Source organism: Dermacentor albipictus, chromosome 4, assembly GCF_038994185.2.
Source record: "Dermacentor albipictus isolate Rhodes 1998 colony chromosome 4, USDA_Dalb.pri_finalv2, whole genome shotgun sequence".
NCBI lineage: Eukaryota > Metazoa > Arthropoda > Arachnida > Ixodida > Ixodidae > Dermacentor > Dermacentor albipictus.
Window position 1 is genome coordinate 23884058 of NC_091824.1, and position 144179 is coordinate 24028236.

General features: G+C 47.2%; 1 protein-coding gene and 1 pseudogene across 1 annotated transcript; both read left to right on the forward strand.

Annotated features, from left to right (window-relative positions):
• Positions 1-18653: 18653 nt before the first annotated feature.
• LOC135919215 (basic phospholipase A2 PA-12A) lies at positions 18654-110678 on the forward strand. Its single transcript, XM_065452917.2, has 4 exons — positions 18654-19535; positions 74300-74588; positions 106071-106180; positions 108985-110678. The coding sequence occupies exons 1-4, from the start codon at positions 19445-19447 to the stop codon at positions 109152-109154; spliced, it is 660 nt and encodes a 219-aa protein (XP_065308989.2). The 5' UTR covers positions 18654-19444; the 3' UTR covers positions 109155-110678.
• An 11785-nt stretch (positions 110679-122463) lies between these two features.
• On the forward strand, positions 122464-123312 carry LOC135919217 (putative deoxyribonuclease TATDN2 pseudogene; annotated as a pseudogene).
• Positions 123313-144179: the final 20867 nt, after the last annotated feature.

The following is a 144179-nucleotide window of genomic DNA, read 5'->3' on the forward strand; positions in this document are numbered from 1 at the left end:
TGGCTGCAATGTTCCGGGGAAGGCCATTCCAGTCCACTGCTGTGCGAAGAAAAAATGAGGCTGCAAAAGTAGTGGTGCGAGCATCTGTTAGAACATTCACTATATGAAGTCGTACTTTACGTGAAATTGTTCCAATGTTTACAAGCGTTTTGCGAACGTCATAGAAAAAAATTGTGGTACAGTTCAGATAGGCGTACCATACATCCCATTTCTAAGCTGTAAACTCATTATTAGGCTCAACTTAGAGTTACACGACCTCGTTGTTGATTTCTGAATTACACGGTTGTAGACTTGACACCTCACTATCAAAAATATTTATGAAAAATATTGGTGGAGTCAGTCAGAAGTTTAGTCTTTGCACTTTCTAGATACTAACTTTTTCTTTGAACTACAACACACCTCGTCGAAATCGGTGCTGTGGTTGCCGAAACAAACAATGGAATCTCCCGAGCCTTGGCCATATTGGCCATACATTTAGCACAGGTTCGAATGCTTCAGCGGAGTGTGCAATGCCTCACCATGTCCGACTGAAGGCTCCGCGAAGCTCTCCTCTTTCGAGGGAAGTGTGCATGGGGGGGGGGGGGGGGACACAGTGCAGACTGCGTCGTCGCGACCATGTGTTCCATAACGGCACAAACGTTATTTGCGTTAATTACAAGTTATTGCTGAACGAATTCACTCTACGTTTCCAGGAAGTTAACATATATTTACGAAACTTTCACAGAGCTTCCAATATAAAGCGCGCAAAATATACCGCGTTAATGCTTCTTCACGGCATATGCACTCGGAGGTACGATAAACAAATGAGAGAAGGCCTCCCACGGTTTCACCCCTCGAGTCCGTCTTCGCCAACCCCACGTGGGGTGACGTCGAAGTGCTGTTAGCCAATAAAAATAGACGCGTGACAGGCATTAGATTCTGTGTCTCCATACGATTAGTCTACTTATCCGAGAGCGTCACCAGAGCGCACTAACGTCACGAGCTTCGAATTACCTGGACCTTCCAGCATAGGGCGCCTGGTCCTTGGGGAAGGGGCGCTCGAAGTGCCGGTTTGCTCCTGCGTACAGGTAAGCCATGGCAGTAAAAGGTAGAGCCACCCATAACACACACTGCACCACAGTAGCACAAATAACCACCTCCCAAAGCATCGCAAACGCATTCTCGAGAAGCAACCGGGGTTGATACTTCATGATTTTTTTCCTAGACAAAATGGCCATTTCGCTGCTGCATTTCCTTTTTGCTCTTCTTTCCTCTACCACGCTTTCCATATCAACGCATTCAGACGCCGTGAGATAGTTAAAAAGAGTGCCTCGAAATTTCGAAATACCACGAAATCACCTTTACAATCGCTCAGTAAACTTATGTGGATCTGCTGAACTTCCATAATTAAAATAATTTTGTCGGTAAATGTTAGCTAGTGTAACATATGGGACTGAAACTTGGAGGTTTAGAAAGAAGCTCGAGAACAAGGACCACGCACAGAGCGATCGAACGAAGAACGTTAAGCGTAACGTTAAGAGACAGGAAGAGAGCCATGTGGATCAGAGAGCGAACGCGAATAGCCGAGAGTCTAATCGTCACTAAGAGGAAGAAATGGAGCTGTGGAAGCCATGTAATGCGTAGGTTAGATAACCTGTGGACCAATATAAATACACAGTGGGCACCAGGGGAAAAGAATTGCATTGGAGGACGGCAAAAAGCAAGGTGGGGTGATGAAATTAAGAAATTCACAGGCGCAATTTGGAATCGGTTGGCGCAGCACAGGGGCAATTGGAAAACGAAGGCAGAGGCGTTCGTTCTGCAGTGGACATAAAATAGCATGATGATGATGATGATGATGATGATGATGATGATGATGATGATGATGGGTAGTGTTTATAACACCGAAGCTTGTGACAAACATACAAGGCAAAAGGCACCCAAGCACTAACTTTCAACGGTGATTTATCAGAAAAGTTCAGAAGAATTCACTGCGTATAAAGTTATGGTTTATGTGCGTCTTCTGTGTCTGGTCTCGAGGCTTCTTGCGCCGAACGCTATAACTAACGCGTCGTACCAACAATACTGAAACTCTGCCCTTCGCTATGTTATCTTTCGAATGAAATTGTGCTTTCTATTGCTACAATTACTATTTTAATTCCCTGAGGTATAGTTACTCTTGCACGGACATTTTGCCCTTCTCCTTCCTCTCTCCCTTTTATGTACTGTTTTGATAGGCATAAAATGGACAGGAGTGAGGCTACTGCTTTCGCTCGACCATGATGCTACGCTTACGCTTACTACCCCACCAGTGCCTTCAGCCTAACCACCGAGACCATCTCAGGCTGCTTGTAGCGATCGCACTGATTGTGGAAATGTTTTAAACAGTACACGCTGTAGACGCCAGCACTCCTCCACGGACACGTATCATTGTAGAAGCCCGCGTATATTTGTAAGGACGGCTTGCGCACGCGAGTGGACTTTGCACGCAGTTCGCCTTTCCTGCAGCATCGGGTCAGCCGTCGGCTTCATCTAGCATGGCATAAATTCCAGCGTTTCTCGGTCAAGCCGTTCGTCCGAATTGCCGCGAATGATCACGGAAGCGTCGTTCAAGGGGAACGAACTTGTTGGCTCGCGTATCCCTTGCCTCGCGCGTGGGGCAGATCGCTTTCCTTTGTCGTTGCGCGTAACGCTGCAACGTTAATAACTCCATGCCTGACGTATACTGACCCCTTCTTAGAAGGTAAGAAGCCTACGACGGGCGGCTGGTGGGACGTGGTTGCGGAACTTGGCAAAGCGATTTTGAGAGCTCATGTAGCGTTGCGGGGATCGTAGGTGAGCCGGGGGGGGGGGGGGGTGGAGGGGAATCCCCGCAGCACTGCGAGTAATGCGTTCTGCCCCGTGCGCACCACTTCGCAGCAACGCTTTGTTGCTGACCTGTCTGCCTATCAGCGGAATCCTGCAACTTAAGTTACGCAATAAGCTGACTTCTCAGAATTACGAAAAACGCGAAGACTGGTGCTTCAAATTAAGGGACAGCTGGCAGGAGAACGACAGCAAACTCGGAACAGTTTTAGCACCGGTGTAACTGCTTTGCCGCCTCGATACCATCTGCCGCTGACGGCGCATGCCCGTGAAGCAGCCTGCGGGCTTAGTATTTACTGTAAGCACTAAAGCGGGTTTTCAGGACACGGTTGAGAGCGGGGACCACCCTCTGGATGTACCAGTGCCGGGGGCCACTATCTATATATCTACGTATGTTTACACGTTACTTTAAGCTGGGGAAGAAAAAAGATAAACACCTTATTAGCAAGACTTAAAGAAGGTAAAACACGCGACCGAATGTAAAAGTTAACTTTTCTTGCGGCTGTTTCCTTCCGCGTCTGGGCAAATGCGAAACCGTCGCACGTGTAAGCCGCGTCGATTCAGCGCCTGTTCCGAGCAACCAAAAACGCTGTCACAAGCTGGCGGACTGCTTGGCGCCGTAACATATGTGCAGCAGCCGTGCGCCCCTAGGTTTCCCTTCATTGCCACAGAAAGTTGTCCGCGAGCGTAGAGTGCGCGATGACGCGGCTATAATTTGTTCGCGGTGAGCAAAACTGCCGATTACGCCATCGATGCCGGCATTAGCATCTGACTCAAACATCTGCAATCTTTGAACGAGTATGTCAGTGACCCAGTAACTGGCGCGAGTTTTCACAATACCTTACGCATCTGCGGAAAGGCAATGAAGAGCTCCCGCGCATCTTTCCTGATCCGTTAAACCATTTTGCGCAGTCGCCGAACGAGGAGTCATCGTCAACTAGAGTGCGAGGAGCTTCGCTTAAATCTTGCATAGCTGTTTACTCACGAGCGTGAGGTAATGCGTGAGTGCGGGGAAAAAAATGAGAGATGTGCCCCTCAAGGCTCGTCGTCACGCAGACTCATTTGCACGGGCACTCACGCAACAGCATCGTAACGGGCCCCTGGCGTCAGCCACAGCGACCCGCTGCAGCAGCCGCCTCATTTAGGCGACGTTGTCGAGAGTCGAGGACATCGGCACCAGTTCCGCGTCGAAAAGCGGCCCGAGTCGAGGAAGCGTCCAGCGACGCGGGCGCCCCTCGCTTCCTGCAACAGCGGTCCGCCCCAGCTTCGGCCAACACGCGTCCGCGAGTCACGGTCGCCACGCCGGCCCACTCCGAGCACGCAAGGCCGCTACGCATCCTCGTCCGTCACGTGGTCGTCTCGCGGAAATCAACAAGGAAGGACGTGCGTGTGTGTGCAACGGGCTGTTCGTCGTCACCGCTGCCCCGTCGCGGTGAACACGTGCGACTGGACTTCAAAGGAGCGCACGCAGTTCGGCGTTCTTGCCGGGGGCCCTTCGCTTTCTCAAACCGGAGCAATTTGACCGCGTTTGAATTAACGCGAATATAGCAGCTACTTCGTCTTCCTTCTTGGTAATAGTGGATCTCGTTTTGTTGCCTTTGATTGAAGCGTCTGATAGGTCGGCAAAATTGATAGGTCGGCAAATTGATAGGTCGGCAAAATTGACGGAACACACTCAGACTTACTCATAAATTATATTTTTGCTTAACGCTCGTCCAGATTAAGGATCACCTAAGTTGCTCTCAGCGGAACTCACTCAGACTACAACACTCCAAATTTCTACCTAACCAGCCTCACTCCGACTTCTGGGTCTGTCTGAGCCTGAGCGAGCCTACTCACAATTGAGTTTGCTGACTTATGGTCCAGTATAACGTTCGAGATGGCAGTATAGCGTTCGTGGAAACCACTCACCGCGGTGACTAAGTGTTATTGTCGCGCTGCTGAGGAATATGAGTTCGCTCGTTCCATTCGAAGCAATGGCGCAACGTTCTTATTAAGGCGGGACGCAAGAATGCCCATGTGCCGAGATTTGGGTGCACGCTCAATAATCTCGGGAGATCGAAATTAATTCGGAGCGCCCAACTACGGTGCTCCAACTAGGGCGCCTGCAGTGTTCTTTGCGTCACTGTCGAGTATAAAACTGGCCAATCGAATAAAAATCCTTCGCGGAATTGTTCTCGCAGGCACTTTATGTTACGAAAGCTGACTTCGTAGAATGGTTATAACCACGTGATTTAAGCAGCAGCCACATAAAGGTGGTCGTCACCCTAGAGCCGCAATGCTGTTTGCAGCTAATGTCGAGCTTAGCAGTCCATAAAGTGACACTCCAGTTGGTCGCCTCGGACGGTGCCTGTGTTCATATTTAAAATATTTTGGGACACTCTCGTTCCCCTCCGTTCGCAACCCGACTTAAATGAACCCCACAAAAATATGCGACCTTCCTTCGTTATAATGCCACACTATAGTAGAAGTCGATTACTAACCTTGCACGCTATAGACGTGCATTCCACCATAGGATAAGCCTATGACAGTTTTACAGGCTGAAATCGCTAACTAAGCAGTTTAAACAAAATTTTCCTTCTTTTTTTTTCATTGCCTTCTTCCTTCACGTGAGTGGCTGTACTTATGGTTGGCTACAAATTTAGAAAAAAGGGGAGGCGCCGCCCAGATGACCGAAGCGCGACAGCCGATTGCCTCCGCGATTAAAATAGTCCCACTAAAAAAACCGTCCTTCTAAAACGCGCAATTCTCGGTATATATATATATATATAGATGCTTGTAATTTAATGGCTGGTTTGATAGAGCTCTCGTGATTGCAATGCTGCAGCAGATGCCGGATCGCAAGAGAAAAGTAACCCCGTTCAATCTACGATGCTGCGCGTCGTCTGCTTTTTAGCTTCATTTCAAGGGACTAAAGAAGAAGAAAGAGCAACTCTGCATGGCTTTTGCGCTGGTTTACAAGTACACGGCATACTTAATACTCGTTTGCCGCGATTAAAATTAATCAGTTGCTGTTTACCAAGTACTTCAAAAAAACTATGCATTTATTGAAACCATTACGAACCTGGGGCGAGAAGACGATCTAGGCAGGAAAGATACAAAAATACTTCATTCATCGTTTTAAAGAAATACTCTTCGTTTGAAACAGCATAAGACTTATATTTTTTGCCTTTGTGTTTTCAGAAACATATTTTCAAGAATGTGATAGGTTTCTTTATTTTCGTTCCTTTTTACGTTGTTTTTTTTTCAAGCCTGTAGTCTTGCCAGTTCACGTAGCGTAGTGTCAGCGATGCTCGCTGCCATCTCTCGTCGCCAGATGACGGCTCAGAATAAACACACGCGGCACAAACGGTTCTGCACATGCTGTCGTATAGAAACGGTACGACAGCGTTGGCTAAAGTGTAAGGCATCGCTGAACCTGCACGCTAGTACCAGAGCTTTCGCGTTCCAGTCAGTCCGTAAGTCACTCAGTTAATCTATCTATCTATCTATCTATCTATCTATCTATCTATCTATCTATCTATCTATCTATCTATCTATCTATCTATCTATCTATCTATCTATCTATCTATCTATCTATCTTCTCCTGTCTTGTCTTGTCTCCCATTAAACAAGAAGAAAGGGGGTTAACCGAGACGCCCGTTTCTATTAGTCATACCATATGAAGCCAACAAACACTAACACCAAGGACAACATAGGGGAAATTACTTGTGCTTAATAAATGAAATAAAGAAGCGATAAATTAATGGAAATCAAAGTGGACAAAAATCAACTTGCCGCAGGTGGGGAGCGATCCCACAACCTTCGCATTTCGCGTGCGATGCTGTACCAATTGAGCTACCGCGGCGCCGTTTCCCCATCCACTTTCTTGGGTATTTAAGTTTCCTAGGGAAACCGTGGGAGTGTTAGCCAGCGCCACCACTCACAGACCTTGGCAGCAGACCTGGAACATCCTTTCTGCAGCACACGTCAATAGAACGGGATCTTTTTGGGATAAGGCAACCGGTTAATCAACGCACATATGCTACCTGAAGGCATCAATGTAGCCGGATTCGAGATCCTCATCATGTAATAAATGAGAATTCGAGTTAACCGAGGGGCCCATCTTAATTAGTCATATCATAGGAAGCCAACGAACACTCACACCAAGGACAACAAAGAGGAAATTGTGCTTAATAAGTGATATAATGAAACGATAAATAAATGGAAATAAAAGTGGATGAAAAAACAACTTGTCGCGCCTTGTTTCTCAAACACCGGCGCGCACCCACTATGGGGGATTGGCCAAGGAACAGGCGGTTTCCGGTATCTTTAGAAATAAATCAAAACTACATTTGGTTAGTAGAGCGTGGGAATTAAGAAATGTAATTTAGAAGTTTAATGAAAATATTGTTAAGAACTATGACGAAATAAGTTAACATAAAGAAATGAAATACTAGAAATAATTGATGTTTTTATAGATTCACCAAGGTACTCTTTTTGTCTCTCTAATAAAAGTGTAAACTGTGAGAAAAACATTCCTGTGGCTGGATCCCAGTGAAGTCGCCCCAAAAGAAAGAATGGTTGGCGAGGTTAGCGATAGCCCAAATTTTCTAAATGAGTTTTCTAAGAGTTTCCTTTGTCTAGAAAATCGGCGGCACGAGAGAAAGTAATCCTCGATAGATTTAGGTGCATTGCAAAAAGAAGATAGAGGGGGCGCAGCGAGATCAGACCTGTGTGGGTAAAAATTTAGAGGCGGTATACAACATCTCAATTTTGTAAAAGAAACTTCCAATTGCCTTGAAGGACACCAATAATTATTCCATGGGAAGCCATGATGGTGGAATTCAGAAGGCAGTGTTAGCAGGGATATTGCAGAATTTCGCTATATAGAGAAATTTCTGTACTTAGCCACGGTGAGCTGTATAAGCTGTTCTCCACAAGACTGATGATGGGGCCATTGAGGGATGCTCGTGCGAGTGAATCAGTCATTTCATTCAAGTGCAACCCACGATGTCCCGATACCGAAAGCAAACATATTTTCCGTAAGTACGGAGGTACCATCGAACAAAACCTTCGTTCAATTGTGGAACTTGAAGGTGCAGTAAGTGCTGTGCATACAGACAGCGAGTCGGTCACAATAACAGCTAATAATAACAATAACAGCTAATGGGTCCACTTCACGAAAGCTTTCGTAATGCTAATATAATCGCTAATAATTCCGCCAGAAATATGGGTGTGAAGTCGGGAAGGCGAAGGGAGTATGACCATTGAAGAGATTGAGAGAACACCCCCATTCCTGCCTTCTCATTGCACACAGAAGCGTCAGTAGCTATTACATTGTCAGCGGCAAGATGGTGTGGGTGGTCGTGTAAGATATTGATTAAATGTCTGCTTGGTAATACTTTAGCATGATTTGGAAATATGTCCTGAAACTCAATTTCGAGGCCTGGAAAAGCATCATTTGAATGGAAAGCTTGGCGTAAGGACACATCCAATTTTTGTAACTGTGCTTGCACAAATATTATCTGAGGGCTTTGTAATCATAACCGTGATACTTCAAAAAACTCAGACGGTTCAGTGATAAATACATATTGCGTACGTCTTTTAAGAAAGTCATAAATATTTTAAAATACCTGAACAGTAAGCATGCGGCATCTGCCATATAAGGTCAGTATATGAGCTTCCTGATATAAAACAGCGTTGACAACAAATCAAGGTAGCCCGAGACATAATCGTAGAGCTACCCTTTCTAAAATTATGACAAGTTTAATTTTGTAGGCGGGACCACCGTAAAATAATACGCAGCCGAATTCTAATGTGGGTTGAACATACATATTATATATCATCACAAAGGTATCCCTGCGTTGTCCAGAGAGACAGTGGCTGAGCCGGCCAAGCACAACTACGGCACATTCTGCCTTTATTTTTTTTAATATGTTCAATCTGACTGCGCCAGGTTAGCTTGCCATCGTAAATAACACCAAGGTACTTGACTGCGTCAACTTGAGGAATCATTTCCTGGTGGTATTGTAAAGCTATATGCCCCTGTGCAGTTAACGGAAAGACTATATAATACCACACTTTTACCAATACTTTACGACATACCTATCACCTCCAGCATTTCTATGTAATTCTGCAACGACAGGTGTTGCAAATGTATATTATTCGCGGATGTAAAGAATGCGATGTGGTCCGCATAAACAAACACATGTACTTCAGGAGACAAAGGAATTGTACTTAGCAAAACGCTAAATAAAATAGGGGAAAGAAAGGCATCCTGTGCTACACCTCTTGGCTGCCTGTGTTTAGACGCCGAAATACCGTGTTGATAACAATAAAACTCTCTACCCCTCATAAATTCGTAGATCCAAGCGGTTATATACTTCGGGAAATTCTTGCACTGAAGCTTATCGAATAGAACATAATATTCTACAGGATCGTATCCTTGCGCTACATCTAGCGTCATAAAAGCTGCGTACTCTCGTTTGCATCGAGCACGTTTAATGCGGCTCTCTAAATCTACATGGGCGCCCCATATGGAGTAGCCTGGACGAAATCCAATCTGAAAAGGACTGAGAAGTGCATCAACCTGCATAAAATTTGTTATACGGCCGTGAACAACCCTTTATACTATTTGACGACTTTGGAAGAGAAATTGGCCTTTTGTTGTCTAAGTGAAGTCAAGCTGCTTTTTTCTTCAACAGTGGAACCATTTGAGCTACTCTTCACTCTCTTGGAACCCATGAATTCTCGAGAGAGAAATTTATTATATTTAGCAGGTCCTGAGGCGAATAATCAAACAAAACTTTTAACATTCCTAGTGTAATTCCACCTGGACCTGGGGCGGACGCCAGTAACGAACTGATAATGCCTTCAACCTCTGTCGCTGTTACTGCTACAAACTCGACTCCCGAGGGCGGTTTCGATATTCCTAACAGCAATTTATGCGTGAAACGTCGCGCAAGTCCTTGAGCAAGTTTCTCAATTCTGATAATTATTTTGTTGATAGAACGATACAGTCGATATTTACGGGCGCCGGTATACGTTTACGAGATCGAAGAAATTTAAACAGGGCTTTTTTATTGCTAGGCATCGAAAAATACGTGTAGTGCTTAGAATCATAATCCTCCTTAGCATTTGAGACTGTTCGTTTAATAGTAATAGCTACATATGTATATTCAGCCCAATTAATAGGGCATTGCTTATATAAAAGTTTTTTCCACACAGCTTTTCAATGTCTAAAATCTCGCTCGCAGTCAGAATTACACCAGGGACAATATGATCCACCCTTAGTAAATTGTACAACAAATTCATTTCATTTTTCATTTTCATTTATTAATACTGTCAGCCTCGTTGAGGGGCTATAACAGGAGTGGAAAAAAAACGGAACTGAACAGCAAAATAAGTAGTACAGTACATATTGAAAACCATAGTTATACATTAGTTAAGAGGGAAAAAAAAGATCATCTCGTGAAATGCACACATAAACAAAAAATGCATCACTCAGAAATCAGAACAGTAATCTTATACAGCAGCAATCTGATCTCATCGCCCTATGCTAGTGCCATAGATGAAATTTTCTAAGTGGCGTAGGAATTCATCTAATGATGTCGACCGAACAGCAGAATCTGGAAGAGAGTTCCAGTCTCTACAAGTTCGGGGAAAATAACTAAACTTGAAACAATTATTTTTTATAGTCGGTAATGGGATAAACTTACTATGACGATGCCTTGATGTTTCATTAGTTTTGATCTCAAAGTAATCCGATTTATTTATTTTGAGATAATTATTGATAATGAGGTAAAGAGTTTTTAGTCTTTCATATCTGGTTCTGGTTTCTAGCATAGGTAGTTGGGCTTGTTGGCAGAGTTCTGTTGGAGAGTGGTTCCGGCGGTATTTATTAAAGATAAACCTTACAGCGAGTCGCTGAATCCTATCAAGCTTGTGACAATTAGTTGCAGTGTGAGGATCCCATATTACTTTAGCATATTCGATTATCGGTCTGACTAGGGTTTTGTAAGCGAGGCACTTTACATCCGGAGTAGCTCTGTGCATAGTGCGTCGCAGGTACCATAGTGTTTTAACAGCTTTGGAAATGACAATTTCAATGTGGGTGTTCCATCGTAGACCTGATGTAAATGTTATGCCTAGGTATTTATACTGATCGACTCTTTCAAGCATATAACCGTTGATTTGATAACTGAAGTCAAGAACATTTTTCTTTCTAGTTACTGACATGAACACAGACTTTGTAAAGTTTAACTCCATCTGCCAGTCGTTACACCATTTCGCTATTCTTTGCAAGTTTAAATTTAGTTTAATCTGATCATCAACTGTATTTACGGTATTGTACATCACACAGTCGTCTGCAAAAAGTCTTAATGGAACATCAATGTTATTTTGTAAATCATTAATAAAGATCAAAAATAGGAGTGGGCCTAAGACGCTACCTTGCGGTACACCAGAAGCAACGGGAAGTATGCTGGACTGACAACCTTTAACAGTTACATACTGTTCACGGGAGGATATATACGCAGAAAACCATTGTGTGAGTGTTCGATTTTGAAAGACCGCATTAATCTTATATAACAATTTTTGGTGCGAAATTTTATCAAATGCTTTTGCAAAGTCAAGGTAGATAATGTCTGTTTGACCACGTAAATTTATTGTTTCTGCGAGGTCATGAACTATTTCTATCAGTTGGGTAATCGTGGACAGTCCCTTTCGAAAGCCATGCTGACGATAATACAGGATATCATGCTGGTCGAGATAGCCGAGTAGGTGTTTGGATATGATGTGTTCAAGTAACTTCGAAACTGTACTAGTGAGCGAGATCGGGCGATAATTACTAACAGAATTATTTCCGCTTTTATGAACCGGTATAACTTTTGCTCGCTTCCAATCAGTTGGAAAGCATCCGCTACTCAAAGAAGACTGAAAAATTTTGGACAAGTATTTAGATACCCATTCAGTGTATCTATATAAAAATTCATTAGGGATACGATCTGGACCTTGGCTTTTCTTAATGTCAATATGTAATAATTGAGTTTTTTATGATTGTTTTAGAATTAAACCCAGGGTAATTGTTTTGATATCCCTATCCATGCCCTGCTCAGCGTATAAAGCTGATTTTAACACATTTGTCGCATTCTAAATTTCGCATTTTTAATTTTGCGTAGTTAACAAAAGGGTGCACATGATTATCTAAACTAGTTAACGGGGTAAGCAGTTCAAAAATTATAAGGAGGTGACCACTGTTCCGGAATCAACAGTCTTCCAGTAGGTGACAGAAATGCTCGAGGTAGAAAACGTAAGATCTAGGGCAGGTCGCGACTGACCCCGAACAAAAGTATGTGCTCTCGAGTTTAAACAAGATAAATGATTTGATAAAAGTCAATCCACAAGCGTTTGCCACAAGCGACCGTTCGGAAACTCCACGATACATGATGAGAATTAAAATCGCCCGCTAGTATGATGTTCTTCTGACTGCAAGCAATAGAGGTATCGAGATAATGGGTATCTTGCACTGCAGTGGGGAAGTACGGGTTAATTACAGAAAAAGGCGTCCAACCAGGACGTATTATATCCAGTGCTAATACTTCGTAGTCTGGGGACATTCTTTGGTATGCTATAGTAGCTTTGTAGCCGATTTATGATGATACAGAAAAAAACTAAACCACCGCCTCGGGAAAGGCGATCCGATTGAAAACGTCGGAATTTTTTTTAGATTAGAAGTCTGGCGAGCAGCAAGCCAAGTTGACCGTAATATAATATCTGGAGAATATTTAGAAGCAAGATATAATAAATCTGTTGCAGCGGAAAGTATGCAACGGAAGTTCCACTAAATTACCATTAAACTTCCTATAGTGAATAAATCCGAGCAACAGAGACTGCTTGGTCTGAAACGCTCTCCTTCAGGAAGCCCTTCTTAGCGGAAATCTCTCTGACGCACTTTTTTTGCCTTGGAGTTGGTGAGAGAGCTGCACTTTTGCTCTATCGGTGACCGTGTTCGTTTAAGAGATCGGGGGTCCATTTCTACATCTTGGTTTTCTATCTCATCTCAGTCAAAGTGACAGACGTGGTCAACTTTCTCAGACGTTGATGGCGTTGATGAATCATTATTAGTCTGTGACTGCGCTGGAGACACATCACTAGGTGGATTCCCCGGTAGACTTGGCAGATGATCCTCAATGCTGGCTTTATTAGTTAGTTGAAGCCACGGAGCTATTTGGGAGGACATCACCCCAGCGAGGGAGTCGGGGAGATTTGTCATAATGCGCTGCATTACTACCTGCAACGCCTTTTCTACGGAAGTTGCCACAGCCTGAGAGATTCAGTTTTCGATACACAGTGTTTGAGGGGCCGTTATACCACTATACCCTTGATTCCTATCCTGAATTTCTCCAATGGCCTCACGACGAGAGCATCGACGTCTACCAATAACTTCAAGGATTTGCATTTCTCTTGACTTTGCAGGGCAGTTAGTCTCATCTGCAGGATGAGTACCGCTGCAAAGGCAGCCGTACTCATTTCTGGAAGAACACCCATTTGAATTATGGCCTTCTCCACAAATCCAGCGTCGCGTGTTGGGCCTGCAACCTTTTATGGAGTGCCCAAACCACCAGCATTTTAGACCCCTAAGGACGCGCAGTGATAGAGGCTCAACTTGGTATTTAAGTGGTCAAGCCTCGATTTCTGATGGACAGTTCATTGCTGTTTCTGTAGCAATGACTGCTTCTTTGGCATTTATTATCAACGACACGGCTGCAACGATACCCGAAAATCGCGCCTGCAGCTGAAAACATCTCCAAACTTTCTGCGGGACATAGACTTATGTCGACACTACGGACTAGACCTTTCGTATATGCAAGGTGATGAGGAATGAAACTGCTCACCGCAGGTGTCGCAAAAACATCGCCCTTCAGTAAATCTTGAACACAAGCCTGGTCTGACGAACAGCACAGAATGCCCCCCCCCCCCCCGGCCAAACTGTCGAACCTCGGTGATTTGTTGAAAATTGGCCGAGGCCATCGGAAGTTCCGTTTGAATTGCCATGGCATTCTTCATGCGAATCACTTTGCCATCACTCGGGACCAAAGCCACAGGTACGCTGCTCGTTCCACTGCGTAAGAAATCGTCCACCGGCAAATCAGAGGGGAGGAACAGAAGCCGACCAGGAGGAAGCCTCCTGGCCTGGCGATGAGAGAGACATTGCAGAGAAACAGGAAATTACTCTGGCAAGTTACCAGATATGTGAACCAAAATTCACAATCAATCAGGTACAAGACAAACAGCAAAAGAAAACTGTCAGCTACTTGACCAGAACCAGCGTTCCAATCAGCGTTCCGCGACACGTCTAGGGTTGTCCAAAAAAAGACTGTTTGCCATATATATATATGGCAAACAGTCTATATACATATATATATATATATGTATACAAACAGTATATATATATATATATATATATATATATATATATATATATAAATATCATTTATATTCGGACCAGAAGAATGTCGGACCTCAACAAGCTTGTTGGCTATTAATCGTCCTCACTGAAGAAGAAAAGAAGCGAGAAGCGGCGATGGTGTTGTGCATGATCATAAAGAAGTCACCATGGAAATTCACCGGCAGTTACATATTGAAGGGCAAAGTGTTGGTAGAACAGTGCTAGCTACACGTGCTCGCCAGGGAACTTTCAAAGGTCAGTCTTAATTTTCAGGTTGCTAGCTTCCGGTCGAAGAGCTATGCCGCATAATTATCAGAACGGTCTGCAAACGTTGCACCAGAATGCACGGCGCACGTGAGGTGCCATGGATTCCGCGGAACCGAGGACGAATGACTGGAGAGCGACTACGTATGTCTGCACTTGACTGCAACGACCAAAGCGTGCACACACACACAGCGTGGGTGCGGAGAACAACGCACTGCGCTAGTCCGCTGCCGTCATCGCGGGCATATTCACGGAAGGCCACGCGCACTTCCACACAAGCTGAGCAGATACCGGAAGCCATCCTGGCGCTGCGTGACGCGCGAAACCAATAGCCCCGTTTCTCCAGCATTCTCCCTACGCCGGGGGCGACCCCTGGGGACCCCTTCGCTTCGTTTGCGAGACGGTTTCCTCAGCGCACCTACCAGCCTAACTTCCTGGTCCTTATCGCAGTCGCGAATGATTCGGTAGAGCCCGGCTATGTGGGTTATGCAATCACTCTCTGCGAGCTCACGCAGCTCTTCGGCGGCCCCTCCCCCTCCCAAACCCACAACTTCACCGCGCGCAAGACAGGGTAGCGGAACGCAAACATATGAATAGGTCGTGGTAAATCAACTCTGCCAATAAAATGTCCCCAAATGCTGCGTCCGGAGGCAATGCAGAAGCAATGGAGGGGGCAAACAAAGAAAGAAATTGGAATAGCCAAGCGTGCGGCTTCTACCGGTGCCGTGTTGGCATTTCCTTCCGAAGCTGCAAAACCACAGAGCAAACAACTTTCGCTGTGCTCTCTCCTCCTTACTGCTATTGATTCTTTTTTTTCGAACAGTTTCGTGCCTTGGACGAGCAGGGACTGCTTCTCGAGAAAGCTCAACAACGAAAGCAACAACAAGGCCCACCACAAGCGGTTCACTCACTGAATTGCTTCCCGGCGTGGATCACCAAAGCGTGCGGTATTGTTCACCGAAACACTTTTGCAGCGACCGACCGCGCGGGCTTATTTTTAGGACGAAACGGCGCAGTGGCTTCGCAGTTCTCGTCCTACGGTTCGTCTCTGTTTTCCGGGAAGAAAAACAAACGTGAAAAGAAAAAGAAATACAGCCTTTCGGCAAACAAAGGCCACCTATAGACAGGTACAACAGCACTGCTCGCGCAGTCCTGAGCTTGCAGTGTAACGGGGCAACATCATCACCATCAGCCTTTTTACCTGTACGTCCACTTCAGGCTTGCAGTGAAAAACACACTCGGCTCTAAAAAGAAAACCCATTTAGATGCTTCAAACGACGAGGCTGATAAAGGGAACGGTGAACTGCGCTATTTGGTATTGACTCATATTTGGTACAGCGCAATAGCCAAAGCATAGACGAAACGACAAGACAGTGCACTGACTATGAAAGTGATACGCATGCTCCTATCGTTTCGTCTCTCCCATCCCGGTCTCTTTTGTGCTGTAGCAATTATGCTACAGCTATTGTCGATGCAATCGAAAGTTCTCACAATCTTCATTCTAACGCAATTGAAAGGGTCGTGCATTCACCCCACAGATGGCATTTCTACTTGCATCGTACGCACACCAGACGCGCCAACGGACACAGGCGGCCCGTTTATTAACACCTTCATATTTCAGTGATTGCAGTGAAAATTCCGACACAACACCACTGGCGCTATGGGGTAAAAGAGGTGAAACGATATGAATAAATGGCAGGACATTCAGGGTTACATTCGACTCTAGTGATGTAACGTACAACTAATTTTTGTCGGTATAACAGGTTCATAGACAGTAGGTTCATGGTTGCGAGGAACGTCCCTCGCAACCAAATTCTTCCCTGACGCTCCTTCCCTGACTGTCTTGTCATTTCTTCACGTCACTCACAACGAACATATTTCGTTGCGCTCTTTACTGTCCTGCCGTTTCTTCAAGTCGTTTCGCGTCTTTTACCCCAGATCAAGTATGAACCTACTATCCCGACAAAAATTAGGTGTACGTTACATCACTAGAGTCGAATGTAACAGCCAGAAGTATGAAGGAGCAAGATAACAACGAAACATTGAACATTTTAGGTGCCGTCTTGTGTACTCTTGCCAAGATGCAGACCGTGGTTAACCGCGTGCTTCACGCATTAGTAGACGAATAATATTGTAGCACTGTGCATGCGACATTGTAGCATACGCGTTGTACTCGATGAACAAAAGGGTTTCGATGAAGGCGACGTACTCCCGGAGTGCGACGATTGATGCCGCGGAGGATTTTCATCGTCAACCTTGCACTCGATTGACGGGCCTTCTCCCCCTCGATGCGACGTGGCTCTCGTTATGTCCTTGCATTGTTCGCAGAGTGCAGCCTTTCGGAAATCAAAGGACAAAGCACGTGCATCGGGATCGCACCTTCCGTTCTATTCTGCCTATGCTGGAGTCGCAATTATCTCGCTGTTCGACGCTTAGCCCCGGAGGCACACCAACCAGGATGGCTTTGGAGACTATACAATCAGCAGTACTGTCGCAGGGTGCAATCCGATAATCGACAGCTCTACCAAGTTCTACAACCATGGTAATCAAAGTACTCCAAACCACGCATCCTAGACAGTACAAAGCTTTTGAAGAGTACTTTGCATAACAAACAAAAGCTCTTGTCATTCTCCTCGACAATTCAATTACCGCTTTTTGAAATCGAGCTATTGGGAGTTAGGTGCACTTGTGAGCAGGCCAAGGAAGCTCACATAGTCAAAGTTGCCCCAGACTTCAGAACTACAGCGTTTCCCATTGCCTGGACGTTACTCTGTAATGTTAAACCACAACAACTAAACATTCAGGGGCGTATGTCGGCAAGTGAAGGGGACGACCCTGCTGCATGTTGACGAAAACATTTACCCAGAAAGTGTTGACAACTACACGTACTGAACGAAAGATGTGGCACTTAATGATAGCATAGAAGACAAGAAAACGGTTCCTTTACATATGCGCAGAGAAATCTAAGTTACCTATACAACGGCCTGTCATATTGGAGTTTATTCGCTAATCGAAAGCGAGTACACTAACAGTCAAAAAGAGGGACGAAAAATGATCCAACCAGGCACTAGTCATATGTGTGCAGTGTAGGCGTCACCCTGCTAAGTGACCATTTTCTCACAGCCTTCAAAAAAAGGCCCCGTTTTGCCCCGAGCCATTGGTCCTACTAAACTTACCTTACAACACCTTCTGCTTTCCAAGTCGACTTTAGCGTTCTACTTATTCCAAGAAACAGAATCTGTAAACATCGAAGAAGACTAACCGTAAATGGCAAGGTTTGCACGAACCGATACGTCGTACGCCAGTATTTTCTTTGCATAAAAAGAGCCAGAATTCCGGAGAAAGCACTACAAAACTAGCATGACAGCCTAATTGCTAAGGTTCTAACTTGGGTAAATAGTTATGACAAACAGGTTAAACTAAACTCACGCCACCGAAATGCAGAGCTCGCACAATTATGAAAATATTGGGGTGACTCATCACAATGTCCAAACAAAGATGCATTTCGGAGCCATTGCGGGTGCTTTGGTTGCTTATTGACCTAAGAACCTGTGAGGGTAGCTTGGTCTCCACGAAACCCGCATAGAGCCCGATATTACGTTTGTTTACCCTTGGCCTCAAATGTTAGCGTAGCAATTTCTTCGAAATGACATCCAACCAGACGGAATGTCGCGAACCCTTGAGCGCAGCTCCTGCGCAGTTTCACTGAAACACTACAACCAGAAAGACACGGGACAGCCACTAACACCTGTGGGCTGTTTCACAGAGAGCACACCTGGGAAGTCGCGTCCAGCGCGTACTCGACGTCATCAACCCTGCCATAATAGAATCATGGTATGCCGGTGGTAACGCGGTGTAGGAAAGGGGTGCGCGCACCGACCCCGGTGCGGCGAGCGTGAGCAGCGGAGCGAGGACCGCCGAGGAAGAGGAACCTGGCAGCGTCGGCGAGCGGTGCAAACACACGCCGGGCCCGCGGCCGAATCTGGGTCAGTCAGCTGCTGCTCCCCGCTCTTCCACCGGCGGCGTCTTCGGCCCGTTTCGCTTTCGGCCTCTCACTGGTCGCGCGCGCGGAAGGGAACGGCGCAGCGGCGAAAACGGGCTCGGTCCACCTGGATCGGCAGCGATGCGCTTCGCGGCCAGACACGGTCATTCAGCTGCGGGTGTACGCTGCAGCCACCGGTGACGAGCCCGCACGTCGTCGCCGCCGCTGACCAAGCAGCCGCTCTCTCGTGTGCGTTGCCGTCTGCTTATGTGCTGTCTGCTTTGAGCCGACCCTGACAATCAGCTGCGCGAGGCACGTTCACCTAGCGCGAGTCAGCCGGGACACCTCCGTTCCAGGACGCTGCGACGATATCCGCAGCGGGACAATCATCGTGATGGGGCTCGCGCTGTCTTGAAACCGGGTGTCGCGGAGGCTCCCCATCGCTTGTTGCTAACCGGTCCACACGCAGTACACGGGACGGAAGAGGCACTGCATGTTGCAAGCAGGGCAGTTCGGCTGAACGCTCTTTCAAATGGCCTGCACCAACCACCCTGCTGAGGAACTCGAGCGAGCTGGACCCTACAGGAACGACTGCGTCTACAGCCGGCACAAAACCTGCGGCGTCAAGCTTCCACATAGATATATGGGCTACTGAAAGTGGAGATATTCCCGCGCAAACGGTATCTATAGAACCACACGACGACGTCCGCAACACCGGCAAGTTTGTTGGTTTCGTGCAACTGGGCTTCCTTCTGCTACTCGTTGCTGTGGTGTCTATCTTGCTCTTCGCTGACGAGCAGTGTCGCCTCCGTGCGTAGCTCGAGAGACCGACGGTGTTGCCCGCTTCCCGTCATCGTCATAGGTGAGACTCACCGCGTGTAGGCCATGTGACAAAGCGTCGTTGGCTACGTGTGGCTTCTCGAATGTACCAGCTCACGTGGACCAAGAGGGCGCGTGGGCCCCTCAGGCTGGCCCTCGTCCTGGGACTTGCGCTCCTGACCCTCATACTTGCAGGTAAGTGTCGTTCTTATCTACCGCACTTCAAACGTGCGGCGCCCTATAAGAATGCCTCGTGTTTGGCATCTCCAGGCAAGTAGACATCGCTGAAAATCGGAAATATGTTGTTCCAACCATACCCTGTCAATCTATTATCGTCTCCAGAGACTGCAGCCTTTCACTTCCCGTCTGTATGTATGTATGTATGTATGTATGTATGTATGTATGTATGTATGTATGTATGTATGTATGTATGTATGTATGTATGTATGTATGTATGTATGTATGTATGTATGTATGTATGTATGTATGTATGTATGTATGTATGTATGTATGTATGTATGTATGTACGTATTATATATCAGCTCCGATGACACATGAGGACACCATTGTGGAAAGCTTACACGGTAATGTAGACCATCTGACGTTCTTTTGAATCACAAGCACTTAAACATAAAATGTCATTGTTAAGTAACGCTCCTAAATAAATGCTATCGACGAAATAAATATACTACTAAAAACCAAGCAAATTTCCAGAAATTTCCTATGCCGTAGCGTTCTAAATAAAGCAGTGCAGCTTGAAGCTTTGTCTCTTACTCATGAACCGGAAATTTTTGCGCTCACAAAGACTTGGCTATGCAAGGATATATTAGACAGAAAATTTGTTCCGAAATCTTACATGTGCTTCCGTAAACATCGACAAAGAAGAAGTGGCGGGGTTGCTTTTTTATTTAAGGCATCTTTACTGCTCATCGGAATGCCCGGCGCTTCAGACGTTGAAAGCATTCCGTTATACATCAACAAACTGCGGCACATCCTCGGAGCAATGCATAAGCCCCCAAGCTCCTTTGTCTGGGTCCTCGAAAATCTTGATAATTACATGATCTCTCATAAAAACTAGACGATAGATTAATTTTATCCGGTGTTATTAATTTACCCATTGAAAAATTGTAACACTTTCTCCGCGCAGTCTCCACATTTGAATGACATTTACATGCTAGACATCGTTTTTAATTTCGATTTGTTACAGTTTGTATCTCAACCCACCTGAATGCTGAACGCCATTTTATTCTTCGATCTATTTCTCGTGAGTGGTACTGTGAAAAATCACGTCTGGTGTTACATCACCCCTGATATATCTGATCACGAAGCTCTGGCGTTAACCTTGACTGATGTTTTTTTCAATGATCAGTGCATTAAAAATCGCCAGTTCCCAAACTTTAATCGCGCTGATGATGAATCAATCAATGATTAGCTGGATTCTTACTATAATGATTTTATAGAAAGCACCTGTAGTATAAATGATCTCAGGCTAACTTTAAAAAAAAACATTATTCAGGAATGTAGAGTACGCTTTGGGCCCCCCCCCGCCAATAATAACTAAAAAAATCTACATGTGCCAATGCCTGAATTACTCGACAAACACTACAGCTACAACGCAAACTTAGAAGGTTCAAAAAGAAAAAATCTGAACATCCGGGTTGCCCTTTGCTACAAGAAGCCGTTTGTGGAATAGCAACCCAATTGAAACAACGAGCTGAGAATGATTTGGCAAAATACGACAGTGTATCTTCTTTCTTTCATTACGACGTCGCCCGAAAGAATTTCGGAGGTCTATTAGCCCCGAGAACGAACACGAGCGGCGCTGCGAGCGCCGCTCGCGTGACGTCAGGGCACGGACTCGCGCCTGTCGTCTGCTATAGTTCGGGCGTTTTCCGGGCGCTTTCTGCGGTGTTTTCGTTTGTTCGCCCTCGTTCTCTCTCCTTGTATACTTATGGTGGTCGTCTCAAATATATTTTTGCGACGTCTTCCTTTGCGAACATTTATTCAAAGAGCTAATTTCTTAGACAACAATGCAGCTCTCGAAGGCAACGCTACAGTGCCAGCCGAAGCGACGCAGACCAGCCCATTGCGGGTTTTTCATACGCGGATCGACAATCGCAAAAGCATAACCTATAGGAATCCAGTTATGATACCATACCTGCCGCGGTGCAACAAGTATGTCACAAAGCTGGCTATATATGACTTCTACAGCAGTTACGTTGATTTTATTCCGCTAAAACAGGTTTGCTCACGACGAGTAGTTCATGGTATAATATCGAATTTTTGCATTTCCTCACAGAAACGCTCGGCAGTAGCACGGTGACTTAACTAATACTGGCTTAGATTCTACACGCCTCACTTGCTTCTTTAACTGCTTGTCAACATTAGGCGGTTCTTCACGTGTTTATTTTTTTTTAAGTGGCGGAAATTTGAAGTAAAGTTAATGAAGGCGTACAGCTATTTACAGAGTACAAATAGGAACGTACCAATATATATTCCCTTTTCCGTGCTACACGTTCAACTCACCTCTTTAGAGCGCGTTTGTTAATGATTAATAATGCATGTTATGTTCCTCTTTTTTTGTCTATGTTACCAAGTGTATATCATTTATTTATTTCAATGCCGCAGTGTGTTTTGCATTGTTATCGTGGAAATATTTCACTGTGCTTTCATATATTGTATAACTGCAATGTTTTATGGCCACTATATAAATGTAATTTATATGGCGCTTGATGTGTTACCCCATGCAGCCATATTGTACCTAAGAGGGTGAGGTTACCTCAAGCCGCGTCTGTGCGGCTTTTTTCCCTCATCCACCTCCATTTACCACTCCTCTGTACATGTGTGTGTGTAAATGGAAATTAATAAATCAAATCAAATCAAACTCACTTGAGAAATTTACTGGTGCTTGTTGCTTGAGGAATATACATGACGAATCTGTTTGGCAAACTGACACAGGCTGCTCGGCCCAATTTGTTTAGTGAAGTATGCCTGCTGGACCGCATAGATGCAGCCAGAAAGCAGTCGAAGCGTCAATGACTAGTAGTATGGGACATATTGAAGATATCGAAATTCCCCCTGTGGAGGGTCAGAAATCAAGTGAAAGTATATGCAAGGCTTGTGGTGTTTTCTTTATGAATGTTTGCGATTGGATTGGAGCAAACTTAAATTAGCCTGCAAGGTTCTCTTTTTTGTACCGACGAAGGGAATAGTTATCCGTTTGTATAATTAAATAACGCTGGATCGAGACATGGTGAGACAAAAGGTGCTTGCATTTTCCTTTTGTAGGCAATCTAAGCTGCGTAGTAGTAGCTCGAGAATACTTTAGCCATTCCAGTTGGCGCTGTAAAAAAATGCTTTATGGTTTTAATTCGAAGTTGAAGTGAACTGATGGGTTTCGCGAACATAGCGTGCCTCGCCATACGGACAGTCGATTGCTACCGTTACGTGATCAGGGGTGTGCCATATTGTCGATAAAGGCTACTGAGGGCCACTATGATACATTTCATCACTTTCAATTGAGTGGCTCTCGATCTAAACAACGAAACTTTTCTCTCAGGTGATTGCTACTATGGTGTTTGTGAATTAACTATGTAAATACTCTACATGACGCGCCGTCGTGTTAGCAGCCATGAGCAATTCGTTTTTTGGAGGCCTGTTTCAGAGGGGCATGAAAGTAGCAGCAAACATTTTCATAAGAAATGCGCGCCTAACTATTTTTTTACGCATTAATGAATGACCATATTTGAATAGAACACACCAGAGTAATAGGAATCATGATGACAGCTTCGCTGGGCAGTGTCTTTCTAACATCGGATAACATGTTGACGCCATTTACCAAATTTTTCTTCCACGTAAAATGCAATACCTCTCATAGCTAAATACTAAAGGAATGTTAAGTGTTTAGCGAACTATCATACACAACTTCGCGCGTTGAATTTGCAGATATTCTTCTTTTAGTCAAAATTTACCGATAGACACGACGCATATATGGATTGCAAAACCTAGCAGACCCCTTCAACGCTACTTAGCTTGCGATATCCAAGCCGCAAAGTTTCTCGACTCACACGCTTTTGAAGAAGAAACTGTGGTTAAGGTATGGCGGCTGAAAGAAGCCGACTTATTCTTCAATACGTACGGCTCGAGCCACCTATACCCCAAGCATACACGAAGGGAACGAGCGCGCGCGGCAGCCGAGCGAGCCGGAGCGAGCGGCGTCCTGGCCGTGACGTCACTCGCGAGAGGGCACCATTCCTCTTTCTCGGGGCTAATTGAGCCGAGTTCATGCCCTAACACTTCGTTTTCATTTATTGGCCACTTTCTTGGTGATGACTCTGCTGTTTGTACAGCTTTCAATAACCATTTCAAATTTGTTTTTACGACAGATAATAATTATCTTCCAATCTTCAATATGTCTTTACCACGCATGCCGGATGAGAAAATTTCTGAGAACGGCATTTTTAACCTTTCGCTAAAATTAGACGTTGAAAAATATCCCGACCCTGATGGTATACCAAATGCTTTTTTTTTAATATATGCAGAATGGTGGGCCAAGTACTTGTTAATATTGTTTAGTAAGTCTCTTAAAAATGGTGTTTTGCCTGACCACTGGAGGAGAGCGAGAATCGAACTATCGCACAAATGGGGGGACAAATCAAACATCACAAATTATCGACCCACTTCATTACCATCTACTTGTAAAGTTTTCGAGCACATAATTTAATAACATATGGTTGATTTTCTTGAACACAAAGTGCTAACAAACGCTCAACGCTGCTTTAAACGAGATTACTCAACTAGCACACAATTAATTCTAATTATGCATGATTTCGCAGCCGCAATAAACAAAGGAAAACAAACGGAAGTTATATACGTGGATTTTAGTATGGCGTTTGACAAAGTCTCTCATAATTATCTACTACATAGATTACGTTTTGTAATAACCAATCACAAACTGCTAGCATTGATTAGAGCTTATCTTTCGAACCGCTATCAGTATGTTTCCCTCATCGACTGTACCTCAAATCACGTTGGGTTTGATGCTGGTGTTCCCCAGGGATCCGTGCTTGGGCCTCTGTTTCTGATTTTTAGAAATGACATCGTCACTAATAATAATGTTAACATTAAACTATATGCAGACGATTGCGTGATTTCTGAAACAGTTCAACTGAGGATGAAGTCAGGTTAAATGAGAACCTCAAAAAAATTATATCGTGGTGTGAGAAGTGGCAGGGGACTATCAATTTCGAAAAAACCGTCTTTATGTAAATAACTCACAAGAATAAGCCACTCCTATTTCACTATGGTGCAAACGGCATTACTCTCTCCCAGATAACAAAATATAAATGTCTGCGCTTTGGAATCACGAATAAGCTATCTTGGACAAAATGCATAGACGTGGTTACAAGCAAAGCACTACGCAAGTCGTTTTTCTTGAGACACTCTTTAAAGTTATCCCCCCCTGCTGGACGTCTCCATGCATATCACTCTACTGTATGTCCTATGCTTGAGTATGCAATACCCGTTTGGGACACGTACACAAAGGCAAACATCAACAAGCTGGAAAGAATACAAAAAAGGCAGTGCGATATATTTATAACTCTTACGGACGTACGTCAGTTATTGAACTCATCAAGCAAAGTGGATTACCTTCAGTCATTAACAGAAATTGAATCAGTCGACCAAAGTTTTTCTACCAGCTAGTAAAAGGATATTATAGAATAGATGCATCACAAATTGTCACTTACTCCGAAGGCTATGCTACCAGACAACGACATTCATTTACAATAACATTTTCAGTTCCACGTAATAACTGCTTTAGGTAATATTTTATTCCCAGGACCATTGTAGAATGGAATAGCCTTGCCGATGATGATATGACCAGGATTTATTGTTTTCATTTGAGAAGTGCTTAAAATAATTCTTTAAACAGTGTTACTTGTGTTTGCGGGTGGCTTTCTTCTTGTGCTATTTACGGTTTGTTACACGTGCAGTGTTATCTGGTCTTTTTTTCTGCCTTTTTGGTTTTATTTGGGATTCGCCGTTTTGTCTCTTCTAAATCATTTGTGTTATTGATCAATTTTCTTCTTTTGGTATTTAACAAATTCTTATATTCATTCACTATTATATACGTACTGTTCTTATTTTATCGTGTTTGTGCATTATTATGTAAACACTTTTTATCCGTCACATCTGGTATGATCTCTCTTAGAGATCGCAGTGTCTATAATTAAAATAAATAAATAAATAAAATATACTGCACTGCAGCAGAATAAATAAGTATACTGGCCCACTGCAGCAGAACATTTTGTTTGCTTAATAACCGTGAAGACTGCGTTAAGTTCTCTTCCTCCAAAAGCGAAGTGGCATACAGAGCTAAGAAATTATTTTAATCAGTTTTCTTTGTCACAGCGACGCACAACGCTTGATTCACACAGCTTAAAAAGAGATAAGCAGGCAACAGCAAAAGTGCAGGATGGAATTATCGGGCTAGGATTTTTTTATAATAAAACTTTTTGTCTTTGTGATGCACACCGCACGAGAATTGCGACTCGAGAATAAAGTATTTGCCTATGCCATCCAAACAACAGAAGCCAGAGCATTGTGCCGGTTTGCCTGTAACCTTCCAAAAAAAAACTTGCTAATCTTGAAACATGAGATCGGGCAACGGTTTACCGCCTTCGCCTGATCAATTCATTTTAATTAACACACTTTGCTCGCTAATAAATGACATATTATTTAGTCGCAGCTCACTTACCTACAGAGCCCTCGTCTGCTTCTGAGAGCACAGTAATTAAGCCAAGCTTTTTGTGCTGCATTATTTTAGAGGGAATGCTAAAACCCACAGACATGAAGAGAAAGAGCACCACCACCGCAACAATGACGACGTCTCTGTGCACGTGTTCACCCGCTTCTGCTGGAAAAAAAATTCGATGTCGCGACTTTGAGTCCGAACGAACTTGCCCTAACTCCTCACTCTACTGCTTGAGCTGCTATTCGAAAAAAAAAAAGAAGCTGGTTGGTCCATCTTTCAAAGGAATCGGTCACAACATGAAAGTTAAACGTGTATTTCAAGAAGCAGTGGCAGCTTTGTTGTACATTAACAAATAGAAATCCATAAATGTTCAAAGTTTTTATTTACCACACAAAGTTTATATACTCCACCGCTGCCGTCATGGAGTGAAATTGAATGGCAATATCCGTTATGTGTACCCGCAAACATAACTCTCAAAGTTATCCTGCCTGTCGTCTGGTTTTACTTTATATATTCCATGTACTTTTATTCTTTTTACCTAATATGAACAACAGTGATGAAACACTTCGTACATGACATGCCCTCCTTATCATATTGTTTCCAGTAGTAGCAGTGTACAGACACACAGAATGCGACAGTCGGTTATTTTCCGGGCGTAATACATGCAGCTGGAATGCCAAGAAATTTGCGTGGTGGTAATTGCGTGACACACGTACAACGGATTGATTTTTGCCGGTTTTCGGCAGTGAACACTTTAGTGTGCAAATGTTTTGGCCTCGTTATTTCCCTCCTGAAATCTCGCAGTGGCCTACAAAAAGTGAGAAAGCAAGAACGAGTTCAAATCCGATAACAAGTTGCATCGACATAGTTGCCACTGTAGACCGAAGCAAATATATACTTGTTAAACGACTTTGATTTATTTAGACATTTTGCTTTCTTCACACAGCCGAAGGACAAATCTTCAAATATACAAAACGGCTTGCGTCTATGTACTATTTATGGACTGCACAAATAATTTTAATGAGGAGCGGCCAGACTCAGACCAGTTTTGGAAGGCGAAAAAAAAGCTTATCTGCGTACGCTCAGATGAACACTATAGATCATCTCGCGAGCACTAAGTTAATCTGAAGAGTTATTCGACGTGTCCTCGCAAGGGATGTGTGCACCGCGACGTTATATCTAATGAGGCGATCACCAAGGGGGCTTAACGCTATAACAACAAATGAAAATCTGACTTGAGCACCGCTTTAAACCAACTTGACGGGAAAACCTTGACATTTAACAGTATTTTGCGACCATGGTTTTGCGCATTGTAGCTGCAGAGGGCCACAAAAGCGCTAATGCAATTCTCAAAGGTAAGCGGCTTGCGGCACAGCTCTAATAATTTCATTATTTCAGCGACTCCAATGCACATCCACTCTTGGCTTTCTCTCCTTCTGTCAACGTTTTCTTCCCCTTCTTTGTTCAGGGTAACCTATTGGGCCAAGTCCTCTTCAACCTCCCGGCCTTTCGCTTGTTCTTTTTTTTCTCTCTCTCTCCCTCTGGGTTGGGTAGCCTACAAGTCGGAAGCCATGATGACCATGTGCGCAACCTTCTCGCGACCTTCGAATTGACATCGAAAGTGCAAACCAGCACCTTTCGTGGTTTTGAATGGAGATCCCACTTTACAAATCAACCTGTGGTGCGGATTGACGGAACGAAAACGCAATAGTTGTAAACTGTGCCAACACTCAATTATATTCTTTCTTCAGAGCGTGTTCCTTGATTTCCTCACAATAAAAAGTAAAAATAAAGGCATGAGGCGAGCATTTCTACATTCACACGTACACGGCCCGTGAATGTTTGACCCTTACCAAACACAAATTAGAGCAAAACTAGGAGGGTTTCATCCCACTTGACCTAAATCCTTATATATATATATATATATATATATATATATATATATATATATATATATATATATTATGAACTTTGTAGAAGTGTCTTGCATTAAAAATAAGTCATTCCATTGCATAGGCGATGCGTCAGTTGCTTTGCGTGAAGGCGACGATGCCCAATGCCTACCTTGAGCATCGAGCGCTTTATGGCATGTTGGTTTGAAAAGGAAAAGAATAATATGAAAGGGAAAGGGAAAGGCTAATACGAAAGTTGGCCTGCTTTGGGAAGAGAGGAAGTAGCTATGTAAAGAGAGATGCGGGTGCAATTAACAGATCATGTAGAGACATAACAGATATGTAGAAAAAAACTGGAGGACGCTTAAGCTTCGCCTTCAAGAGTGAAACGCGACAGCGTTCCCGTCGACCCGCCAAGGGATGTGAGACAATGGGCTTCGGCGCAGCGACTACGCGCCCCGCATCGGACGCGGTGAGCATCGAGCAACGCAGCGTTCGGCGCGGCAACGAAATGTGCGCCTGAGCAAGCGACGCACGCCTGAGCCTTAGAAGAGCTCGTTTCTAAGGCAACAGCGCATTCACTAGAGGCTCGTTTGTACCGCTTTGAAGCATGGAACTCGTGGCTCAGTGGTAGCGCCTCCGTCTCACACTCCGGAGACCCTGGTTCGATTCCCACCCAGCCCATCTTGCAAGTTGTTTTTTATTCATGAAGGGCCTGCTTGGATTTATCGCTCACGGCCAACGCCGCCGACGCCGACACCGACGCCGACGACACCGGCTTTTCTGCGACACGAGCTCCTTAACGCTATCGCGTTAATAACGTATGGTTAACGTAGGTATGTAGAGATAAGATCATCGGTGGACCATTAGAGTTACAGAGCGGGTGCCCAGGGAAGGGAAGTGCAGTCGCGGATGCCAGAAAACTAGGTGGGGGGATAAAAAATTGGAGGACGCTTAAGCTTCGCCTTCAAGAGTGGAACGCGACAGCGTTCCCGTCGACCCGCCAAGGGGTGCAAGACAGTGGGGTACGGGGAGGCGACTACGCGCCCCGCATCGGACGCGGTGAGCGTCGAGCAGCGCCGCGTTCGGCGCGGCAACGAAAGGTGCGCCTGAGCAAGCGACGCACGCCTGAGCCTTAGAAACAGCTCGTTTCTAAGGCAACGCCGCATTCACTAGAGACGCTTTTGTACCGCTTTGAAGCATCGAACTCGTGGCTGAGTGGTAGAGTCTCCGTCTCACACTCCGGAGACCCTGGTTCGATTCCCACCCAGCCCATGTTGAAAGTTGTTTTTTATTCATGAAGTGCCTGCTGGGATTTATCGCTCACGACCAACGCCGACGACGCCGACACCGGCTTTTCTGCGACACGAGCTCCTTAACGCTGTCGCGTTAAAATTAGAAAATTTGCAATCGCAAGTTGAAAAAGTTGCATAAGACAGGAGTAACGGGAGATTGCAGGGAGAGGGCCTTCCTCATGCAATGGACATAAAAAGATGATGATGATGATTTCTCTGTGTGTCTTCTGCGAATAAACTCAGTTGCAATCGCGCGCCTGTGTTGTCGTTCCTTTCGTGTAAAAGCTTTTATTTGCGCACTATTGGAAGGTGCTGTTGCTGCACGGCCAGCCCTGGTCTTATCGCTGTCAGATCACTGCTTTATGAAATGCACGATGCTATTGAGCTACTGCACTCATTGACGGCAAAGATGTGGTAAGGCTTCGATAAGGTCACGTCTCCTTATTTATCTATTTTTTCCGGTGACCGCTATTCACCGGCTAACAAATGTTATAGGTTATAGTTCGGCGCAAGACGCGCCTGCATGTATCAGAGCATTGTATATCCTTGTAGGCGATTCTGTCTGTCTGTACTTTCGCCGCACGTTCCGTGTTCGGATTGCATGCGTGACGGGAGCAGTGTTGCGCATACTGGAACTCGTTCAATCGCCAACAATTGCACTGGAACATTCGACGAGTCATGTAACCGACGCTGTCTGAACCACAGTTCAGATTTCGACGATCGCTGCCTGCACTCGAGGCTGCCGTTGTGCTGAGTGTTAGTTGTTTTGCGGGCACAAGTTTAATCGAACAAACAGTTGCTTTGATGACTCATACTTGTGCCGCGGTCTTATTCTTCACCGTCACCGCAACGTGACAATAATGTAGCCTGCGGCATACCGCATGCGAGCTTCTCCTTGCAATTCTTCCGTGTAGTAGATACGGCCAATTTTGACTGCCTCTTCAACTCGCACTCGTTATTTCCTCTCGACGCACCCTCCGGAATTCTCGCCGAGAGTTCTGTCGTTCACCTGGAGGGCTCTCGTGGAGGGCTGTCCAGGGCACTTCGTACGCCTTCGCTAGCGTGCGCCCACGCTGGACTCACCCAAGCACCCCGGACAGCTTTCACTGAAAAATGACTCCACCCGGCAGGCGAGTGCCGGTAGGGAAATAATCGTGCATTGTCCCCCCCCCCCCTCCGTTCCGTTTCGCACAATATAGACGAGGAATATAAAACCCAGCCAGTGTGACTGCCGCTCGGCGGGCGCGGCGATTAAAATTAAAGATAGCCCACACGGGGGGAGGGGGTGGCTCTGCGAGGTGCAGCAGCAACAGCAGCAGTAGCCAGTGGCCTTGATGGTGGTGGTCAGCGCACTTTTCCTCCACGGGCTCCCTGCGATGCACTTTCGCTTTCGTAGTCCGCCTCTATCTCGCTCACGCTCCCTCTCTTTGCTTGTCCTGTCTCTTGCACGTGCGCATTGCCACGAGCGAGTGAGATTTGAAAACTTGAAGAGGAAAGTGGCCCAGAAAGAGACCGGCGCGTATAGCCTCTCCTATACACTGCCGGCCAGTGGCAAGAGTGGAGAAAGAAAGAAAGAAAGAAAGAAAGAAAGCTCGCGAAAGGAGCCAAATATCCGTGGCAAGTCCTCAAACGCGGCACGTGGTCAAGCATGGTGGCAGCAGCGGGCCGGCCGAGGACGGAGAGGCCTGACGGAGGCAGCGCCCCGCGAAGAGAGAGCAACGAAAGAAAACGAGGATGCCAGCGGTACGCGCGGCGAGGAGGCGTACAGGGCAGCGAACTGCGCGCGAGATCAGCTGCGCGGCGAGGTCGGCGCAAGGCCGTCGCCGCTCTTCCTCCCTCGCGCAGGAGGCAGCGCGCGCGCTGTTCAACACGCATGCCGATCGAGCTGCGCAAGCGGACGCTCTCCCGCGCGCGGGCCAGGCAGCGTCGCTCGCAATCGCTTCGGCGCGTCAGTCGAAGACGACAGCTGTCTCGCGCTGAGGCTCGCCGCGCGCTCTTATTAAGGCTCCTTGGGTTTTCTTTTTAATGTTGTTTGGTTTACTTGTCTTTTTTATTTTTATTTATTTTTTTGCGCCGGCTGGGCTTGCCGACCGTGATGCGAAAGAACGCGGAGTGGGCCGAAGGGTCCGCGGAGAGAGGCGTGTTGACGAATTACTGCCGCTCGCGAAGCGAAAGTCGGAGGAGGCCGCCGAAGCGAGGTTCGAGTGAAGGGTGGCTGAGTCTCAGAGCCCCTGGCCTCAGCGGGGAGTGCTCGGGCGTCTCTGGCTCCTTTGTGTGCCGCCTCGAACGCTGCTTGCTCTCGCAGACGGTCGTGCCCCGGTCGTCGTCGCGTCTTCGTGACCAGCGCGCGTACCAACGCGAACGGGCGGGGCCCCGGAAAGGGAACGCTCTGTGCGCTTGGCTTTGTGTGCAGACGGTGAGAGAGCGAACGAAGGCGCCTTCTTCTTTGTTCGCTCTCGTTCGTCTCCATGCGGGTTGCGTAAGAGCAGTCGAGGAGAAGCCTTATCGCGTCGAACGCGTGGCCAAGGGTCCGCGCGCTTCCGTGACATTTGCAGCGACAGTGAACCAACGAATAGAGTAAAGGTAAAGCTTCGGGTGGTCCAAACGGTTGTCTGCTTTGCACAGGAGCAGCTGAAAAGGAAACTATGAAGATATGGCGCTGCATCCATTCTTTAGGGGCTATCGACGAGATCAGCGCCACGGGCAATCTATCTTACGCTTGGTGGGTAATAGTTTATGATGTGTTTTATAAAGGATAATAATTTTTAGTTTTTATCGAATCTTCAAAGTTAACCTGTTGCAGATAACCCAATCCTGGTCCTCGAGCTGGATCATTCAGAGAGACAGACATTACTTGCACGAGAAATTGAAACACATATTAAACGAATTAACAACAACCCTGTAATTATTTTTGGATTAGTTACTTTACGGCACATATTGCAATTTGCAAATAGTGGCTGGCCACTTCAAACGACCACTTACTTTAGTAAAATGCAGAGAATTCTGTCATCGCATATGTAAGCGCCTACTCGCAGAGAGGAAACAGGTCGATCTGCATAGACTATCTAATGCTGACAGAAAACTGTATAACGGATCGAACAGGTGGGTCTATAGGGTGCGGACTCATCTTTGAGTTCTTCAAGTTCAATGGACATCCTAGCACTGGAAGCAATTTTACCCTTTTGACTCCATAACTCTAAAAGCAGTTGTAGCGCCTTGGTCTCCATTCGCGGTTCCTCCAAGGGCTTGCGTCTGACGGCTTCGTATTTTCCTTCATTTTGGGGGCAAAAAAACACGTGTACGATAACGATCATGAAGAGGGTCATTTAGTGGTGCAAGGACCATCTATGCACAAAGAGCACACGTAAATAATTACTGGTCAATGGCGGGTGAATTACCCAGCGTTGGTATAATCTGGCTATAAAGGGGCCTAAAAATGATCGGCAGTAAAAGTGACTAAAAGACATACCTACTAAATATATCGGCATAGACGCGGTAATGTATGTTGCGACTATGAATCATTGGTTGCGGCGGGAGGGCATAAACTATATTAATATAATAATTACTGATGTTTATACTTTTTTTCTGTTAGCACTACTCCCTCATCAAGGCCCTAGAACGCAAAACTGGTGTCGCAGGAACAGCTTCAGATGGGAGGCTGCCCTATGAATATTTGCTGGGTGGATGTTCTACGACATTCCCACGAGCCAAAGAAAACTAGCAATTACTGCTGAAAATTAAGGCCAAAATTTATTTGCTTAAATTTTGCCCCGAAACCTCAGTGGTGGCACGGACTTCACAGCATTTCTCTCATTTGGGATGTTTTGGAGCGGGAGAGGAAGAGAGAAAGTTTAATGCTGGAAATGCGGAAAGGTCAATCTGGTTCATGCTTCTGACTTGCTACTCCATACGAAGTAAAGGGGACAATGCGACAGGTAGGGACGGAAGAGACAGGTGATAGTAAGAGGCGAACGTAATGAATAAAGAAGTCCATGATGTTACCCACACGTGGTAGCAATGAATTAGGCTAAAATCAAGAGCAGCCACCGTTTTTGCCACAGCCTGCGTTACCAGTGCTGCTGTCTCAGCACCATGCGTGTTTAGAAACTTGCGAGTAGATGCCGCAAGACGATTATCACTTGCTTAAGCATAGCCGTAAGTGCGCTGGAAAGTTACTCTAAACTTGCGGGTTTCAGGGCTTGCTTCTTTCGGAACGCGATGCTCTCCTTCGCGAAAAGCAACCGGACCTGGCCCCAGACTGCGAACACCTTTTGACGTAATAGCGGGCAGGTGCAGGAACTGCAGGGGTGCGCCGAAACGCATCTTTTGTTTCGTGCGTCTTTTCTGGCTTATCGGGCGCCCTTTGCGTCTTCGCACATTCAAATTAACAGGACAGAAAGTCAGAAGTATACATGCAACCAATCGCAGTCTTTGGCAACCGGCGTCATTGATGAGAGACTTCCTGTTTATTGTCTTCTTCATTTTGTGTTTCCGTGTGCGTTGTTGTACAGTGGCTATCAGCCTGCTATTGCAAGAACTATGGGGTCCGCCCACAACACGCCTGAAGCAAGATAATTCTAACTCGATGCTAAAAATTCGAATAAAAATAAGCACAACGGAGTACAACCACGCGCTCTATTTTCCATATGGAAAGGTCACTTACCCTCAAAAAGGCTCTGGCAAGATCGGGGATTTCGCATTTAGACTGACGACCGCTTACTAACCTCTGTCTGCCTATAGTTACGGACGAGAATTGCACCTGTAGCTGGCGCGAAACATTTGAGTTTAGCCAAAATTCTAAGCGTTCTAAACAAATTATGCTGATCCGACGCACTGCGTAAATAGGCGGCTGCGAAGCTTTTCTGCGGCTTGCGTAACACTCTTGAAGGGACCCTGAACAACTTTTTATAGAAGTGGAGAAATGTATTTGAAAGTAAAAATAGCTATTCCAGGAACACCTCGCCGCAATAAGTACTTCAGTGCGTTCAGCAGAGTCGGAATTATAGGTGATGAAACACTACCTCCGCGGTGCTTCCACAACTTCTTCAATGCCTAGCCCTGGGAAGGCTACGGTGGAGCGGGGCCTGACCACGACGCTCCGCCTACTGAATGTCCCCGTGGCACGCAGCTTCGACGGTTCAAAATTTCTTTTGGATGCTCACGTAGACGCCACTATACTTCCGACTTTGGCGCCCATACGACGCTCCAAACGTGAGCCAAGCGCGGCTGTCCTAAACGAGCCGCTATGCGCTCAGACAGCGGACCTACGCAGCGTAGGTCTACGTAGACGCTACGTGGCCACATGCCGCTGTAATTCGTGTGGCCGGCGTTTGTCTTGCGCACGACAGGGCTTGGGTGCGTGCTCGCGCTCACAGCTCCACTCTGACCGCGCTACGTCGTGCGGGCTGGCTTTGTCCTTCACCAACTTGACCGACCAACGGTAGCCACATACAACTCGCGCATTTTGAAGTGTTTAATTATGTCTGCCAAGGAACCCAACAAGGAGCGGCCACGAAAGATTAAACTTCGCGTGTATCGAAGATAGTTCAGTGTTCAAAACGAGTCGAACTTAGCGAGACCCGACAGCTACGACACCGATAAGCAGGGTGGCCAAAGTTCAATTCCTACGCGGGGTGGCCGCGGCTGTGAGCCGACAATAGGCATCATTTTCCGGAACTGCTTAATTAATTATCGAAATTCGAAAGCACATTTTCGCTTACTTCAGCCTGTTTATTAAGCTTCGTCAATAAATATACACAGTAACAGCAGCAGGAAGCACACTGATCGAAACACCCTCCGCGATTGAAGTCAGCTATCGGGCAATAGCCGCGTATACGGGAATCCGCTATATTACGAAATAAAGCGTCCAGAAAAGAGCGAAGAGCCGGCTTTTGCTGAAACGAGAGCGTGTGAGAGAAAGTTGACTTCGCTCTCCGCTTTCAGACCCGCTATACGTTTACGTACATCCGCCACAACATTTGTGGCGCACGCACCACTGCGCAAGCACAGGTGCACTGGAGAGTGCGTTCACTCCAAAGTCATCCGTCTTACCTCACACCCCTTCGCGCTTTCTTTCTACGCGTCTATGCCGTGCCTCCAGCCACGTCTTGTCGGAGAAATGCCTAAGGCAAGTCCGGATAAAGCAGCACGGAAGCTAGGTCCACACACAGCACTTTAGCTATTACATTGCAATAACATTGTCAGAGCCGCCCAACCAACGCGTCTTGTTGCACCGCCTCCTAAAACAGCCTGCGTGAAAACTCACATTAACACCGTTGCACATGTACACCCTTGCAATTTTTTAGCAATATCACATGAGCATCGACCGTAAGGCCCGTCAGCGGCCTTGTGGTGGCGACTGACGGCGGGATTGGCAGCTCTACGTGCGGTCGTGCAAGGCGAACTCTAGTTCGAATGTGTACTGCTGCACTGTTCGCTTCAGGAGTGCCCCTCACCGCTGCAAGGTCGCTGACACGTCGTGCGGTCGGCGCTCGCGCGATATTGTTAAAACATTGCAAGGGTGTACATGTCGCGCACATGCACATGTCGCGCACTGGTGCCAGAATCCACCCATCAAATCCGCCCATTTATTACGCAGTCTTCGGGATAGGTGCCGTAAAATATTGCGTGTGTTACGGGATCGCCTTAGTTTACGATGTGACATGCAGACGACAAAGCGCCAAACCACGGGGAGGCACGCAAAGAATGCTTCATTCGAAAAAAAAAAGGGGGGGGGGGGGACGAGAGTCGGCGACCAAATTATCAGGCGCGCATTCCGACGCTGCGGGACTGCTCGACTCGGTTCATCGACAATGCTCGGGCTCGCCTTGTCCCGCAGGCGAAGAAGAAACGCGATCGCTTTCGCTGCTGGCGTTACTCGCGCGTAACGCGCAGCGGCTGGGGACGCGGCGGACGCGGTTCGCTGCGTCTTCCTCGACCGATTTCACCGGTGACCGCACGCGCCCGGAGCTCTGCGCCGACTGCGTCCAGCGACGATGGTGCGTGCAGTGAACCCGCTAAATCATCTGGGCCGCAACGGACCGCGCCAGCCGCTGCGGACGCCTGGGCGACGGTTGTGCGTGGACACGTGACGCCTCATCGTATTGTGGGGAACCATTGCCGCACTCGTGTCGATGAAATAAACAATTATTCGACCAACTTTTGGGAGGCACGCATAATAATTTTTCAGTCCGTTACAACAGTACAAATTGCAGGCCAGCCAAAAGCCTGGCAGACAGCAGGGAACCACCCTTTACGCTGTAAATAAAATTCAGCATACATTAGGACGCAGCACTACGCTCGTAGGGAAAGAGAAAGAAGTTCCTATATGCAGTCTGGACCCGTCATGCTCAAAATAAATAATATTCTTTCAGCAGACACAAGTTTCAGTGCGTATTTAGGCTGTAACTTGGATTTAACCAAAAAAAAAAATACGGGCGGATTGATTCGTAACATTGGCAAGATATCACCGCGTACGTTTCCAATATTTGCTTGTTTAGAATAGCATACAAAAAAGTCGCCATTTTGCCTGAAAGGCGAAGCATCGATTGCGATAGTAAATTCACACACAGCCACAGAAAGTAAGGATACGACTTTTCTCGGCTGTATCAACTTGTGAACATTCACCTGCTAACTAGCTTAACAAACATGGGGTCAGCGCGCACAGCAAACATGAACACTTCACACTCGATGACCGCGGACATCCGCTATCGAAACGCAGGGGTGAGCAAGCGCGGCAGTAGGAGCGAGCGAAGTGACCTTCGTGCTGTCTATCGCTTCAATGGTAGCTGAGCGCCAAGAACACACAGAACGCACAAAAGTACGAGCCGTCGACGCACCTAGACTGCCCCCCACGCAGATTGCCACACACGCATTTGGAGCCGGAGTAGAATGCCACCTCCTCCCTCCCTTCCCCTGCAGCGCCTGGCAACGATGAATGCCTCGCTCGCGACGGTAGACAGCGCGCTTCCTGCCCGCTTTCCTCCATTTCGCGCGGGCCAGATTGAGCCGCCGATCGTCGGCTCCCCTCGCACGCTTTCACACGCACATACAGTGTATGGTGCACGGCGACGGTTTCATCGCGCTTGACATAATGAGCAACATGACGGCGACGGCAGAAATGTGCCTGCTGTGTCCATATAATTGCTATCGCGATAAAAAGGCTATAACACAACCTAATAAAACATCCCCCGGTCTCAATTGATACGATTTCGGTTTCTCGTGTATCCAACCGCTTGTGAAAGTAGCGACGGCCTGGGGTGCGATCGGAGATGGTTGCTCGAAATGCACGTTCAGTTTGCGTTCACTTTTGAATTAAGTGGTTGGTCTAGGCCGTGCCGAGTCGTCAGCCACCGCACGCGGCTGCCAATTCGGTGCGGCCTGCGCCAATCGCGTCAGGCGAAACTGAACGTGCGTTCCGAACAACGATCTCGGCTAGCTGTATTTTCGTGTTTGTACAATGCGGAAGTTCATTTTGCTTACAGAAGTTGTGCGAACGCTCCCTGGTCTAGCTATTTCAGTCAAAACCCTGGTTCAAGCAACGTGTCTGGTTCATTTGTATCCCTTTAGCGATTCAGATGAAAGAATACGTGTTTTCTGGACATTTGCAAATAGGTGTAGAATGTACGTTATTTGCCTTGTTAGCGTATCTGCGCAGTTGTCCATGCGCATTGCAATAATCCAATGCCGATTATCTCGGCCCTTGGAACGCTCTGCTTCTAGACGTCCACACGAAAGGCTTCATAGATGTCCTTCAGGGCTGCTCAAACTGTGAGACGTAGAATGGTTGCGCCAGGGTCTGTCAGCCTTTCTAGTATTGATAGTTAGGCAAGTTAACGTTGGTTAGTCTTCCTCAACAGCGCCAAAAGATGGAACGTGAAGAAAAGACAAGACCGGATAGAACCGTAAGATTGTAAAAATGCCTACTCAATTACCGTATCAAACGCCTTCCTTAAAATATCATCAACATAGTGCTGTTTTGGCTCCCTCCAACCTGTGCCCATTCTGTGGAGATGAGACAATTTATCCTGCTATTCTTATTCTTTCACCGTCTCAATAGTGCAAGAAAAAAACATTTTAGAACGAACATTACGACAAATTGTAGGGATTCTTTAAATTGCTCTATTGCTTTCTCTTGCAGCCTTTCTTGGACAATCTCACAAGGATGCTTGCTCAGTCGTTGAGTATTTTGTAATTCTTTCAAAGCTTTCTTTTGTAGTTAGATTTTCTCATTGTTTAAGATATTTGCTATTTCTTTGATTGTTCCCCAATTCTTTCAGTTGTTGTTTTGACATTGCTAATCGCCTTCTTATATTTCAATCCGAATCTTGGCCAAACCCTCATAGTGGGTATGAGCCATAAGCAGAAGATGAGCAGACGAACATACGAACAGGAGATTAGGGGCTTGCGCGTTCAGCTCATTGCTTTGTTAAACTTCAGTCTTTCCTTAAAGAAGATGACAAAATAACTTGTTTCTGGGCAAGTTGGTGCTTTCTACTACACATTCTTTCTAACGCCGTTAATACCGACATCACACGTAGAACACTACACACGTGAGCGTTTAATGATCTTGTTTAATGAAATCAACTGTTTAACGAAAGGAAGGCGTCAGAAGTCTGAATATTTTTCGCAGATGCGCAAAACACAGGCACTGAAAAGGGCAGGCTTGTGTTTGTGAAATGCCAATCTCTTTGCATTCGAAATATAAAGGCTTCTTTGACACCTACGCCTGATGAAAATAGAAAATAAAAACATCACAATGATTAAACTGATTAGGTATTGCGCAACAAATATTCGCTTTTCTGACACTTTCCACTAATTAAGCAGTTGGCAATGGCGTGTGTAACGTTGTCTGCGTGGCTTCTATTATCGCGCAGGTAAAAATAATGCATAGTCGTGGACAGTCGGTTTTTCTTCGCTATATGGTGGGGGAGAAGCTGTGGAAGAGGAATTAGCTGGACAAAACACACATTCCGTGCCAATTCCATCCAAAATTCCCCCTTTTCCGAAACCCCGTCCTTCCCACTCATCCCTTTCACAGCGTGGCCAGCCTGTGCCACCACACTTCAGCAGCAGCGATCCCTTGCCGGCTTTAATGACCTAACGCTAAAGCAAGCCGCCAGCGATGCCCTGTGCTGAAGGAATCGGTGCATTCTTAATGCCCTAGCGCTAGGAATGTCAAAGTGGGCAAAATGTATGAGAAGCCAAATACGGGGTGGAGGTACGTCACGTGTTATATATATATATATATATATATATATATATATATATATATATATATATATATATATATATATATATATATATATATATATATATATATATATATATATATATATATATATATATATATATGTGTTTCCACAAGCAAGGAGGTACGTGGTTGTGGCGGAAAACAAGGGGAAAAAGCTACAGAGAAAGCAGCTTGACTGGCCCCAGGTTCCGTGTACAATGGCAGCAGCAGGGCAGGTGGGAAACGTGTTAAGGAAAAAAAGAGGAGATAAAAAAGACAAAAGAGCAAGAACACCAAGTGCAAAAATCACAAAGTACAACCGTACACAGTCAAGATCGCAGAAACAGTTCACACAGATTTTTTGCGGAAACAAATGAACACATCGATATTGCATCTGGTGAGATCATTGAGTAAACTGGGCAGCCTGTGGCTATAACATTTGCTGGCCATAATTAGTACGAAGTTGAGGAACACACCAAGTCTCAGGAGCTCGAGTTCTGTAAGGGGTTTCTCGTTTTGTGAGAAGAGCGAGCGACCTGAGGGCGCCAATATTTTTCTCATATCTTCTGTAGGTTGACAACAAGCACAGGTTTATTAGGGGAGGCAATTTAAGGGTTCTAAGCGCGCTGAAAAGAGGAGCGGAATGAAAATCACGAGGCTTATGACAAATGACACGAAGAAATTTCTTCTGGATAGCAAACAGCTTGTGAATATTTGTGGCTGAAGTTGTCCCCCATACGAGGCAGCAATAATTTAGGTGACTGAAAAAAAGTTAATTGTAACTCAGCAATTTAACGGATTGCGACAGGTATCTAAAGGAATGGACAACACCCAAAACCTGTGACAGTTTGCCGGTGAGGAAATCTAAATGAGAGCGCCATGTCATATCATGATCAAAGTGCACACGCAGACATTTGATTGATTGTACAACTTCAATAGTACAGAGGTTAAGCACAATATCTCCACGTAGCACTACATTCATATTACTTGGATGAAAGAGCAAGGTTTTGGTTTTTGCGGAGTTGATTGCTAAACCACTTTCGAGGGACCACTGGTGTTCTTTAGAGAGCACACTGTTAGCACGTAAGACCAGGTCATCCAGGGATTTTAATGAAGAAAGAAGTGTTGTGTCATCGGCATATATAATTTACATTGTGCCAGAATCAATGTTAATAAAATCGTTGACGAAAATATTGAACAAAAGAGGGCCCAAGATGCTTCCTTGTGGGACACCTACATGAACAGGAAGGACACTGGATGATAATTCATTTACATGCACAAATTGCTTTCTGTGACTCAAGTAAGATTCAAGTAAGCTGAGGGCAATGCCTCGGATGCCATAATAAGTTAGTTTACGAACCAAAAGTTTATGATCAATAGAATCGAAGGCTTTAGATAAGTCGACAAAAATACCTAAGGTTAGTAAACATGCCTCAAAATTTTCGAAGATTAGTTCTTTCTGCTTAAGGAAGACTAGTTCCGTCGACATGAATCTGTGGAAAGCGTGTTTATGTGGGGCTAATTAGTTATGTTTGTCAAGAAAACAGGACAACCTACAAAATATTACCTTCTCTAGTCCTTTGAAAAAACATCGGGAGTATGGAAATGGGCCTGTAGTTCGAAATAAGTGTTTTATCACGTTTTTTGAAAATGGGGAGCACCTTTGCTACCTGCATTCTTTTTGGGAATTGGCCTTGGGAGAGACAGATATTGTATATATGAGCAAGAACGGGGTGAATTAATATCAAGCACATAGCTGACAGGCCTGATTTGCAGGCCATCAGCATCACAGGCACTACTATTACTCAGGTTACGGAAAAGCAGTGTTATTTCATGTTTATTAGTAGGGTTCAAAAATATTGATTCCGTGCAGTGAGTATATGTAAATGGACAGGCACTCAGGCTGGCAGTTTGGTGACATGTACTGGTGAAATGATCATTAAAACAACCAGGAAGCGCATCAGTACAGATTTCCTCACCGTTAATGACGATGTGCATCTCAGGTGTATGACACGGTTCTCTGTTTGTTAATGTGTTTAACTTCTGCCAGATTTTCCGGCCATCATTTTGGCATGCTAAGAAGTTCTTTTCAAAATATGAGGTACGAGCCGTACGTAGCTGTTTTGTAAGCCGGTTACGGAAGGACCTAAATGTTTTCAAATCACCAGGATCTTTGGAATTAATAAACCGGTTAAAACACCTATTTCTTTCTTTAATTTTTTAAATAGGTCATTCGTGACCCACGGTTTGCGAATTCGGGAAGCGCCAGGCTTTCGTGAACGGATCGGAAAATGTTTCTGATAACACATGCTAAAGGTGTCAATGAACAGCTCATACGCGGTGTCAGCGCATTGAGAATAATAAACACAACTCCAGTCAACTTTACACAGTTCTTCGCGAAAACGATCAAGGTTATCGCTGGTGGTAGTTTGAAATATAGGAAGACATTTATTTTTATTTTTTATTTACGTTTCCAGCTAAAAAATTGGCGTGTGGTCGCTGATGTGATAGGAAAGAACACCAGATTTGATATCAGCCTGACCGCAATTCGGGATGAACCAACCAGGGCACGTTTAAGTATCAGAAACGACTCTAGTAGGAGAAAGTATGACATTACGGCAGGCAAAAAAGTGCAACAATAGCTCAAAATCACACCTCAGAACAGTGTTAACACAAAGATCTATATTAAAGTCACCACCGATGATGATATTGTACTTGAAATCGCAAGTGTATTCGAGAAGCCTCTGAAGGAAGAGCAAAAAACAATCGGAATTGCCATTTTGTGGACGATAAAAACAGAGTAAACCGCACGCGCGTGAAGGATTGACAGCACTTCATAATCATTAGTGACACACGGAAATTCCTCAACACACTTCACGTTGAGGCAGTTTCGCGCTAGCATGCAGACACCACCGCCACGTGAAGCCATTCTGGATAGAATAAAATAATCATAGTTCGGGAGCAGCCAGGGAAACGAGCTCTAGTGGTACCAAGTTTTTGACAGCATAATAAAATGAAACTCCAAATCCAGGCTGCTAAACATGGCTTCAAGTTCAGCTGTCTTGTTTCTCGCCGACTGACAGTTTACATGAATACAACAAACTGATACATTGTGCCCAGGTCTAATGAACGCTTTTTATTCGGAAGGAAAAACATAAGGTTTACGAAACGATGCCATTATGATATCAAAGACAAAAAATTGTATTGTTACTTGGACCTAAAAGACCAGCTTATCAAGTTCAGCCACGCATTTTATTAGGGAAGCATTCTGACCATCTTCTTTCCTCACGAGGACTTTGCCATTACGGTACCATGCAAAGCTGAAATTATTGACACGTGCCCATTCCTTCGCCGTCATCAGAAGCATTCGATCCTGCGTCGTCAGATTTTCCAGCATGAACGCATCAGGCACGATACCTGGAAGGAGTTTCTTTTTGGCAAGCCATTTGTCTTTTGTTTACTGGCGAGTAAAGCGAATAATTATGCCCGGTGTCGTGTTTCTTGATTTTCGTCCATGGATGGCGGAGACAGTTTCCTCGGTTAGGGGAGCAAGTTGCAGTTTGGACACTATGACGTTTAGCTTGTCCATCAGCGATTCGTCTTTGTCTTGCTTAATGCCATGAATTTCGAGGTTAAGCTTTTGACTATGATATTCCAGGCCGTTAACGGCAGCGCGGAAGGCCTGCACTTCAGTGCTAGCGCGCGATGCCTCAATTTTAGTCACTTTGGCAGGGAGCGTCTTTATTTCGCCATCATGCTTGGCAAGGTTCACAAGGACATCATCGTACTTCTCCGATAGCAGCTTTACTGATGCCTCGATTTCACCAACAGTGTACTCGAACGGGAATAGCACATCAAGTTGTTTGTGGCGATTCAGGCATCCTGCACCTTACGAACGGCTGAGCTGGCCTTACTACTGCGGCACGAAGGGCAGCGCCAGGACTTCCTAAATTCAACATCATTGGACCGAAAATTTTTCTTGGTTACTACCGAACAATTATGGCTGATGTTAAAATGTCCCGAGCATTCGCAGCAGAGCAGATAGTCATCATTTACATTAATGGCCACAACACATTCATCACAAACAGTTAGACATTCTGACTGACGTACTGGAGGGTAGTTAGTTCAAGTGATGCGGTAACAAGTGAACAATATCGACAGGAAACTAAAACAATAGGCAGCAGCAGTGGCAGACTAACTAAAACAGGGACGAGAAACACCAACCTGTAACGACAGTAGGGAAGACAATGGAGCAAGTCATATTGAACAGGTTAACGAAGTATGTGGAGGACAATAACATCCTACCGTATAATCTGATTGGTTTCGGACCAGGCTTGTCCACACAAGATGCCGTGTTATTATTCAAACATCATCATCATCATTTATTTTTTCCTTGAGGACCCCTGTCGGGGTATTACATAAGGGGGGTTACAGAAGATAAGGATAGAAACAAAGATATGGTTACAATCTCTTACAAGACTCAGCCTGTGCATTCGCATTAAAACAAACAAACAACAACAAAAAAGCCAAGAGGCACACTGAATAGAATGCAAAAGCAAATCAGCAGAACAGTCACAATGTGAGACGGCAATCGCAAAAGAATGAAGGCACAGTACGGTCATTATAAGGTTAGGGTTTGAGGTGATCAGTAAGCAGCTGCTTGAAGATAATGGGGTTGCGCTCATTGACAACTCTATCTGGTAAATTGTTCCACTCTATAATGGCGCTAGGCAAAAACGATTGATTAAAGGAAAGTGTTGAACCATGCATCAACTGCTATTAGACAAACCAAAGAACACTCGAGTTCTCTTGGGGTTGAATGTCGAAAACTCTTTTGACCGAATTAAGCACAGAGCAATATTTGAAATCAATTCCGAACTGGGATTGGGCAGAAAATTCTCTGAATTGGTCAAAACCTTCCTTGGCAATCGTTCGGCTCACCTTAGATTCGGGAATAATAAATCAAAGAAAATGGATCTCGGTGACAGATGGACGCCACAAGGGTTGGTCTTGTCACCTATGCTTTTCAACCTGGCCATGTCAAAAGTGTCAAAGGGATTAATAGGGATAAGGGGCATTCACTTTACTATGTATGCAGACGATGTGACTATATGGACCACTGAAGGAAGTATGGGACAGGTGCAAGCATACTTCAGAAGGGCATTTATGAGGTAGAATTCATTTTAGAAGACATGGGACATAAATGTTCTGCTGAAAAGTCTGAGCGCCTTGTACTCAATAACAGGAGAAGGGGTAGAAAACCAAGGCTATATGTTTCCGAGGAAGATCCCTGGTTAGTGCTGACCATCAGGGCAGGCAAATATATTAATCAAGTAGAATTCATTAGAGTCTTAGGGTTATTCCTGGAGTCCAACGGGGCAAATGGAAGAACAATACAACACATCACAAGCAAGACTGAGTAGGTAATAATATTGTTAAGGAGAATCACTAACATACACAAAAGGCTTGGAGAGGAGCACGTCATGAAAGTGGTCCACGCTTTCGCCCCGTGTCACTTCTCACATGTAGCTGGAATGCTGTGCTGGACACAGAAAGAGCTAAACAAGCTGGAAAGATGAATTGAAAGGCTTGCCAAAACAACTGTTGATTTACCGATTAAAACGCCAGATGAAAAATAATGAAATGAGGGCTCCACAACACAATATCCGAGATAATTGAAGCTCAGGAAATTGCCCCCAGAGAGAGGCTCTCTGGGAAAAGGTCAGGTAGAGCAATACTCGAAGAGGTAGAGTAGTGCCCAACCGAATCCAAAATTTCAGGTGAAGACACAGTAGAACTAAAAGATAGCATAAGAGAGATAATCAAGACGACTCCTTTCCCCAGAAATATGCACCCGGTGCACAACCTGGACAGACGAAAGGCAAGGGCCAAAGCTCTCCTGCAAGAGATAGAACACTACAGAGAACATGCGGCTTTTCTAGACGCTGCATGGGTCAGAGGAAAGAAAGCCGTTACGGCAGTAGTAGTAGATGCAGATGGTCTCATTCGGGATGCTATTATAATCATGACTAATCACACGACAGTCGCGGAACAAGTAGCGATAGCACTGGCTTTAAGGAATAATAAGTGGACGCGAGTTTACAGTGATTCTAAGATGGCTATTAGACGCTTTACCAAAGGCTTCTTAACCAAAAGGCATGCCCATCTGGTCAAGGAGATGGACAGCCTAGGAATTGAAATTCGCTGGTTTCCTGCACCCATGGGGTCTGTCGATTCATCTCGGAAGAATTAAACGAGACGGCTAACGCAGCTGCACGAGGACATACTATCCGTGCACTACGCGGCCAGGACCATAATAATATACAGGAGGAAAACAGGGACCAATTACTTAAATATAATGAAATCACGAAGCATTACTACATGAACAGAAGGGAATTCCCAGTACCCCACGCTAAGCTCAATGGAGCTCTAGCGGTGACTCGGAGATTGTTACAGACAAGAACTTATTCGAGTCCGAAGTTTTTTAACACGCTATATCCAGAAAGAGAGGTACCAATCAATTCCGAGAAGTGTAATGGCATCATTGCTCTGGGTCATATGCTTTGGAAGTTTTCTGTGTCTTTCACAGACTGTGACAAGGAAAGATACTTGTAGCGACGAGTCTTTCACAGTGCAGTTTTTTTAGATAAAGTACAGGCCATCCAGAAGGCCCACGATATGGCGGTAAGGTCAAACCTTACTGTTCCGACGTGGGAGCCGCCTGCGTCAACCTAAGGGTTGATCTTCAGGACCTAACTATAGTTTATCATACCATACCTTACCGTACCCAAATGAACGGTTAGTTTTGGTGATTATGTACCTTCCGTGATGCTTCTATGATAGGTTACTGTAGATATGAACCCTGATACATTTGTAAGAACTCAAGAGATGTATTAGCTAGATGATAGTGTGGACATGCTAAATAGGTGCGAGATACGCGCACTTGATTTGCATTTTTAAATGTTTAATTCTATGTTCCACGTTAGACACCAAGCAATTTATTGAAATCGGTCTGGAATAAGGCAACATCGTCTTGGTTATCTATTTTCTGGTAAATTACATAGTCAACCGCGAATAGGCAAACTCTTGATGAAATGTTAGTGGGTAGGTCATTCATTAAAATAAGAAAATAAGGGTCCCATTACAGACCCCTGGGGCACTCCCGATAGCACTGGTTGGACTGGCCAATCAACAGTATTAGCAGAAACAAACTGTGTACGGTTAGAAAGGAAAGCTCGAATCCAGTTCAGCACTTTAGGATCAAAATTTAATTGCACAAGCTTAAAAAGTAATAACTGATGACTAACCTTGTCGAATGCTTTAGAGTAATCGAAAAAAATACGATCTATTGAAAATTCAGAATTGAGCACAGGGTGCAGGTCAGTAAAGACCCGAAGCTGCGCTTCACAAGAAAAATTCTTGTGGAAGCCATGTTCTGAGGGTGTAAAGAAACTGGTTCGACTGCAGAAAATTAATAAGTTGAATGAACATAATGTGTTCAAAAACTTTACATTGAACAAATGTGAGTTAAAGTAGGCAGAAATGTGATGAATTGAGTGTTACTCCAGACTTCTGAAATGGAACAATCTTCCCTGACAGCCAGTTTTCCGGAAGGTTAGAAGGCTGCAGGGACTGTGAAAAAATGCATGGTACAATAATAGAACAGTATTCAACAGTGTTTTTCAAGAATTTCATACTGATGCTGTCAACGCCAGATGATTATGACTGTTTTATTTCTCAATGACGGCGTGAATACTCTTAGAAGTAATAAAAATGACCTCCATGGGAAAGTATTGAGGCAATGTCAAGGTATGTTGTTCATTTGTGCCTACTGGGCGAGAAAAAAATTTTATAAGTGTGTCATTTACGACAGACGCGCATTCTATGTCAGGTACCGCTTGCCTTTCCATCGTTTGCAAAGTTATTGCGCTGCGTTCCTTGCCATGCATGACACTCCAAAAGTGTCGAATTATTTTTAGCATAACTGCAAGAGGGTGATCAAAGAAGAAAATTTAGCTCGTTTCATTTCAGATAAGTATGTTATGGCTGCAGATTTAGAGGCTAACCAACGTTTATCCTGCCGAGATTTTAGAGCAGCGCCATAGCGCCCTTTCTTACGATTTGAAAGATGGTTTACGTTTGTGTTATACCACGAGGCGCTCGTATTCGAAAGAACCGTCGGCTGCAGAAGAAGATTGCGGAGCTAAACCGGAGCATCAAACAGCACTGCTCTACAATAGCTAGGCAACAATGGGACGAGATCGGCAACATGACTGACGGCCAGGTACGCGAAGGTGGCTCTAGGAACCTTCTGAAGCACCACTTGGAGGTGCGAACACCAAGTCCTCGCAGAGGGACGCGATGAGCAAGCTGCTATACAATGACTGCAAGACCGAAAAACCTAACGAGCTCATAGCAAGACTGACGGCCAAGTACCTCCCCGTGGCAGATGCGGCAGCTCCCGATAACGCGACCTCGCAATACTCGGGTCGACCTAACACACAGCTTGATGCCGGCTCACCACGGAAGTGATCATACAAGCGCTCAGAGCTCTCAACAGCCCATCCGCACCGGGCCCGGATAACATCACCAACAAGGCCCTCCACAATCTGGACGAGGGCGGCGCGAAACAGCTCACTGCGATAGTCAATGACACGTGGCGTTCAGGCAAAGTTCCCATAGAATGGAAGACGGCCAAAACGTCTTAATACCGAAACCCGGCAAACCTCTCAGCATGGACAATTTGCATCCCGCTTTGCGATCTCGCTTACGTCGTGCGTGGGTAAGACCACGTAGTGTGCGGTGCTTAACCGTATGAAGTTTTACCTCGAAGACAACAAGATAAATCCTTTCAACATTATTGGCTTTCGTCAAGGGGCTGGCGACGCAAGACGCTATGAAGCTCGTCGAAAGTCAGATGCTAGAAAGCACAACAAAAGGCGTCAAGGCCATCCTAGGCCTAGACCTAGAATGGCATTTGATAACATACGGCACTCCTTAATTTACAACAAATCTCAACACTCGCACTTGCTAAGTGTCTCCATGACTGCATCCGTGACTTCCTGAGAGGAGCTAGTCAAAGTGGGCGACAGGGATTTCTCGCAGGGCTCGATGACATCCCCTAGCTACATTGCTCGACCTGGCCATGATAGGACTGTCCAGGCAACTGACTCGTATCGAGAACCTGCAACACACCGTCTATGCAGATGATGTGACCATGTGGGTGGCAAAAGGAAACGAAGGAAAAATCGAGCACACTTTACAAGATGCGATCCGAACCACTGAGGAGTACCTCAAACCAACAGGCCTGCGGTGCTAGCCGAGCAAGTCTTGGCTGCTGCTATATAGACCCAAGAGACCTGGGCCCAAACCGAAGGGATGGGACACAGGCGCCGACCCATGCGTCCTCCTGTACACCACTGAAGCCAACACGACTCCAGTGGTATGCACATACAGATGTTGGACATGCCAATAGAGGCAAATGGCTCGAACACCATGGCAGTCGCTAAGCCCGCCACAAAGGCCGAGAGCGCCACACGCCTTCTGAGACGGGTGACCAACCGGCATCACGGGCTCAAGGAGGACAACTTGCTTAGACTGGCACAGCCCTTCGTAACAAGTCACTTCGTGTACATCGCCGCCATGCACAATTGGTCGAAAATGGAGAGAGACAAGCTTGAAACGCTCGTGCGTAAGCTCGCCAAAAGAGCCATGGATCTACCCATGCACAGGAGCATGGAGGCACTGGACGCATTAGGCATGTACCATACGCTGAGCGAGATTGCAGAGGCAAAGGAACGGGCACCGATCACCAGGCTGTCCGGCACACCTGCGGGCAGATGGCTCCTACGAGAAATCGGCGTCGCGCTTCGGGAGACCGAGTGTAACAGCCACAGGCTAACACACCACCAGAGGAAAAAGAACAGGGCGACCCCCCTGCCCAGGAATATGAACCCCTAGCACAACATCGACAGAAGACTTGCTTGAGCCAAAGCACTCCGCCGACAGGCAGCCGCCTCCAGGAAAGCATGCTGCTTTACGGACGCTGCCAAATATCCTGGCAGACGAGCCTCTGTAGCAGCGGCGATCAACAAAGATAGTCCTAAGGTGCCCGAGCAGGCGGCCATCAGCCTTGCACTCGTAGAAGACTTGGTGTACTGAGACTTGTGTAATGCACTGGGAAAGCTTGGTGTACTGAGACTCTAAAGGTCAATTCTGTCCTTCAGAACGGGGAGCATATCCCCGACCGTTGGCAGAATACTTGGTACACAACACCTTACCCCACACTGCATCAATTGGTTCCCGGCACACATGAGACCATTGGAGGGGCCGCTCCCTAACCTCAACGAGACGGCACACGAGGCCGCGCGAGACCTAACTCACCGTGCGAGCCCGGACTCCCTCTCGGCAGGATGGAAGTGCGAGCGCGACCCCCTCGTCATTTACAACGATCTCACCCAGCACTATAAATTAGTCAAGAGAACCATGCCGCTACCACACAAAGCACTCAATAAAGCGCAAGAAGTCACGTACAGGCGCCTTCAGACGGGCACATACCCATGCCCGGCTTTCCTGCACAAAATCTTTCCGGACGCGCACCTTCACAGTGCGTGTCGCTTTTGTAAAGCTATAGCTAGCCTTTCTTAGATGCTCTGGGGTTGCCCCTTTGCACCGGGGGCCACGACCGCCAAGGAAGAGTGGGACCGAGCTCTACGCAGCTCGGACCCTGCAGCACAGTTCTGGGCTGTCCATCGGGCCCGCGACGCGGCGGAGGGTCATGGCCTCTCTGTCCCAACGTTGGAGTGGCCCGCTGCGTGCTAATCGCGCGCCGAGGGACCTTGATAAAGTTATTCATTCATCCATCCATCCATTCTTGATATGTATTCAAAGATTAGTTCTGAAGTTTTCGTTTTTAATAGGTCGCAGTTGCCTTGCACAGATCGTTCAAGGTAATCGAACAAGAACGCATCTAAAAAGGCGCACAATTCATTGTTAATCGCGTATTGTTTTAACATGCTTACGCATGTGTGAGAATGGCAGTGAAATCTTTGTTTGCATAAGTTCATGATCACGGATACCGGCCTTATTAGACACACAATTGCCGGCGATGTGTCAAAACAAGGTCAAGAAATGAAGATGTATTATTTGTAACGCGTATAGCAAATTGAACCAACTGTGTCAAACCAAAATCAGAACAGATGCAAAGAAATTGGTCCGCTTCAGCCGGGTTGGGCGACGAATATGAGTACGAATTGGACCACACAATGTTAGAAAAGCTGAAACATGATGTTGACGTGATTAATAATAATAATAATAATAATAATAATAATATCCTTTATTTCATGAAAATAGTACACATTCAAAAAACCGGTCAGCCCAAGCCATGGAGGCTTGTCGGGCTGTACTCGGCAGTCAGCGACAAGTACTAAAAGAAATGAAATAAAGCATGGTTAGCAAGCCATAAACTGAAGCAATTTACAAAAAGCAAACTACAACGAAAAAGGAGGCTACAACACAAAAGCAAAGTACCACAAACAAAACGTTAGCTACGAGCAAACGCAAGCTAGAAAAGATACAAAGTGAAACAGACAAGGATACACACCAATCTAGACCAAACGAGACTAATCGAAACTATAGGACAGGCTCTAGTGAATGACAACTAAACAGAAGAATAATTAGTTTTGAGGTACAGCTTGAGTGTCCGTTTTGATGAGATAGAGTACAGTTCAGTGGGTAAAGAATTAAAAACCTTAGGAACATAATATTTTCTGGTAAAACGACCAAAACGGGTATAACACCGCGGGGTAGTGAACGTATTATGGTGCCTCAGTGGTCTGGCAGGAATCAATTAAGGCAATGATCAAGGTCGTCACAAAAATTGGAACACCCACAAGGCGGGCAATACCATAAACCAACGATTATTTTTAGAAGCCAAGTTGAGGCAACATCATGTTGCCTCCAAATTAAATTTTATAACAACAGCGCAGCTTTCAATTTCCACGTTTATAGCAAGACGAACACCCCCACCACATCGATTAAGCCTGTCAAAGCGAAATATTCTGTTTTTTTTTTTTCGTAGCGAAACAGATTTTCGTTTAGTATTTTATCAGAAAGCCAGGTTTCGGTTAACGCGGCAATGTCAGCGTTACAATCGTTAATCACTCCGTGCACTTTATCTTTCTTAGACAAAAGGCTGCGAACGTTAGTAGAGAGCACGATCAGGTTGCTATTGTTAGTGGAAAGGCCGCCAAACCCCTGGCTTTCTCCTAGCTTCCCGAGGAAGCGAATGCCCCACCAAAACCAGGTTGCCGCGGAGAGGAGTTGGAAGCTTTAGTGGCGCGTCTGAATGGTCGCATTTTACATACTTCGTCAGCACTGCAGTCATAGCCGTAGCTTTTTCACTAGCGATTCATTTGTTATGCCGCAATTTGAAAGGGCAGTTAAGTGCCATGGCACCATTGGGTTAGTTTTTCTCTAACACGACGAGTGTTGGCTGACAAATTCTCCCGCATGTCCACCCTGCTTCCTTTGAGCATGTGACGCCTCGAAAAAACCGCTTCTTTTGTTTTGTAGGCGGAAAGCTTTAGTATAATTGGTCGAACTTTGTTAGCAGAATATTTCCCAATTGTATGCGTGCGCGCAATGTTATTGCCAGATAAGGTTAGTTGGAGACACTGGCGGAATAAACTTAAAACATTTTCTTGTCTGCTGTGCCGTTTCAGAAGCGTTGTCCACGATTCCAAAAAAATACAAGGTTGTCCCTCCTAGAACGATCTTCTGCTTCATCGAGACACACGCATAGCCTGAGCGCCTCGCTTTGCACTTGCTCAGTTAGTTGATGCGTTGTTGTTAGTTCAGACTGTACATTATCCAAATACGATGTCCACTTTTCGACAGTTTCTACACACGTTACTATGGTCGAAACATATTTAGTAAGCTATTGTTGCTGCCTATTAAGCTCTAGGATATAACTTGACATCGTCATCTGTGCGGCTTCAATGCGAATAGAGCATTTCTGCATGTCTTTCATCAATTTGTGCATCTCAATGAGTTGATCATCCTTGGGACCCGGATTCTGCTCAACATCAGCGCATATTAGCAGCAACAATTCCCACAAATGCACTAATGAGGCTTCTAGGCATGCAAGCACCACGATACAACGGTTGTCAGACCGAAAGGTCACATAGGGTGGTCCGTTGAAATAGCTAACCTGCAAACCATAGGGGAGCATGAATGAGTATGCATAATACTTCCATGCCCACTGCCTGCAGCTTTCGGGTAACATGGTTTTACAGGGTGGTATACATACATATATATATATATATATATATATATATATATATATATATATATATATATATATATATATATATATTGTTTACAGCATACTGCAGACCCTAACTGGGTCCTAGCAGGAGGGGCAACACAACAAGAACGACAATAACTTCTGCAAAAAGCACAGCAAATTACATTGCAGTAATGTGAATACAGTGAAAGCTCGTTAATTCGAACTTCAATAATTCGAATTTATGGATAATTCGAACTGTACGATTTGGTCCGGCCAAGCTCCACAGAAGTCTATGTATAAAAAGTCCGTTAATTCGAACGCGAGAAGGTTCCTTCACGGATAATTCGAACTACGCTCGCCTGGCACACGGCCAGAGAAACGCGCCTACTGCCTACACACAAGGCTGTATTGCCTCCGAAACGGAGAGAACGGCGAGAGAAGGCAAAATCGGAAAAAAATCTAACCGACGCGGGGTCAGCCAGAAGGCAGCGGCGGCTGCCGCCTCTCCGTTCTACGTAACCTCCGAGACTTCTTGCCCGTTGCGAATCTCGGAGGCTGTGCAAATCTTGTACAGCTGCTAATGTTGTGCGGAGATGGCACGCCAAGCTCCAAAACACGGCGAATCAAGTACGTCGCAGCTGCGCTTGCAATCAGGAACCAACGAATCAGGGCCTTCGCCACCTTCACATGTTCAGCGTCTTTGTCTCGGCAGTCTTCATCGGTTGTGCACCTCTGTTTTAGGCTTAGGAGGTATCGGCCGTTGCGATTCATTGTGATGGTGTTAAGCCTCGGCTAACGTTCGTTTCGGCGGACATCGGTGGTGTGGCACAGTCGCACCCAGAGCTTCAACTTGAAGATGGCGTGTGCCCGCGGCACACGCCATCACTTTCTGACGCGCCAAATTTCTGACATGCCCTACTGCTTCCAAATCGCAGTGTTCTATTGCCCTCCTTCACTTTCGTTAGTTCGAACTTTCGTTAATTCGAACTGAAGCGGCTTTCCCTTGCGGTTCGAATTAACGAGCTTTTACTGTATATAAACAATAGTAGGAACAGAAAACAATAACTCTGCAACTGTCAATAAGTAATTTTGTCCAAGGCATCAATACTGGTGAGTAGATCAGTCGGAAGTGAATTCCATTGAGTGATTGTGCGCGGAAAGAAAGAGTATTTAATAACATTGACTCTAGCGTTGTACGGTGCCAGGGATTCCGCGTGATTATTTCTTGTTAGGCGTGTTGTGGTGGACTTAATAAATGGTGCAGGACTCATGGAGAGTTTGTTATTTTTGATTAAGAAAAGTAACTTCAATCTTTGAATTTTTCTTCGTATTTCCAGTGTCTGTATATTATGTTGTGCCATGAGAGTGGTGGGGGAGTCGGTGGAGTGGTATTTGTTAAAGATAAATCGAGCAGATTTACGCAGTATCATTTCCAACGCCTCAATGTTATGTTTTGTGTAAGGGTGCCAGATGGTACATGCATATTCAAGTGTAGGTTTGATGATTGAGGTGTATGCTAAGAGCTTCGCGCTAGTGGGGGCAGCTTTTAATTTGTGCCTGAGGAGGCAAAGTTTCTTAAAAGCTGACGTGCATATGTTTTAGATATGTTTATTCCAACTAAGATTATTGGTTGTAGTAACACCTAGGTAAGTGTATTCATTAACTTCTTCGAGCAGGTGAGATGGAAGGTTATATGAAAATGATAGGCTACTCTTTTTGTTGGAAACTTTCATGAAGACTGTTTTATCATTGTTAAGCTTCATGTCCCATCGATTGCGCCAAGAATTAATGTTCCGAAGGTTAGAATTAAGAATGACTTGATCTTCAGAAGACCTAATATCATTAAACAATACACAGTCGTCGGCAAAGAGCCCAATCTGCACTGCTTCACTAATCATATCAACAATGTCATTTATGTAGATTAAGAAGAGTAATGGTCCCAGCAAACTTCCCTGCGGTACGCCAGAAGTGACTGGGAGGTGGCTGGAACAATGAGAATCAATACTGACGAACTGTGTTCGGTTAGAAAGGTAAGCAGACACCCAGTTAATTATGAAAGAAGGAAGCCCAGTAGATTCAAGCTTACATATTAGTTTGTCATGTGGAACCAGGTCAAACGCTTTCTTAAAATCTTGAAAAATAACGTCAATCTGCCCGGATCCGTTTAGTGTATCAGCAAAGCAATGAACTACAGATGTTAGTTCAGTGGCTGTTTAAAGTCCCTTTCTAAATCCGTGTTGAGATGGAGATAGAATGTCTCTGTCACTTAGAAAGGCAGTTATATAGGTGGCTACAATACAATGTGCTTAAGAAGTTTACAAGAAGATGTAAGGGATATATATATATATATATATATATATATATATATATATATATATATATATATATATATATATATATATATATATATATACTTCTTTACTTAACGTTTTCGGCTGGTGGACCAACCTTCGTCAGAGTACAGTGACGTACAGTACAGTACAGAGTACTGTACTGCACTCTGTACTAGAGAGCGAAGAGAAGAGAGAGAGAGAGTCAGAACATAACAAACCATGAGCGAAGGACATCAGAGAGTAAATCACTTCTTGTTCTTAAGAGGAAGCCTTAGCTCGGGCCACAACTCCAACGCGGCTTACTAAAATTCATGTAAAACACACAAGCCCTTTCTGAGTCAACGTCTCGTCGGATTTTAATAAAATGTGTTACGTTTGAGGAAGAAATTAAATTCGAGTGACTGTTTCAAGCGGAATTTCGATTTAGGGTTCTAACTTCGTTTAGTCTTTTAATTCCAAAGTGTGAAAACAATAGAAGCATGAAGTTAAAAATTATTTGCTATGCATTAAAAACAGATATTGCGGTTCTGTAAGCAGCATCTACTAGATCTTTCAAAGCGGACAAATTCGATGTGTCAATTTATATCTTACGTGAATTCGTTAGGTTGTACACAAGGGTCCTCCGAATGCTGTATTTTCATATCATTAATTTTTTTTGGTATTCACGTGTAACTTATCAATTTCGTCCACTTTATACGTACTATTAGGTGCAATTCACAAAATTGTCATATCCTCTTTCATTGCTACATTGCAGATTAGTAAACTGAAAATTCGTTTTCTGAAAATTTGTGATTTTCGCCCATATTTATTAAACAATTGACACTCTCAATCAAAAACTCGGAAGCAACAGTCGCTAGATTTAGTGTTTTTCTTTTAAATACAAAAAAACTCGTCAAATTTGGCGCAGTGGTTGCCGTAAAAAACTAATTCTGCTTTTACATGTATTTAGATAGCACCCGAGCTGAAGCTTACTATTAATTTAATTTTAAAGATGATAAATAAATGGAAATAAAAGCGGAGGAAAGGGTAAATGGCCGCAGGTGGGATACGAACCCATGCATTCGCGTTACTCATGCCATGCCTTTAGCAACTGAAAGTGAGAGAGGCACAAAGGAGAGATGCCTCGACCTGCACCACTAGTGTATCGCAGGTGTGAAGAGAAAGCCGAATTTAATATAAAAAATGAGGGAAGATATCCAAAATGTTTTTTAGAGAAATAAGAAAAGAAAGAAAGAGGAAAAGAAGAGAGTAGAAGATAGAAAGAAGTAATGTTCATCACCGTCGGCGAAACCACAGCAAGGGAGCGGGTTGGTGCGGGATTCATTGATCAATTATTTACGTATATGTTTCTTCATCTTGAATACAATGAATTCTTGAGGCTTGCTTGCCTCGAGCCTTGCATCTTGAGGCTTGTTGCTTGACTTGCCCTTGACTTCAGGGGTCTTGCGTCAAGTTGAGTCGAACCTTTTCTCCTACTCTTCTTGGTGGTAGTATGAGGTTCTCTATTTTTCCAGATGTAAAACGATTGATGTCCTGCTTCCATTCTACGGGGATTATTCTATAATAGCTTGGGAGTGGAGCAAGTGATCCCTCGACTTTTCCCAGGTGATTAAACTAGGTAAGAGTGAGTTGGTACCCGATGCCGGACGAAAGTACGTCTTACACCTAGCCCTTCCGGGGGTCGGTTCTCCTTCCGTGAGGCATCCGGTCTGTGTATAAAGTAAATTATATTTACGTGAGTTAAAATTTAAGATTTGTTGCTATTAAATTTGTGGGATAGAGTCTGTAATTATCTTTACCATTTCTTCGATAATGTCCAGAGCTTGATTGTTTTTAATTATTTCTGGTTTTCTTTTTTAGGGTTAGTTCCAACAATTTTAATTAATTGTTTTCGTTGGATTTCTGTTATTCTACATGATTCCAGATAATGATCAAAATTTATGGCTGCTTGTTGACATTTGCATGTATTCGTGTTGGACAGGTGAAACCTAAAAAAGTAATGAGGAAATCTCCCATGACCTGAGATTGCCTGAGATGTAAAATAGTTACCTATAAAATTATCTGGGATTGTTCTGACATTTTTTATCCATTCATAGGTAAAGCTATTTTTTCCCTCATTTTGCCATACCTTGTTCCATCTGTCCTTCACCAATATATTGAGTTGTTTTTTAATAAATGGTTTGGTAGCCGGTAAATCAACGAACTCTCCTACTATACTAGCCTCTTTGGCCAACAAGTCCGCCGTGTCATTCCCTTTGTTGTTGTTATGTCCTTTGACAAATGATAAGGTTATTCTTTCCCGTGGTAATCCTAAAAGTTTTTTCTTTATTTTAACTATAAGTGGGTTATTGTTTTTGGGATTTCGTAGTGCTTGTAAGCACGAAAGGCTGTCTGTGAGGATTTGGAATGTATAACTAGTTTCCTTTGATTCTATGTATTCTATTGCTTTTAATAGTGCTATCGCTTCAGCCTCATAATTCGATGAATATTCTGGTAATTTGAACAATTTTGTTGTTAATGTTTCCCCTCTTGAATTATATGCAACATATGCTGCTCCTACTTTCTCTTCCATTTTGGAGCCGTCTGTATATATTTTTATGTCCACGTCTTGTTCTTTGTCTGTGAATGGAAAGGATAAGTTTGTAGACGGGTGAAATTCCCACATATCGTATTTTGATACCACCTCATTTTCCGTAAACACTTTATCTTTCCATAAGAAGTTTTTACCTTTTGCGAATATTTGATATGTTTCTATTTCCTTTTCTATTGTTAATGCTATTGGAGGGATGTTGGCTAATATGTTTAGAGAGTAATTCGATGTAGTTCTGTATGCTCTGGTTAGCAGGATTAAAGGTATTCTTTGAATTGCTTTGAGTTTTTTATTAATCTCGATCTTTTTACTGTACCAAACTGGAGAAGCGTAAACAATCATCCTCTCAATCCCTCTAGTATAAATAGTCTTTAATTGCTTCTGTTGTATTCCCTTTCGCCCTGCAGTAAATTTACTTAGTTGGTAAGTTAAATGGGCTACTTTATTTTTAATGTATTGCATGTGAGGGATAAATGACATTCTTGAATCGAAAATAACGCCTAGAATTTTTAATTCCTTCATCATTTTCAGTCTTTTTCCTCCAAGTTTTAAATGTGGTGCATGACTATCATATTGTTTACCTATAATTATAAAGTTTGATTTTTCCGTGTTGAATTCAAGTCTCATTTCTTGTGCCCAGTTATTTATTTGAGTTAGTACTTGATTGGCTTTGTCCTCTAGAGCTTTCCTTGCTTTTGCATTAAGTACAACTGTAATATCGTCTGCGAAGGCCATTACGTACGTGTCTTGAATACTTTTAGCTTCTAATAATTTTGCCATCATCAGGTTCCACAAGAGAGGACTCAAAGGTGAACCCTGTGGGGATCCTGTTGCTAAATTTCTATCTACTTTTACATTGTCTTGATGATATCTTATTTTTCTGTTGGTTAGTACAGAATTTATCATTGATCTTAAGTTATGTGGGCAATTATACTCTTGAAGAATTTTAGTTACTATGTCCGCTCTAATACCGTTAAACGCATTCTTAATGTCTAGTGAAATGATTAAACTGCTATTTTTATCTATTTTATTCCTATTTACTCTCTTCGTTATTTCAAGGAGGGCTGTTGTTGTCGAGGTATTGTGGCGAAACCCAAATTGTTTTATGTTTAAGTTATTATTTTTAAACAGGAAAAAATATAATCTGTCTTTAATTAGCTTTTCTAAAACCTTTCCTAAGATAGAATTAATAGCTATGGGCGTGTATTTGCCTACTCCTATTTTTTCCTCGTTATTTGCTTTATTTATTAGAATTAGCCTGGATGTTTTCCATTGTGTGGGGAAATGGCCAAGTTTTAAACAGGCGTTAAATAAATTAATAAAATATGTTTTGTGTTTCTCGTATATTCTTTTAACAAATTCAGTTTGTAAGTTGTCAGGTCCTGGTGCCACATCATTACGCAAATTTTTTATCACCTCTAAGGTGGTGAAAAGCGGTTCAATGCTTCCACTTCGTGGTATAGTTGTATTTTCTACTGATTCCATTACAGGGTGGTCATTGCACTGGTGATCACCCTGTAACTGGTGTTCTAATTTGTTATCAGCTTGGTCTAAATTCCTAGTAAAGGTGCTCTCTTCTACTGGGTACAGTTTTCCTAAAATGTATTCTACGGTTTCTTGTAATGTTTGAGTTTTTTCACCATCTTCCTTTTCAATGCTGGATATAGTAATTTTTTTCTTAATTTTATTATTAGCTATTTTATAAGGGAGGTTAAAAGGGTTTTTTGAGCTAGCTGAACAGAAAGCTTCCCAGTTTGAGTCTTTTGCTTTGAACTACCACGGGGCCGCTTTTCCATCCAGTTTCTGAATTACTTATGTCTGTCTCGTAGAGCTAACTCTGGGAGTGTCAGCCAGCGCCACCACTGACCAGTGGATGCGAGTACGACCGCGAGTGAGTTCCGCTAAGTGTGAGGGGAGACGAGTGCGAGTGAGCGCACATTATGAAAAAAATATTCGTGGGTGAATGTTCCCTTACACTGCCTACCGATGACTTACTCTGGCGACCGATGGCGAGGCACGGCGAAGTGAAGGACAGCCCCTACAAGGGCTCCCCCCCTTAAATGCCGGAGGCTTAGGTGTGAATGGCGGAAGGAATAAAGTGTAAACGCCGATCACGAACACTCACATCTATGTTGAAATCCCTGATGAAGTCCGCTGCCAGTATGGCAAAGCTGACGTCGGCGATCACAAACACCGATCTGTGCAAGCGCCGGAGTCCGATGTCTAGCGTTATTAGCCGGAGCCCGTGCGACGCGATGGCAGTGTTGTTCACTGCGCGTAGCGGTGGTGTGGACTTACCAAGTTGGCGATCTGCGACCGTGGCGAGAACGATTGACAGCCCAGCTTCGGTATCGATGAGGAGGCGGGTGCTGGTAATGTGGTCGTCTACGAAGAATTGGCGGCTTGCGCAATGGTACGATGTCGCATGCCGCCGTTATCTACTGGCCGGTGCGTTTCCCGTCAACGAACAGGGCTTGGGGCAGCGACTAGCTTGTTCGCGAAAGCGATGGTTGTACCAACACAACTGCTGTGGCGAGTCTCTCAGGGCAGTGTGAGACTAGGAAGACGAATGGTTGCGCCGAAGTTGGTCGCCAATGTTGCCGCCAGTCGTTAGCTTCTCCAGTGCACTGGTAAGGTGGTCGACTGTGGCCTCCAGCCACGAAAGTCGGTCTCCTGGCTCTGAGACTCGCAGCGGCAATAGGTCGCTGTGCCGCAGGCGAGCGGTTGCATATGTGGTAAGCGAGTACAGCTAGCCGATCGAGGCTCGTCTCGTCGACACCTACCAGTACCATGCATGAGGGCTGTAGAAGGCGTTGCAAGAACAGCTGGCGCGAAATTGGAAGCTGACTCTGGTTTGCCGAGTGCTCACCCAGTAACTGGCGCAACCGGTGCAGCACTTGTGACGGTCGTTGGTCGCCGAGTTCCTCGGATATGAGCTGTTGGAGCCTAGTCTGTAGGACCGTGCGTATAAGGTCGTCGTATCCTGTGGCCGAAGGCGTACCCGCTAGCAAGTCGTCTATGGCATCGGCGATGTCAGAGGGTATCGCGGCGACGACGTGCAGGTACCTTGCGGTCTGTGAAGTAATGCGCCGTATACGTATGCTTTGGTATGCTTGTACGTACGTACAAGCATACCGTAGTTTAGTATACGTATACGTATACTATACGTAGTTTGGTATGCTTGTACATACCAAACTCGGAGATTCTTGGCCCAAAAGCTGGAAACATGAAGCTCTGCGGCGATGACAGGAGACGTAATCGTGGCTTCGTGTAAGTCAGCAGGAGTAGGAGCAGCGTCGCCAGTGGCGTGTTCGAAAAAATGTAAATGTCATGCCTCACCACTTCTTGGGGGCTCGGTTTAGCGGAGGCAAGGAATACACGTTTTGATAGCTTGAGAATGAGCCGTCGACTGGGTTGTATAGTGATTCGGAGGAAGGAGAAAATATAGCTATTTTCTGCTACCCGTGAGGGAGCACGGCTCAGCATCAGGGGGGAGAGGGAGAGAGGGACAAAAAAGAAAAGGAAGGAAGGGAAGAAAGCAGGTTGTGGGAAGGGTCAGCTGTCGCGACGTGTCATGGCAGGACACCGCAAGGAGTAGGTGGTCGGAGGATTGGCTACAAGGCTGCAAGTTTGACCGCAGCAGCAAACTCGAGGAAGGCCTGCAGTGTTGTGACCGGGCATAGGCAGGGGAAGAGAAGGTCTTCTACGGTGTTGGCTGAAGAGCGAGGTGGAGGTATGCGGCTGTCGTCTCCTGTCGTTGAGAGGCTAGTCCTGGACAGTGCCATAGGATGTGCTCCAGGGTCTCAGGGGAGCCGCACCTCCTACAGGCAGGGGATGCGATTCTCCCTACGCTGAGTTTCCCGGCAGCCTTATTCAAAAGCAAAAGCAGGTTTGCCGAGTGGTTGTGGTTGCGCCCCCGTCAGGCAGGCGCCTCTTTTCCAAAAAAGAGCAGGGGGCAATGACCCCCGCGGCGAGGCATGGTGAAGTGACGGAAGGTCGCTACACGTATAGGCAAAGCTGAAAGAAACCCTCGTCCGCCGAGTTACGCCCTCTAGAGCACAGCGACTGCAGTATATGCTTCGCGGCACGGAACTCTCCAGACAGAGCATTGCTCCGGAACTTTTTTCGCAAAAGCCTCCTTCAAGCGCCCGCATGGTTGCCGCTGCATCAGAGCAGAAAGATCTAAACGCGGTTGCCGAGCTTGCCGGCCGGCTGGTAGCGTTCACCCCAACCACATCACCTTCTGCCCTGCAAGCACAAGAGTCTCGAGACGAACATCAAGAAATGCGTGGCGAGATATCTCGACTCACCGAGACGCTATCAGCTTTGAGCGCAAGCAGAAGGGCGCAAGCATTAAGTGAGCCATACACGCCGCTGTCGCAACCTCAGCGTCAGAACATATGCTGGTATGATCGGCAGTTCGGAAATGTGCGTAACTGTGTGCCACCCTCCGCGCACTCGGGAAACGGCGACGACAAGAACCAGGCACGTACCCAGGATTTTTTTTGATCATCATCATCATCATCATCAAGATCAGCCTGTTTTATGTCCACTGCAGGACGAAGACCTCTCCCTGCGATTTCCAATTACCCCTGTAGTGCGCCAACCGATTCCAACTAGCGCCCACGAATTTCCTAATTTCATCGCTCCACCTAATGTTTTGTCGTCCTCGATTGCGTTTCCCTTCTCTTGGTACCCATTCTGTAACCCTAATGGTCCAACGGTTATCTAACCAGCGCATTAAATGACCTGCCCAGCTACATTTTTTCCTCTTGATGTCAATTAGAATATCGTCTATACCCGTTCGCTCTCTGATCCAAACCGCTCTATTTCTCTCTCTTAACGTTATGCCTAGGAATCTTCGTTCGATCGCTCTTTGCGCGGTCCTTAACTTGCTCTCAAGTCTCTGCCCCATATGTCAGCACTGGCAAAATGCACTGATTGCGCACCTTACTTTTCAATTATAGTGGTAAGCTTCCAGTCAGGAGCTGGCAATGTCTGCCGTATGCGATCCAACCTATTTTTATTCTTCTGTGAATTTCCTTCTCATGATCAGGGTTCCCTGTGATTAATTGACCTAGGTAAACGTATTCCTTCACAGTCTCTAGTGGCCGACTGGCGATCCTAATCTCTTGTTTCTTTGCCCGGCTATTTATCATTATCTTCAACTTCTGCATATTAATATTCAACCCCACTCTTACACTCTCTCTGCTAGGTCTCCAATCATTTGTTGTAACTCGTCTGCATTGTTGTTGAATAGAACAATGTCATCGGCAAACCGAAGGTTGCTGAGATATCTGCCGTCGATCTTTACTCCTAAGCCTTTCCAGTTTATTAGCTTGAATTCTTCTAAGCACGCAGTGAATAGCTTTGGAGAAATTGTGTCTCCCTGTCTGACCCCTTTCTCTACAGGTATCTCCCTGCTTTTCTTTTGCAGAATTAAGGTAGCTGTAGAACCTCTGTGGATATTCTTACGCGAAGGACGAGTCAGTAAGACGAGAAACTATTTACAGAATATATTTACAACAACGGTTGCAGCGCTGACCGGTTAGATTCACAGCACGAGCCCAGTTCGTTCTTCCTCCTCTTTTCTGGAGTGATGGCGCCTACGCGCCTCGTTCAAACAAACAAATACCACACGCATGTAGCAATATTTTCCAAGCTTTTTACGTAAGCGTTCTGTACTCCTTGATTACGTAGTGCCTCTATGATTCCTGGTATCTCTACTGAATCAAATGCCTTTTCGTAATCTATATAAGCCACATAGAGAGGCTTATTGTACTCTGCAGATTTCGCGATAACCTGATTGATGACATGGATGTGATCCATTGTAATGTATCTCTTCCTGAAGCCAGCCTGTTCCCTTGGTTGTCAAAATCGAGTGTTGCCCTTATTCTATTGGATATTGTTTTGGTAAATATTTTATAAAATACTGGGAGCAAGCTAATGGTCCCATAATTTTTCAGTTCTTTAACGTCTCCTCTTTTGTGGGTTAGTATAATATCTGCATTCTTCCAGTTTTCTGGAACCTTTGCAGTCGATAGACACTTCGTCACTTCATCTGCCAGTTTTCAAAGCATTATGTCTTCTCCATCTTTGATTAAATCAACTGTTATTCCACCTTCTCCTCCCGCTCTTCATCGTTTCATGTCTTGCAGGGCCCTTCTAAGCTCATCGCTAGTTATAGGAGAGTTTCTGTATCCTGTTCATTACTGTTTCTAAGTGAACTATCGTGACTCCTCTAGGTACTGTATACAGGCAAGCTTAGAATTTTTCCCCTGCTTTTACTATATCTTCGAGATTGCTGATTATATTATCCTTCTTATCTTTTAGTGCATACATCATGTTTTGTCCTGTGCCAGGTTTCTTTTCTACTGATTTCAGGCTGCGTTCATTTCTTACGGCTTCTTCAGTCTTTCTCATGTTATAGTTTCGAATATCAGTTATTTTCGCCTTGTTGATCAGTTTTGACAGTTCCGCGAATAGCGTAACGCTGTGTGGCCGCCAGTCCCATACAACCGCATAGAGCGCAGGACTCTGCGATTCTAGACGTACTGCGCTCACCGCGAAAGGTTAGAAAAACACCCACATAAGCACAGCAGAGAAGTGGCTACGTGAGGCGGTTCCACCGATAACTGTAGAAGCGTCATTCAAAATCAGTTATTGTTCTCCACTTCCGGCGGCGTTTTCCCTACTTCCTTTTTAAAAAAAAAGGATGTTGATCCATAAATATTCTCATAAACAACGGTTGACTTTTTTATTATTCGCTTTTGCTTGCAGTTTGGTTGTTGCCTTGGCTCTCTCCCTTAGTAGATCGCTTAATTTCTCAACTCCTTGCGATTTTTGTTTCCAGTTGCCAATTTTGCACGAAAAGTGCTATACAATTAGGGAAAAACAGACGAGGTAACGGGCGACAGCCATGTTGCTTATGGGTTTAAGGGTTATTGCAGGGTTTCATGATGGACGCTCTTTCACATTATTTTATTTCCCACCTTACCTAACCCATATCACGTGTATATGATTCCGGGCATCTGCCAGCGTCGCGGCGAGCCGTAACTCAAGGAAACAATGAAGCAAAGGGATAAGTTAAACGGAATTGGCGTTTTCTCCGGCCGCAACTCGTTCCATGAGAGTACAGGCCAGCTGAGTAACAGCCGCATCCCTCTCCTGGTCCCAGGATCAGCCTAGACAAAGAAGGTTGAACTAACAAAAGCAACAGCTATGCGCGTGACGGTTGAATAGATGGTGACAACTGAACGCATCTCAAGTTAATCGCGCCGGCGCAGAATTTATGAGAAAACTGTCCTTCACATTACAAGAGATGCCGATAACTACCACCATCTAAAAGGAGTGAAAAAGGCAGCATAATGCTGACCGATGAACAGCTGCCAAGTCTCAACATTGATCTGGCGGCGCTTTAGGAATGTGTGAGGAGTGGTGGCGTGGTTGGGGAGGGGGGGGGTGTATGCCATTTGATTTCGGGGGGGGCCCGGGCCCCCCCGGGCCCCCCCCTGGGTACGTGCCTGACAAGAACTGAGTTCTACCATTGCTCCTACGTTGCCTTCAAGTCGTTCCTCGGTATTCTTTATTACCGACCGCAACAACACAGGTGCCGAGGTTAGCTTGATACCGGCGTCACAAACCGAGAGAACCCTAAGGCATCACCACTGCAAGCCCTCAATAATACGTCGATACGAACATGTGGACATAACGCTCACGCTGCGCTACGGTTTCAGCAGAACTTTTAACTGGGTGTTCATAGCCGCTGATGTGCAGTTCGCCATATTAGACGCAGCAGAGTTTCTGTAATACTTCGGTCTGTTGGTCGACGTCCGCAACTAGCGGCTTCAGGATCCTTTTTGTCGTGGATCGGTAGAAGGCAAGCCGTGTTGGCACCCTCCTCTCAGCCCGACCTTGCTCAGTACGTCCGGAGAATTGCACTTCTCTGCCATAATACAAGAGTTCCCCGAGCTGATGCGACAGCCACTGACATTCGCCGAAGTGAAGAACAGTGTTGAGCAGTACATCGAAACCACAGGCCACATATCTACGCGCGGCCATGGCGCCTTTCATCTGAGAAGCTGCGGCTAGCCCGACAGGTGTTTGCCCGCATGATGCAACTCGGTGCGTCCTTCGGCCAGCCCATATGTGCAACTTCTTCGCATGGTCCCCAATTCAACGGGCGGCGATCGGCGCCCTTTTGGGGACTGTCGAGCACTGAACCGAGTGACCGTACCGGACCGTTGCCCAGTGCCGCGCGTTCAGGGCATAACCTTCTGCCTGCACGGTGCTAACATATTCTCAAAAATAGATCTGGTACGAGCACATCATCAGATACCCGTAACACCAGAAGATGTTTACAAGACTGCAATAACAACACCATTTGGAATGTACGAATTTCTACACATGCCTTTCGGCTTACGGAACGCGAACCAAACTTTCAACGGTTTATGTATGGCGTTGCCCGAGGCCTCGACTTTTGCAAGGTATATCAGAATGACATTCTTATTGCTAGCCGCACTCCGGAAGAGCAGGAGAGGCATCTTCACTGCGTGCCGCAACGACTGACAGAGCACGGCGTTGTTATCAATACGGTAAAGTGCGTCCTTAAGGCACCGTCGCTGTCATTTCTGGGCCCCAGCATTTCAAGAGCGGGGGCACAAACACGGCAGGACAAGGTTGAAGTAGTCCGACGGTTTCCACAGCCGAAAAACATCTGCCAGTTTCGAGAGTTTCTGGCACTCGTAAAGTTCTACAGTAGGTTTGTCCCGAAATGTGGGGGGGGGGGGGGGGCGAGCATCCTTCACTCTCTCCACAGTCTACTCGCGTCGTCAAGAACTAATCAAGTGCCGTTCAGTGGAACGACCAAGCCATGCAAGCATTCGTGCAGATTAAGGAGGCGCTCGCAAATGCCACTCTGCTCGTACACCCGCAGCCGGGTATTCCGGAATGCGTAATAATGGACGCCTCCGACGCAGCTATTGGAGCCGCACTCCAGCACAAAATGAGCGGAATATGGTGACCATTACCTTCTCCAGAAAATTGAACGCGTCCGAACGACGGTACAGCACATTCGGTAGGGAACCCCTAGCCATTGAACGCTGCTATACCACATTTCCGCTACTGTATAGAAGGGCTGCAATTATTTCTACTCACGGACGTACCACAAGCCGCTGACCTACGCGTTGCGTGTGATGAACTCAGAGAAAGATGCGCACATCGCACGGGAGCTTCACCAGATGTTGTACATCGCAAAATTCGCGACGAATAAACGCTATGTCAGCGGGGCGGACAATGCTGTTGCAGATGCTGTTTCAAGCAGCCCATTGAATGCCGTCAGTCTGCCGAGCGGCGCTGACGTTACCACAATAGCGACGGCTCAACGCAGTGACAGTAGAGAGTTTCAGTTTAGGGGACGCAAGCCGCTTGCGTCCCTCATACAAAAACTCTCTAGTGAGTTGTCACCTACCAAAGTCTACAACCAACGCCTTGAAGCTGCACCGGTTGACTGAACCCATAAGATCCCGATGTTGTCACATGTCGATAGGCAGGGCCAGATTGTTCGTGCCCTCCAATCTATGCCGCAACATATATATGACTTGCTGCATAGCCTGTCGCATCCGGGGATTCGAGCCACTCAACGGTTGTACACAGCGATGTTCGAGTGGCCGGGAATAAACCGGAGTGTCCGACGCTGGACACGAGAGTACCTCGCAGGCCAGTGCTCCAAAGTGCAGCGTTGTGCTGTGACCCCCTTGGGATCCTTTCCTGTGCCGGACGCTCGATTTGTCCATTTGTATGTGGTCACTGTTGGATCATTGAGCGCTTGTCAAGGGAAAGAGAGAGAGAGAGAGAAACAACTTTATTGAGCCGAGCTCGACATCTTCTTAGACGCCGTCGATGGAAGTGGTTCCCTCTTCACGGGACCCATATGCTTCCCTAGCCGCCTGGCCCCTGGAGATCATGACGAGCTGGTCTTCCAGGGCGGTGCTGGTTAGCAAGGTCTCCCATCGCTCGGTAAGGGTGGATGAGGCATGGGGTAGGGTAGTGGGGCAGTTAAGAGGTGGGGGGATCGCCTTGATGAAATTGCATACTCCAATGACGTGTTGGAGCGTGCCTAAATGAGTTTTGCAGAAGGTACAATCCTTCTCGTACCTTTCCGGGTACATCTTGTTTTGAAGGTAAGGGTGCGGGAAGGATCCTGCCTGTATTTGCCTGTAGATAGCTTGCTGTTCTCTGCTAAGCGATTTGTGAGGATCGGGGTAACGGCGCCTCTCCGTCTTATAATGGTTCGTAATGTCTCTGTAAGTAAATATGGACTGTGGCTCATCTTCCTCAACCCGGTGTTCCATCTCTCGGGCGAACTGGTGGGCAAGTTCGTTGCCCTCCAGCCCAGAGTGAGCCGGTGTCCATATTAACTCAACTTTCCTTTTAGGTACGTCGCGTTTACTTTGGAGAATATCTAGTGCCGCAAGAGACACCCACCCCTTCCTGTAGTTGTTATACGCCTTCTGCGAGTCGGTGACAATTCTTCCCACCTTGGGCTGCGCGAGTGCTAGCGCTATAGCGGCCTCTTCTGCCACCTCTGGAAAAGACGTCTTGATGGAGGCGCAGGTTACGAGCACATCCCGCGTCGTAACTGCCAGCGTTGCTTTCGATGAAAACTTGGGTAACGAAGCGTCTGTGAAGAGAGTGACCCCCTCTTCCTCTTCTACTATTTGACCCAAAGTCTCCGTCAAGGCCGCTATACGAGCTGCTCTGCGGCCGTCGTTACGACCCGACCTCATGTTTCTAGGCAGTGGCTTACTGTGGATTTTATGCACCCACAACCTGGGTAACGGCCCCGTTTCCTTCCGCTCTGCCTCTTGCCAGCCCAACTTGGCAAGAACGCGACGTCCCGCCGACGTCTGACTGAGCCGAACTCTTTGATTAGATAGATGAGCTTCTATTAGCTCTTCGACGACGTTGTGCTTGGCCATGCCGAGAAGTTTGTCGGTCGAAGAATGCTTCGGAATGCCCAGCGCCATCTTGGTTGCCTTTCGTATAATGACGTTCAACTGGTCCCTGTCTTTTTTCAGTAACTTGAGGTACGGCGCCGCGTAAACGATGCGCGACGTCAAGAAGGCCTGGACGAGCGTCAGTACATCGTCCTCCTTCAATCCCCTTTGTCTGTTTGTGACTCTTCTGATCATGTTCGAAATTTGTTCCGTTGAAACTTTGATTTTGTCGATCGACGCTCCCGCCTTGCCATTGTTCTGGAAGATGACACCCAGGATACGTGCTTGCGTGGTTGGTGTTATGGTCGTCCCGTCGATGGTGATGCGTACGTTCTCTTGGTCTCCTTTCTTTCTTCTTGGCTTGATGACGAGTAACTCGGACTTCTGTGGTGAGCAACTGAGGCCGCACGATTTAGCGAACTCGTGCACGGTCTTTGCCACTCTCTGAAGGGTCTCCTCCATCCAACTCTCCGACCCTGCCCTCGACGTCCACACAGTGATATCGTCTGCATAGAGAGCGTGATCTATGCCCTCTATGTCTTGAAGCAAAGTCGGGAGAGGGAGGAGTGCCAGGTTGAAGAGAAGCGGCGAAAGAACCGATCCTTGCGGAGTGCCCCTGTCTCCCAGGGCTATCGGTTCCGACTTCTCCTCTCCAATTTTGATGGTTGCCGTTCTATTGGTTAAGAAATCCTGCACATATTTGAATGTCCGCTTTCCGCATCCCGTTTGGTGCAGGTTACGAAGAATACTTTCGTGTGTGACGTTATCGAAGGCCCCCTTGAGATCGAGCGCCAGGATAGCTCTTGGCGTAGGGGTCTTCGCTTGCTTGATAACCAGCTCGTGTATTTGCACCAAGACGTCTTGCGTGCTCAGGTGCCTCCGGAATCCGTACATGGTCGGTGGCATCTGATCAGTGACATCCAAATGTCTCTGAAGTCTCTTGAACACCATACGCTCGACCACCTTCCCTACACATGACGTGAGGGAGATGGGGCGTAGATTGTCGACGTGGGGTGGTTTCCCCGGCTTGGGAATGAAATGCACCTGCGCTTCTTTCCATTCTTTTGGTAACGAACCCTTCTCCCAGGACGCGTTGACGAGGTTTAGCAGTTCAGCTCGGCTTTTGTCGCCCATATTTTTTAGCATCTTGTATGTAACGCCGTCAATTCCCGGTGCGCTGCCTTGATTACTTTCATCGATGGCCGCAAGCAGCTCCAGTTCGATGAAGGCTTCGTCCATCTCGACGACATCGATGCAAGTTAGCAAAGGGAAAAGCTATTTGCTAACTTGCATCGATCGCTTCACGCAGTGGCAGGAGGCCGTCCCCATTGCAGACATGATTGCTGATACTGTGGCCCGCGCTTTTATCTACCACTGGGTACCCGGTTCGGAGTACCATCAGTCATGACTACGGATCATGGACAGCAAATCGAGTCTGTCCCATTCGCGAACGTCACAGTGCTCCTGGGAACTTTCCGCATCAGAACAACTTCCTACTATCCCATAAGCACCGGTATGGTGGAAAGGTTCCATCGGCAGCTGAAGACTAGTCTGACGGCAACTGTGAGTCACAGTTGAATGGAGGCACTGCTCCTTGTTCACTTGGGAATTAGGATGGCTCTGAAAGCAGATATGGGGTGCTGCTCGGTGGAACTGGTATACGGAACAACACTTCGCCTTCCAGGGGAGTTTTTTTTTTTTGCTGACAGTAAAGACGCAAACGTCCAGGCAAACACTGACTATGCAGTATGACTGCGGGACATCATGAGCAAGATACGCTCTGTTCCTCTGCGTCCGCCAGCAGCATGGCTTGTTCACGCGCACCATGATCTCTCCTCCTGTTCGCACCTGCTTGTGAAGCACGAAGCCGTGCAATGTCCACTCCGGCCCACGTATGATGGGCCGTTCAAGGTGTTGAAACGTTGAGACAGCACATTACGATCGAGAGGGGTGGCCGTCATGACGTAGTTTCACTGGACCGCTTAAACCAGCACACGTGGACTGCGACAGTGGAGTACCTGCATCACCACGAGCTCCATCACTACAAGGTCCCCCAGCAGACGAGATAGGAAAGGCCCAACAGGTCGTCGAAAGGTTCACGCAAAGTGGACGGTGTACAAGACCTCTGTTCCGCAAAAACTTGTGAGCCACAGCGTGTCGTACCAGTGTTCGCGAAATGAATGGGGGGGGGGGGGGTGGAAGCAGTGCGGCGACGCAAAGCGGCGCCTTGGGGGTAGCGCCAAGAGTGCATGCGCGTGGGACAATTCGAGTTATCTGCGAGAGGCTCGCAGCTAATAAAAGTTCAGTCGTTGCTTGGGAAGCGTGATGTTCACTCGCCTTGCTCTGCCGAGAATGGTACGCTGCCCAAGGGTTTGCAAAGATAGATGATGGATGATAGACGATACGCTGCCCAAGAGGCAGCGTATCATCTATCGGTGCACCCGATAGTTGATAAGTTAGGCAATTGATGCATCTGATTGTCTAGCTTTTTGTTACAAGCGCTTTTTTTTAGTAAATAGTCGTCTTAGGGCCGGTGTAAACCACGGTGATTGGTTGTTCCTGATTGTGCGTAGTGGTATAAATTGATTAGTAAGTTCAGTTACTTCAAATTTACTTGTACTCACCAACCATTTGTCATGCACAGATGTGCTAGATAACACCGAAACAAAAGTATTAGGAAAACTTGGAGTTGCGTATTTATGGAAGTAACGTCGGCCCTGCCATAGTCTCCATTTAAATTCAGCTCTTTGCTAGTACGAGACAACGAGTTAGATAAAAAGAAATTCATAACTGAGTGGTCGCTCAAGCCAGGTAGAAACGCTGCATTTCGAACCAAGCTTGGGTGAGCGTTAAGTAACAAGTCCAGCATTGTCGCACTGGAAAGCGTAGGGCGCGTTCAGCATTTATTAAGCTGAGTGACGTTGAAATCTAAGCACGTGTTAACAAACGTTAGGCATCCGAAGGAACTGAAGTTAGTTGCTGAGTTAGGTTTACCCCAGATATATTAGGAAAATCGAAATCATCAACTATGAGTATGGGCGTGGTAGGGTACCTTACATTAAATTTATTTTGTAAGTCACATAGATCAAAAGTAAAAAGCCAGAAGGTGAATTAGAATGACAGTAAGAGGCAAAGAAAATAAAGCCCTTGTGATTAAGACGGGAGCTTACGCATGCTACTTCGAGGGGTCACATAAGGGGAATAATGAACGAAGCAAATTGGTGAAGGACAGCAATCAAAACACAACCTCCAGCACGAGTTCCGAGGTCATGTCTGTAAAGGTATAGTATTTATAGTATAGGGCTCGACAAAGTTTTACTGCCGAGCAAAAATATTTATTATATGTAAATAAATTCGTTCGTCTCGGCAGCTCCGAGTAGCGAATGCCATAGCGATAGATAAGCTATCTCCTAATTCCTGTTGAAACGGGGCCGTTTCCGGCCGTCCGGGGAAAAGTTCAGTTTTGTTCGGCATATATTATTACATCTTTAATGCGTGCACGTCACCTAGACGTGGGGAGTTTTCGTAGTTTCTGGGATCTGGCGTGACAGAAAAGCGAAGTGGGCGCTGCGCGAAAGCTTTTGACCAAGGTATCTGAGGGCTAATGTCGACAAATATATGGAGTCAGAAAGAATTATTTTTCGTTTCTTTGGTCTAATCATGCATAATCAGTGTGCATACATTATATCAAATGGAGAGTTTTCGCAGTTATTGTGACGTCGCGTGACGGACAGGGGAAGCAGAGATAGCCAGAAATATTTTTGACCAATCGCGGAGGGCAGATTGCATAAATGAAAGAGAAAGAGTTTGGAACAGCTTCACCATATATTCATTCATTCATGCTTTAATCAATACAATTTGTGACGTGCAGAATAAGTGATAACGAAGAGCCACAATAAACAGGAGCATATTTTCACTGAGCATGATGCCCTAGCTGACGGTCATTCGCCGGAGGGCAAATCTCCCGGAAATCACTTGCCGGCCGTTCGTGATCTGGGCTACACTCCCGCTTCGCTTCCTATGCAGTGGCCTGTCCCTAGCCAGCCGCCGTTCTCCTCATCTTCGCCGACGTGGATGCTGCTACAAATTCATAGATATTGCCTCTAGGAGGCCTAGCAAAAGGCCCGGAAAGTGCCTGACTAGGCTATGTCGCGCAGGAAACAGCCGTATCGGTGCGATCACCTTCACATTGTTACACATCATACAATCACGATGGGGTACAAGCATCATAGCAAACACAACAACTGTTTTTTCTGCTCTTGAGAAGAATAAAAATGAGAATACATATGCATCATATTTTTACAGCGAACATACATCATACACCAAAATGAAATCGATAATACAACGCTTAGCAGAAACCAATGGCTTGCAGAAAGCAATATTGCCTTAACTTGCTTCTTAAATTGTATTGGGGAGATTCTCTTCGGTCAAGAATTCAATATGTTGGGGTATTCGTTCAGGAATTCTGATATTAGTGATGTTAATTTCTGTAAGCCAAAATTTTTACGTGATCTGGACTTAACTATTAAATTTTTTTGCAGTTCATATGGCGTTTCTTTCTTTGTTCTTATTCTATGTGCTAAACCTTCCAACATGGCGTTTACTACTATTTTTCCCCACTCCTTTTATAGAAGTTGTATAATGAATATAGAGTCCATATTTACTGCCTTGTTCACCCAAACTAATCTATATCCGCGCCTACTTGAACTGTGTTCTCTTGAATATGTTATGCCCCTTTGCTGCAAAGCCTGAAATGTGAGGCTAGCAGTATGTTCAAATAAATAAAATAAATAAAATATGCTTTGCCAGATACTTTTTTTTTACACAGCGTTCTACTATTTCTGTGTTGGTGCATAATTTCCAGGGATAATTTAGCCTTAAGACATACTTTATTGATTGTACGTTAGAGTAATTAAAATATAGAATTATGCTCTCGGTGCAGGGAATGTTTCCAACTGCTTGCAGTGCCCGGTTTTGTGAAGGTAAAAGAAAGGTTAAGTTTTTCTTGGTTGCCATAGACCACGACAGAGAGGAGTATGTGAAGCTTAAGCGCACAAGGGCACAGTAAATTTGTCGCTTAGTGCCTGATGCGAGGAGGTGCCTTAGTTTATTTCCCTGCACAATCGCTCCCGTGACGTCAGTTCTTAACGAGTGGACATGGTGTGTGCATAAAAGGTTTTCGTGAAGTACGACACCTAAGAATATGATTGTTGTTGTCTGTTGCAGTGGTGTTCCCTGGAATTGCAAAGGTAAGGTTGGTAGATTTGGAGTTCCTTTAGCTTTGAACAACCCGCACTGTTTGCCCTGTATTCAGTTCCCATATCAGGCCCCATATCGATGAGAGGCGCGTGAGTAGATGATGTGACAGAGGCTGAGAGCAGGTGCAGGTGACGGACGCCCACTGCAGAAATAAGTAGTGGTTTAAAGGAGCCATCGTCGCTGCCACCCCGTGCTCGCTCCCTGTGCCCACTGTTAAGGGTCACGTGACTTCCAACAACACGAGCAGATCCGGCTCAAGCCAAGTCTTTGTGCTCAACAAACGCACCAAACACGTGCTGTTCCTGGCGTCATGTTCGCAGGTTTGCTGTCAGCGATGAGCGAGCGCCGGGCCCTCTCCCGGCGCCGATCCGAGTCCGGCGGCGGCCTGCTGCTCAAGAAGCAGGGCGCCGCGGTCCGCCACGAGGGCCTGCTGCTGTCCAGGGTGCCCGCGGAGGAGCGGCACCGCGCAGGGGCACGTGCTAGGCGCAGCATCGTGCAGCTGGCCAGCATGCTCAAGTGCGTGTCCGGCTGCAACCCGCTCAGCTACCGGGGCTACGGCTGCTTCTGCGGCTACATGGGCGACGGCACGCCCGTCGACCACATTGACAGGTACACGTCGTGCGCCCGGGTGCGAGTGAGGGATTCGTACGGATGAAATTACAACTTTTGGCAATTACTGTGCGGGCCGGCTTCTGCAAAAGCAAAAAAATGTTTTGTTAGTAAACAACGATAGCGTGAGGTGATATTTAAAAAAAAACGTTCCAGCAATAAAGCATATTACATAAGCGTGCTTATGCGGCGAATATATAGAAAACAACACAGCAGCAAAACGGCAAATTCTGCACTCTCCGCAATTAAACACGCGTCAGTTAATCAAACCAACCCAACAATGCAAATTAAGTAACCTCGGAAGGACATAGTAGGTATTACATAGACGTGACATCACCTTTACTATAACGAAAGATAAGGACATACGAAGTCCTTGGATGTGCAATGTCACTTTCAATAAAGCAGATTATTGAAGAGTTTATATCTGATCGCTGTGACAACGCGTTATCTCATGGTTCAAGAAATTTCTCCGTGCAGGAAGGACCATCATTAAGGCTCAGTGTTGTCCTCAAACAGCATCTTTGCTCTTCAAACTTGAGACAGCTTATGAGTACGTGTTCCACTTTCCTCCATGAGTGGCCGCATTTCCCACAAGGCATAGCTGAACGACGTATACGATACAAACGCAACACTTCCAACCTAAGGCGATGAATCAGAAAATGTCGCGACCAACACCAGCAGAAATCGGAATTTGTAGATGGGGTCAACGGCATACAAAAGACTTTTCACAAGATTAGCAAGCTTGTGTAATAAGGCAAATAATTGTTTTCGACCAAGGCATGGACCGTGCCAAACATTCCTTCCGAAGTACGCAGTCTCTGCCAAATTCTATTGGTGGCGTATCCACTTACAGTGCAACACTTCCTCAGAACGACAGAAACCCGAGTAAATTGACGGCGATTCATGGTATGGTAAGGCAGGCACTCAAAATACGGGCCAATGTCCTCATTCTTCTTGGGGGCCTGTTTTGCATGCCTGTCTTTCCGTACCGTGAACGTTATTTCCTGTTTGTTCCTCATCCCATAAAACATTCTGTTTGCATTTATATTAGTCGAGGACGGCAGAAAATTAGGTGGGGTGGTAAAATCAAGAAGTTCGCAGGCGCACGTTCGAATCAGTTGGCGCAGGACAGGGGTAACTGGAGGTTTCAAGGAGAGGCCTTGTACTTGTAGAGGCTGATGATGATTGAGATGATAATTTATTTGAATAATAATAATAATAATAATAATAATAATAATAATAATAATAATAAACGCTATGTATGATGGTACTTTTTGATTTCGTGTGCGAATTTCTCAACCACCGAGCATATGGAAAATGGAAGAAAGTTAACCTACAGTGAATGTCAAGTGGCCTCAAGAGGCTTCCTTGCACAGCTTCCGAGCAGGGAAGATGGAATTGGCGCGAGAGCTGGGTTTCGTTCCGTTGATCCACTCACGTGGCAGTAATTAACAGCTTATGAAAAAATATTCAATAATGGAAGGAAGGAAGGAAGGAAGGAAGGAAGGAAGGAAGGAAGGAAGGAAGGAAGGAAGGAAGGAAGGAAGGAAGGAAGGAAGGAAGGAAGGAAGGAAGGAAGGAAGGAAGGAACAAACCAACCCCGATAATATGCAGATGTTTTGCCAATGTTCGCACACTGGGCTCTGTCTGTAACGATATTTTTTTTCTCGCAAGTCGGTTCCGTGTTTTCACGTAATGTCATTGCATGCCACGATAATCCGACGTGCCCATCACAATCACGTTGCGTGCTACTTCGCACAAAAGAACCACGTGGTCACTGGTTTGATAACAGGGCGCTGCGATCGCATTTCGTTGGGGCAGAATGCACAAGAGGTGCTCGTGTTGTGATCATTAAAGCCGTAAAGAAGTTCCTTTTCGGTTCCTAGGCCTTCTTAATGATCACGCCAATACGGCGCCTCTCGTAGTCCCTGTGTTGTGACGTCAAGACCAATCTGCCAGTCATATCACATTACGTGTCACACGTGACGCAGAGAGATAGTAAATTGACGCTTGGTACGGGATGGCATATCTGACAGAGCAGCTGCGAAACGTGTTGCGAATTCGCAGGCTCAGTTCCGCAATGCACCACTCTACAAGGGGTCCGCAGTATCTAGAAAAGGTAGAACACACCGTTTTAGCAAGAACACTGTTTGGTTTTGGTATTTTTGTTTTTTAATCCTTTGCGGCATAGAAGTCGGATCTGGGCTATATTCACAACCGTGCTGTAAATATTACGGGATGTTTTCTGGGGCGGAGTTATGCAAGCGAAGCTTTTAAGAAGCGTTAGAGAGCACCAATAAAGCTTTTTGAGACACTCAGTAAGCAGGCGTTTCCGTACAGCTGACCGGTTAAATGGTGAAGAAATGGCGCACTAGTTGTTTCGGATACGATTATTTATGATGAAGATGAGAAAGAGGGCGAGGAAGAAACGGGATGTCTCACCTCCGGAAGGAGACCCTCAACCATTCTTCAATCCTCTCTCTCTCTCTCTCTCTCTCTCTCTCTCTCTCTCTCTCTCTCTCTCTCTCTCTAGCACAGTATGAGCACAACGGCAAAAGGAGCCGTGCGGCATGTGCCTTTCATCGCCTCAACCACCGAACAGTGAGCCTCCAGAATCTCCTGTTTTAGTCAGGCACATGTTCTTCGCTCACTCAGACTTTGTAGAGGGTACCGATCTCCGCGCTAGAGTAAGCTCCGCCATTATAGGAAGCTGATAACACCTATGTCTAATCTCCTGTCTTGCGAAGCCCGTTGAATTATATGGATATCTGAAGTTATACCTGCTATTTATGTCGCGTTTTGTATAACCTGGACTACTCAACAGAGAAGTCCGCTGCAGGCTTATCGGGGCGGCGCCTTTGTTGGACGTCTCCCTGGAAGCGTGGTGACAGAAACTGGCACGCCAATGCAAAATTCGTATGGTTAATAATAATCCCGTAGTAATAATAGTAATAACCGCCAAATACTCCGTCCGCATTAGTTCCCGAAAGCACGCAAGTTCGGGTCGTCGCAGACGTTCACTACTGTGCATCTTACACGGGTGAATCACTCTTGCTATCGGGCCCCTGCTATGCTTGTATTTGTTTGCTTACCCCTGTCTGCTAAATAGGAAAAAACGATTTCTAAAAGAAATCTGGGATTTTACGTGCCAAAACCACAATCTGATTTCGGGTACGCCGTAGTGGGGAACTCCAAAATAATTTGGACCACCTAAACGTGCACCCAGCGTGTGGTACACGGTGTTTTTATTTTTTTATTTTTTTTTCATTTCGCGCCCATTGAAATACGGCCGCCACAGACGCGATTTGCTCCCGTGACCTCGTGCTTAGCAGCGCAACGCCATAGCTACTAGGCCATCACGGCTGGTTAGGAACGAAATGCTCCTTCGCGAATAGCCCGGCATTTTATTGTCATTGAAATTATTCGGACACTCCAAGCGCATTTCTGCCGCCGCCGCCGTGATGTTCGGTATAACGTTCAAACACGATAACATCGTCGCCGCGCGCCGTACGCTGTATGTGCGAGTGAAAACTTCTGAGGGTAAGCCGGTGATCGCGGCTCAATCTCGCGTGCGCGAGGGAGGAAAGCGGTGGCGCGAAGCGCGCCTCCTTCTGTCGCGCGAGAGGCACCGGGGGAGGCGAGGGAAGGGGCGTACTCCGGCGGCTGCTGCTTACGGCGCGGCCGCGCGAGTGCCGTATCTTGCAAGCTATGTGCGACGTGGGCAAAGTGCGCGGAGTGCCGGCACCTTCGTACGCGCTCTGCTTTCGGCGTTTAGTTTGCGTTGCAGCGAAAGCACGAAGGTCAATTCGCTCGCTGCTCTTGCCGTGCTTATCCACTCTGTTTTGACAGCAAGTTTCCGAGATCATCCAGCTAGATGTGTTCATGTTTACCTGTGCATGCGTGACACCGTGTTTGTTAATTTAGTTAGCAAGCCAATGTTTGCAAGTTTACACATCCGATAAAATTAAAACCTCACTTCGTGTAGCTGTCTACTTATTTGCTATGGCAATCAATGCTTCGCCTTTCGGGCGAAACTGCGACTTTCTTTTATTGCGATAGCAATTATATGGACACTCCAGGCTCATTTCTGCCGTCGCCGTGGGCGTCTGTGCCGCCGTTATGTTCCGTAAAAGTCCAAGGGCGATAACATCGTCGCCGCACGCCATATGCTGTATGTGCTAATGAAAGCGTGCGACGATGAGCTGAGGATGGCGGCTCAACCTCGCGCGCGAGGGAAGAAGGCGGATAGGAAGCGCGCTGTCTTCCGTTGCGCGCAAGGCATCGGGGGGTGGAGGGGGCGTACTACTCCAGCGGCTACTGCGTATGGGGCAGCTGCGCGGGCTCTATCTTGAAAGCGATCTGCGCGGAGTACAGAGTCCAGGTGAGCCGAGGGCTATAGCTTCGTGTGCGCTGCGTTCTCGCCGATTAGTTCGCGTTGAAGTGAGAGGCAACACGAAGGTCAATTCGCTCGCTGCTGCTGCCGCTCTTCCTCATGCCAGCGTTTTGACAGCGGGTGTCGGCGCTCATCGAGTGAGATGTGTGTTTGTTTTTGGCACACCTTCAGGAATTCGTGGTTACTTCAAAAGTATGTCATCAACGTACTATTACGTATTATTAGGTATTGTTACGTATTGTTACATTGTACCGGCGCGACTATCATCTCCAAAGCAGGCGAAAAAGAAGGTGGGCTCACATGCAAGTTGTACGAGAATAGAAAACGCTAGCGCGCTCGATCTGAGCGGTCGTGGTGTCGGCCGCTCCCGAGATCGCACTGCATCATGACTGGCCGGTAGACATAAACCATTGCTACGGCGGCAACCTCCTTGCTCCACGCCCCACAAAAACTGGCGACCAGAATAGAAAGCGGGCTTGATGAGCCCAGCCATGCCATTGTCAACGAAAAAACTGGAGACCTGGACGACCGAGCCATGTCATGCAAGCGAAAGCACATCGACTCTACCAAGGCGCGTGACGTAGCCTCACGCAGTCCGGCAGACGTCCCGCGGTTGTAGGATATCCGGGAATTCGGCATCAACATGCCGGGCATGTTGTTCATCCAGCTGGACAGTCACTTCCTTCTAACCAAGGTGCCAGGCTCCGGCTACGTTCCAGGCTCCGATTGCCAACCCCCTGCCGCGATTTCTACGACGACTTGCGGCCAGCCGTCCTTGCTCATTATGTCATCTCAAGCGATCAGCCACAACGGCTCTGGTCATTTTAGTGGGCCGTATGCATGGTCTCGTAACGGGGGGGAGGGGGTACTTGGGCTGGCTAACGTGCGTTAAGTGAACAAAAATGATGGCGGCGCTGCGTGGTCTCGTTGGCGGGGTATCTGGGCTGGCCAACGTCCGTAACGTGAACAAGAAGGATGGCGGTGCGAGCGCCGCATAAGGGAGAACGAACGATAGTACGACGGAGAAGAAAGAAAGGATACGTGATTTCACCGCGCGCCGCCCCTGGGGAGTACGGGAGTGCACCTGTGCTTGCCGACGTTGATGCCTGCTGCGTCTGCTGTCGTCTGCGCTCAATACAACGGCGCGGCAATTGTGGCTGTAAAACATGGGCATGTGTGCCGCAGTAGCCGCGGTGGTGTGCACGAAGCGGATTCTGCATCACAGAGCTAGACCATTGCAACGGTTGCAACTCAACAAAAATGGGAAAAGTGGGAAGACCACACATCGTGCGCACGGCCGAAGAATGAGCCGAGTACGATACGAGGAGAGGCGTATACAGCAGAGATGCCACTATAACCAACGACAACGTGCCCGTGCGAAAGCGGAGAATTCGACCAGTGAAGCACCAGTGAAGGCCCCTGAAGAACGACAGCCAGAGCAGATGCGAGAGTCTAATCGTTGGCGTCGAGCGCAAGCTACCGATGAAGATCCCGCACTGGAGGCTGCTTGTAAGTATCGAGCTAGATCGCTCGAGTCTGTGTCCAAGCGGCAGATGCTCAGCCGGCTAATCCGCCACTAGACGAATGGTTCGGCTCGAATATTTTTCTGGTAAACCCACCCGTAATAAAAAAAGAGCTTCTTATTCTTAATTAGTACATGTTCCCTTGAATGGCCATTTCCCGTTTTTGATGGTGCAGGTAGCACATCAGCATTGGACCTAACATGGTCCATTTCTGACGGAAATTTGTACCAGCCTTGGCCCAACGTTGGCAGATGTGCGAAGCGCAATCCAATATATTACTGGCCCAGAGTAAGAGCCACGACTGGGCGAACATTAGGCTAGTGCAGCAGCCAATGAGTTCCTAGCACCGGACCAGCGCCGGCCCTGTGGTTGCCACTATCAATGCCACCTTCGAGTCTATAGCGTAAATGCGCTGGCTCTACAGTAGGTCGCCATTATTATCTCGAACCTCTTGCAAGTGGCGTTTTTATAACAGTTGTCACCATAGTGTCCACATCAATTAGGAGCTAAGAAAACGTGATAGAAGTATACTAGTCCAAGAAACAATAGTCCTACACACATGCAAATAATAAGTACAAATACCGAAAGACATTGAAATAACATAACACTTTATTTAAAAATAAATAGGTATCCACCAGGCATTTTCCATGGAGATAAACAGTTCATTTGTAGTGCCAAATAGGTGCCAAAGAGGCATCTTCCGTGAAACTAGGTGGATACGTTAGGTTAGGAGGGTCCAGGGGACAGCACAGGACAATGGACAGGAGTTCGGCAACGTGCCGAGGACATAGGGCTGACCGGGACTTTGAGGGCAGGCAGCTGACGTCGGCGAGCAGGTTAGCGCATGGATGACAGCGGACTATTCAAGCCCCCGAGGACAGCGATTAAATAGGGGCTTAATGGCATTTGTGGGCACGTCACCCAGCAACTTCCCCTTATTTTTGTAAGAGATTCTTGCGCTGGAAAATAAGCACAAACATTATAAGAGACGTGGGAATGAAAAATACTTGTAGCAACGTTTTTATGTAGAACTATCTTTATACTGCAAAAATAAAACTGAGCCGAGATTGTGCAGGTGTGAAGCTATAAATACTGATGCGAGGGATTTTGGAGGCAATTCTTTATAATATCAAAGCATATATTACAGGACTTGATTAGTGCGACGCATTGGGCGTGTTGGTGCTGTCAGGATTGGGGCTCAATCCCATCGCTCGTGGTTCTTTGCCAAGATTGGAGTACGACATGAATTCGAAGGTAGCTGGCCCATGCCGTCGTCCAACTTATTTACGCTGAGGACGTCGATGAAGTGAAGAACTGCTTCTCATCGAGAACGAGGAATATGGGTTTATTTACAGAAATTAAATCAGTCTAACATGACTGCTTGAAAAAGATGAATGTCAGTCCAACATGACTGCATGAGAGAAGTGTATCAGTCTAACATGACTGCTCAAGAGAAGTGTCTCCAGCATTCGCACAACAACCGTTTTTATACACTCGGTCCGCCGGCCATACGAGGCGGCGACTGTTCGTTTACTCATCGCCAACTTGCTGCCGCTCCGCAGAACAGCTTACGTACACAAAGGCACACACATTCCGATGCCCAAACGACGGCGTTGGAGGGATGCCGTTCCGGGAAGTATCGGTGCCAATCGTGGGTAGCTTGTTGTCTTGCGTCACGCCGAGGCATGGGAAGCACCAAAATACGGCTTTCCCACGGCAGCTTGTCCATGCGTATCAGATCAGGTCCGCGCTGGAGAACTCCGGAACCATTGTTCGCACACCGAACTCGTTCCGTCACAATGTCGATGGGGCTGGTGGAAGGAGGCGGTTTTCAGCACAAAGGCCGCTTCTTCGAACGCCTCCTAGCTGCAGCGACGGTGAGTGGGGATGCGCGTCGTGTCGCCCAGTCGTAACTGGGTGGCAATCTTGCCTTGCAGCTCGCCATTCTTAACAGTGGGGGATGCGCGTCGTGTCGCCCAGTCGTAACTGGGTGGCAATCTTGCCTTGCAGCTCGCCATTCTTAACAGTGCACACTTGAAGAAGCGGCAGCGCAAGAAAAACACAGGCGGAGACCGCGTTTTCTCTTCGTCTCGTCCTTGTCGTCTAGTCTCCGTCCGTGTTTTATTGCGCTGCCGCCTTTACAAATATATCACACATTCCTTTTATATGTTACATTATATATTATTTATTATATAATGCATTAAATGTTATATATTACAAAGCATATATTACACACACATATGTCATAGCACTTCAGGATTAAAAGCCATCTGCAACGAAATTTTGGACAGCATAGAAAGAAAGCCAAGTTTGAATAGTGTAGGTAGAAGGCAGCCTCCGTAGAAAATTTTACATGTGAAGTTCAAATTTGCGTCAGAAAAAAATCACAAGAACAGGCATCCCTTACATTTATTTATTTATTTATTTATTTATTTACAATGACATCAATTTCTGGCATGTCGGTGTCAGATAAACAATCCTTCATAGGTGCGGTAGTAATATCCCCGCAGGTAAAGACAGCCGTGAATGTCTCATTTAGAAGTTCTGCGCATTGCGATTTCGGAAGTGAAGTGTTGTTGCTATCATGAATAGCGATATCAGGATGCTGTTTGGGATTCACGATGCGCCAGAATCTTCGAGGGTTATTTTTAAGCATAGATGTTAGGTTATGGCAAAAGAAATGACGGCGTGTGGTTTTAAGTAATGTTTGGTATTTTTTATCGCAGGCTTTGTAACGCAGCCAAGAAACCGCAGTAATGTTTTTATCGGCCCGTCTGTAGAGTCGCTTTTTTTATTGTTTAAACGCCCAAGCTGCTGCGTAAACCAGGGAGCGGAACGGTTGTTTTTTATTGTAATGGTAGGTATAAATTTTTCTATTAGCTCTTTGAGGAAGTTTTTAAACAGAAGCCAATTTTCTTTTATCGTGAATGATAGGTGCCTGTCAATAAAGTGCTCTGAAAAACTCAATAATTCGTAATTCATACTAGCAAAGTTGGCTCTGTTGTAGCATAAGATTTTTTTTCTTGGTGGCTTGTCGTGTGCTAAACTGGCGTGTGAGGTTGCCAGTGATAATGGCGTGGTCAGAAAGGCCATCTAAGTGGGTGATATCTGTGCAAAGGTCAGGATTGTGTGTAAGGATCAGGTCGAGAATATTTGCCGAGGTTGCCGAGTGCCGCGTAGGTTGCTCTATCACTTGTGTTAGCGAGTGGTCTAGGCAAGTGTTAAGAAATTCGTTCGCTTCGGTATCTTTGCACACAACTGTGAGCGTTGACCAGTCTACTGAAGGAAAGTTGAAGTCGACGAAAATAATTAATACCGAGTTGGGAAATCGGATTACCACATCATCCAAAACTCTGCAAAATTCGCTCGCAAACGTGCACGTCATATCAGGAGGGCGATAAAATACACCGATAACAAAGGACGTCGGGCCACACTTGAAGGAAACTAACACGCATTCAAGAAAGGAATTAATAGCAACGGGAACGGCCACTACATCATGTTTTATGGCAATAAGAATACCGCCTCCCTTTCGCTGAAGCCTGTCAGTACGCAAAAAAAAAAAATTCTGTATCGCTGACCAAGATACAGTTGTCAGGAACAGTATCATTCAACCAGGTTTCGCTAAAAGCCACTATGGAAGCTGAACAGGAATCTATCAATGAAGATAGTGGGACAGTTTTTGGGATAACACTTCATATATGTGTACAAAAAGGCAGCATCACTTGAGGCCAATTGCGCGTTGTGTAAAGAAGGTACTAATATTATGGCGGGAAAGCATGTATTCGTGCGTCATTCGTTCTGGTCATTTATAGCAGATACATTTTCTGTGCCCCGTTCATTGGTGTTAAGACCAATTGCGCAGTTGTTTTAATTAATTAATTATGTGGTTTTACGTGCCAAAACAACTTTCTGATTATGGGGCACGCCGTAGTGGAGGACTCCGGAAATTTCGACCACCTGGGGTTCTTTAACGCGCACCTAAATCTAAGTACACGGGTGTTTTCGCATTTCGCCCCCGTCGAAATGTGGCCGCCGTGGCCGGGATTCGATCCCGCGACCTCGTGCTCAGCAGCCCAACACCATAGCCACTGAGCAACCGCGGCGGGTGGCGCAGTTGTTGTCCGAGTGCCACACGTGCATATATTTATTGGTAGAGAGCTTAGTGAAAACGAGCTTAGTGCGATCACCTTCTTTCTTAATACTTTCAGCGAACTGTAAGAGCTTTCGGCGTTTTTCACGAACAGGGGCTGAGTGATCTCGGGAGATACTAAGTGTTGTGTTCTTTAACTTGATGCCCATGTTTAAAACAGTTTCAACCTCTTCCTCATTAAAAAACTTTGCTATAATTGGTCGTTTCTTATCTGCCGAAAATGCGCATAGTCTGTGCGCTCTCGCAATGGTGTTCACAGTTAGTTCGAGCTTATCAGAGCAAAATTCACGCACATGTTTTTCAGATTGCTGCCACGTTTCCGCTTTTTCGGCAGGCACGTACCCAAGGGGGGGCCCGGGCCCCCCCCCCCCCCGAAATTGACGCATTGACGCATTGACCCTTCCCAAAAATTGACGCATTGACCCTTCCCCGCCCACACCACCACTTCTCCCATACATTCCTATAGCGCCACCAAATCAATGTTGAAACTTGACAGCTATTCGGCGGTCAACAGTTTGCTGCCTTTATCACTCTTTTTGGATGGCGATAGTTATCGGCATCTTTTAGGGTGTGAAGGCCAGTTTCCTCATCGATTCGGTGCCCACGCGATTAACTCGAGATGCATTCAGTTGCCACCATTTTTTCGACGGTCACGCGCTTCGCTATTGCTTCGTTAGTGCAACCTTCTTCGTTTAGACTGATCCAGGGACCAAGAAAGGGATTCGGTTCGTGGTCAGCTGGTTTGTATGTGGAACGAGCTGAGGCCAGAGAAAACGCCAGTTGGGTTTTACTTTTCCTTTTGTTTCATTATTTCCTCGAGTAACGTCTCGCCGTGACGCTGACAGATTTTCGGAACCATATATATACTCGCGATATGGGTTAGATAAGGTGAAAAATAAAATAATGCGAAACAGCGTTCATCACCAAACCCTGCAATGAATGTCAACATGAATGACGACATGAATGTCATCCGTTACCTTGTCTGGTTTTTGCCTAATTGCAGAGCACTTTTTGTGCAAAATTGCTAACTGGAAACAAGAGTCGCAAGGCGTTGAGAAATTAAGCGGTCTACTAAGGAATCCATTGTCGGCAACCGAGGCAACAGCCAAACAGGAAGAAAAAGCGAAAGTTAACAAATTTAACCGTTGTTTATGAAAATATTTATAGATCAACATATTTTTATTTAAATAGGAACTAGAGAAGACGCCGCCGAAAGTGGTGAACAATTCCGTGTGTTTTTAATGACGCTTCTACAGTTATCAGTCGAGCCGCTTGACGTAGCTACTTCTTTGTTGTGCTTTTTTAGGTGTCTTTCTAAGCTTCCGCGGTGGGCGTAGTACGTATAGAATCGCAGCGTCCTGCGCCCTAAGAGATTGTAATGGACTGGCAACCATGCATCGTTACGTAGCTTCCCAAATAACAATACGAGTCGTTTGCGGCACTTGGTAGAGCATAAACGAGGGATCCAAAAGAACTGTGACGATTCCGCCAATACATATTTCTCTATAGTTCTTCCAGAGCTAATTCAAAAAACGCTACTCTAGTCGCATGCAAATTAAGTCTGCAGTGAAGCCACGCCCTCATAACCGCCAGCCATTGTACCTCCGGGATGCTGCAAATAATTCGTACTTCAAACTTTTTCTGTTACCCAAATAAGGCGGTAACCCCAAAAATAAAATTATTGGTGCATGATTTTATACCTTGTTCCTCGCCTATAATGTGGAATGACCAAACCCTAATTATTTATTAAACTGAAATAACATGCTTGCTTTGCTGCAACTATTTATTGTCAAGTTTCACTTTAGTTGGCAGTGAAGTTTCATGAGTAAAACGGGTTCAGCAGTGAAATTAACAGCACCCCAGACTTTTGAAGAGTGACATACTCAGACTCCATACACTTTGTCCATGTCTGTTGCACACCTCATTGCTTCCGCCGATGAAAAGACTATTCAAGAACAGCAGACACTCCGGAGGTATCAAGTACGGCGCCATTTTGAAAAGGCCGCATGACGACGATTTTGTTTGCTTCTGTGATTGGCTGGATACGTAATACAGCTTGGCGCAGTTTGTGTGTCTTGGCTGCCAGCTGCTGTTTCTTTAAGTTGTATTCTGCTAAAGTAATATTTATTTTACACTTTGGCTTCTTTACTTCTCCTTGGCAGTGTTCTTCCTGTGCTTCTTTCCTGCGCAAGTCCATTTGACGTAGTTCCTTGTTTGCCATGTAAAAGAGAGGTGCATAGCACAGGGCATACCTGTAAAATCCACCTTATTTCATTTCTCTTTCTTGCGTTTACGCGTTTTTATGGCGAATGGTGGACGTTCACATTTGGACTAGTAAAGTACGTCCCGCTCTTTTGCATAGAAGTTACCCCCCCCCCCCGAAAAGAAATCCTGCGTACGTGCCTTTTCTTCGGTATCATCAATTCAAATTCAAAGAACAGAACATTGGCACGGCGGGAGCGGTTCTCTAAATCATCAGTTTTGTTTTGCATGGCCGAAAAGTTTTTTCGTAAGACTGGGGAACCTGCGCACAATCTCCCACGCAAGCCTGTGACTCAAGTGCAAGAACTCACTTTTTAAGTACGTCCACTTCATTTTGCACGGTAATCTGCATGGTCAAAATTTTGTTGACAGAATCCAAAAGTTGTGTGTGGCTTGATTCAATGCGGGTAACTGCATCAAAAACAGAGTTCAATTTCTCTTCTTGCGCTTTAGCCATTGGCCCCGGGTTTTCCTCAATATCCCCACTAAGCAATAACAGGCTCCAGATACACAGCACTGCTTCACGAACACGTTTCCAATAACCAGGGGGCCACGATACTGCTATCAAGCATACATCATCACTCCGGCAGTTGCACGACGTGCAATAACTAACCTGGAGGTACATAATCGATGAGTGCGCTGACACGGCAGCAGTGCCGCAGCCGAGAAAAAAAGAGAAAAAAAATACTCCCGCTTCCGCTTGCTGCAAATGATGCTTTACCTAGAACAGTTAGAACAAGCGAGGTTCCTCGGTGTAACTTGTGAGATCAGACAGCTCAAGTGGCACGATCAAATCAAGACGATGAGCAATACGAGAACATGGTAAAAGCAGGAGCCAACGTTTGGACAAGTGGACTTAACTTTTTCAAGGCGACATATGCTTTACTCGGCACAGTATGTATAGTTGGGGTTCTTCTAAAGGTAACAAGGGGTAAGGGGTGGGGGTGCAGCAACGAGCGAAGGTGCATTAGCGGCGAGGGTGTAGAATTGGTAATAAAGGAGCACTGTGCACAAGGCCCGTGACATGGCGGTGTGTCAGCGGCCGTGTGCACAGTAGCCCTCTATTACCTGCTTCGCTGGTCGTCGTGGCCTATCCTTTCTTCGTATGGTGTTTTCTATCGTATCGGCCATCACTGTGTCAGTGGCAGTAAAATACACACAAATCATGGAATGGAAGCTCTGAGAAAAAAATGTTAGAGAGGCTGGGCAAACTTATGAATGCAGCACTATTACATTTAGCTCATCTGACGCAACCATTATGCAACCTTTCCTAACACAGTTGATTTCGCGTTCTCAAATATCTACACCATGCGTGAAACAAATGCACTAACCTTTCTAAGATCTAGACTGCTGTGTTTCCGAGCCCATCCCACATCAAAGAAGGCGGCCACCAGCGTGGACTTTCTTTGTAGCATCTGTTTATAATTATCTCACCTGTCACAAAAATCAGTGGACACATTGCTACATATTTTTAAAATGGGAAGGTCACAGCCAGAATGACGAGCACAAGCCAGCATTTTTCACAGTTCCAGTGCGCTCATAAGACTGCAAGCACTACACCGAGACGATAGACGGTATGCTAGAGAGAGAGAGATAACCGAAGAGGGAACAATATGAAGGTTAACCAAGGACCTACCCGGTTGGCTACCCTGCAGTTGCGGAGAGGGAAAGGGGAAGAATAGATAAGGAGAGAAAATAAAAATTAATGAACAGTCATTCACAATCAGTCGCAGAAGAATCTCCACTGTCACAAGCGTTCATACAACCCAGTATCCTTCACGAATTGCAAAAGGGCTTTTGGGGCCTTTTGCAAGCAAGAATGCATAGGCCATGGTCCAAGGATCATTTCCTCCGAGATCGCTCTGTTATCTAGCAGGCTGAGTTTAGCTTGTAGAGTAGGTCATTGAGTGTCAAAGGATGGGCAGTGACACAGAAGGTGCTCTAGAGTCTAATCGCACCCGCACAAGTTGCACGCCGCACTGCTGGCCGTCCCTATTAGGAGTGCTAGGCATTGGTAAATCCGACGCCCAGCCACATGGGGCACAATAAAATTATTTCGCTACGGGAGAATTCAGGTGGCAGGCGAAGACGCAAGTTAGGGTCGAGAGAGTGCAAGCGTGAGTTGGCGAAACCCGGTGAATTCAATCGTACGAGTGGGATGTGACGAGCAAGTGATAAAACTTTCCGCGCAGCATCCGCTCTTGAAAGTGATGTACGACCCGCTGATGTTTTTGATGAGCCGAACGCGCAGCTTCATCTGCGCTCTCATTGCTGACAATTCCGCAGTGGCTCGGCAACCATTGAAATACAATGCGGTGTTCTTCCTCGTATGCGTGATGATGAGCGTGGCTTATTTCGTACACTTGCTGCTCGCGTAGCCCATGACGTAAGGCTAACTGCAGAGTTTGTAGGGCTGCTTTGGAATCACATGCTCAAGGGAATAAGGGCCAAACTTACAATACCCCCTTATCCAAGAATATGAATCCTAGGAGTACACCACGAGGGCCTGAGAAAAAGCAGGGCAAAGAACATGGCGAAGAACTACGGAAGAAGCAAGGACGCGGTCTTTGTTGACGCTGCACGTTACAAACACAAACGCAGCTTTGTCACAGCAGTGCTTACCCACAACAGACAGCGCTGCACAAGCTTGACTATAAACATAACACGCATCGAAACGACGGAGGAAGTGGCTGTAGCGTTAGCCATAGCCCAAACCAACGCATATTATATGATCAGCGCTTCCCAGATGGCAGCACACAACTTCGCGAACGGCCGGTTCTCAGCTGAGGCGCTAAACACACTCAGAAAAGGTAAACCAACAAAGGAAGACAGATGCGTCCAAATCCTGTGGATACCAGGCCACACCACCAACTCAACGGGAGAGGAAAGCCCTAACGCGGCGGCACACGACGTAGCTCGAGGACCCACTTTCCGAGCTGCGACGAACGTAGACCCCTCGACAGGGCCCTCCGTAGTATAGGAATGGGAAGACAGAAGGACCAGGTTCAACGACATCGCCAACCATTTCAAGATGCAAAGATGTACTTATCCACCACCCCAACCACAATTCACTAGATCGCAAGCTGTCCAGTGGCGACAACTACAAACCAAATCATGCAAGAGTCCGATACTAATGCACGCTATTTATCCGGACATAAACACAACAGATAGATGCGAAGTGTGGGGCACCAGAGCCACGCTAGAACACATACTATGGGAATGCCAGGAACTAATACAGGACATGAATACTTTGTTTAGCGCAAATACTTTGTTAGCGCATTGTGCTAATACAGGACAATGCGAGCGAAGCCTCCATCGACAGCCTCCGTGCGCGATGGCAAGCCACGCTGCTCAGATTGAACCTAGAAGACCAACTCTGGGCAGTCCAGCGGGCCAGGGAAGTCGCCGAGAGGCAAGAACTCTTGACCGTAACCTCGGCGGGTGCCCCAGCCCACTAACTCGCCGGACGCGAATCGTTCTGATTCGAAATAAAGTTTTCTCACTCACTCACTTAAGCTTCGCCTTTAAAAGTGAAGCCCGATCGCATTCAAAAAACCCTGACTGCTACTCACGCTTCCCGGCAATTGAAGCGTATGTAACCGCAATGTTTGCCGGGAAACGCTGGCCGCGAACGCTATGCACGAAGGCGGGCTTTGTGGTATAAACGCGGCCTCCTGACTGGGCCGCGATGCGACGGAGGTGAGCGCGAACTGGAGGTATTGCAAGGAACCGGGCGCGCCGCTCCGTTGCCCTCAAGACAACCGCGCGTCGGCGCGCGTAAATGGCGCATGCCGCGGCTGGTCTGTGAACGGTACAAACGCAGGAAAAGGGGTTTCTTTGAGTTTTCGTGTAACGGAAATGTGTTTTCAGGTATAGACAAATTACAATCCGAGAGTTATCATGTCTGTTGGTCGTGTGTAAGTCATAGTTTACAATTTTTTCACGTATTTTAGCTTGACAAATTCAGTTAATTTTAGTAATTTCCTTGCGTCACATGGAGGGTCTGGGTGTGGGTGGTTCGAAAAACGTCTTGCTGAAAAGATGGCCGACGGCAGACGGCGTCGCGAGACGCTGACGCTGGATTTTCTGCGACAGGGACCCATTAACCATACAGCGTTAAACTCCGTGTAGAGGTCTGTAGGCCCCTCATCAGCGACGACGTATATAGCTATGCTAATAGTTCAAACGCTATGTCTCCGACGACTGACTGCTTCAAGTGATGAAAAAGGTTTGAATTTGTTCATTTTGCCACCATTTTCTAACCAACCTTTCGGATAATTGAACCAAAACTTACGGCCATGCAAGGGTCTAATTAACAAGATTCCACCTTATTTATCACAGCGAGCACTTAGTGAAAAATTGATGTACTGCCGCTCAGCGCAAGGTTGGGCGTTCGATTCTCGTGACTGCGTTTCGATCGGGTATTAAAACACACATTTTAAAAAACCTAAGTGGCAGAAATTAGCCCGCCGTTCTTCGGCGACCCTCACAGCCTGCGTGTTGGCTTTGAGGATGTCATGACGTCACGAGAATCGAGTGCGGAAACTTGAAGCTAGTCTTGCGTTTCAGCATCTTTTCTGGCCTAACAAGACTCCTCTCACGGTGAGGCTGGCGCTTCTGGTGTTTTGTCACTTGTCTATTTTTTTCATCTAAAAGAAAAACAAAAACAATGGCGTTTTTCGCTCGAAGGGAGAGGCATTTATTGCGATAGCATGGATTAGCACCGCCATTGAGCTCCTTGCACTGTGTTCTAGCTAAACACGGGTGCGACATGTTGCATTGGGCCTTACACCATGCGTTACCTATTTGAGTTTGGGGATCGACGAAAGACGATTAAGGAATGTGCCCCCAAGTGTTCGGCTCCTGTCTTGTCCAGGAATTTTGGACATTGACCCTTCGGCTATCGGTTGAACTTCACCGCAGTGCGCCAGCGCGACTCAGTGAGCAACATTTTCAAAAAAAAAATTTATTTAAGGAGGCCGCCCGAACTTCAACAACTTTCCATTAGCAACGTCGAGAGGGTACGCCATGTTATTGTTGTGTTGTTTATTGTTTAATTTAGTTTTTTAATGATGTTTACATCGTCACGCTGCTCTACCTTGATGTGCTCTTGGGCCCAGTCAAGTGTTTCGCACAGCCTTTTGCCCAGGAGCTCCTACCATGTGTATGGTGAAATAAAATGAATTGAATTGAGCTGAATTAACGTGCGTATTTAGGGCCCTTAGTTGTGAGGCATTTGAAGTGTTATAGCGGTCTTTTCGTCAGTACTAAAACACAGCTATAACAGAAATGCCAGGTTACAAAGTTACAAGGTTCCTGCCACTTAATTTAGGAGAAAACTCCATGGTCGTCAGTGCGTGACGATGGCTTTGACACTATCGTGGCTGTTCAAACAAGCCCTTCCAAAAATTGTGGCAAGTGAATGATGAACTTGACGAGCAATCGAATGCAACAAGCTAAAATCCGCATGTAATCACCCTTACCAGGCACTACTCTCTTTTTTACACGTTAAAAAAATATATCACCACCCAAGCACTCCGTACAAATGTTTAACGGGTGAAGCTGAAACGTGCGGCCCCAGTGTTTATCACAGGATTAATACCGATGGTTCATTAAACGACGGCTTGGTAGGCTGCCGGATCCTCGGTACGCAGTTGCTGCTTGCGCTCGGCTACCCGACCCTGTTCTTGTGCTCGAGCTGCAGCATCGGGACGGCGTCGACGAGCTCATTCCCGGTTCTGCTCGCGCCGTTGCTGATCAAAAGCTGCCTGCTCCTCAGGAGTACGTATGACACATGGGCTCCCCATTTCGCAGCCGGAAAGAAACTGCCGCGCACAACCACGGCTGCGACGGAGAGCAACGACATTACTACTGGCGCAGCCTATCGCGCGCCTCTTTCTCTTTTCTTTTTGTGCATGCGCATGTGGTTGCGCAGGAGGTGTTTTCGGCGTACAGGAGACAGACGGATAGACGAATCGGCTAGCCATATACAGGTTCGCTGTAGAAAATATGGGGTTTTACGCACCACAGGGATCCGCGCTTGGATGCCTCTTATTTCTCATATATATGAACGACTTACCTTCCTGTGTTTCATCTCCAGTTCACCTGTTTGCTGACGGCTGTGTAATTTAAACAGAAATAACTTGCGACGATGATACAACCAGGCTTCAAGTTGAACTTAACATCGTTTTTGCATGGCGCAATTCATGATTAGTGGAATTAAATGTTAACAAACGTAAATCCATGCGTGTATCTAGAACTACCAATGAACCACCTGTGTACTCGCTCAATAACGCTCTCTTAGATTTGGTAACAACTTACAGGTACCTTGATGTTCACGTTACAACCCATGTCACTTGGAATACCCCCATCGCCCATATAGTAGGTAACGCTAACTGAATGCTAGGTTACCTACGACGCAATTTTTCCAAAGCACCTTCTTCTTTAAAATTATTTCTCTATATAACTCTGGATCCAAACTTGAGTACGCTGCTGCAATGTGGGATCCAGGTCAAATAAACCTAACGCACTCGCTGGAAATGGTGCAGAATAACTCTACTCATTTCATTATTTCTAACTATAACAGAACCGTGAGTATCAGTACCATGAAATCTAGCCTTAACTTTCCGTCTTTGTCATCACGTCGCAAAATGTTCCGTCTGTGTCTTTTTCATGAGTTGTTTTATCACCGGCTGTTAGGCAACAAATTTATTTCCCAGCCTCCATATGTATCACCCAGACTTGATCACATTCATAAGGTCGGCATTCCATGATGCAGACACAACGCTTTCTTGCAGTCATTTGTCCACGCACTTCCACCTTTCCGCCTTCCCACCTCGATAGCCACCATCGTCGATAGCCACCATCGTAGATGGCCAATTATTCAAGAACGTCGTAGCTAGGACTGTTTAAGTAGGAACCTTTTTCTCCCCATTGTTCAACCTGTACTTACGAACGTCATAGCTAACTTTGTATATCTAGATGTCATTTGTTACATATATATATATATATATATATATATATATATATATATATATATATATATATATATATATATATATATATATATATATATATATATATATAGCTTGCAACCACTCCTCTCTTTAATGCCGAGGGTATGCTAAATAAATAAACAAACAATTAACCACGATATGATTATGAGGCGCGCCGTAGTGGGGGACTTCGAATAAATTTTGACCATGTCGGGTTCTTTACTGCACGTGTACCTAAATCTAAGTACATGAGTGTTTTTGCATTTGGCCCCAATCGAAATACAGTGAACTCTCGCTTGAGTGAACTTCAAGGGACCGAATGAAATAGTTCACTTAACTGAAAGTTCACTAAACTGAATATTCACTAGAACAACATAACACATAACATACAGAGTCAAAAGTTTGAACTGCAATTCATGGAGCAAAAGACATGGCATCCATAGTGTTAGAAATGTGCGAAATGGAATTTGTACATATCAACAAGTACAAGGTTAATAACAGTTATACTGCTGCCTTTCTCACTTGAAAAAAAAATCTGTAATCTTCTTCTGCACTTGTACTTTTAAAGCACAGGAAGTAACAAAACTGTCCATAGAGTCAATGTTTTTGTACACTTCTTCTGGCACAGCTTGCTGTTGAGACACAAAGTATCTCAACTTTCCAATGTACCCTACAACCTCAGCTAGAATTATAGGGCTTGAAACTGGCTCGGCAGTTGCCTCTTCTTCGCTGCACTCTTCTTGTTCAGGACGAACACTAGAAACTATTTCCAGATCCGTCGGTCCAGCACAGGTAATCAGTGCACTGTCACACTGTGCATAGTCTTCAAACGAAGTATTGCTATCGACCTCCAGCTGGTGACAGATCTCTGTCCACATCGCGAAGTCTATCATCTCGTAAAATAAGCCTTGGTCCTCTGAGCGAGTTCGTTAAACTGAAATATTGACTGTTCCGAAATTCGTTTAAGTGAAACATTTTTGCATAGAATCTATAAGAAAACTGCCGGGGATTTTTAAAAAGTTCGTTATTCTGAAATATTCGATAAACCGACGTTCGTACAACTGAGAGTTTACTGTAATGGAGCAGCAGCAGCCGGAAATCTAACCGCGACCCCGCGCTTGCCGGCGCAACGCCGTAACCAGTAAGCCACCATGGTGGGGCTGCATTATTGGCCGGATGCTACAATCGCCTGATAAAGGAAGGAAACGGGAGACCGCACAAACGCCTCTATAAAGAGAAGCCCACTTTAAGGAACCTGAGGCTATTGAGATGAGGCGAATAAATTATGTGCATGTTTCGGAATACCCGCCATGGTTGCTCAGTGGCAACGAGTTGGGCTGCTGAGCACGAGGTCGCGGGATCGAATCCCGGCCACGGCGGCCGCATTTCGATGGGGGCGAAAACACTCGCTTACTTAGGTTTAGGTGCACGTTAAAGAACCCCAGGTGGTCGAAATTTCCGGAGTCCTCCACTACGGCGTGCTTCGTAATCAGAAAATGGTTTTCGCATGTAAAACCCGATAATTTTTTTAATGTTTTGGAATAAACCTTGGTACGAGGTGATGCAGCGCAAAGTCCATTTCTTATAAGAGAATTCACCTCGTTTCTTGTGCTTTCGGTGAGTCACCGTTCAATTCGCTCGACCTACCCGACTGCTTAGCGACGCTGCAGCTCTCCGGTTTCCATCGTCAGCGTTTGGCTGTCTTTGCCTCAAACAGGGCCGCTATTTTGTAGCGATGCCTTATGCCCTATTCTATGCTATTGTCACGTGGTAGTGACGGCGAAGAAAGAAGCAGTACGGTGGAATACAAAACTAGCTTTTATTGGGCGAACCTGTGCCCACAAAACAGGCTACACTTATAGCGCAACGAAAGCGGCGAACACAGTCGGCGATCGTCGGAAATCTGATCAGCGGGTCAAGCGCGTCGGCTTTTATAGATCAGTCGTCGAATGTTCCAGATTAACTGATGGGACCCGCGTGTCTTCCACAAAGTTCTACACCATTCGTGTCACGCGATGAAATCTGATAACACAAGGTTCGGCGACAACAGACACGCGGATAGAAGCGTCGATAACTTTCCAGAAACGTCGGATACATGCAGGCGCGTCCCTCGCTGTGCGATTACAGATGTTAAGCGGCGAAACGTGGTTGCCCGATAAAGATAAGTACACGTGTCATTACCCCCCTCTTAAAAAGCATCGACCCGATGCTGCAAACAAACGAAGGTAACAAAGAAAAGCACTCATAGCAAAGAAAACAACAAACTAAGGAAGTTCATCAGCGTACGTAAAATGGTTTAAGGCGCACCACGTGGACCACTTCAGATCGTGCGCGGCGCCGCTGTGAGTGCGAAATGCCGTCTGGCACGACCTCATAGTCTAGTGCGCCAATACGTCGGATGACCTTGTAGGGTCCGAAATAGCGTCGGAGTAGTTTCTCACTGAGTCCTCGTCGGCGTATCGGTGTCCAAACCCAAACACGGTCGCCGGGCTGGTACTCAACAAAGCGTCGTCGGAGGTTGTAGTGTCGGCTGTCGGTCCTCTGTTGGTTCTTGATCCGTAGGCGGGCGAGCTGTCGGGCTTCTTCGGCGCGCTGGAGATAGCTAGCGACGTCAACATTCCCTTCGTCTGTGACATGGGGCAGCATGGCGTCGAGCGTCGTCGTCGGGTTCCTGCCGTAAACCAGCTTAAACGGCGTGATCTGTGTTGTTTCTTGCACCGCCGTGTTATAAGCGAATGTTACGTACGGCAGGACGGCATCCCAGGTCTTGTGTTCGACGTCGACGTACATCGCTAGCATGTCGGCGAGGGTCTTATTCAGCCGCTCCGTAAGACCATTCGTCTGCGGGTGGTAAGCCGTTGTCCTCCTGTGCCTTGTCTGACTGTATTTCAGAATGGCTTGGGTGAGCTCCGCTGTAAAGGCCGTTCCTCGGTCGGTGATGAGGACTTCTGGGGCACCGTGTCGCAGCAGGATGTTTTCGACAAAGAATTTCGCTACTTCGGCTGCGCTACCTTTCGGTAGTGCTTTTGTTTCAGCGAAGCGGGTGAGGTAGTCCGTCGCCACGACGATCCACTTATTTCCGGTTATTGACGTCGGAAAGGGTCCCAGCAAGTCCATCCCGATCTGCTGGAATGGTCGGCAAGGAGGCTCGATTGGCTGTAGTAATCCGGCTGGCCTTGTCGGCGGTGTCTTGCGTCGCTGACAGTCTCGGCATGTTCTGACATAACGGGCGACGTCGGCGGTCAGGCGCGGCCAATAATACTTTTCTTGTATCCTCGATAGTGTCCGGGAAAATCCGAGGTGACCAGCGGTCGGATCGTCATGTAGGGCATGCAATACTTCTGGACGAAGTCCTGACGGGACAACAAGAAGGTAATTGGCGCGGACTGGCGAGAAGTTCTTCTTCACGAGTAGACTATCTTGAAGCGTGAAGGAAGATAATCCGCGCTTAAATGCCCTGGGGACAACGTCGGTGTGCCCTTCCAAATAATCGACGAGGCCTTTAAGTTCCGGGTCCGCTCGTTGTTGTTCGGCGAAGTCTTCCGCGCTTATTATTCCAAGGAAGGCGTCGTCATCCTCGTCATCTTGCGGCGGCGGGTCAATGGGGGCGCGGGATAGGCAATCGGCGTCTGAGTGTTTTCGTCCGGACTTGTATGTTACGGTGATGTCGTATTCTTGTAGTCTGAGGCTCCACCGTGCCAGCCGTCCTGAGGGATCCTTTAAATTCGCTAGCCAACACAAGGCGTGATGGTCGCTGACGACTTTGAATGGCCTGCCATATAAGTAAGGGCGAAATTTCGCTGTAGCCCAAACGATGGCGAGGCATTCCTTTTCGGTTGTAGAGTAATTGCCTTCCGCTTTTGACAACGACCGGCTAGCGTAAGCTATCACGTGTTCATGTCCATCTTTTCTCTGGACCAGGACGGCGCCGAGGCCTAGGCTACTGGCGTCAGTGTGGATTTCGGTATCGGCGTGATCGTCGAAGTGCGCAAGTACGGGCGGCGACTGCATGCGTCGTTTGAGTTCTTGAAATGCCTCGGCCTGCGGCGTTTCCCACTTGAACTCGACGTCGCATTTAGTTAGCTGCGTCAGCGGCTCAGCGATGCGTGAAAAGTTCTTGACAAATCGCCTGTAGTAGGCACACATGCCAAGAAATCTACGCACTGCCTTCTTGTCGATGGGCTGTGGGAACTTTGCTATGGCAGCTGTCTTCTGCGGGTCGGGGCGGAATCCAGATTTGCTGATGACGTGGCCTAAAAATAGAAGCTCCTCGTAAGCGAAGCGGCACTTTTCCGGCTTCAGAGTAAGTCCTGATGACCTGATGGCCTCTAGTACTGTTGCCAGCCGCCTAAGGTGAACGTCGAAATTTCCGGCGAAGACGACGACGTCATCCAAGTATACGAGACAGGTCTGCCACTTCAATCCTGCTAAAACCGTGTCCATCACGCGCTGGAACGTTGCAGGCGCCGAGCACAGTCCGAATGGCATAACCTTGAACTCGTAGAGGCCGTCTGGGGTGATGAAGGCGGTCTTTTCGCGATCTCTTTCGTCGACTTCTATTTGCCAATAGCCAGACTTTAGGTCCATGGACGAGAAGTATTTAGCGTTGCAGAGCCGATCCAATGCGTCGTCTATCCGTGGGAGGGGGTATACGTCCTTCTTCGTGATTTTGTTCAGACGACGATAATCGACGCAGAAACGTAGGGTTCCGTCCTTTTTCTTTACCAGAACAACAGGGGATGCCCATGGGCTTTTCGACGGCTGGATGATGTCGTCGCGCAGCATTTCGTCGACTTGTTCTCTTATAGCTTCACGTTCTCGCGCCGAAACTCGGTAAGGGCTCTGACGGAGTGGGCGAGCGCATTCCTCGGTGATTATGCGATGCTTGGCGACTGGTGTTTGTCGAATCCTCGATGACGTCGAAAAGCAGCCTTTGTATCGTCGGAGCAGACTTCTGAGCTGCTGTTGCTTAATCATAGGGAGATTTGGATTAATGTCGTAGTCTGGTTCGGGAACCATGGTCGTCGGGGTAGATGCGGCGGAATCCGAGAGGACAAACGCATTACTTGTTTCCAGAATTTCCTCGATGTACGCGATCGTCGTGCCCTTGTTGATGTGCTTGAACTCCTGGCTGAAGTTTGTCAGCAACACTTCAGTTTTCCCTCCATGCAGTCGAGCGATCCCTCTTGCGACGCAAATTTCATGGTCTAGCAGTAGACGTTGGTCGCCTTCAATGACGCCTTCTACGTCAGCGGTTGTTTCGGTGCTGACCGAAATAACGATGCTGCAGCGAGGCGGGACGCTCACTTGATCTTCGAGCACACTCAAGGCGTGGTGACTACGAGGGCTCTCCGGCGGCATTGCTTTATCTTCGGACAGCGTTACTGACTTCGACTTCAGGTTGATGATTGCGCCGTGTTGGTCCAGGAAGTCCATACCGAGAATGACGTCTCGTGAGCACTGTTGGAGGATAACGAAGGTGGCAGGGTAAGTCCGGTCATGAATGGTTATTCTTGCCGTGCAGATCCCAGTCGGCGTGATGAGGTGTCCTCCAGCGGTGCGAATCTGAGGGCCTTCCCATGCGGTCTTAACTTTCTTCAACTGGGCGGCGATGTGTCCACTCATTACGGAGTAATCGGCCCCTGTGTCGACTAAGGCAGTGACTGCGTGGCCGTCGAGAAGCACGTCGAGGTCGGTTGTTCTTTGTCTGGCATTGCAGTTAGGTCTTGGCGTTGGATCACGGCTGCGTCGTGTTGAACTGAGGTTGGAACGTCGCGTCGTCAAGTCGTCTTTCGTCGGTGTAGTTTTGGCTTCCAGACTTCGTCGGGACGGCGGCGTGTCGTTATGTCGTCGAGATGGTCTCTTCGTCGTCTTCGTCGGCGGCGGAGGATCTTCGTCAGTTCGACGAACAGCAACCGCACCTCCATCGGTTGCTGCTTTTAGTTTTCCGGGTATGGGCTCGCAGAGCGGCCCCGGGCTGGGCCAGTGTATGGACGGCGCTGCGGCGACAGGTAGCGGCCTGGTGACGGCGAACGGGACGGTCGTCGAGAGTTCCACTGAGTGGCGGCTAGGTAATCGGCAATGTCACGTGGGCGCTCCCCAAGCTGTGGACGCGGCGCGTTGACGGCGAACCCTCTCAGACCCATGTCGCGGTATGGGCATCGGCGGTACACATGGCCGGCTTCTCCGCAGTGATAGCAGAGCGGGCGGTGGTCGGGGGCTCGCCAAATGTCCGTCTTCCTCGCATAGGTGCGCTGGGCGACGGGTGGGCGCGCTGGCGGCGGCGGCGGTGGACGACGGAATTGCGGTGTTGCTGGACCTTGGCGCGGTCGCGCAGGGGGGCCTTGACGGCGGGCGACGGCGGCGGCGTAGGTCATTGCTTCCGGCTGCGGTGGTTCTGGTTGCACCTCAGGAACTCCAAGGGATCGGTGCACCTCTTCCTTCACGATGTCGGCGATAGAGGCCACTTGAGGCTGCGACGAAGGCAGGACCTTGCGCAGTTCTTCGCGCACAATGGCCCTGATGGTCTCTTGAAGGTCGTCCGAACCTAGTCCTTGGATGGCATACTGCGGCGTGTGCCCCTGGCGGTTATATTGCCGGGTGCGCATCTCCAGAGTTTTCTCGATCGTCGATGCCTCTGCAGAAAACTCAGCCACAGTCTTCGGTGGGTTACGAATAAGTCCGGCGAAAAGGTCTTGCTTGACGCCGCGCATCAGGAAGCGAACTTTTTTCTCCTCCGACATTTCCGGGTCGGCGTGCCGGAAAAGACGGGCCATCTCCTCCGTGAAGATTGCGATCGTCTCGTTTGGCAGCTGCACTCTGGTTTCTAGTAGAGCTTGGGCTCGCTCTTTTCGCACGACGCTTGTAAACGTGTGCAAGAAGCCGCTTCGGAAGAGGTCCCACGTCGTTAAGGTGGCTTCCCGATTCTCGAACCACGTCCTGGCGGCGTCTTCCAATGCGAAATAGACATGCCGCAGCTTGTCGTCGCTGTCCCAACTGTTAAACTTAGCGACCCTCTCATACGTTTCGAGCCAGGTTTCCGGGTCCTCGAATGTTGATCCGCGGAACGTCGGAGGTTCCCTGGGCTGCTGCAGCACGATGGGGGATGCTGGGGCTGCCATTGGGGTTGCCTTGTGCACAATCTTCTTGGTCTTCTCAGGTAGAAGTCCGTGCTCCGGGGGCAGCTGTTGAAGACGGCGGCTTGCTCGATGTTCCGGGATGGCGCTGGTGTTGTCTTTGCGGTCCGGGCTTGTATTACGGCTTGTCGGGGGCGTCCGGTACATGGACGTAAAGCACCTCCACCAGATGTCACGTGGTAGTGACGGCGAAGAAAGAAGCAGTACGGTGGAATACAAAACTAGCTTTTATTGGGCGAACCTGTGCCCACAAAACAGGCTACACTTATAGCGCAACGAAAGCGGCGAACACAGTCGGCGATCGTCGGAAATCTGATCAGCGGGTCAAGCGCGTCGGCTTTTATAGATCAGTCGTCGAATGTTCCAGATTAACTGATGGGACCCGCGTGTCTTCCACAAAGTTCTACACCATTCGTGTCACGCGATGAAATCTGATAACACAAGGTTCGGCGACAACAGACACGCGGATAGAAGCGTCGATAACTTTCCAGAAACGTCGGATACATGCAGGCGCGTCCCTCGCTGTGCGATTACAGATGTTAAGCGGCGAAACGTGGTTGCCCGATAAAGATAAGTACACGTGTCACTATTCTTATCATCCACCACACACGGCCGCCTGATTCAGTTGATAATGCGGGCAGACCGTCGCTCTGACCACTAGCCAAGCGACAAAAGCCTGAAAAAGCATAGAATCGGAAAGACATCGCTACAAAATACCGGCCCCGTACCCAATTGCAAAGCAAACTTGACCACGAGTTAAACTGAATGACAAAAGTCGCTGTCGGGACCGAGCTGAAGCATGGAGGGTTTTCATGTACGCGCCGCATCACAACATGTAGCCTACACCCTCGGCATTTTCCAACGTCAGCCTGGGAAAGCTCTGTAATGTTTAAGCATTGTTGCACAGATATATAAATGGCAACCCGCCGCGGTTGCTTATAGTGACTTTGGCATTGCATTGCTAAGCACGAGGTTGCGGGATCGAATGCCGGCCACGGCGGTCGCATTTCGATGGGGGCGAAATACAAAAACACCCATGCAATTATATTTAGGTGCAAGCTAAAGAACCCCCGGTAGTTGATATTAATCCCGAGTCCTCCTTGACGGCTTGCCGCATAATCGCATCGGAATTCCAGAACGCAAAACTCCAAAAATATTTCATGGCATATTTAAACAGCCAGAACGGTGTCGATAATGCCTTGCACAATTTCAGCTTTAAGCAAAAAAAAACGCGTTTGCCCAATTTTTTTCTACCCCGATACAAATATGGGAAGACTATAGGCACGCTCAAGCAAATTTGTTATATTTTTTTTATCTCAGCACAGGAACATAACCCCGGAAAAGCAGACAGTAGCTTTACCCAGCCGCATCTCATGTCTGCACAGTTTTAACAATATACTGGCTCATCTGCATGATTGTCCTCGCCACATAGCAACAGCTTTTTAAAGCCCTACTACAAGAAAATGTTGTGCCATGCAAAAAACCTACTTTCAGGTGGCAGTGATGTATGTACATTGTAAAATAATTTACGCCCTTAAACGTGAAAAAAAGTGTACATGTGTCTATAACTGACATCCTTAGGGTGTTATCTATATAACAGACACCCTAAAGGTGTGAGTTATAGACACATTTACACCCTTTTTCACTTTTTAGGGTGCAAATTATTTTATAGTGTAAAGCACCATCACTGCGGAGTTTTACTTTCGTAATACGAGCGGCAGCGTCACAAAATGAACTCGCAAATCAAGATGTTTCTAATACCAAAACTCAAAAAATATCAGCGCCCCTCCAATCCCTGAAGGAGGATGACCAACGAAGCTGTGTATGTAGGCCCCTTAATGACGAACTGCATCTCCACCGCGGATCGGCCCTGCATTGCACTAACTTCGGGATCGGCCCACGTATGGGGAGTGCTTAACGCCTGCTTCACCTCCACCGCGGATCGGGCCAGTATGGCATATCTTCGGGATCGGCCCACGTATGGGAAGTGCTTACCGCCTGCTTCACCTCCGCCGCGGATCGGCCCTGCATTGCACTATCTTCGGGATTGGCCCACGTATGGGGAGTGCTTACCGCCTGCTTCACCTCCGCCGCGGATCGGCCCTGCATTGCACTATCTTCGGGATTGGCCCACGTATGGGAAGCGCTTAACGCCTGCTTCACCTCCGCCGCGGGTCGTCCCGGCATTGCACTATCTTCGGGATTGGCCCACGTATGGGGAGTGCTTACGCCTGCTTCACCTCCGCCGCGGGTCGGCCCTGCATTGCACTATCTTCGGGATTGGCCCACGTATGGGGAGTGCTTAATGCCTGCTTCACCTCCGCCGCGGGTCGGCCCTGCATTGCACTATCTTCAGGAACGGCCCACGTATGGGAAGTGTTTAACGCCTACTTCACCTCCGCCGCGGGTCGGGCCAGTATTGCATATCTTCGGGATCGGCCCACGTATGGAAAGTGCTTACCGCCTGCTTCACCTCCGCCGCGGATCGGCCCTGCATTGCACTATCTTCGGGATTGGCCCACGTATGGGGAGTGCTTACCGCCTGCTTCACCTCCGCCGCGGATCGGCCCTGCATTGCACTATCTTCGGGATTGGCCCACGTATGGGGAGTGCTTAACGCCTGCTTCACCTCCACCGCGGGTCGTCCCGGCATTGCACTATCTTCGGGATTGGCCCACGTATGGGGAGTGCTTACCGCCTGCTTCACCTCCGCCGCGGGTCGGCCCTGCATTGCACTATCTTCGGGATTGGCCCACGTATGGGGAGTGCTTAACGCCTGCTTCACCTCCGCCGCGGGTCGTCCCGGCATTGCACTATCTTCGGGATTGGCCCACGTATGGGGAGTGCTTAACGCCTGCTTCACCTCCGCCGCGGGTCGGCCCTGCATTGCACTATCTTCGGGAACGGCCCACGTATGGGAAGTGTTTAACGCCTACTTCACCTCCGCCGCGGGTCGGGCCAGTATTGCATATCTTCGGGATCGGCCCACGTATGGGGAGTGCTTAACGCCTGCTTCGCGTCCACCGCGGGTCGGGCCGGCATTTGACTATCTTCGGGAACGGCCCACGTATGGGGAGTGCTTGACGCCTGCTTCGCGTCCACCGCGGGTCGGGCCGGCATTTGACTATCTTCGGGAACGGCCCACGTATGGGGAGTGTTTAACGCCTACTTCACCTCCACCGCGGGTCGGGCCAGTATTGCATATCTTCGGCATCGGCCCACGTATGGGGAGTGCTTAACGCCTGCTTCACCTCCGCCGCGGGTCGGGCCAGTATTGCATTACTTCGGGATCGGCCCACGTATGGGGAGTACTTAACGCCTGCTTCACGTCCACCGCGGGTCGGGCCGGCATCTGAATATCTTCGGAATCGGTCCACGTATGGGGAGTGCTTAACGCCTGCTTCACCTCCGCCGCGGGTCGGGTCAGTATTGCATATTGACACGCGTACTTATCTTTATCGGGCGACGACGTTTCGCCACTTAACAACTGTAATCACACAGCGCGGGACGCGCCTGCATGTATCCGAAGTTTCTGGAAAGTTATCGATGCTTCTACCCGGCTGTCTGTTTTCGCCGAACCTTGTGTTATCTGATTTCATCGCGTGACGTGAATGGTGTAGAACTTTATGTAAGGCATGCGGGCCCGAACATTTAGTCTGGAACATTTGACGACTGCTGTGTAAAAGCCGACGCGCTTGACCCGCTGATCAGATTTTCGACGATCGCTGACCATGTTCGCCACTATCGTTGTGCTATAACTGTAGCCTGTCTTTGTGGGCACAGGTTCGCCCAATAAAATTTAGTTTTGTCTTTCACAGTATTTGCTACTCTGTTCTTCAACGTCACCACCACGTGACAATATCTTCGGGATCGGCCCACGTATGGGGAGTGCTTAACGCCTGCTTCACGTCCACCGCGGGTCGGGCCGGCATTGCACTACCTTCGGTATCGGCCCATGTATGGGGAGTGCTTAACGCCTGCTTCACCTCCGCCGTGGCTCGTCCCGGCATTGCACTACCTTCGGGATCGGCCGACGTATGGGGAGTGCTTAACGCCTGCTTCACCTCCGCAGCGGGTCCGCCCAGCATTGCACTGTCTCTGGGATCGGCCCACATGTGGGAAGTTTTTGCTTACCACTCCAACGACATGAAAATTTCTTTGGACGGTAGAGGTATACACTCCCTTTGGATTGTATCTTTGCCACACAACAGTAATCGCCATCTTTCTTGCTTGCATTTCCGTTCTTGAAAACGCTGTACTCGCTGCTTTCCTGTCGAAAATGCTGTGTCGTGTTGATAACGAGCATACCGTTTGTGTATTGGAAGTGCCGGGCTCGCAGCGCAAAAAGAAAGGAAATGCGCTCAATACAAATGACGATTATTGCTGTGTGCCAAGATACGAGCCAAAGGGTGTAATTTTGCATAAATGTTTACAGCTTCGCTGTAAAAAAGAAAAGCGGTCGTTGCCGCTGGCCAGAAATGACGAAGAACGCGGTACGTTGTGAACCAGCCTCGGCATGACCTGCGATATCAGGGGACGCGCGCATTGCGCTGAAAATCTCGGAGGTCATGGCGTGGGATTAGCGTCACACCCGTTAACCACCAGGTGCCCGCGTCGTCTGCTTAGGTGCTATTTAAAGGCTCTAACGTGCAAGTTAGCCGAAGGAAAAACAGCAATACAGTTAAAGCGTCTCCTGATATGTGGTGTTGTTGGAACCGTAGGGAAGTCGATGACAGGATTTGCTTTCTTGCTTAACATTCTTCGTCTAACTTAGATTAGGATAAGTTTCTACAATTACCAGCCCTGCAGATTTGCTAAGATTGCTTCAATGGTGTATGTAGTACTCATTTATGACCAATTTCGACACAGTCAGCTTTCGTAGCAGTTGGCCTATTAGCGCTGTAAAGGGTTGTTCTACTGACCCCGCTACCAATTTCTCGCGTATTGTGCAATATTCGCAGGGAATAACGTTCTCTCTGTATTTCCCCGGAACAAGTGCCCTGAGTTTGTGTGTCTCCCGCAGCTGCTGCCTGGAACACGACTGGTGCTACTCGCAGTCCCCGTGCTCCAAGCTGTCCTTGTACCTGCTGCCCTACGACTGGCACTGCCTGACGCCCGGCCTGGCGCACTGCGGTCAGGCGCACCCCTTGTTATTCTGTGGAGTTCTGGCTCGAAGGGCGACAGAGCTCATATGGCTAAGTGCTGGCGGAGCGAGACTGTGTACAGACAGGGGTCATGTTCTGAACAAAATGCTTACCCAAAATGCATAGCCAACAGCTCGACGAAAACTCGCCCGATCAGGTAGCATTTTAGAAAAAACAAACCCTAAGCGATCAATTCTGATCACTGACCAATAGTCAAAGGTTAATTAGGGCACTTAATATTTGACTCAGTCAGTGTCTATCCACAAACCTCTGTGCTCGCAAGTGTCAGTAGAAGAAGGGCATTTTACCGCGTTTAGGCATTGTGAAAAATAACTTTAAAGGAACAGACGCAGTAGGTAAATCCCATGTTGACGATCCTGTCTGCAAAAAAAATACACCTGCGTACGCCGCTGAAACGGCGGAAGAGTCGAACGAGAACGAACAAGAACCTGCGCGCCTTTATCCCCTGAACACCCAGCTTTCTCACCAGCAGAAGCGACTTCACAGCTCTCGTCTACAACGTCATGGGTCCCGCCTAGAGCTAAAAACCAGAGTCGTAAATACGCCGGGTAGCAAGAAATGACTAAAGGAAAACGAAGAGGCGTGACAGTAAGCCCCCCGTAAGCACTCGGCAACCTTTTGAAAGAAGCCAGGGCATGAATGTCCCTTGCATACGCCAGTCGAGGTGATAGAAGAAAGCTTCGGCTGCAGGTAGGGTAGCCCGCTTCCTCCTGCCATAGCTTCGCAACATTTCGTTTGCTCATACCTCTGCTGCTACCAGATGGTTACGAAAAATGCTTCAGGTTAGGACTCTCTCAGGACGGCAATTCACAACTTCCACTCTATAAATAAATTTTTCTACTGGTCCTCGTGAGGGGCGCTTTAACAAAGGAGAATTGAGGATAAGACACCTTTCTGCGCTGATCGTTTTAACCTAAGGAAGGTTGGCAACTGTCCACCATGCACTGCGGCCCTTACAAGTTGCACCCACTGAGCGTGTGACCAAATCACTTCTTCGCCGTTTTTTTTTTCTCCAGTGTAACTTCAGACGCTCCACGAATGGTGTAGGTAAGGACGAGACCTGTCCGCGCTTTCAAGAGGCCCGTGGTTCTACAGATGCAATGCAACATTCATTTAAATTAAAATTAAATGATAGGGTTTCACGTGCCAAAACCATGATCTGATTATGATGCACGTAGCAACTTTCATAGCACCACTATATGTGAGCACTGGTAACAAACGCTGACAATGGCCGTCTTGGTATATTGTTACCAAAATGGAACGTTCATCAAATTGAAGCTGTACGCGGCATTTTTTAACTAAATGATTTTTTTTTATTGAAAGTCCATGCGGCTGACGAACGTGGCGTTTCTGTAGAGGAGTTCCTAGGCGATGAGGACAAACTGTGGCTTTAATAACGTGAATTGCAGGATACTGGTTAACAAAACATTTTCCATTAAGCTTTTTCTTATATCTTTCGGGTCATTTGTTTACGTGGCCTATTTGGAGGCAATCAGCTTTTAATGCAGCCTTACTTTTGTTTTGTTCCTCAACCCCTCCCTCAAAACAAGCTAAGAAGCCATCGTTATCGCAATACACATTTATCGATCCATCAGTCTTGAAAACCGCACATATTCGAAATATTCATGATCGACTTTTATAGCTCAATGCCGACAATATCGAAACCGATCATGCTCCACTGTACGGCAGATGCAAATGTCCCGTGACGACGTGTGTGACGAATTTGAGGGTTGTCATATAAGACACGACACGTTGCGGAAGATGCATCTCAAGCAGAACTAGCCGTATCAGCATCCGCCGTGACAGGCCGCGACCTTTAGTTTCAATTTCGTCACGTTTATCGTCGCTGGGTGTTTCCGCGCGATGTAATAACGAATAGATCGCTTCTGTGCTCCCGGCTTGATTGTTTTTGAAATGTAGACTCCAACTCAGGGAAAGCATGCCGAAATGAAAAATTATAGTTCAGAGCCAGGGTATATATACAATCGCTTAAGACGACACTTGGCTAATTTCTTTATATACGTGGACGCGTTTGTGAAAAGCGAGCCTTGACAACGACAGGTGCGATCATGGAAACGTAGGCTAGACTGGTTGAGGCATTTAACCCAATTTCCCATTTCTTGAACCACAAAGAAATGACAATATGGGGGCCAGTTGATTCAGAACGGCGCCCTGGCGAATACGTTTACCTTGCTAGTCATACTGATTGCAGTGCGAATGGGCTTAGGCAGAACAAGCAGCAGGAAATTAAGAAGTAGTGGGAACAATACGAATTTCCGCGTAGGCATGCCTCATCCAAGAATACAGATAAAGCAGTAAGGAATGCAATACTGCACAGAAGTTAGTATGTCGGCCTTGTGCATTCACCGGGCGTGTTGTCTTCAGGAAGTTGCTAAACATTCATGTTACGAACAACGTGAGAGCAAGTGCAGGTGTTAATGGCGCACCTTTCGTCTGCACACAACTTCTCGTGTGTATTTCCAATATGTCTCCATTAGTTGAGCTGCATGTAGGAGGCGTTCTTTTCAACTACATGACCAATATGTTCGCCGTATCATAATCATGTATGGCCATGTGAATTTATATGGGAATATACGGGTTTTCATACAATATCCCATATGATAATTTAGGATTACGGATGCAGAGCATATAGGATGCGCAGTGTATTTTTAAAGACACATATCTCACACTCTAGCTTTGTTCTTCATCTTTTTAGAGAGTCTGAAGTCTTAGTGTCCTCAACGTGCGCTTTGTGGGCCCCGTCGCTTGCAGCGCACCCGTCTTCGCTGAGCCCGCACGCCCACTGCGGCCAGCAGCTGTGCCAGTGTGACCTGGAGTTCGCCAACTGCGTCAGCCGTTACCCGTGCCCTCGCAGGAGGGTGTCGTGCCAGCACAGCAAGTTCGCCTCGTTCCACCGATTCCTGCACGGCAAGAAGAGATAGCAATTAACGAGCCCTGCCCCCCTCCATTGGGGGCAGGGTGCCGACCGATACAACAATGGACTGCTCTACGCGCGGGGACCGACGCCCACTGCCCTGCTTCACTCGCCCCGCCTTCAACCGTACAGCCCGGCGCCGCACAAGAGACGAAAGATCAAAGGTCGTCGGCCTCCCGGTCACCCGACGGCCCGACGACCGGGCTGGAGATACAAGAGACCCCGACAAGGCTCGACGCCTTGGACTTCCGTGTGGTTCCCGACTTCCCCTTCCGTTGCACTCAACAAGACGCACCTCGGCAAAGTGCGACCGTACGTGGGCGCCAAGAAGGCGCCGGTAGCGCCGCCTACCAAGATGGAACACAAGAGGCCCACGCAGATTGCGCAAGTCGATCCCCGGGAACTGTCCTCGTATTCGGCTAACCTCAGCGTGGTCCTACCTGTCACACCGGAGGAGCCGCACCATGAGCGGCGCGTGAGTGATTCTCGCGGCGCAGGCCCCCTCGCAGTGAGAGGAGATTCGACGGAAGTGCTGTCAACTGCGTCTTCCGGGACGCTTGGATCGTCCAATGCCACCAGCGCACCGTCGAGTGACGTTCAAGAGGGCGGCGGTCCAACAGAATTAACCCAACCGGCTCCTGATCGACGGACGGCTCTCGCGGGTGAACCGCAGTCGACGTTCATTAGGAAGAAATCGCCACTATACCCGGCCCACTCGCCTGGAACAGGCTTCTTCCTAGAAGCTAAACTTATAAAGTACCCGAAGCGAAGCGCTCCCAGCCCACCAACACGGCAGGTGGTGTCGGAGCAGAATCGAGGCCATCGAACAGCTCCGGTCCAGGCTTTGGACATTGTGAGTGCACTACCTCAGATGCAGTCGACACCGGCTACGCCCACTACACTCGAACTTCTTCTCAGTACCACACGACGTGCTGAGCACACAAGTGCGGTTGCTCTCCCTACGCTCCTCCCCGTCGCCATAGAAACTGCTCGCGACGTATCTTCGTCAGAACAGTCAAGGCTCGAAGGTCTGCCTGGGAATTCCAGCGAGGAAGCCACTGCATCTTACAGGCCGCCAACGGCGAGAGAGCAACTAAGCTCTCACAGTGCTGAAACAGAGCCTAGTTCGGGGTGAAAACACTTTCAGGGTCAGCCAGACTTATCTTAAATGTGCGGTCCGTTTGTCTTCAGTGGCCTGCACTGAAGAAACTGGACTGAATGAGGCATTCTACAATGTGAGGCGAGAACTTGGTGTATATCGTTTTGTGAATGTGGCGTTTTACTTTCAAAGGTCCGCGTACGAAACTTTTTACAAAGTGTGTGTTTGTGCTCTGTGACTGAAAAAATGTGAACCAGTCTCTTTGCCAACTTGCGTATCCTACACTGTTATGCGACGCAGACATTACTGTCGTACTGTGTTAATTATTTTTTATAATTTCATGAGTTACCTGTTTCATTATTGAAAGTTACCAATCCGTTCCATTCACATGCATGGCGACATTTATTGAATGTTGCCTCACCATTTTGTTCAGTTGGCGACATTTATTAAACATTATTACTCTGTTTCATTCACTTGCCTGCATTTATTAATAGTTACTAGCTCGTTTCATTCACTTGGCCACATTTATTAAACGTAACCAATGTGTTTCGCTATTGAAAAAAAAGATGTTCCAAAAGCCAGGGTAATTCATACTTCTCTGCATATTTGCACTCAATTTGCTTAACAACGTTTCGAAAAACAATAACATAGACGTTTGGTCACTTATGCGGGCGGCATCGTTAGTACACAAATGATCCAATAGACAAGAATAAATCTTATTTATCTACGAAGCGGCCGTAAACATGGGGATGTTTTTGTTACGTTGATGGTTAAAGCTAGTGAAAAGACATTAACAAGCGTTTCATTCACATTGGTGACATTAACGTACACCGTGTCCAGCTATATATATATATATATATATATATATATATATATATATATATATATATATATATATATATATATATATATATATATATATATATATATATATGAAACATGCAGGTAGATGAGATTAACAGACCTACGTTGTCGGGTCTTCAGAAATCTGGCGATCGAAAACCATAGCTATACTAGAATCGTAGCTTTCACCTTGTGTTTTAACTTCTTTTTCCTTGTAACAACTTGTTTTACGTTAGCTCGGACAGCCTATATACTTTGGCGGTGAGTCGCGACTTCTCTAAACTCCTGGGAAGGAGTTCACACGCCATGGCGCTGCCATCGCGAGGGTCAGCTGTCTGCCTTGTTGCTATTGGCCTCGAGCTCCACCACTGGAAAAGCTGGCGCCACCGTCGACGTGACATGCTATTAGGGATCACGTGGACATAGCGGCGGCGTCGTCTGCTTCGCGGAGCGCCGAAGCGAGCTGAAAACGAGAGTTTAAATTCCCTCGTACGCTGCGGTCCTCATTTAGTAGCGAGATTTTCCCGCGTCGAGTATCTCCTTTACAACGTTTGAAAGCACTAGAATAGGTAGTGGCTGCCTTTGTAGTGGCGCGCAACATGGTAGGCTACTGCTCGGTGCCGCAGTGCCGGACGTACGCAACGGAGCCCGGTGTCAGCCTTATTCACACGTAGCCGCAGGACAAGAAGCTGCGTGAAGCTTGGCTCGCGAAACATAAAACCGGCAAACAGTCATCGGCTACAACTCGGGTATGCAGCAAGCACAGACGCGAGGAAGATTTCTGCTACGGCGCCCGGTCTGCGATGTTCGGAAAACGCGCACTGAGACGCTCGCCCGAGTCCGCTGCCCGACTAATGTCATGACGGTTCGGTCGATGAACTTGTCGATGCTATAGATACAGGTAAGTTCACTGGAGTGGAAAGGGAGCGTAAGAAGTACATTATAAAAAAAGTATGACATAAGGTCATGTTTGTGCTATGTAGTAATGCACTGGATTACAAAAAAGAATCAGCGGGAAATCACACGCTGAGAACACCGATAAACATACAGTGCGACGCAACTCGAGAAATAATATTGAAATGTCCAAGAATTTAGAAGAAGGAAAAAGATTGAATCATCGCGACGGCACATCCCCGTAGGCGTGGAAGTCTCTACAATGAAATTATTTTTGAACAGCTCTGATAGCGCCCACGCAACAATGGTTGCTTGTATACTGTCAAATGCTCATATTCTGCGGCCTAAAGCTCGTGGCACGGTGCGAAAACGCGCACGCGGCGAAAGCGAAACATTGCGGGGACAAGCATGCAGACGCGCAGTCGGTCGCTGCGAATCTGCGATCGCTGCATTGAGGCTTCATTCTATTATGCTCCATTTAGTTATACAAACACTATAAGGACTTTTATTTCACACAGTTTTCTCTCAGCGTTTACCTACCTTTCACGCAAGTAGCCGGTTCGGGAGACTCCATGGCGGCGACCGCGCGCAGTGGCGTTCACTGTACGTATTCAGTAAAGAGATAGCGTCTGTAAACGATTCTGTGCTTTCAGTTTGCCCAAGGTTATTATTTAGACAGCAAAAAGCTTCTCTCGTTTCGAAAGTACTTACAGAAATGTCCGGGAGAGCTCGCGCGTGGTGTTTTCTATAAGCGCTGACAGCAAAACCTATGAGGAGCGCGCCGCGTGATCCCTCATACTACGCCAGCGAGGCGCTTCCGATAGATGGCGACTCCGTAACTCCTCGCCGCCAGTTGCGGTGACCCACGGCGCATGCTCAGAATAGGTGGGCGGCCAGAAACCAGGTGGTCAGCACAAATAGAAATGGATGCAGTCAGTTAACCATTTGGGCGTTGTCAGAGAGACGCCGGAACAGGAAGGTGCCGATAAACAGGGAATATGAAACGCATAGTGCACACGTGAGTGTACACTGTGTCCACTTTAGGCTTTATGCTTTCCGCATACGTGGCGAGTGCGCAAGAGATGTAGAAGTGGGCAAAGACGCTAGCTGCCAGGTCGGTAGCGAAAAAGAGGTATGCGCTTTATTTAATATTAAAGGATGTGATCGGTGAAAGTCATCCGTCCAGGGCCAGTATTCTCCGGCGATCACTTTGGGGGATAGTTTCACTTTCGCGAGAGTTCGCAAGAATCGACACTGGACGCATCGAAGTCTGTAAGGCCGAAAGCGCTCTTGGTACTGTGCGAAGATAACCAGCTGGGAAAAATGGCTAACATGCTGTAGACTTTACACGCAAACGCCTCCGGTGCCGAGTCAAGTGAAATCTCGCGAAAGTGAAACCATCTCCGAAAGTGATCGCCCGAGAATGCCGCCCCAGAGCTTCGTTGGTGCAGTTCAGTGCAGCCTTGGCGCCCCTGATTAACTTCACCAAATATTGCTACGACCACGAGGCAGTCTTTATCAGCCACGCAGGCGATTAGGTAGAGGGATGATGAAATAAGAAATAAATGCGCAAGGAGCAGGCGGAGTGCCGTACCACAGTATGTGTCGAGATTTGACGTAGATGCCATAAGGACAAACTGGTGGGAATTCGTCTGCAAAAGGCGCCGAGAAGGGTGAGGCGGGTTGCCGTATAGGACGTCATGTACGCGGTATGGGGAGTTGGTAGGTGGGCACGAAACGCGTCTGAGGAGGCGGTAGGGATTTAAGAGGAAGCTTTAACTCGGGCCCAACTCCGACGCGGCCTATTCAAATACATGTAAAACGCAAAAACGTTTTTCTGTGATAACCATGCAATGGACCGATTTTAATAAAAGTTGCTTCATTTGAGAGAAAATGTTAAAGTCTAGTGACTGTTCGAAGCGGAATTTCGATTTAAGGCCTGAATTTTATTGAACGAATTTTTAAAAATCCGGAAGTTCGAAAAAGATAGAAGCACGAAGTTTGCAAATCAATAGCTCTCTATCAAGAACAGACAACGCGATTCCGTAAACGGCATCCCTTAGATCATTGAAAGCGGAAAAGTTCTATATGTCAATTTATATATTACGTGAATTTGTTACGTTGGATACAAGGGTTTTGCAAGAGCTGCATTTACACATTACCAAATTTTTTGAGATTCACGTGTCACATATCAATTTTGCCCGATTTAGATGTACTATGATATGCAATTCACAGAATTGTGATATCATTTTTCATTGATGAGTTACAGAGTTGTAAACTTGAGAGTTTCGTTTTCAGAAAATTTGTGATTTTCGCAAAACTTTTGTGAAAAATTGACGATTAAATTAAAGATTCTAAACCAACAGTAACTAAACCTTAGGTTTTTCTTTTAAATGCAACAAACCTTGTCAAATTTGGTGCAGTGGTTGCGAGAAAAGCGAATTTTCCTTTAACATGTATTTAGATAAGAGCACCCGAGGTAAAGGAGGAGTAGATTTTAATGAACAGAAAGGAGGAGAGGTCGGCCTGGAGAGCGTGTCTCTAGCCTGCTACTCCTCACTGGGGAAAGGGGAAGTGGGAGATACAGGGAAAGGTAGGTGGCAGGTGATTATGTTATGGTACAATGAGATACTATATACACGTTATCCAATATGCGGGTGCGCAGTGAACGCGCATACACGTAACGGTAATCTTGTCCATACAAAAAGTAATATTGTCCCAAAAAGTTATTGCGCAAACACATTTCGTATTGACTGCACGTCTCACAGCTTCTAAAGGCGATCGTCTAGACCAGTCTCACTTAAAAAGTTCAAAAGCGATTTTATAGCACGTTGGGCACAGTGAACACTCCTCCAAGCGCCCAAAAGCTTTTCTTCTGAAAAGGGACGGGAGTCCAAGCTGTCAACTATTGATTTGAGTTTTCTGCGTTCGGCCGCATATTGAGGGCACACACAAAGTACGTGAGCTATTGTCTCGAGAGAGTGACAGACGCTACATTCAGGGTCCCGTGCTTGTCCAATCTTGTGAAGGTATCGATGGGTGTATGCAACACCCAGCCGTAATCGATGAATGAGTGTTTCCTGGCTTCTCCGCAACCGAAGTGGAAGCCGGAATTGTAAGCCAGCGTCCAGTCTTTGAAGGCGCTCTTGTCGATGTTCGGGGTTGTCCCAATGTCGTGCCGTAGAAGTTTTAAGGGAGGTATGGAGCAAGGCGTTAACGTCATACCGGGAAAAATGAATTTTTATAATTGTTCCATCAGTGTGCGCCTTTTTTGCTTCCGCGTCAGCCTGTTCGTTTCCAGCTATTCCACAATGGCCAGGAATCCACTGCAGCACGATGGTATGCCCGGAGTGTGACGCCTCAGCAAGTAGAGACATGATGTCATGAACCAGAGGACTATATGCCGTTCTCTCACTCATATAATTGCTGATGAGTTGCAGTGCTGGTTTTGAGTCACAGAACACTGTCCACTTCTCGAGACTCTGTTGCAGTATGCAGCGAACTGCTTCTCGAACTCCGGTCAACTCAGCTGCTGTAGACGACGTCCTGTGTCCTATCTTGAATCGCTGTGCGATTCCCATTCCTGGCATTCCCGAGCTAAAACTTCCTCAACCTCAAGGCATCTGGAGTATGAAGCAATATGAAGTGTGTACAGTTCGTTCGATGGTGACGGTAGCCTGATGCAATTTTCGCCCGCGAGCTGATTAGATTTTCTCTGCATTACTGGACGGCATAAGTCACAAAGCATCGGTCGGATATATGACTTCCGACGCTATAGTGTATGTACTGTGTTACGTTCGGCTGCCTGCAAGTGATGACACTGGCAATAAGAATGTGTCTTGGGGAACAGAGACCTTCGTTATGAAACATACGTAGTTCAATATTACTCCGCGGGACACGGCAAGGAAAGTCTAAACGGTTTCCTTTTGTCCCCGGGGAAACTAGCTGCAGGACCTGCAGGGGAAATAATAAGGCTGGAGGTTCTTCTTACACATTTCTATACAGCTGGACGCAAAAGGCAGGTAAGACTAAGTATGGCGCACCGTACACGCTTCACATGTGGAGCTCCGTAGGATAGCTAAGTAGCATCTGTGGGGACTTGCTACTGCGAGTACTGAAGGAACACTGTATGTGTTTCCTTTAGTACTCTTATGTACACTACATGTCTATAATATCTGCATATATTATGTCTTATGTATACTATCTTATCGATGAAAATACCACATAATTATTTCAGAGTTGCAACGGTGATGGTCTGACGAAGAGATGAATCCAGCATTGAAATACCTGTGAGACAGCTTCCTGCAAAGGAACTACGAATCACTAAGCAGCATTTCAAGTTTCATACGAGATGTCTAGTGGTTGACATTTACTTCAGAGTGTGAAGAGAGACATGCACTTCAGGGAGACTGCGTTTCATTAGCTACGCTACAATCGACGACCGTTGCAGGAAAACGGAAAAATGAAAGAAAAAATGGCTGTGGCTTAGGTAAGGTTAAGCCCAGGATGCGAAGCATACTAGCCTTTATTTTAGTTGTTGAACCACTGTTTAGCCTGGTGAACTGCTGTTGCTTGGCTATATTTGGTTCGGCTAGACGAAGAAACAACTCATGCATTACTTCTTCGCCTTCAAGAGTGGAACGCGACAGCGTTCCCGTCGACCCGCCAAGGGGTGTAAGACAATGGGCTACAGGGCAGCGACTACGCGCCCCGCATTGGACGCGGTGAGCGTCGAGCAAAGCAGCGTTCGGCGCGGCAACGAAATGTGCGCCTGAGCAAGAGACGCACGCCTTAGAAACAGCGCGTTTCTAAGGCAACACCGCATTCACTAGAGGCGCTTTTGTACCGCTTTGAAGCGTTGTACTCGTGGCTCAGTGGTAGCGTCTCCGTCCCACATTCCGGAGACCCTGGTTCGATTCCCACCCAGCCCGTCTTGCAAGAGTTGAGCCAAAGCCACTTCTCCTCTGTCGTGACGTCACGGTGTCACGTGATTTCATGGTCACCGCCGCGCCTGAGGAGCTGGGTTGAGCCCTCGTAATATGCTTCGCATAAAAGAACCCCGTCAACACGCCTACGCGCGTGAACAGCGCCACGCAGTCAAAGGCATCCGCACAGGCCAGCACGTGCCAACGTAACTAAAATTTATTTATTGAGTTGTTACGTGCCATAATCACGATTTGATTATCAGTCACGCCGTAGTGGTGGATGTTGCGGCGCTAGGTTATCTCTCGAAGCCGGCTCCATATGGCAGCGTGGCGGAGGCTACGGGTTGAAGAAATCAGAAGCTCGGAGGCTGGGCAACAGGTTTACTGGCACTTGAGCAAAACCTATGTACATAGTTGAATGAGAAAAATATTTTTTTTAAATAAAGTGTTTAGCAACGAGCGTCTGGATGAGCATTGTTTCCATTGCCCAGAGTAGCTTATTTTCTCTCCGCACCGTCATTATAACACCTCTGTTCAAACGCTCCCTCCTGACAGTAGCCAGTGACACACAGGTCCACACCCACCAGGACGACCGACAATGAAGGAGCACGTGCAACACTGTCGCAGACGGAATATCAGACCGTCTACCTCACCATGTTCTAGTGAACGCAAAGGCAGAGAGAGGGTCTGGCCGTCAGAAGGGGAGAGATCTTTCACTCCCAACATGGTCTTCTCCACTGTTTCTCAGTACAGCGCAGGCATCAGTCCGGGCGGCCTTCGTCCAGGAAACGTCCGTGAGCCCTTCGAGTCGTCTCGGCCTCCCTGGCGTGGCAACTCTACCACTCCACAACCGAACTCTAAGATGGGGCGGGCCTACATACAATAAATCATCAGCAGAGTTTCCCTACGCATTCCAAAACGACTACTGCAGACCCTTCGTAAAAGCCCAACACGTGCTCCTTTGGAGACGATGTATTCTATGTGTGTCCACCAATTAAGCTTTCCTGTACAATTCATTCCCAGATATTTTAATGATTGTACCGTGGAACTATCTCCTGATCATACGTCATTGTTATCCGTATAGGAAAAGTTAAAGGGAAAACATTTAAAAGGTTGACATTTAGCGACACCTGTATTCCTTTGAGCCACATTTCAATCTGATTCAAATACGACTGCAATACTTTATAAAGGCTATATATATCATTTCACACCAAAAGAAAAGCGATATCATCAGCGTATATGTATACGTGCACATCATGGTGTGTCGGAATATGACTTAGTAAAATATTAAAACAGCTGGTCACTGCAAGCCAAGGCATCCCTCCCTTGCCACCAGCCACCCTCTTCCTGCCCAGCGGTTATCAGCAGTGGCCGGTCGAGATTTTCCGGGCCATGGAGGAGCTGTTACGACCGGCCTGCAGAGGTACCGATCAACAATATTCTCCCAGCCCGCCACAGCTGCGGGGGTGCCGATCTAGAGGAGAAGCGACCTCCGAAGCCCTCCCACACCGCTGCAGCGACTCGCTTTGTAAGGACGACAATGCGCCTCGTTCCCAACCGTACGGCGCCGCTATGTCTAGACGCGGTCGGCAGGCCAAGTATTAGTGGATTCGCCGTCGCCGTCTCAGTTTGTTTGGAGCGGGGGAACTCCTGGAAGTTGTGCGGTGCCGTCTCACGGGCCTTAGAAGTCGTCAGTCAATGGACAGACGCGGCGGCCACTGTCTGTGGGGTCAACTCGGGGATCAAGAGGCGCCTGCTCGGGGCAGGTCCCTTGTCTACGAGAACCCTCTCAACTCGGTGTGTTCAGTGAAACTTGTGCTGAAGTGAGTGTGTAAACCCTCCCCCTCAAAGGCAGGTCGGCTACAACGAGTTTGAACGCTCCGAATTTGTAGCAGGTTGAAGGGCCGTTTTCTCTCTCCTAGGGATCGAGGGAGAACATAGTGTATTTAAGGAGCCGTTGGCGGCTCCTCAGGGTGCATTCTTCTTTCAGTCATGTTAGACTGATGAACTGTAACATTATGATGTAGATACTGTAAATAAATCCCATATTCCTCGTTCTCGATGACAAGTGTCTCCCTTCAACAACGTCCTCAGCGTGGATGAGTTGGACGACAACATGGGTCAGCTACCATCTATTTCATGCCCGACCCCAACCATTACAATGCCCCTAAAGGCCAACAGATGCAGCCAAGCAATAACAAAAACACACCATCGGCATGGTTTACTCCACTGCACAGTCATTGTTAATTTTATTAAGCCACTTGAACAAATAAGAGCAATGCAAACAGAGTGACATGCCCCTGTTAAACAATATGCTTCCCAGTAGTTGTGCTGCCCGTACTGTTCTTTCCAGCCTGTTGAGATGAATAATGCCACTGTGAGAAGGCCCAAAATACTCCATTGGGCAGCCACCATCGAGCATGAATGGCCCTGTGATGAAATAACAGTAGTCTGGGCACGCTTGAAAGGCACCTTTAGCAGCCTGCATTTCAAAGCAGTCATGTGTAGCCATTTATAGGTGAAACAGCAGTAGTCAATGCGAAATTACCTGCCACTTTTAGCAGCTTGCATGCAAAAAGCACATTCATGTGGCTGCATTCTTTATTTGGGTCTTATCTGGCTCAGGCACGTACTAATGCGAATGACAGAACAATTATGAAACATCATTAGCTTAGTGAGGCCCAAAATACTCATTCGGCTATTAATAGCAGTAGTCGAGGGCACGCTTGAAAGGCACCGTTAGCAGTCTGCACTTCAAAGTGCAGTCACGTCGTAGTCATTGTAGGTGAATTGGCAGTAGTCAATGCAAAACTGACCGCCACTTTTAGCAGCTTGCATGCAGAAAACACATTCATGTAGCCGCATTCTTTATTTTGGTTATCTGGCTCAGGCAAGTGAAGCGAATAAGAGAACAATTATCAAACATCATTAGCTTAGTGAGGCCCAAAATACTCATTCGAGCAGCTATAAATAGCAGTAGTCAAGGGCACGCTTTAAAGGCACCGTTGGCAGTCTGCACTTCAAAGTGAAGTCATGTCGTAGTCATTGTAGGTGAAATGGCAGTAGTCAATGCGAAACTGACTGCCACATTTAGCAGCTTGCATGCAAGAAGCACATTCATGTGGTTGCAGTCTTTATTTGGGATTTATCTGGCTCAGGCAAGTAATGCGAATAAAAGAACAATTATCAAACATTAGCTTAGTGAGGCCCAAAATTCTCATTCGAGCAGCTATTAATAGCAGTAGTCAAGGGCACGCTTGAAAGGCACCACTAGCAGTCGGCACTTCCAATCGCAGTGATCCCGTAGCTATTGTTTAATTTGTTTATCTGACTGGGCAAGTAACATGAATGCAAGCACAATTATTCACCTGGAATAGCTCCGCTAGCATTGTTTGTGCTAAAATATGATTACTAAAGTTGAATGTGCTTTATTGAGGCAATTCTTTAATTCAGAAGCCGTCGGCATAGCGATGGCCATATCCATACAATGTCATTGGTGAAGTAATAAATGGTGAAAGTTGCAAAAGCTCTCAGCACACTGCTTTTCTGGGCTCCATACTGAAAAATGTTTTTGCAATGATAAAAGCATCAGACAGGAAATGACCCCCCACTGCATAACGTTGGTCGTTTTGAAAATTTGTACCAGCATATATGACAGGCAGCAAAACCGTCCATTTACAAAGACTGGAAGCGTGAGAAATGCCAGACCATAGCAAGGTGCTGTTTCATAATATGGCACCCTTTCATGTGCACTTCTGGTAAGCTGCCGCATGCACTGGTGCATAAACATGAAGAGGGGTAAGAGGCAAAGTTACTCTGCAACCCACGTGACACTTTTAAGAAAATGTGGCTGTAAATCCTTCTGTTTCCATAGCTGACGGAAATTTGTTTTGTGCAAGTTGGTTAATTACATTGCTGCAACAAGAAGCAAGCAAAGAAAACACAGCGAGGAGCCAGATTGATAACACGAGGTAGACCAGTGAGAAAGGCTTCAATGAGATGGAAAAGGCTAGCCCTGCTGTTTACAGGAGCTGGTGCTTTGAATGAGAAGAGTTAATGAATATGTCTAAAAAGACTTTGCTGAAAGAAAGCTTGCAAAAACAAATGCTAACATAAAATGAAAGGACAGAAATAAGAGTAAGTGCAAACACACATGGAAGCAGGCACATATTCACACACAATCTCTAATCTAAGAAAATTTGGAATATAACGAAATGGGGGAAATAAAGAATTAGACAAACGCAAAAAAACATACACACACACACACATTTACAAACAGACACGTGTAGAGGTATTAGGAGCGGGTTCACAAGCTGATGTGCCTACCTTCTTGTATCTGTAATTTTTTTTCTTCTTTTTACCGTTCTCTTAACACTGTCTTGGGAATTTTTAATAGTAACGTATCACGAGAATCGAAAAGCAGCGCGGAGCTGTGTTGTGAGAAAGCATATCGAGCGCTGGCAGCACACCTTGTGCGTAATTGTATCACAGCACGTATTTTACCGCTTGCGCATGCAGTGAGCACTAGTGGGCAGCAATCAACCAACGGTGCTATACAACGCTCGAACACCGCCGCTAGGCGCTCGGCTATCTCACTGCTGACAACGAACGTTCACGCTAAGTTGACGGCAACAAATCTTTGCATTGGAGGCTGCTTTTGCAAATATTTTCTGTTGAGACACTCGTACGTTTGTTTCATGCACGCACGCTTTTCTCATTTCTCCTGAGAATGGTTTTGCTCCATCACTTCACCCCGTCCGAAGAAAAACGCAGCGACACAGTACACGCACACCCACCGCTAACAGTAGGCACCCGACTTCGGCAAAATTTCCTCGTCGTAACTTCACTCGCGAGCGAAAAAAAACAACAGGGTACACGAACACGCAAGATGTGTGTTTGTAGCGGTGTGTCGCCGCTACAAACAGGATTCTGTTTTCGGGCAAAGCGTAGCGCGGCGTCATCGATGCTTGCTGCAATGTTTCTTCGCCGGATCACGGCTCAAGATAAACGCAAGCGGCACAAATGGTGCATCGTATACTCGCAGTAATATTTCCGGCATGATAGACCATCACAAACACTTCGGGAATTCACTCTGATGAGGGGCTAACGCGCACAGCTGACGCGACTCGGCCCAGTTCAAAGCGCGGGCGGCCATCTTCTCCGTCGGCGGGGTCACTGACCATCCGGCTCATGACGTCAGTCCAGAGTGCGCGCCCAATTAGTGGATGCTCGTGTGCATCCGCCTCGGAGGAGAAAAAGGCCCCTTGTTTCTAAAGTTGTACCCGACTATAGTCTTTCCAATATCTTTGCTTTATTTCTTTTAATTTGCGTTTCTAATTTTTAATCAAGAATTTCTCTGAGCTACCTCCTGCCGCCCGATTTTTGGCCTATCCCCTTTGGTGGGGGCGAGCCATGGCAGAAGTTCATCATCATCATCATCACCTCAGGCTGTACAGTTCAAACGAGAAGGAGGCCGATCTCGACTCTCCGGTAGCACCGAGTGCCTGCTTCGGCTGCCGCGCATCGCTCTAGTCGTAGGCTCATCTTAAGTCACGATGGCATGGCCGGCCCAGCAGAGCAAGAAGTGGCCCTACACGGTGGCTTCGAAGACAGGGCTCATCGACTCGCACTGCCACCTAGACTACCTGTTCAGCAAGGCGAACCACTTCGGCAGCTACGCCGACTACCGGCACGACAACCAGCAAACTTTCCCAGACTGCTACGAAGGCTGCGTAGCCAACTTCTGCAACCCGGTCACCTTTAAGCTGGAGTACATGTGGGACGCGCTGCTCTCCGAGGACAAGGTGTGGGGCGCGTTCGGAGTCCATCCCAAGATGGCGGCCGAGTACAACGACCAGATCGAGCAGCAACTGCTGCACGCGCTCCAGCACCCTAGCGTGGTGGCATTCGGTGAGATCGGCCTCGACTACTCGGACAAGAACCGAGACGTGCAGCAGCAGGTGTTCCGCACGCAGTTGCAGCTCGCCACGAGTCGCGGGCTGCCTCTGGTCATCCACTCCCGCAATGCCACGGCGGACACCGTGCGCATCCTGCGCGAGATGGTGCCCTCGAACTACATGGTTCACGTGCACTGCTTCAGGGGCAGCTGGAGCGAGGCGCGCCAGTGGCTCGACCCGTTTCCCCACCTCTGCCTCGGACTGACGCCCAAGCTGGAGTCTTCCGGCGAGCTGGCCGACGCGGCGCGCAACATCCCGCTGGACCGGCTGCTTCTGGAGACGGACGCGCCTTTCTTCCTGCCCAAGGACGAGCAACGAAAGGGCGCGGTCGCCCACCCAGGGATGGTCATCCACGTGGCCACGCAGCTGGCCAACCTCCGAAACATCTCCGTCGACGAGGTCCTGGAGGCGGTGCGCCTCAACACGCAGCGCGTGTACGGCATCTGAGACTGCCCGGCAGTGTCGAGCTCGTCGTCAGCAGCGCCGTTCTGTAATGGTGGACGTGCAATGCATTGTGCAGCGTGCCGCACACTGCATTGGCTGCTTCCCGACGAGAACGCAGCGCTAGTAAAATTGTTTTGAAGGCGTCCTATGGGATGTTCACTACGGACTCAGCGCCTCTAGGCTTGCGCCGTGCTCATGACTGAATGCTTAACATTTATTAGCCCGTTCGATGTAGAATGTCTTACGAGGATATATAGCCCTCCAATCTCTCTTTTCTTGTATTTTGTTATTAAGAAGGGATGTTCTAACTATAGTGCACTGCGCTGCTGTAGGCCGTCGTACGAGTACTCGTTGGCATCAAAGACGCGCCAAGGGCCTAGAACGTTAGTAGAGAATCGGCTGCGCCTAAAATATCACGATATTCGCACCAATTTCTACCTCAGTATAATCCTCAGTTTGAAGTGAAAACTGTCGTGCAAAATGAATTCTTGAACAAAATAACCATAACTTAGGGAATGCGTGGTAGGAACTAAAACCCCTCCATCCACGCGCCACCGCCGCTTTCTTAAGTAGCGACAACCTTTGATGTGCGCCGCCTTTTCCCCTGATACCAAATCCGGTTCCGGCATTTCCGGTTTCAAGATTTCCGGTCCCGGCGTTTCAGCGTCCTGGAGTTGCGCTGCGGAAATTTCTGCTTTGATTGCTGTTGGACCATGGTGAGACGCCCGCGCGTGCTTAGCAGCCGGCGCTAATCTGAATAGCTCGCTCTGAGAAGTTCGCGGTCGCTGTTTTCCAAATGCACGAAAAACGGCAGTGGTCTCCAAGCACACAGGCATTGCATTCCACTGTACGTTGTCTCTCGTGGCACAACCCGTCGCAGGTTGACCCGAAGCAGCGAACACGACCACATCGCCGATTACAATAGGCGGTGGTTCTTTAATGGAATCGCATGAACAGTTTAAACCGCAGCTGGTGCAATTAAAGCCTCTCTATCGACGCTAAAGAAACAGCGTCACTTCCACTTGGAACAGGAAGCTGAAGCTACGTAAGTTCCGCTTGACGCCGGAAGCTAAGGGGATAAGTTGGAGAGGAGCGTGGAGGAGGAGGGTAGGTTGGCGGTACTTAACCTGGTCGGCGGAAACGTGGATGGAGGGGCTTTAGCGACAACCTTTGATGTGCGCCGCCTTTTCCCCTCACACCAAATACAGTTCCGGCATTTCCGGTTTCAAAATTTCCGGTCCCGGCGTTTCCGCTTCCTGGAGTTGCGCTGCAGGAATTTCCGCTTTGACTGCTGTTAGACGATGCTGATACGCCCCCGCGTGCTTAGCACGCACTGCTGCGCTTGCAGTTTCTTGAACTGTGGCGGTCACCATAAGAAGAATGCAAAGGGGACAAGCTGTACTTGTATTCCGCTGAAGTAGAAGTTCGCGGTCGCTGTTTTCTAAATGCACGAAAAACGGCAGTGGTCTCCAAGCAACCAGGTAGTACGTTCCACTGTGCGCTGTCTCTCGTGGCACAACCCGTCGCAGGTTGACGCGAGATCGCCGATTACAATAGGCGGTGGTTCTTGAATGGAATCGCATGAACAGTTTAAACAGCAGCTGGTGCAATTAAAGCCGACGCCAAAGAAACAGCGTCACTTCCACTCGGAACAGGAAGCTGAAGCTACGTAAGTTCCGCTTGACGCCGGAAGCTAAGGGGGTAAGTGGGAGAGGAGCGTGGAGGAGGAGGGTAGGTTGGCGGTACTTAACCTGGTCGGCGGAAACGTAAATGGAGGGGCTTTAGTAGGAACTACTTGCTGCAGGCCTACCAATGCTGTCGAACACAAACATAGGTCGCCCGCACTATACTGAACTCACCTAGATAGATAAAGTTATAATTCGAATATACGTTAACCGATATTGTTTTTTAGAAAAACTTTGAAAGTAGCGCTCATTTATTTGCCGTAAGCTTGGCGACTAAATCTCGCTAGCCAATGCCACATGATCCATCCTCGTCGGAACTGCCAAAGATGTCTTCCTCGTCGAATGCTTCGCAGGCATCCTCGGCACCCCAATTAAATAACCGATCGGCGGACCAAGCTACGTTTCTTCCAACAGGTTTCCGAAATTTAGCGAGGGTGTTTTTCGGCATTGTCGCTTGTATTAGTGTAATTTGCACGACTTGGAAAAAAAATCGAACTAGTTGTAGTGGAATGTAGCTGTGTACACAGAGTCGGAAAGCAAACTAGTAGTGGACAGATCGAATGTTCCAACTTTGGAAGGAGCATTGGTTGCAGTAGTTTCAAAGTTTCTCGCGAGCAAATAAGCCGACAACTCGCAGCGCTGAATGGAAAGATAGCATCTTGTGCTTACACTGCTAAACTATTGGGAACTAGCTCCTCCACTGGAAAAGCTGGCGCCACCATTGGTGTGACGTGGCATAAGGGATCACGTGGACACAGCGGCCACGTCAGCTGCTTTGGAAGCGCCGAAGCGAACTGAAAACGAAAGCTTGCAGTCCTACTTGGCTGCGGTTCAGATTAAGTGGTGAGGTTCTCCCGCCTTGGGCATCTGCTTGACAGCATTTGAAAGTACTATAATAGGTAGTGGCTGCTTTTTGAGGCGTGCAGCATGGTAGGCCACTGCTCAGTGCAGCAGTGCCGGATGTACGCAACGGAGCTTGGTGTCAGCCTTATTTATTCCCACGTAGCCGCAGGACAAGAAGCTGCGTGAAGCTTGGCTCGCGAAACTTAGAACCGGCTAACAGCCATCGGCTGTAACTCGGCTATGCAGCAAGCACAGACGCGAGGAAGATTTCTGCTACGGCGTCGGGACTACTATGTTCGGTGAGTAGCAGAAAACGCGCAGCGAGACGCTCGCCCGCTGCCCGGCTAATAGCATGACGCTTTATTTGGACTCTGAACTTGTTGCGGCTAGAGTCTGGCAAGTTCACTGCAATGTAAAGGGAGTGGTAATAAGCACATTAAAAAAAGGCTTGGTACATGGTCATGTTTGTGTTATGAATTAATGTACTGGATTATGAAAAATAAGCCGCGGGAAATCGCAAGCTGAGAAGACCGATAAGCATGCAGTGCGACGCCACTTGAGAAAGAATATTGAAAGGTACTTCAAAGAATTTAGAAGAAAAAAGAGTGAATCGTCGCGACGGCACATCATAGTCGCCGTGGGCGTCGAATTCTCTATAACGAAATTATTTTTGAACAGCTCTGATAGCGTCCACGCAAAAATGGTTGTTTGTGTACTGTGAAATGCTCATTAATCTACGGCCTAAAGGTCACGGCACGGTGAGAAAACGCGCTCCCAGCGAAAGCAAAACATTGCATGTGCGCGGACATACATGCAGACGCACAGTCGGTCGCTGCGAACCCGTGCGATCGCTTCGTTGAGGCTTCATTCTGTTATGCTCCATTCGGTTACACAGATAGCCCACTATAAGAACATATTTCACATAGTTTGCTCTCAGCGTTTGCCTACCTTTCAAGCAAGAAGCCGGTCCGGGAGACCCCATCGCGGCGACCGAATGCAGTGGCATTGACTGTAAGTATTCGGTAAAGAGATAGCGTCTGTAAACGATTCTGTGCTTTCAGTTTACTCAACAGTATTATTTTGACAGAAAAAGTTCCCTCGTTTTGAGAGTACTTACAGAAATGTCCAGGAGGGCTGCCGCGTGGTGTTTTGATTGAGTGCCGACAGCCAAAGCGCGCCGCGCTATCCCTTCGCAAGGGAGGCGCTTCTGACAGATGGCGACTGCGTAAGTCCCCGCCCCCAGTAAAGCATACCATCAAAACGATTTGTCGTCCCGCGGCATAGCATGTGTCATGATCACCCTCAGACCTTCCGAGCTGTAGTTATCGCTCCTGCTACCGCTGTCCGCGGACAAAAGTATACACTACCGAAAATATTCCTGCTGCTTAAGGCATGAGTAACAATAATGCAAGGAAATAAACCTAACAAAACCAAATGAAGCTTAAGCGTACATCACTAATAGCGCCTGCCTAAACTAAGTACATTCCGCGATTTGAAACGCCACCAGCATATTTGAAATATGTACAAAGAAAGCAATGGTACGTCCATTCAGCGGGAATAAAGAAGTCGTCCCGAGTGAAGTGTTTCCAATAAACCAGAATAGTAGCGGTCATATTTTCTCAATGCGAAAGATACTTATCCATGTCGGTCTCCAATGCGCGTTGGTTGCTTCTCTAGGGAAGCAATGAATTTTACATTGCTGTCTTTCCACCGCGATGACACGCCGTAATGGCACGCAGCGAAATTCTTTCGACATCCGATTTTTCTTTACTTTTTCGGGCTTGTGCGCGGCGATATCACGACGATTTGAGAACTGCGAGGCAACGTTGCAGCGCACGTTGTACTGTGAGAACCTGAGGCTGAACCTAGATCGGCTAGTTCTCGGTGCGGCCGCGAGGGGATCAGCATTTATTTGGAGTCGCGAACAGAGAGAAAAAACTTTATTTTCATGTCAGGTGGTGTGGTGGAAGGACCCTCAGTTCAGAGCCTTGCTTGCGGCATTCTTCAGTGCAACACTGATAAACGCCGCAAGGTAACTTTGGTCGCCGGCGCTGGTTGCTTCTGTCAGCCACCCGGCATGGGGTTTAAGGGAAAGATTTGTATAGGCAGGCAGAAAAGGTGGAGGTGGCCCACGGGACCAGAGGATATGGGATGTGTTCGGGCGTTCGCCACAGTACCGGCAGGGTACGTGGGGGATCTTCATGTAAGAGGCTCGGAGGAGGTGCATTCGTGCTGGCGTAGGGAGTGTTTCAGTCTGGGCCTGACGAATCGGTACACCCTGTTCACGGGTGAGCACTTCCCTGAGCTTGGGGAACTTGCGCCTTGCCTCTTGATAAGGCCGCAGAAGCAGGGGAGCACACCTTTTCGTCTGGGCTGGTCCCGGAATGTAGGGTGCCTGGTTCAAAGTCTTGCAGGCGAGCTGATTAGCTATTTCATTTCCCGGCAGCCCGTCATGACCAGGTATCCAGATAGAGAGAGCTAGCAAAGAGAAGAAAGACAGGGAGGTCAACCAGACGACCGTCCGGTTTGCTACCCTACACTGGGTGTTAGGGAAAGGGGGAATAGAAAGAATAAAATAGGAAGGAAGTGCTGACTGTGTGTAGTGAAGCACCGTGACACCAAAGTGGAGTTCCATAGGTGGTGATCTGCGTTGATCACATCTGGGACGACCGAATGGCCAGTGGTCGTAGCCCGAATAGGAGGCCGCGGGTGAGCCATGGGGCTTACTCGAAAGTTGCAAGCACTGGATTAAGAGCATCCAGTATTTGTACTGCACTTCAGGCTGACGTAGTACGCAACTTTCTGAAAAGTGCACGAAGGGTATTTATGAGCGACCGAAGCATCACAACCTCTTGCTGGTCTTCTTCGGACAATTTATGGGGAGTCGGCGCTGTGGACTCTACCTCGGTGCGCTGTATCTATAGTGTACTAGATTAGGTAGCTGTATCCTTTGATGTGACTGTGGGTCCGGATGTGGCACCGGCTGTGGTATCAGTCGGGGCTCCGGCTGTGGCATCGGTCGGGGCTTCGGCTGTGGCTCCGGCTGTGGCATCGGTCGTGACTCCGGCTGTGGCTTCACTTGTGGCGGGGGCTGCCGCTTTGGTAGCGCGGGCCAAGCATCAGTATTGGTACAGTGCTCTAGAGTATTGGTGTTGGCTCTGGGCAGCGCGAGCAAACTCGCGTTCTCGCACACGGCACTTACGCACCCCATCCTCATGCAATTGCGGCATTGGAGTGGCCTTCGGATAAATGGTCGTACGGGGTGTCTAAAGTGGCCCACGTTGACGTGTAAGGGAAGAGATTGGCCGCTGAAGGTTATCTTCACACAGCGGGATTCGCCGAGTCGAGACAAGTGAGTTATGGCGAAGCCATCAACGGCTGGCTTCACTAGAATAGGCAAGTCAGCGCTGGAGATGGAGACGTCCACGTCGTAGATGACACCTGTAGTGGTGTCACTGTCCAGAGGAATATACGAGCGGACTTTCATGCCGCCAAATTCCGCAACTTTGCTCAAAAGTTCGCAGCGCATTCTCATGTACACGTCAATAGCCAAGACATTTTCTTCGTGTGTTGACTCTGACGTCCGCGACTTGATTTGGCGTCACTGCTTCAAGAAGCGCCGAGACATACTGTCTGTTGAGTCGCCTCAGGTTGACGGTAGCGAGTTCTAGTACAAATAGAATTGTACTGACTGAAGTATTCCGACTTGGTCCTACAGTTGACGTGCTTGAAGACAGGTAGGTCCTGGTGTTTCGTGTTTCTTGCGGCTACTCAAGCTGAAACTCGTCATCGGAGAAGTCCCCACTGCTGAGCGAGTAGACACCGGTATCGTCGCGGTCGGTGTCGCTCTGGAGGCCAGTGCGCCACCTGGACGCAGCCACCACTGAAGTCGCCATTCCCGGCAGAGGCGCGGGGACGTCAAGTTGCATCCGTGCCACAACCCATGGCGGCTTCCCCGTGATAAACACAGGAATCAGGCGAAAATAGCTGAGCTAAAGGAATAGCGTACTGGCTCGCAGTCACTTCGTCTTCCAGGTATGCAATATGCAATATGCCCAGTTAGCTGGGCATATTGCATATGGTGCGGATCCATTGGATTAGTTTTTTGTGTATCCCCATGAAATGTGTGGTGCGTTGAAGTCGCCTCCTATTAGATGACAGAATACTTCGTTGGCCGCATATTCGCAACCTCCTTGAAGAAGTCTACCTTCTATTTTGGCGGGCTATAAGCATTCGTGATGAACAAATGGGGCTGTGCCTTGCTCTTGTCTATTTTAGTTGGGATGATGCGTACAGTGAGGCTCTGCTCTGCGAACAACATCTGACGCTACATCTTTACGAATAAGAATGGCCATTGCCGAATTATGGCTATACGTCGTATAGCCTGCAAGGTGAGGTGTTCGGTTAGTTTCCTGGAGTAGGAGAATGCCTAGTCGACGATCTTGAGCGGCAATGTACCGCGTGAGAAGGCCCCGTTTTCGAGCAATCCCACTACAGTTCCACTGCCACACCACCAGATTAGTCGTCATTGTTCTACTGATGATGTTGCGGAGCGCACGCAGTAGGGAAAGGAGTGGGTCGCGTTAGGCTGGTAGATCGACGTGCTTTGGGTCGATCGCAGCCGTCCTGACGCGGTAATGGAGCCATAGCAGCCTGCAATGGCTTGTGTAAGACCATTGCCTCTGCCTGGTTGCTGAGAAGCTCGTTGAACAGGGAGCGCATTTGGCTCATTATTTGTTAAATATATATTTTATGCGAAGCATATTACGAGAGCTCAACCCAGCTCCTCAGGCGCGGCGGTGTCGCCTTCAATGACCTTTGACCCCATGCCATACCGCGTGACACCATGACGTCACGATAGAGGAGAAACGGGGCTCCAACTCGCGCCGTCGCTCGCGGCGGTATATAAGCAGCTGCGCTTGTTTCTAGGTGGCCTTGGCTCTACTCTTGCAAGATGGGCTGGGTGGGAATCGAACCAGGGTCTCCGGAGTGTGAGACGAAGACCCTACCACTGAGCCACGAGTACGATGCTTCAAAGCGGTACAAAAGCGCCTCTAGTGAATGCGGTGTTGCCTTAGAAACGAGCTGTTTCTAAGGCTCAGGCGTGCGTCGCTTCCTCAGGCGCACATTTCGTTGCCGCGCCGAACGCTGCGTTGCTCGACGCTCACCGCGTCCAATGCGGGGCGCGTAGTCGCTGCGCCGTAGCCTATTGTCTTACACCCCTTGGCGGGTCGACGGGAACGCGGTCGCGTTCCACTCTTGAAGGCGAAGCAGAGTAACGCATGAGTTGTTTCTTCGTCTAGCCGAACCAAATATAGCCAAGCAACAGCAGTTCACCAGGCTAAACAGTGGTTCAACAACTAAAATAAAGGCTAGTATGCTTCGCATCCTGGGCTTAACCTTAGCTAAGCCACAGCCATTATTTTTTTAGTGCCGCTTCAACTTGAGCAGCAACCTGTTCAGCTATTTTGGCCTCTAGATTGGTTTGCACGTATTTCATTTCGTCCTTTACTTGCTGAAAATCTGCTTCAAGGTTTTGCGAGGCTGCTGGCACGGTAGTTTGCCTTTTTCATCGCCGTTTGCAATGACGCTGGTTTTACTTGTACCAAGGGTTGCATCGTGTCACCTAATCGTGTCTTCAGATGCGTGTGCCTCTGCTTGCATGTCCATGTCTTCGGTGGGCTCTAATGATTGTGAAGCTAGCGTTGACGTTCGATTAATTAGGTCTGCGAGTTTGAAGTATAGCGTTCTTATAAGCCTTGGCTACTTTTTGAGCTCATGTTTGAACTTTAGATGCACAGGTCACGGGATGGAAGGGAGGTGCCGGGTGACTGACTCACGTTTCGCTGGTTTACGGGTTTCTGTTCTTGTTCGCCTCGGGAATAGTTGTGATCCGGAGACTGGCCGCGACCTCCGGGCCGGCTATGGCCCCCGAAGTGGCCGCGGCCATATAGTTAATGCATGAAACTGTGGCCGCGGCCCCTGGATTCATGGAGTTTCCTCTATGCCTGGATTTGCTGCGGCCTCTAGATCGACTGCCGGCCCCAGCACTGTCGACGGCTTCTGGAGCTACTTCTGTCTCTCGATGTGTTGTCGGATTTGCGTTTTGGGCTTGGGATTCGGCTTGCGATGGTGACTGCTTTCGTTTGCTTGTCGTCCTTTCGTTGTTGCAAACGCTTCGGGTAAGCCGCCTCTGACCTCTTTATGACCTCTTACCTCTTCGCAAGTTGGGTCATAGGCCTTGTGGTCCTTGTCACAACTGGACAGCCTGGTTTGCAGTCATGATCCTCTACAGGATCCCCGACAGATTTTCTACATGTTCTGCACCTTTGTTTTCTGTTGTCGCGACAAACGTCCGATCAGCAAAATTGCACCTTGGGTCGGTGAGGGACGCAGCGGTATACATCTCCGCCAAAGCCGACCTGGCGAGGCACATGCGGGCCCTTGAAAGTTATGACTGTAGTGGCTGTTTTACCAATCATACGAGCCGCAATAATTTCATAATTTGGGACTCAGAGTTCTCGCATCAATTTGGTTGGGGTGTTCAGTTCCACGTTGTTAATCACACCTCTACACAAGTTGTGGGGCGACGCAATATAGATGTGGACAGGGTAAGTGTTGCCATTAAGAATGGTTTCCTTAATGCGCTGGATGTAGCTTTTCTGTCGCCGATGGTTCATCACTGGTTATTATAGCCAAGTTCCTTTTTTTTTATGTCAACTGTAGCGGCGCGAGCCTCCGCAGCGGTCAGGGCCGCTGAAACGCTTAGCGCGTCGAGAAGCGGTCGTGGGCTCCACTGGGCTAGGAAAAGGCCAGTTGGCGGACGCAAAATAAGCGTTGCAACGCGCTGTGTACCTTGGGAATGTTTTGACGCTAGGGTGGTCCATCCATCAGCGTCGGCGACAAATTTCGGGGCCGTTGCTGCTGCAGGAGTGCGGGCCTTAGGCGTACTTGCAACGGTAGGCCTACTCTCCCAGCACTTGGGGCTAGCTGGGTGCCCTGCCAGGTCCGTGACAAAAGCACAGAAACTCACAGTATGTTGGTCCGATCATAACAGAAGTTGGCCAGAATGTTCGGATAATGTATATACTAGACTAGCTGAACTGTGTGCGAGGACTGGTCCTTGTCGAATAAGCTGGCATTCGGGTCTTTCCTCCGGAGCGATGCGGAGGCACGTGTGCTCGGGCTGGAGCGACGCTCGCCCACCGAGTCATGACCGAGTCGTGAACAGCTTTGTTCCCGAATACAGGTAGTGATTCCTCGGTCAGGAATATAGGTCGATCGATAAGTGTTTCTTATGACCAACAAGAACGTCCACCTATATTCGAATAAATACGGCACTTGGGATTTTGCAGTACTACTCCAACACAGGTCATTCGTAAGTGTGTGTGCGTGCGTGCGTGCGTGCGTGCGCGCGCTATACACCATGCAAAGACAAACTCCTAGCACTTTCTGGACAAGAGCGCTTTCATGAGGATGACCGTTTTGGCATTGTCGAAACAACGCTTAGCTTAACTTCTGACAAAAGTTTTTCATTGCTACTGCGTGCAGCCACTTGGCATTAAATTATGCTGTGATCCTTATGCTATATTTAAAAATGGTATTTAAAAGGTTACAGTGGCGCTTCACTTCGTGAACGCGAGTGACGCGCCCGCTATAGCGCACACGAGGCTACCGGCGCTCAATGCACCTGTCTGCATCGCAGATTATATTCAAGACAGGACTCACGCGGCCGCACCATGCGCAGCTGCCACCAGAGTAGAAGGCCCCGTTGTAAACATTCGCTGACTATCTAAGTTACCAAACGCGGTGTCAGCGCGCACAGGCAAACATGAACACTTTACACTGGGAGACCGCAGGCACTCGCTGTCAAAATGCTGGCGTGAGGTATCGCGGCAGCAGCAGTGAGCGCAGTGACCTTCGTGCTGTCTACCGCTTCAATGCAAATTGATTGGTGAGGACACAGCGCATGCAAAGCTATGAGCCGTTGGCCCACCTAGACTGTGCCCTCAAAGCAGATGGCTTTCAAGATTAAGCCCACGCAACTGCGGCGTGGGACAGTACGGTGGTACCGCTGGCAATGTAGTACCGTTCAGTGCCGCATGGTGGCACGGTGGTAAGGGGAGAAGTGGTAAGGGGAAAACAACGCTTGGATTTTGTGGCGGATGGACGTGCGTTTCGGGGCTCCGTGGCGACGACGAAATCATAAGTTTTTGTGCATGCTTTGAGCTTGCTTCTGTTTTTATTAGCTGTTTTTTTGTATTTAAATAGTAATTGGGCGTGCGGACGCTCCTGTGTCGAGGCTTTAGCGACTTCGTTCGTGGCTAGGTGGTCTTTTTTTTCTTCTTGTTGGTTGATGTTTTTCAAGAGTTTTGTTTTGCATGAAGCGGGGGCGCAAATTTTGAATTCGTGGTAAGCGTGGTAAACGTGCCGGCTTTTTCTGCGTCTGGCGGTTTCCCTCGTTGGGCCTGGTTGCTAGGCGGGACCTGTTTGATAGGCCTATGTAACTATCTCAGCTAGCTCTTCGAAGTGATTTGGCGGACGTGCTCGTTGAGCCTGAGGAAGTAGGCCTAGCGATGAAACCAAACAAAGGGAAGGCCGCGGGGGATGCGGAGCAAGTGCAGTGCGACGAGTGCCTGCGCTGGTGCTCCCTCGACGAGACCAATTTCCAGAGCTTAGCAGACGCGGAAGAGTCTAGCTTTACGTGCAGGCTGTGCGAAAAGGTCAGGGAAGCAGTCCAAAAACTGGAAGGAAATTGGACAGCCAAGTTCGAGGAGCTGAAAGCAGACCTGAAGGAGGAGCGGGAGAGGCGGTTAGCTTTGCAGGCGAAAGTCGCCGAGTTGGTCAAGGTGGAAGCGGTGCAGGCCGCGCAATTAGTAAGAACCGTGGCCGAGCTTGGAGAAGAGAAGGAAAGGAGAGCAGAACTGCATAGGCGTCTCGATGCGCTTGAGACGCGCGCAGCGGAGAATGATGGGTCGGGACACCAAGCCGGAGGCAAAAGCACAGAAAGTAGGGTAGACCCTACATGCGAAGTCGGGGGCAGGGTGGCAGGGCAAGCGGTAGTCAGCTCGCCGCCGGTGAATCGGCGTAGTTATAGCGAAGCAGCGCAACACGCCCCGCGGGAGGCGACGCTGCAGCCACAGGAAGCCGGGAAGCAGGGAGAGGTAGGAGAGAGTGAAAGGGTGATCATCGCTGGCGACTCAAACATGGCTGGGTGCTCAAAAGCAATTGTGGAGAGGGTGAAAGGCGACAAAAGAGTGGCGGTAGGGACATTTCCAGGGCAGACACTGGGTTCTGTCATGGAGCGAGCAAAAGAAAAGCTCACGGAAAATGCCCACGTGCGCAACCTTGTCGTAGTAGCAGGTGGGCTAAATGACGTCCTGAACAGGAAAGGGCCAGGACTAGCCCAGCGCTTGGCGAAGGGGGTGGACGACTTGCGCGAGCTATCCCCTCAGGTGCAGATCGTGGTGTGCACGGTGCCGGAGGTGCCTGTGCGTGACAGTCACGTACAAAGAGCCGTAATGGCTGCCAATGAGGCAATATGGAAAATGAGCCGAGAGAAAGGCTTCGAGGTTGTCGAAGTAAACAGGGAAGTGAGAAGTTGTGGTGGTTTTAAACGAGATGGGATCCACTTCAATTACAGGCTAGCACGAGAAGTGGGCTGGCGACTTGGGGGTCGCGCTGTTGCTTTTTTAGGGGGCCCGCGGGCGCTCGGGAGGTCAGAGTAGGTAGTAATAAAGAAGGTCCCCTAGGGGAACAGCAGAAGAGCATCGCCGTCGATAAGAGAAAAAGGAGGAAAGCAAGAACAAGAGCTCGCCATGCAATAGGCTACATAAACATGCAGGGCGGCAGAAGAAAGGAAAAGTGGGCAGAGATTGAGGAGCAGTTACATAGAGAACAAATAGGGGTGTATGCGGTTACAGAAACGCACCTTAGAGACTCAGAAGAGCCGCCAGTTATTGAGAATTATGTATGGGAAGGGTGCAACAGAACTAAGTCGGAAAGAAAGGGAGGGGGAGTCGGAATGCTCATCCATCAGGGAGCCAAATGGAAAAGAGTAAATTCACAATGTCAAGAGCATCTTTGGTTATCAGGTACAATGAGTGGGAAAGAAACTTGGCTTGGAGTTACGTATTTGTGGACCGGAATAAATTGCACAGAGAAGAATAAAGAGTTAGTGGAATGCATAAGCGCTGATATTAGGGGTTTCGGGAATGGTGCTGAGATAGTCCTATTAGGTGACATGAATGCCCACATACAGGATTTAGACGGCTATACCGACAATAACGGGAAGTTAATGCTAGACCTTTGCGAGCAACATAACCTCGTGATCGTGAATACAGGGCCTAAGTGTGAAGGACAGATCACGTGGGAAGTGGGAAACCGGCAATCGACCATTGATTACTGTCTGATGACGGAAGGAATTCAGGATAAGTTGAGAGAAATGGTCATCGATGAGGAAGGGTTTAGCAGCATAGGGAGTGACCATAAACGCATCATTTTGAAAATGGGATATGTAGTTGGGAAAGAGAGCAACGAAAGCAAAATGGCCAGCCCAAATTTGAACGCTGAACAAATAGCAAATATAGTCACTAGAGTGGAGGAAGAAATTGGCAAGTCGCCAAGTAAGGGGTGGGAATATGGTGAGCTTCTAAGTGTAGTAACGACAGAAATACGGAAAGAGAAACAACACGTTCATTGGAAAGGAAAAAAGAAACCGAAAAGCTGGTGGAACAAGGAGATACGAGAAGCGATCGCCGAAAGACAGAAAGCATCTCGAGAGCACAGGCAGGCAAAGAAGGCGCAGTTGCCACAGGATGAAGTAACCGGTAAATGGGAAATATACCGGAAGAAAAAGTCTATGGTTCAAATACTGGTGCAAGCAAAATTAAAAGGTGAAAGTGAAAGTTGGTTGTCAGAAATACGTGAGAAAAAGAAGGCCGCACCTAGAATATTTTGGAATCACATAAAATTATTAGGCAGGAAATCAACAACAATACAACAACATATCCTAGACGAAGATGAAAACAGACTGGAAGGAGAAGCAGCAATAAATTACATCCAAAAAGTAACAGCCGAATCTTTCCAAGGCAAGGACGAGGTTTTATTTGAAGAAAAAAGCATGAAAGAGACCCAAGGGGGAAAGGAGCTAGTGCTTACAAATTTAAACTGGAAGAAAGCGGAAGAGAAAATTCCTAAGCGCACAGCCACAGGGCTAGACGAGGTTCCCGTTAGGCTGATAAATGAACTGGGACCAAAAAGTAAGGAAGCTCTAGTGAAAGCAGTTGAAAAAACTTTAAAAGATAGACGAATACCAGACAGTTGGCGACAAAGTAGAATGAATTTAATTTATAAAGGTAAGGGGGAGAAAGACAGAATTCACTCGTATAGACCGTTGACCATTACATCGGTAATATACAGGCTAGCAATGCAGGCAATCAAATTAAAGCTTCAAGCATGGGCAGAAAATAATGACATTTTGGGAGAGCTTCAGAATGGCTTTAGAATAGGTAGGCGTTTGGATGATAACTTGTTTGTTCTTACTCAGTGTATTGAAATATCAAAAGCAGAAAGCAGACCGTTGTATGTGGCCTTTTTGGACATTACAGGAGCATACGACAACGTAGACCGCAGCATTTTGTGGGATATTCTGGAAGGGGAAGGCTTAGGTAACGATTGTATACAGCTTTTGAGAGAGATTTACCTAGAAAATACTGTTTGCGTTGAATGGGAAGGGATGAGGAGCGCGGAGAAAGTTCATATCAACAAGGGACTGAGGCAGGGGTGCCCTTTATCCCCGCTGCTGTTTATGATGTACATGGTGAGGATGGAGAGGGCGCTAGAAGGAAGTAATATCGGGTTTAATCTCTCATACAAACAGGCAGGTACAGTAATAGAGCAGCAACTCCCAGGTTTATTTTATGCGGACGACATTGTGTTGCTCGCAAACAAGCAAAGTGATTTGCAACGTCTGGCTAATATCTGTGGACAGGAAGGCAACAATTTAGGTTTGAAATTTAGTGTTAGAAAATCAGGTGTTATTGTATTCAATGAAAACAGTGAACGGACAGTGGAGATACAGGGCCAAGAAATACCTCGGGTAACAGAATATAAATACCTTGGTATATGGATAAACGAAGGCAACGGATATATGGAAACACAGGAAAAAACCATAACAGTCAAGGGGAAGAGAAATGCAGCCATAATGAAGCACAGAGCGCTATGGGGATACAATAGGTACGAGGTCCTCCGAGGTATGTGGAAAGGGGTAATGGTTCCAGGACTTACTTTTGCAAATGCGGTTGTTTGCTTTAAATCAGGGGTACAATCAGGACTCGACGGGAACCAAAGGTCAGTGGGTCGCCTCGCATTGGGCGCTCACGGGAAGACTACAAATGAAGCTGTGCAAGGGGATATGGGCTGGACTAGTTTTGAAGTGAGGGAAGCTCGCAGTAAAATTGAGTATGAAGAACGGCTGAGGAATATGGAGGAAAGTAAATGGGCTGGGAGAGTGTTCAGGTATCTGTACAGGCAAAACATTGATTCACAGTGGAGGAAAAGAACTAGGAAGCTTACCAGCAAGTATGCGGCCTGTGGGGTGGGCAACACAGCAACAAAGAAGGTCAAGCGGAAAGTCAGAGAGGCTGAATTAATCTCATGGGTGGCGGCAATGGAAAAGAAACCTGCCATGAGTAACTACTTAAGGGGAAAAAACGAAATTAGGAAAGAAACCATTTATGATAACTCAAAGGGAAGCTCATTACTTTTCGAAGCGAGATCGGGATGCCTTAGAACACGCACGTATAAAGCGAGATATAAGAAGGAAGAAGAAGCATGTGCTTGCTGCGGTAAAGCTAGGGAAACGACGGAGCATATTTTATTAGAATGTGAAGACATCTATCCAGCGGTCGATTTAGGCACCACTGGCCTCCTTGAAGCCCTTGGGTTCAGCGGGAGCAGTGGTAAAGCAAACAGGTCCGCAATAGACATCAGTAAGAGGCGATTGGAGGATTGGTGGAAGAAAAGTAGGGAAACGACAAAGGACGGAGACGTACAAAAGCACAGTTCGCAATAGGGTATCAGAAAATTTGGACGTGGTAGTTCATAGTGTGTTTTTTTTTCTCATGGGTTAACCTAGGTAGGATATTAGGCAGCATAGTAGCAAGAGCTTGGTGGCGCAAGCCACCGCCCCGTTCCAAAGGGGACGCTCATAACATCCATCCATCCATCCAAGTCGGAATGCTCATCAATCAGGGAGCCAAATGGAAAAGAGTAAATTCACAATGTCAAGAGCATCTTTTGTTATCAGGTACAATGAGTGGGAAAGAAACTTGGCTGGGAGTTACGTATTTGTGGACCGGAAAAAATTGCACAGACAAGAATAAAGAGTTAGTGGAATGCATAAGCGCTGATATTAAGGGTTTCGGGAATGGTGCTGAGATTGTCCTATTAGGTGACATGAATGCCCACATACAGGATTTAGATGGCTATACCGACAATAACGGGAAATCAATGCTAGACCTTTCCGAGCAACATAACCTCGTGATCGTGAATACAGGACCTAAGTGTGAAGGACAGATCACGTGGGAAGTGGGAAACCGGCAATCGACCATTGATTACTGTCTGATGACAGAAGGAATTCATGATAAGTTGAGAGAAATTGTCATCGATGAGGAAGGGTTTAGCAGCATAGGGAGTGACCATAAACGCATCATTTTTAAAATGGGATATGTAGTTGGGAAAGAGAGCAAGGAAAGCACAATGGCCAGTCCAAGTTTGAACGCTGAACAAATAGCAAATATAGTCACTAGAGTTGAAGAAGAACTTGGCAAGTGGCCAAGTAAGGAGTGGGAATATGGTGAGCTTCTAAGTGTAATAACGACAGAAATACGGAAAGAAACAACATGTTCGTTGGAGAGGAAAAAAGAAACCGAAAAGCTGGTGGAACAAGGAGATACGAGAAGCGATCGCCGAACGACAGAAAGCATCTCGAGAGCACAGGCAGGCAAAGAAGGCGCAGTTGCCACATGATGAAGTAACCAGTAAACGGGAAATATACCGGGAGAAAAAGTCTATGGTTCAAATACTGGTGCAAGTAAAATTAAAAGGTGAAAGTGAACGTTGGCTGTCAGAAATACGTGAGAAAAAGAAGGCCGCACCTAGAATATTTTGGAATCACATAAAATTATTAGGCAGGAAGTCAACAACAATACAACAACATATCCTAGACGAAGATGAAAACAGACTGGAAGGAGAAGCGGCAATAAATTACATCCGAAACGCAACAGCCGAATCCTTCCAAGGCAATGACGAGGTTGTACTTGATGAAAAAAAGAGCACGAAAGAGACCCAAGTGGAAAAGGAGCTGGGGCTGACAAATTTAAACTGGAAGAAAGCGGAAGAGAAAATTCTTAAGCGCACAGCCACAGGGCTAGACGAGGTTCCCGTTAGGCTGATAAATGAAATGGGACCAAAAAGTAAGGAAGCTCTGGTGAAAGCAGTGGAAAAAACTTTAAAAGATAGACGAATACCAGACAGTTGGCGACAAAGTAGAATGAATTTAATTTATAAAGGTAAGGGGGAGACAGACAGAATTCACTCGTATAGACCGTTGACCATTACATCGGTAATATACAGGCCAGCAATGCAGGCAATCAAATTGAAGCTTCAAGCATGGGCAGAGAATAATGGCATATTGGGAGAGCTTCAGAATGGCTTTAGAATAGGTAGGCGTTTGGATGATAACTTATTTGTTCTTACTCAGTGTATCGAAATATCAAAAGCAGAAAGTAGATCGTTGTATGTGGCCTTTTTGGACATTACAGGAGCATACGACAATGTAGACCGCAACATTTTGTGGGATATTCTGGAAGGGGAACGCTTAGGTAACGATTGTCAACAGTTTTTGAGAGAGATTTACCTAGAAAATACCGTTTACGTTGAATGGTAAGGGATGAGAAGCGCGGAGAAAGTTCAAATCGGACTGAGGCAGGGGTGCCCTTTATCCCCGCTGCTGTTTATGATGTACATGGTGAGGATGGAGAGGGCGCTAGAAGGAAGTAATATCGGGTTTAATCTCTCATACAAACAGGCAGGTACAGTAATAGAGCAGCAACTCCCAGGTTTATTTTATGCGGACGACATTGTGTTGCTCGCTAACAAGCAAAGTGATTTGCAACGTCTGGCTAATAACTGTGGACAGGAAGGCAACAATTTAGGTTTGAAATTTAGTGTTTGAAAATCACGGGTTATGGTATTCAATGAAAACAGTGAACAGACAGTGGAGATACAGGGCCAAGAAATACTTGGGGTAACAGAATATAAATACCTTGGTATATGGATAAACGAAGGCAATGGATATATGGAAACACAGGAAAAAGCCATAACAGTCAAGGGGAAGAGAAATGCAGCCATAATGAAGCAAGCGCTATGGGGATACAATAGGTACGAGGTCCTCCGTGGTATGTGGAAAGGGGTAATGGTTCCAGGACTTACTTTTGGAAATGCGGTTGTTTGCTTTAAATCAGGGGTACAATCAGGACTCGACGGGAACCAAATGTCAGTGGGTGACCTCGCATTGGGCGCTCACTGGAAGCCTACAAATGAAGCTGTGGAGGGGCATATGGGCTGGACTAGTTTTGAAGTGAGGGAAGCTCGCAGTAAAATTGAGTATGAAGAACGGCTGAGGAATATGGAAGAAAGTAAATGGGCTGGGAGAGTGTTCAGGTATCTACAGGCAAAACACTGATTCACAGTGGAGGAAAAGAAGTAGGAAGCTTACCAGCAAGTAAGCGGCCTGTGGGGTAGGCAACACAGCAACAAAGAAGGTCAAGCGGAAAGTCAGAGAGGCTGAATTAATCTCATGGGTGGCGGCAATGGAAAAGAAACCTGCCATGAGTAACTACTTAAGAGGAAAAAACGAAATCAGGAAAGAAACCATTTATGATAACTCAAAGGGAAGCTCATTACTTTTCGAAGCGAGATCGGGATGCCTTAGAACACGCACCTATAAAGCGAGATATAAGAAGGAAGAAGCATGTGCTTGCTGCGATAAAGCTAGGGAAACGACAGAGCATATTTTATTAGACTGTGAAGACGTCTACCCAGCGGTCGATTTAGGCACCACTGGCCTCCTTGAAGCCCTTGGGTTCAGCGGGAGCAGTGGTAAAGCAAACAGGTCCGCAATAGACATTAGTAAGAGGTGATTGGAGGATTGGTGGAAGTAGGGAAACGACAAAAGACGAAGACGTACAAAACCACAGTTCGCAATAGGGGATCAGAAAATTTGGACGTGGTAGTTCATAGTGTTTTTTTTTTTTCATTGGTTAACCTAGGTAGCATATCAGGCAGCATAGTAGCAAGAGCTTGGTGGCGCAACCCACCGCCCCGTTCCAAAGGGGACGCTCATAACATCCATCCATCCATCCTTCCATTCTCGCATTCTTCCCTCATGACAGCTAGCCACCACCTCACACTTCAGGTCCACCACTTCTGGTCGTAGCGTCGGCCATTTAGAGGCGATTGCAGGCGCTGCACAGGGTTTCGAACGCGTTGCTTGCGGAAGTGGCGCTCCAAGTACCGGTTAGCTTCCGCGCACGGGTAACGCATAGTGGTAAGAGGCAGCACGCCCCATAACAGAGTGCACTATAGTGCTGCCGAAAATAACCACCTCCCAATGCATGCTGAGCGTATTCTTGAAAAGCAAGCGAGATTTGTTTTTGATAACTTTTTTTCGTTATCCATTAATAGAAAACATTTCAGCAGCGCAATTTCAAGCATATGTGCTTCAGACTTTCTGTTCAAAGTGTTAGTTTAAAGAGTATGAAGCACGCTTAACGACTTTTATCCTCAAATTTCTGCGTTCTCGTTGCTCATGGTGCTAATTAATTGTCCAGATGAAATTTGCAGCCAAACTGGAGCCAGAACAGGGGCTCAGGCTCCTCCCTCGTTCGCTTGCTTCGCGGCTTCAGACAAACACCGCCAATTTCGCGAGTTGGCCAATTACGCTTGCGCGTAAAAACTGAAATTTCATTTATTTCAGCACTAAACACGACGCCAAAGAAAATCAACATAGCACACTATCGTGTGTCTTCTGTGCAGGCCAGACTTGTTGCAACCCAGGTAACAGTGGAGGTAACCGTTGTTTACGAGCCAGATCCCCTAGTACGGCTACGTACGGAAGAGGGCTGGCACTATTTTGCAAATCACCTATAATTATATCGCGCTTTCAGCGTTGTGGGCATGTTATTTGAGATTGAAAAACACGGGAACAAAGGTTTACGCTAGAACTTCCATAGTATCGTATGATGCAATTTTCACTCAGTTTCGGTGACCTGCTGTCCGACTTGTTTGAAGAAATGTCTTGAAGTAACTTGTGATCACGGTATTGTAGGCATCACGCAAGGCACATTGTTATTTTATAACACTCAGAAATTGACGAGTCAGACAGTCCGAAGCAGAGCTGCTCCCTGGTGAGAAGCCTTTGTGAGAAGACCGTCTGTTTCCCCAACACCCTACCTCTAACCAGCCGGATAGGAATACCTGCTGCATGAGTGACCTCATTTGCCCGACTATCCACGCAACAAGGCAAGCCTATTTATTATTTATTACAGAGTGGACTTCCTTCTGCTGGTGTTCCTTATTGCCCGTAGCAATAAACATTGTTCAAGTTGACACCCCTGGTTGCCTTATTCGTTTGAACCCAACGTAGCTGCGATTACACCCGCTACGGGTTGGGAGAACCACAGAACGGCTGTGTGAGGCTAGTGGCCCTAGCCACTCGCAGAGTGGACCCCCACAACATACAAGTTGCGTGGACTCTGGGTCACAAGTCCTAATGCAGCAGCAGGCACGTGCCTACACCCGACCATATGCACACTGGGAGCCGCGAGAGGGATACACCGAGCTGATCCGGCCCGAGCCAATAACCGTTAACCTACACGCATATCTTATAACACTATCGCCTTTCACAAAGAACACTACCGCCACCTTATAATGCTGACACGAGAGGAATCCATGATATGGCGGAAACCCCAAACAAACACATATCCAAACTTGAGCCTCTAACATGCCATACAACCTGCGCTGTATTCCTGTAAGTTCCCACACAGCAATCAATGTGCAACACTTTACCACATGGCATGGGCTAGCGCTAGCACACCACAGCTTACACCCATAACACATGCCACCACACGGCAATGGGAGGCTGTGCTGTTCAGCTCCGATTCGACGGACCAGTTCAACCCGGTCAACCAAGCGAAGAGGGCAGCTAAGGCTGCTGGACTCCTGGACTGAGGAGACCAGCCACTGCAGAGCGGAGGAGCTATCTACACTCGTGTGCTC

Excerpts from the sequence above, each read along its gene's own strand:
- LOC135919215 (XM_065452917.2), top strand. The coding sequence starts at position 19,445 with ATGTACCAGCTCACGTGGACCAAGAGGGCGCGTGGGCCCCTCAGGCTG. Across the intron at positions 19,536-74,299 it reads CCTGACCCTCATACTTGCAG|GTTTGCTGTCAGCGATGAGC; the intron begins GTAAGTGTCGTT and ends TCATGTTCGCAG. Across the intron at positions 106,181-108,984 it reads GCCCGGCCTGGCGCACTGCG|CGCACCCGTCTTCGCTGAGC; the intron begins GTCAGGCGCACC and ends CGTCGCTTGCAG.